General features: G+C 44.5%; 1 protein-coding gene across 2 annotated transcripts; it reads left to right on the top strand.

Annotated features, from left to right (window-relative positions):
• The first annotated feature begins 219 nt into the window (after window positions 1-219).
• GOLPH3L (golgi phosphoprotein 3 like) lies at window positions 220-85,511 on the top strand. Of its 2 annotated transcripts, none has more exons than XM_089678954.1 (5): window positions 220-369; window positions 15,551-15,719; window positions 62,513-62,644; window positions 75,049-75,163; window positions 78,613-85,511. In XM_089678954.1, exons 2-5 carry the CDS (start codon window positions 15,552-15,554, stop codon window positions 79,038-79,040), a joined length of 843 nt encoding a protein of 280 aa, XP_089535080.1. In that variant the 5' UTR covers window positions 220-369; window position 15,551; the 3' UTR covers window positions 79,041-85,511. The 2 variants fall into 2 exon arrangements, with proteins under 2 accessions (XP_089535080.1, XP_089535082.1); XM_089678956.1 differs by having other exon boundaries at window positions 264-376.
• The last annotated feature ends 36,385 nt before the right edge of the window (window positions 85,512-121,896 follow it).

Raw genomic sequence — 121,896 nt, 5'->3', positions numbered from 1 at the left:
CTCACACTAATTTCCCCATCCGCATTGCCCACACCCTCATCCAAGATGGCCGCCTCTCCTCCTCCGCCAGAACGCGCATTCCGCAGGACTTGCGTCCAGTCTCCGCCTCCTTTCACGCTTCCCAATTGGCCAAGACGCTCTGTCACGGCAACAGATCACCTTCAGTCAAGCTTGGCAGACGCGAAGCAAGGGGCGGGTCAATCCCTTCAGATTGGACGCTTTGACACTGACAGCGGCCGGTGATTGGTGGGGCTGGCTTGTCTATCTCCGTCGCCAGCGATCGGGTTCGGGTGAGCTTGTCTGCTCTGAGCTGATGTGTCCGAGACCAGGAAGTGAAGTTTTCAGGCAGTTCAGCTGAGAGTGGAGCAGGTAAGAGGTGAGGGGGGGCTAGTGTGTGGGGGGTGTGGGTGTTGCAGAATGATTGGGACTGGTAGTGGGGGGGTCATACACATATGGAATGTATACATCATATCTATACAGTGCCTCCTGTGTCCCCAGCTGTCAGCTGCCCCTCATTCCTGGTGACAGTCCCTGTCTATATGTAGATCCCCTTCCCCCCTCCCTGGAATTGCACCTGATTTGTATTCCTGATTGGCCACTTATTACAAATACATTCGATTCCAGACCCTCCTTGGTTGAATTTGCTGTTGTGGCCCCCAACACAGCCATCAAAATCCTCCGTCACAAGGGCCCGCGCCGCTAGAATGTCACCGTTCCATCGGAGGTCTAGGCTTGCGCACCTGTGCAGATCCCTAGTTCTCAGATTGGTACATATAGGCAAGCTAAAGAGGTCTGTCATTTTATTTTTGCTTTCCCTTCTTGCCTCGTCTGCATTGCCCCCCCCCCCCAAAAAAAAAACCAAAAAAAACATATGCGCCCAGTGAATCCAGCGTTACCTGGTGTAAGCTGATGCGTGTCGACGCTCCAGGTCATGTGAACCCATCTTATCTTCTGATGTCACAGAAGCTGCTGGGTTCTTGAGGACAACCCTCTGATGACACATGTTGGCGCATGCACAGGGTCATGGAGATTCACCCAATGGCTCCTGGATGATATGGGGTGAAAAGATGGCAAACCTAAAAAAAAATTGTAATATCTGACTGTGTAGCGGGGAAAGGACGTGTCAAACACAAGGCCTGCAGCTGGGGCACCCCCCTCATCTCCGCCCCCAACTTGTCCCAGCAGTCAGCAGCAGAGTGGAGGACTAAACTCCTCCACCAGATACTGCACTTCTCTCTAGTGCCACAAAGAGTCACGTCTCTGCCACCCCCCCCCATCTCAGTAGTCGGCAGCAGAAAGGAGGACAGAACTCCTCCAGCAGATCCTGCGCTTCTCTCTACTGCCACAAAGAGCCACGTCTCTGCCCCCCCCCCATCTCAGCAGTCGGCAGCAGAAAGGAGGACAGACCTCCTCCACCAGATCCTGCACTTCTCTGTACTGCTACAAAGAGCCTTGTCTCTGCCACCCTACCCCTACCCCCACCCCATCGCTGCAGTAATGGTTTTCCACAGAGCAGTCCTGATCCTCCTATTCTGGGTTCCCCCGCCAGTGCTCTTGGCTCCTCCTCTTCTCTGAGCTCCACCATAAGAAGTCGCTTTCTATGGTGGCACAGATGTGGACTTGATCCTGAGCCGCAATGCATGTGTCTATTGACGACAGCGTGGCTTGGCCACACCTCCCCCACACCGGCCCTGATCCTCTTCTTCTTGGGTCCCCTGTTGATGCTCTCGGCTCCTCCTCTTCTCTGAGTACCACCATAGGAAGTCACTTTCTATGGTGGCACAGATGTGGACTTGATCCTGAGCCACAATGCATGCGTCCATTGACAAGACAGCGTGGCTCTGCCACACCGGCCCTGATCCTTCTTTTCTTGGGTCCCCTGCTGGCGCTGTCAGCTCCTCCTCTTCTTTGTGTCACTTCCTATGGTGGCACGTGTGTAGGCTTGATCCCGAGCTGCTCTGCATGTGTCAATAGACACACACAATGCAGCTTGGCTTCGCTCCTTTGCTCCCTCGTCACTGGATTTAAATGACAGCGGCAGGAGCCAATGAGGAGAGAGGGAGCACGCAGCACTAGGTTGAGATCAGGCTTAGATAAGTATTAGGGCAGCACAGTGGCTAAATGGTTAGCACTTCCGCCTGGCAGTACTTGCATCGTTGGTTTGAATCCCAGCCACGGCACCACCTGCCTGGAGTTTGCATGTTCTCCCTGTGCCTGCGTGGGTTTCCTCCAGGTACTCTGGTTTCCTCCCACACTCCAAAGACATGCTGGTAGGTGAATTGGCTCCTGTCTAAATTGGCCCTAATATGTGTATGTATGAATATGAGTTAGGGACCTTAGATTGTACGCCCCTTGAGGGTTAGGGACCTTAGATTGTACGCCCCTTGAGGGTTAGGGACCTTAGATTGTACGCCCCTTGAGGGTTAGGGACCTTAGATTGTATGCCCCTTGAGGGTTAGGGACCTTAGATTGTACGCCCCTTGAGGGTTAGGGACCTTAGATTGTACACCCCTTGAGGGTTAGGGACTGATGTGAATGTACAATATATATGTAAAGTGCTGTGTAAACTGACGGCGCTATATAAGTACCTGAAATAAATAAATAATAATATTAGTAGGGGCTGGTGGGAAGCTCCACATAGAAGGTTTTTTTACCCCAGCAAAGAGAAACTAGAAGCCTTTACAACTACTTTTAACCTGTTGGCGGTGACGGCACACAAATATGCGGCCTCTCGGCGACTGGGCCTTGAGGCCAAGATCCTGCATGTTTGCGTACACAAAGTAAACAACCGTGTTTGGCACATTTACTGCTGCCTCACGGAAATCCCTGATCTCAACTTGTGATCTGGACCTTTCCGATCATGTGACTGCTATGACAGCCAATCATGGTGGTCACATGACCCTAAGCCTTGCCCCGCTTCACAGCGTCACAAACTTTAAAGGGCTGGGAGGTGCCAGCGCCAAGGGGTTAAAGCAGAGCTCTAATCAAAATAAAAAAAAAAAAAACTACAATAACTGTAGCTGCTGACTTTTAAAAAAATACGGACACTCGCCTGTCCCTCAATCCCGCGGTGTCCTCACCGCAGCTGGTTTCACCGGCCATCCTGTGTCCCCGGCGCCGGCATCTTCAGTGTAGGCACCCGGCTATGACAACTTTTGGCTTCACAGCCGGGTGCTCGCTGCACATGGGCTAGTAGCGCTGTGCTTTGTGAATGGTCCCGTAGTCTTTGGCACCTGTCACGTGTCCCAAAAGACTAAGGGGAGGGGGGACAATGTCTGCTTCTGATCGCCTAGGTCAGGGGTCTCCAGACTTTATAAACAAAGGGCCAGTTTACTGACCTTCAGACTGTTTGGGGGCTAGACTGTGGGTGTTGGGAGTAGAAAACGTTCCAACATCATTGGGAAAACAATGTACCTCTTTGGTGTCAGTGGGAGGAATTGTGCCCTGTCATTGGGCCCAATTGTTGGTGTCATTGGGAGGAATTGTGCATCATCATTGGTGTCATTTATTCCAATTGTTGGTGTCATTGGGAGGCATTGTACATCATCATTGGTGTCATTGGGAGCCATTGTACATCATCATTGGTGTCATTTATCCCAATTGTTGGTGTCATTGCGAAGAATTGTGCCCCATTATTGGTGTCATTAGGAGGAATTCTGCCTCTTCATTGGAGGTCAGTAGAGAGGGATTATGCCCCATTTTTATCAGTAGATGAAATGGTGCCCCAAGGGCCGGATAAAATCAAGCAAAGGGCTGCATCTGGCCCCCGGCCACAGTTTGGAGATCGCTGGCCTAGGTGATCGCAGCAAAAGTGGGAGCGGGTATCTGTCTAATTTGGGCCCCAATTCTCCCCCCAAGGTGCCAATCCTTAATGGGGAGTGGGGAAGGAGGCCTTCAAGCGGAACTTCCCCTTTTGGGTGGAGCTCCGCTTTAAGGAGTTCTGTTTACGAAAGGGTTAAATAAGAAGAAACCTCCCAATTTTGGGTCCAGTTTGGGGGGGGGGGGGGTAGCACAGTGTGGTATTTAACACACCTGGAGGGTGGCTCTCCACCTTTACAAAGCGTGCACTTTTTTTGTTTTCTTGTTCTGTCCACTTTTGGGCATTTGTGGCTACCTTCAGCAAAGGAACTGTAGGGGTATATGGAATGTTGAGAGGAGTCTCAAGGCTCTCTACTTTTCAGAAAACCATGAAGCCATTGCTCCTTTGTACTTGGTTTGGTGGTCTGTATAGGGAAATGCAGTCCTGCATATACAGTAGACTTCATGCTGCTTCCAATATGCTTTATAGCGTGTGTTTGTTTGTTTTCCTAAAATAATGCCATGATACAAGGCGGGGCGCTGTAAAAAAGAAAAAAAAAAAAAAAGGTGTCGTCATTCTGGGGTGGTATGTCTTATATGGAAATTTGCAGGATGGTAATGAATTCCTTAATTTGATTGATCTGGACTAAGGAGATGCTTCACATACCGTACATTCATATCCATCCCTGGCCTCAAGGAACGTACAATGTACAGTCCCTACCTCGCATTCATACATACACATACTGGGGCCAATTAACCTACCAGCATATGTTTGGAGTGTGGGAGGAAACTGGAGTACCCGGAGGAAATCTATGCAAACACAGGGAGAACCTGCAAACTCCATGCAGGCAATTAGTATGAACTGATAACCCCAGTGCTGCAAACCACTAAGCCACTGTACTGTCATGATGTTCTGTATCCTTCTCTGCGCCCCTGTGATCCTAATTCCTTAAAGTGGTTGAAAACCCTTCCATATACCCAGTGAAGTGACTGGCCTCAGGTGAAACAAATCCTCCTACGTAAGTTGTACCTGTTTATCTGTAGCCTTTCAAACTCCAGAATTTATACTGCATGTCTGAGCTTTCAGAAAGCTGGGGACAGGGAGCTGAAGGTACACTCTGCAGTGCTCAGTGAGAGCTGATTGGAGGGAAAGGCACCCTCCCAACCCCCCCTTCATACAGCAGACCGGAACAGAGCTGAGTCTGTCAATTGCAAGCTGTGTGCTGGAGATCCCTCTCCTGTTACCGTTCTTCTTTTGGTGTCAGGAAAACTTGTCAGATGTGATGCATGCTGATGTCAGAGAAATGGAGCAGCAGAGAGAAGTGTGTCCTTAACTGAGACAAATGCACACTATAGAGGGATAGTCTTTGTTCATATTTCATGTCTGAGGTTTACAACCACATTAAAGCGGAACTCCAAAAAAAACCCCAAAAGTAGGAGAGGAGGGGGAAAGGGGTGTTAAAGCGGAGCTCCACCCAAAAGAGGAAGTTCTGCTTTAATGCTTTCTCCCCTGCTCCCCATTAAGGATTGGCACCTTTGGGGAGTGGGTACCTGAATTTGACAGGTACCCACTCCCACTTCCGCTGCAATTGCCTAGGCGATCGGAAGTGGAAGTTGTCCTCCCCCCTCCCTCCCTGAAGTCTTGCAACGCTTCTCCTGCATGCGCAGTGGGCACCCGGCTGTGAAGCCGCAAGCTGTCCCATCCTGATGCCCACACTGAAGATGCCGGTGCCAGGGAGAGAAGACGGCTGGTGAAACTAGCGGTGGTGAGGACACTGCTGGACCGAGGGACAGGTAAGTGGCTGTATTTTAAAAGCCGGCAGCTACAGTTTTTGTAGCTGCTGACTTTTTTTTTTTTTTTTTTGAGCTGGAGCTCCGCTGTAAAGTGGAACTTTCCTGTTAAGTGTGAAGTTCCACTTTAAAGTGTTCTGAATGTTTTCTTTACCTTAATGCATTCTCTGCAGTAAGGTAAAAAACCTTCTGCATGAAGCTGCCCCCTCAGCCCCCCTTATACTTCGCCGAGCCCAGTCTCGATCCAGCGCTGTGCATGAGCTCCCTCCCTCCTCATAGGCTCATAGATAGAAATGGGAGCCAATCACAGCTAGTGAGGGGGCGGAGCCAAGCTGCATTGTGTGGTTCAATGGACACAAGGCACGGCTTGAAAAGGAGCACACACAAGCACCTTGCTATGGAGGCATACAGTGGGGGGAGGAGCCTAGAGCGCTGTCGGCGAACCCCAGAAGAGGAGAATCAGGGCTGCTATGTGCAAAATTACTGAACAGAACAGATATGTATAAAATGTTTATTATTTTACAAAAATCTGGTTTTACAGTCACTTTAAAGTGTTCCTAAATCCCAGACCTTGCGTTCACTATATCCGCTCTCCCCGGAGCCTGCTTTCACTATATCCGCTCTCCCCGGAGCATGCGCTCACTATAGCCGCTCTCCCCCGGAGCCTGCGCTCACTATAGCCGCTCTCCCCCGGAGCCTGCGCTCACTATAGCCGCTCTCCCCCGGAGCCTGCGCTCACTATAGCCGCTCTCCCCCGGAGCCTGCGCTCACTATAGCCGCTCTCCCCCGGAGCCTGCGCTCACTATAGCCGCTCTCCCCCCGGAGCCTGCGCTCACTATAGCCGCTCTCCCCCCGGAGCCTGCGCTCACTATAGCCGCTCTCCCCCCGGAGCCTGCGCTCACTATAGCCGCTCTCCCCCCGGAGCCTGCGCTCACTATAGCCGCTCTCCCCCCGGAGCCTGCGCTCACTATAGCCGCTCTCCCCCCGGAGCCTGCGCTCACTATAGCCGCTCTCCCCCCGGAGCCTGCGCTCACTATAGCCGCTCTCCCCCCGGAGCCTGCGCTCACTATAGCCGCTCTCCCCCCGGAGCCTGCGCTCACTATAGCCGCTCTCCCCCCGGAGCCTGCGCTCACTATAGCCGCTCTCCCCCCGGAGCCTGCGCTCACTATAGCCGCTCTCCCCCCGGAGCCTGCGCTCACTATAGCCGCTCTCCCCCCGGAGCCTGCGCTCACTATAGCCGCTCTCCCCCCGGAGCCTGCGCTCACTATAGCCGCTCTCCCCCCGGAGCCTGCGCTCACTATAGCCGCTCTCCCCCCGGAGCCTGCGCTCACTATAGCCGCTCTCCCCCCGGAGCCTGCGCTCACTATAGCCGCTCTCCCCCCGGAGCCTGCGCTCACTATAGCCGCTCTCCCCCCGGAGCCTGCGCTCACTATAGCCGCTCTCCCCCCGGAGCCTGCGCTCACTATAGCCGCTCTCCCCCCGGAGCCTGCGCTCACTATAGCCGCTCTCCCCCCGGAGCCTGCGCTCACTATAGCCGCTCTCCCCCCGGAGCCTGCGCTCACTATAGCCGCTCTCCCCCCGGAGCCTGCGCTCACTATAGCCGCTCTCCCACAGTACACACAACATGGAATTGCAATTATTTTAGTAAATATAGACTGCTAAATACCTTTTCTCATCAGACGTTAGAGCAGTCTTGTGACTTCAGCAGAGCACTGGTTAAAGCTTGTAGGAGTTTTCTTTCTGCTGTTGGAGGATGCAAAACCCCTGACCTCTGTCTGGACAGTGTTGATTGGCCCTGTGCTGATCACATGCACTCGTCCAAGAAAAAGAAAAACCTCTGTAGCAATACACACCAAACTGAGCATGTGCATGTGACTACGGATTCAGTCTGTATCAGGTGGTCATTTGAAAAAGAGGAGAGGCAGAGAAGACAGGATCAAACAGCCTCTTTAAGCAATGCAGAGGATTAACCCCTTAGGCTCCACAGTGAGTATACCAAGCATGCTTTGCTGCATATACAGACTGATTGTACTGCTGGGGGTTTAGTAACACTTTAAGCTGGCCATACACTGGTCGATTTTCATATGAACATTCATACTAAAAAAATCTTGTGCGTACATGTAATAAAGCAATCAGAGACTTGACCAATGTCTATTGAAGGCGCTTCTAAATTTAATTTGCTTTTATCATTAAATTTTGGACTGAACAGAATTTTTCAAACAAAACCCACATTTTGTTCTTCAAATAAAAAAAAAAAAAAAATCCCTCTTACCCCAGGTTCACACCAAAGAGTTTTCCGCACCATTTGCAGAAACGCAGTACAGTCCATTTAACATGATTTCCTATGGGACTTGTTCACTTCTCCGTGTTTTCACCTGGTGCGTTTTTTTTTTTTTTTTTTCTTTTTGGAAAAGGTCAGGGGCACTTTTTCCTTTAAAAAAAAAAAAAAAAAAAAAAGTTGCGTTTTTGGTTCTATAGACCTCAATGGGAGCGCTCCAGAAAAGCATGTAGTGCATTTTTGCCGCTTTTTAAATCTGCCTAGCAACAAGAAACCTAAAAAAAACCGCAGGTGCAAAACGCAATGCAGAAACGACTCAAACGCAACCTTCATAGGTGGAAACCTAGGCTTTGTTCATTTTTTTTTTTTTTTTTTTGGCACTACGGCTGAAAATGAACATTGATTGTACCCCAAAAACTATTAGAAAATGAAATGATTGTTCTGAAATCACATTTTGAAAAAAAAATATCTGGTCAGCTTTAGCCTTCCTAGGTGCACTGTCCTTGTGTTCTGATATTAGGGGGGAGCAGAGGACACCAGCACTGCAAGGAAGCCTGGCATCCCATACATAGGATAATGAACGTCGTCTGTCTGTTCCCGTATTGGACACTTTGCTCTCCTGCCGGGGGAGTTGCACAGGTTGGACAGGTTATGGTTTCCCCAATAAGCCGGTCTAATACGTTTTTTATTGAGCGTTCTAAAGAAGAAAAACCTTAGGGGGCAGGTAATGCCGGTGCAGGTGGTTGTCCTCTCAAGTCAATGGGTAGCTCAGAGGAGTCACTGCGCGGTGTGCGCTGTCACCTGATTAGGCAAAAACCCTCCTCTGTGTGCTTCTCTGATACTAGTTTCACCTTGTGCTTAGTGGTTGGACATGGGGTTTGAACCTCGCTTGTCTTTCACTGTAGTGGCTGTTGAGGGCACTCTTATGGCATGTGCTGGCATTTGGGCAGGGTTTTATCCCCTAAACAGGGAATCATGGGTAGCACAGTGGCTAAGTGGTTAGCAGCCCTGCCCGGCAGCATGAGGGTCGTCGGTTCAAATCCCAACCACGGCTCCTCGTGGATGCTGTTTGCTTGTTCTCCCTGTGCCTGCGTGGGTTTCCTCCGGGTACTCCAGTTTCCTCCCACACTCCAAAGACATGCTGGTAGGTGAATAGGCTCCTGTCCAAATTGTCCCTAGTATGTGTATGTATGAATGTGAGTTAGGGACCTTAGACCGTACGCCCCTTGAGGGTTAGGGACCTTAGATTGTACGCCCCTTGAGGGTTAGGGACCTTAGCTTGTACGCCCCTTGAGGGTTAGGGACCTCAGATTGTATGCCCCTCGAGGGCAGGGACTGATGTGAATGGACAATATCTATGTAAAGTGCTGTGTAACGGGCAGTGCAGTGGAGCTGTGCTTGCACTGCTCGTTATGCTGCACTGGAGATATACTCACCTGACCCGCCAATCTTCCCCGCTCTCATTGGTTTCTGCCCCCCCTGCAGTCTTTTTACATTTTATTTTTTTTTTTTCTTTTTCAGGTACTTGTATAGCGCCGTCAATTTACGCAGCGCTTTACATATATATATATATATATATATATATATATATATATATATATATATATATATATATATATATATATATATATATATATATTGTACATTCACATCTGTCCCTGACCCTCGAGGGGCGTACAATCCGAGGTCCCTGACCCTCGAGGGGCGTACAATCCGAGGTCCCTGACCCTCGAGGGGCGTACAATCCGAGGTCCCTAACTCACATTCATACATACACATACTAGGGCCAATTTAGACAGGAGTCAATTAACCTACCAGCATGTCTTTGAAGTGCAGAAGGAAACCGGAGTAACCGGAGGAAACCCACGCAGGCACATGGAGAACATGCAAACTCCAGGCAGGTGGCTCCATGGCTGGGATTCGAACCAACGACCCTAGTACTGCCAGGTGGAAGTGCTAACCATTTAGCCACTGTGCTGCCCAAATTATCTGTTCCTGACGTCAGCAAACTCCATGCACAGGAACAGTCCACCACTGGACTGTGGGGGAGCACAGTTTTCCATAGGCTCGGCAGGCCAGGTGAGTATGTGAGCTTAGTCCTCACCCCTAGAATAAAAGAGCAGCTGATCCGTGCAGTGCAGTCACATCCCTACTGCAGGGATCAGCTGCTTTTTTTTTCTAGGGGTGAGGACTAAGCTCACATACTTGCCTGGCCTGCCAATCCTATGGACAACTGTGCTCCCCCACGGTCCAGAGGTGGACTGTTTCTGTGTGTGGAGTGTGCTGACGTCAGGAACAGTTGATTTAAAAGACCGCTGGACCGCAGGGAGGGCAGGAACCTTTTCCTTGTTCTCTCCCCTAGAGCATAACAAGCCGTGCAGGCACAGCTCCACTGCATGGGCAAAAGAAAATTTTGCCCGGAATTCTTTATTTAAACGGTTCTAATATAACAGAATACCAAATAAGACTTTTATTTTTCAGAGAAATCATTCATAAAATCACAAATTGCGAATAATAGGTGCAATAACATGTTTTCCCCTTTCGCTTTTACATATGTACTAACCAACAGCATAAATTCCACAGGTCTCCTGCCCTCCTAGTCGGCTGAATTTATTACATCTCATGAAGTTCACATAAACAAATCTCGTTCACTTTCCCAGCCAGAATTGCGGAGAGATGAGACTTCTGTCTAATGCATCTTATAGATATTAAATCTGCATCTTCAGGCGATGATCTACAAAATCATAAATCCCATCAACAAAAATAACAATATGTATAGGACATAGAAATTATTTATATTCTAAATCGGGGTCTAGTATGGGTCCGTGGAGGATCAGTTGGTCTCTGCTCCCCCCCCCAACTGCTACGCTGTAAACCTAATTAGTGGTAATGGGGCCTTTAATAGGGAACCTTATGTAAGGATGAATCTGATGAGGACACGTATGTAAGGGGGGGGGGGTGTCTCTGAAGGGGACACTCATGTAAAGGGGGGGGGGACTCTGATGGGGACACTCATGTAAAGGGGGGGGGGACGACTCTGATGGGGACACTCATGTAAGGGGGGACTATGATGGGGACACTCGTGTAAGAGGGGGAATTTGATGGGGGTAGACTCTGATGGGGGACCTTCATGTAAGGGGGGGACTCTGATGGGGGACCTTCATGTAAGGGGGGGACTCTGATGGGGGACCTTCATGTAAGGGGGGGACTCTGATGGGGGACCTTCATGTAAGGGGGGGACTCTGATGGGGGACGCTCATGTAAGGGGGGGGGACTCTGATGGGGGACGCTCATGTAAGGGAGGGACCCTGATGGGGGACGCTCATGTAAGGGGGGGGGACCCTGATGGGGGACGCTCATGTAAGGGGGGGGGACCCTGATGGGGGACGCTCATGTAAGGGAGGGGACCCTGATGGGGGACGCTCATGTAAGGGAGGGGACCCTGATGGGGGACGCTCATGTAAGGGAGGGGACTCTGATGGGGGACGCTCATGTAAGGGGCGGGACTCTGATGGGAACGCTCATGTAAAGGGACTCTCTGATGGGGACACTCATGTAAGGGGGGGGGACTCTGGTGGAGACACTCATGTAAGGGGGGGGGGGACTCTAATGGGAACACTCATGTAAGGGAGGGACCCCTACAGTGGACTCTGGGTCTAATGGGCACCCTGACGTATAGGAGGCTCTGATGGAGACTCTAATGTAGGGGCATTTGCTTTGTTCTGAATTTTTTCTCTTTTGTTCTGAATCCTATCATACTGATTCCAAAATTGATCCAGTTAAAATCTATTTATTTATTGATTTTTAAACTGATTTTGTATGGCCTATGAATATTTGAGAAATGTATGATTTGGCCCTCATATTAAAAATTGTGGTAAGTCTGTACTTGACCTACTTAACAGTTTGACTGGATTTCAGAACTGGTCCTCCAGGTTCACTAAACTATTTCCTTCCTGGCCTCAGGGCTGAGCGACATGATCATATCCTTAGTATCCTGTATATTTGAGCCAGAAGGAACACTCCGATATACACAGAATACTCTATTTGGGTGATCTGGAGAGCTGCTGAACCTAAGCCACCGGGCTGAGCTAAGAACTTCTACCTGTAGATCCATGTCCAGTGCCTCTCCTTTTGAGCTTCAGTATCACCTTAATAATAGAAGTATCAATATTGGACTGCATTATCACCTTTCAGTGATTCTGGCTATGACCAGGCTGACCCTTTTGTTATTATAACAATTAATACATTCTCCAGGGTTTTTGCATAATCGTTGACCCTCTCCAGGGTTTTTGCATAATCGTTGACCCTCTCCAGGGTTTTTGCTTAGCAGTATCATGGCCACCCACCTCAACTGAGTAAAGTTAAAACTTTAGAACTTACAGCAGCAGGTAATGAGAGCATAAGGTACAGGATTTCACAAGTCGATGCTCCTGTGGGCCCTTCTACGCTTGTTTTCCTCTTCTACATTGTGTATGTTTGGACACCTTCCCTCATCTCGCAATGCAGTGCTTTGAGACTGAGCAGACCTAGCACTGCCATGGGGCAGAGAGGGGCACCTCTTCTTGTGCATCTAGTTCCTGCATTTCTCTCCAGTTGGCATGTTTTTGGCTAATTCCCTGTAGATGTCTGTTGGGCCAACATATAACTCCGGGTAACAGCTGAGTGATCTGCAGGGGACAGAAATGTGTCGGGGAAATTGTTGGGTTCAGTAGACGGAGGTACATATAGAGCACATGATGAAATTGGGGGTGCTGTTAGATGGTAACGGCATGTAGGTCCAATGATAACGTCTTCTTCAAATGTCATACATCTTCTTTAGAACTTAGAATATGTGAAATATACTTTTATTTACAGGCCGGAGACTTTTTTTTTTTTTTTGCTTAAATGCCCACAAATTGTAGTGAAGCGATGTTTCTGTAGTAGTTCATTGTCGGTCTTTGTTTTTTCTGAGAATTTAGTAGAAACATTTTAGCAAACAGAGCTGATATTGACCACCAATTTCGCTTTTGGACAGCTGAATTGCAGAAGTCAAAACATAGCTTGGAAGTCACCCACTAGTAACAAAGTAGAACCAATGTTGAAGGGGATACAGAAGATGGCTTTCTGGTTAATAAAATAACAGCAGGTTGACTTTTGTGCCTGCTTATAGGCAAGTCGTATACAGTGACTTTGAAGCCCACCTCCAGGCCAATGAACTTGTGTTAAAGCACTTGAGGATTCTGGTTACTCCAAAGCCACCTCTTGTGACGGATATTATTTTTTAAATCCCGAAACCTTCTTGTTTACATGTGGTTGGAGTCCAGCTCAGATGTAAGCGCTACAGGTCATGTAGACCTCAGTGCTTCGGTCACATCGCTACCTCCTTCCCCTTCCTCAGTTCTTTGGTTGCATCTCCATCTCCCTCCCCTCCTTTGGGTTTTGTGGTTTGTGAATGGGCGGGAGGACACCTGCAGCTCATTTGTAATGAGTGGATACAGAAGTTCAGAAGGAGCTGGACTTTCTCCAGCAGGTAAACAAGAAAATGAGTTTTATGTAGAAGATGGCATTCATCACAGGAGGTGACTTTTGAGTAAATAGAATCTTCAACTGCTTTAACACAATTCTGTTTATTGCGCCTGGAGTTGGGTTTTAGGTCTAACCCTGAAGCCAGCCATAGATGGATCAAATATCTGCTGAAATTGGATCCATCTATTGGCAGGCTGGTTGTACTTGAGTTAATCCATCAATCGACATTCAGTACAACCAGCCTGCTGAGTTTTTTGCAGGTGTTCACTGCCAGTGGGGAATGCACCTCGCTGGCAGTACACAGCATCACTGTGAAAGGGATTCAGTATTGGGGCAATCAAGCAATTTTTTTCTTTCCTTCCACCTGTGTCTATGGCAGCAATGGGCAAACTACGGCCCGACGGACCTTTTAATCCGGCCCGCGGAGCGTGATAAAAAAAAAAACAGCCAGGGCAGGCAAACATTGGCTGTCAGGATGTGTGTAGGCGTGGCAGCGTGACGAATGTGAGGGGAGCTAGGCTCCTCTCACAGTCTGCCCTGAAGACCGGAACGGCGCGGGAACACGGCGAGAGGAACGCGCGGAGCAAAGGTAAGTAAATTGACACAGGGGGGACTTGGCTTACTACTTGGGGGGGGGGGAATAGTACTATGGGGGATGAAATACTATATGAGGGATGAATTAATATGGGGGATGAATTACTATATGGGGGATGAATTACTATATGGGGGATGAATTACTATAGGGGGAATGAATTACTATAGGGGGGATGAATTACTATAGGGGGGATGAATTACTATATGGGGGATGAATTACTATGCTTACTATGGGGGAATATTACTATACTTACTATGGATGGCATGGTAGTGGCTGGGCCGGCCAGCAGCTAGTGGGGGGCATAAAAGTTTTGTAAAATAACTCTTTTTATGCTTTTCTACCTTAAATTAATCTAAACATTTAATGTTACAAATTTTAATTTAATTTATATTCACACATACACATCATTCATCTACTCTTGGTCCGGCCCCCGGGTCCAATATATGAACCCATTGTGGCCCTCAAGTCAAAAAGTTTGCCCACCCCTGGTCTATGGTCTGCTTTATTATTATTATTATTATTATTATACAGTATTTATAAAGCGCCAATAGTTCGCTCAGCGCTGTACATTACAAAGGGGGACAGAACATGTGACAGAACAATAACAATACAATGCAAAACATGAGGGGATTGAGGGCCCTGCTCTTTCGAGCTTACAATCTAGAAGGGAGGGGATGGTGGCACAGGAGGAGATAGCTGTGGGGGATGGTAGGAAGAGTGGAGGAGGTCAGTCAAGTTAGCAGGGGGTGGGGTAGGCTTCCCTGAAGAGATGGGTTTTCAGGGTGCGCCAAAAGGAGAGGAGAGTAGGTGATAATCTGATGGGTTGGGGCAGGGAGTTCCAGAGGATGGGCGACACCCTGGAGAAGTCATGGAGGCGGGCATGGGAGGAGGAGACCAGGGAACTAGAGAGAAGGAGGTCTTGTGAGGAGCGGAGTGTGCGTGTTGGGTGGTACTTGGATATTAGGTCAGTGATGTAGTTCGGGGCAGTATGGTGGACAGCTTTGTACGTCAGTGTTAGGATTTTGAATTTGATCCGTTGTGCAATCGGAAGCCAGTGGAGGGATTGGCAGAGGGGGGTGGCGGAGATGGAGCAGTTGGAAAGGTGAATGAGTCTGGCAGCTTTAGCTCCGTTGACATCTTTGTGGGCTTTTGCTTGCGCATGCCATGGATAGAGCAGTCCATTCATTTCAATAGACTGCCCTACCCATGAGAAATGCAGGGAAAGAAGTCCAGTGTGGCACAATTGTCTCCCTAATTGTCTCAGTGACTGTTACCACCAAAAGTGGAGATAAAATGGCTTGGGGGGCCGGATTCGGCCCGCAGGCCTTGTGTTTGACACCTGTGAGCTAGACTATAAAAGTTGGACATATTCAGCACCGCATTAAATAGAGAATTTCTTTTTTTAACCATAGATACACTTTAAAGGTTTTTCCCCCAACAACCAATCAGATCCCGGTTTGCCACTTTTCTACTTCTGACTCTTTGCTATGATTTGCCCTCCCAGTTTTAATTTAAACAAGTCCAAAAGAGTACTTTGATTCTTGATGCCCAAAATCTTATTTTATTCTCTGCTTATTTTGAAGGATGACCACTTTAATTCGTCGGGGACGACGCGGAGAGGAGGGGCAAGACCGAAGAGCAGATTCAGAGGACGGCAGCAAAGAAAAAGATGAAGAGTCCTCTGGGGATTGCAAAGACATGAGGCTAACACTTATGGAGGAAGTGCTTCTTTTAGGATTAAAAGACAAAGAGGTACATTATTTAAAATGATATTCCGTATTGGCTGTAGGCTCAAAGCAGCCAATTGTGCAACACATCTCTCAGTCTATTTCCACTTTTGAAGCCAAATTAAGAAAATGCCTACTTTGTTTAATTGTTTCCATTTATGTAGCATAACGTAAAATAAATATTACAAATTGCTACTTACATTGTACATTGTTTGCCATAATTAACCTTGCCTGTACCCTGCTGGCAGATCTTATTATCAGTTGTAAGCTAGATTTGAACACTGTCTCAACAAAGGGTTAAAGATATAGCAGCTGGCCTGCTGAATTGTATGTTAATGACGGGAAAGCCAGTGTGTCCCTCTTTGTCAATGAGGAGAGATTGTTTCCTCTCATTTCAAAATGTTAAAAGTAGCTTGCAGTCTGCTCAAGGCCTGAAACAAACACCTAGAAAAGTAAGAAATATATATATTTTAATTGATTTTAACCATTAGCCGCCCGGCCAATGGCCGTTTGGCGGCTTCAAATGCGCTCCTGTATTCCGGGTGCATGCCATTTGGCGTGCTCCCGCACATGCGCAGTTTGCGCTAATGCAGAGCGGCGCAGCAGCGCGATCTGCCACCGGCCGTGCACCTCGGGCACGGCCGATGACAGATCCGAGTACCGGCTCCCGTAGCTGGTACCGTGTGACCTGCTGTGACCAATCACAGCAGGTCACATGATAGTTGTATACAATGGATGGCTTCATTCATGATGCCATCCATTGTATACTAGTGCCTAGCTGTGAATGGTCACAGCTAATCACATGTACATGTCATGTGATTAGCTGTGACCAAATCACAGCTAAGCACAAAAAAAAGAAAAAAAAAAAAAGCTGAATGAATCGATTTCATTCAGCTAAATGCTTGTTTATAGCAAAGTAATTCTTTGCTATAAGCAAACTGTGTAAGGGAAAAAAAAAAAAAATACTGATCACTTCCCCAAAGTAGTACAATGTTACTATGGTAACATTGTACTACTTTGGTCATAGTAAAATATGAAAAAAAAATTAAAAAAATGTAATAAATTAAATATAATAAAAAAATATATATATATATATTTTTTTTTTCATACTGTCACCAGTCAGTGTCCATGTTCACCGCCATGCCAGTTATATGAAGACGCTGTACTGCACTGGTGACAGTATGTAAAAAAAAAAAAATTGTGAAAATAATTTTTTTAATTTTTTCATTTTCTGAAAAATTATGACAAAAAAATACAACTTCAAAAAACTCGCCATGCCTCTTATGAAGTACGTTGGACTGTCTACTCTGCAAAAAGGGGTCATTTGGGGATATCTGTACTATTCTGACATTCTTGGACCTCAAGAAATTAGATTGGCTGTCAGTACTTCAGGATTGATCAATATTCAGATCTATACCATAGTTTGTGAACTCTATAACTTTCCTACAAACTAAATAATACATCCTAATTTGGGTTACTTTCACCAAAGACATGTAGCAGAATACATCTCGGCCTAAATTTATGAAGAACAATTATTTATTTGTAAACTTTTATAACAAACAAAGAAAAACTTTTTTTTTTTTCAAACTGTTTGGTCTTTTTTTGTTAATTTAGCAAAAAATAAAAACCCCAGCGGTGATTAAATACCACCAAAAGAAAGCTCTAGTTGTGTGAAGAAAATGATAAAATTTTAGTTTGGGTACAATGTTGTATGACCGCGCAATTGTCATTCAAAGTGTGAGAGCTCTGAAACCTGAAAAATGGCCTGGGCAGGAAGGGGTAAAATCACACGGTATTGAAATGGTTAAGTATGCTGTTTGATTGGCAGCTCATTTCAAAGTGTTAAAAGTAACTTGCAATCTGCTTAAGGCCTGCAACAAACACCAAGAAGGTTAAGAAATATATATATTTTACTTATTTTTAAGTATGCTGTGTGAATGGGAGCACATAACATAGTGGGGTTTCCTCAAATCTGACTGCAAAAGCAGAAGGTCATCCTAAGAATGTTTTACTTCACCCATTATAAGCTGAGTTGTTATTTATAATATTGTTAAACATACCATTTATCATCTGTGCGAGAAATGCAGTGACAAGGAAAGAACTGCTACACTAAACGGCTTGTGTGACCTGAAGTCTTTTGACAATCCCAGCATGCATTGTTTTCTCAGAAGCACGCAGTGCATATTTGTGGCAGGTTTGGCACTGTGGCAGGTTGAGGGGCACTGGAAATCTGCAGCAGGCTTGGTGATCTTGTAAGAGATGAGGGATTTGGAGAGGGCTGGGGAGCACTGTGCAGACTAAGTGCTCTCGGGGGGCGGGCCTTGGGACACTGAAGACCATTATGGCAGATTGGAGGGCACTGTGGGAGCTGGGAGGCACTGTGGGAGGTTAGGTGACACTGTGGAAACTGAGGGCGGGTCCTGGGACACGGTAGGCCATTTATGGGAGGTCTGATGGCTCTATAGAAGCTGGGAGGCACTGTGGGAGGTTAGATGACACTGTGGAGACCGAGACCGAGGGCGTGCCCTGGGACACTGTAGGCCATTTATGGGAGGTCTGAGGGCACTGTAGAAGCTAGGAGGCAATGTGGAAGGTTAAGGAATTTTCAGCTGGGAGATCAGGAGTGGGGAGGCCCTGGAACAGCAATGTGCCATAGCCCGGTGGTGGAAAGCCCCTGCTCTAGAGTGTTCTTCACATTTTTTACCACGAGGGCAGCCAAATTGTTCTTAGTAATTAGACACATTCAGCTGGACTTATTTTTAATGTTGAATATATTTCATAGCAAATCCAAGGCTCACTAGAACAGAAGTGGATTGAATCAGCTATAAAAGGTCTTTAATGTTACCAAGTAAGTCCTGATAAATGTAAGTGACTACTACAGGATATACCGTGACCTGGGAAATGAGAACCTTCTCAGACATATTGTGCTGGTTAGCCTGACCTCTATTGTCTCACAGAGAAGGGAATAATCACTCCTGGAGCAATAGTGAGCACTTCTGATAAGGACACCTTATTGGTTGCTTAAAGTGACCAATTTTTTTTTTTTTTTTTTTTTAATCCACGCAGGGCAAAGTAAAAGGATCCTTTAACTCCCTCTGTCCCCATCAACACATACCTTTTTCTTTCCTCCCATGTTGTTCTATTCAGCATCAAGGCCTGGGGATAGAAATCACTGTTCGATCTCCAAACCACCCTGTTATGGCTCACTCAGCTAAAGCCTGGTACGCATGTGCTGAAAGTCGGCCAGTTCAGCAGGAACCAGGTGATTTTCGGTACATGTGTATCGCTGTCCAACAAATGCTGGTCTTGCAGCATTCGATCAGCACCTGCAGGTGCTGATTGGTGTATTCTGGTGGGGGTTGAGTCCCCCTGTCAGAATAAAATAGCGCAGCGGGAGCGATCCCTGCATCACACCTTGATATGTTGATGTGGGGATCTTGCAGTTTATTTATATTTTAACCCGCTGGTTGAAGGGAGAAAAACTGAACGCATACCCAACTTAAAGTGTTACTAAACCCCCAAAAGTACAATCAGTCTGTATATGCAGTAAAGCATGCTTATTATACTCACTGTGGAACTTAAGGGGCTAATCCTCCACATTGTGTAAAAAGGATGTTTGATCCTGTTTTCTCTGATCCTTCCCTTCTTCCATTGTCCCCTAAATGTCTCCTAATAGAACAGAGGTTCAGGGGCAAGCTGCACATTCTCCGTTTGGTGTGTATTGCACCCTCCCCCCCCAAAAAAAGCATGTGATCAGCACAGGGCCAAACAGCACTGTCCAGACAGAGGTCAGGGGTCCTGCATCCTACTGGAGAATGAAAACTCCTACAAGCTGTAGCCAGTGCTCTGCTGGACACTGATAGAAGTCACAATACTGCTCTAACTGCTGATGAGAAAATGTATTTAGCAGTTTATATTTACTAAAATAATTGCATTTCCATGTTGTGTGTACTATGGGAGACCAGATATAGTGAATGCAGGGTCCGGGGGGAGCGGATATAGTGAATGCGGGGTCCGGGGGGAGCGGATATAGTGAATGCGGGGTCCGGGGGGAGCGGATATAGTGAATGCGGGGTCCGGGGAATGCGGATATAGTGAATGCGGGGTCCGGGGAATGCGGATATAGTGAATGCGGGGTCCGGGGGGAGCGGATATAGTGAATGCGGGGTCCGGGGGGAGCGGATATAGTGAATGCGGGGTCCGGGGGGAGCGGATATAGTGAATGCGGGGTCCGGGGAGACCGGACATAGTGAATGCGGGGTCCGGGGAGACCGGACATAGTGAATGCGGGGTCCGGGGAGACCGGACATAGTGAATGCGGGGTCCGGGGAGACCGGACATAGTGAATGCGGGGTCCAGGGAGACCGGACATAGTGAATGCGGGGTCCGGGGAGACCGGACATAGTGAATGCGGGGTCCGGGGAGACCGGACATAGTGAATGCGGGGTCCGGGGAGACCGGACATAGTGAATGCGGGGTCCGGGGAGACCGGACATAGTGAATGCGGGGTCCGGGGAGACCGGACATAGTGAATGCGGGGTCCGGGGAGACCGGACATAGTGAATGCGGGGTCCGGGGAGACCGGACATAGTGAATGCGGGGTCCGGGGAGACCGGACATAGTGAATGCGGGGTCCGGGGAGACCGGACATAGTGAATGCGGGGTCCGGGGAGACCGGACATAGTGAATGCGGGGTCCGGGGAGACCGGACATAGTGAATGCGGGGTCCGGGGAGACCGGACATAGTGAATGCGGGGTCCGGGGAGACCGGACATAGTGAATGCGGGGTCCGGGGAGACCGGACATAGTGAATGCGGGGTCCGGGGAGACCGGACATAGTGAATGCGGGGTCCGGGGAGACCGGACATAGTGAATGCGGGGTCCGGGGAGACCGGACATAGTGAATGCGGGGTCCGGGGAGACCGGACATAGTGAATGCGGGGTCCGGGGAGACCGGACATAGTGAATGCGGGGTCCGGGGAGACCGGACATAGTGAATGCGGGGTCCCGGGAGACCGGACATAGTGAATGCGGGGTCCAGGGAGACCGGATATAGTGAATGCAGGTTCCGGGGTTTAGTAACACTTTTAAGGGCGTCTTACCCGCTCCATTGTCCATCATGAGACAATAATGCTGTCAGATAGGAGACATGTAGTGAGTCACATGCTCATCCATGCCTGGAAGTGCTGGGTAATTCACATTACTTCAGGCAACTGAATGGAGTAACAAATAAGCGACAAAAAGTGAGTTTGTTCTGCTGCGGAGGAGCGAAGTGTCTCTATTCTTTGCACTTCTGCATAGGCAATGTAAAATTGATTGTAAAGTAGTTATTTATTTAAATAACAAACATGTACTTACCTGCTCTGTGCAAAGGTTTTGCAGAGCACATCCCCGATCCTCTTCTTCTGGGCTCCCCTGCCTGCGCTCTGGGCTTGTCTTCATCTCCGTGTGCCACCATAGCAATCCGCTTACTATGGTGGCATACATATCAAGCCGCGCTGTGTGTGTCCATTGACACACACGGTGTGGCTCGGTCCCGCCTCCCTCTTCCTCGTCACTGGATTTGATTGACAGCAGCAGGAGCCTATGGTGTCCTGTGAGGAGTGAGAGAGAGGGCACAGCGCTGGATCAAGATCGGGCTCAAGTAAGTATTTGGAGGGGGAAAGGGGGCAGGGGGGAGTTGATAATAGAAGGGTTTTTTTTTTTACTTTTAATTCAGAGAATGCATTAAGGTAAAAGAAACCTTCGGCCCTTACAACCACTTAAACGTCTGCAGTAACCAGGACTGAATTTATAAAGAGGACAACCAGACCAATCGTGGCATTTCTTAAAACATTTTCAGTGCCTAGGTTAGCAGTAAATGGCTCTTGTGTGAACAGGAAATAAAGGAAAGAAGTCTTGCATTGTATGCGGAAGTGTATAGGCATGCCATTACATTCGCTGAAAGCAGGAAGTGCTCTTGAAAAAATGTACATCTTTGCTCTTTGAAAGCTCTGCTAGGTAAGGGTAGATAAGTGACCAAATAATTCGGGGGCTAATTTTGCTTTAAAGGGATCTGCCATTAGAGATATTACAAAAACATATAAATTCCCAAATGCTTAAAATACAAACTGACATTCTCTGCCTGGTCTGTATAGTATCTCTGAATGCAGTGGGCTCCTTTTGTTTGCCCCAGAGCTAGCATGCAGCGTGGTTTACATGCTTGGCTAGCAGGATTGGGGTCCATTCCTCCATTTCATCCTGTAGATGGGTTTTTTTTTTTTTAAGTCATCCAATCAGATAACGCTTTGCATTTATTCAGGTGATGCAAAGCAATCTCTGAATGGCGCGCATGCTGAGCGGCTGATCTCCTGTGTTCAGGTAGCATCAGGCCGGCTTCTCCGCATGGGGACCCGAAAGCAATTGGAGATCACTGGCGTAGCCGTATCTGCTTCAGTGATTTCCAGCTTCTCGGCGCATCGGTCAGGTACTTCATATACATAGTTACATTGGTCCAGCTCGGATTAATATAACTATGTTAAAATATACAGCACCTCAATGGCTGATGAACAGGATATATTTATTGAACGTAAAAAAATGACAATGCACATCCCATACATTCTCTCCCCGCACCGCCCGCTCAAAAACCGACCCCTACCCCCAAAGAAAACCCCTCCAGAAAGCACAGCTCCACCCCAACAATATCCCCCTCCTCCTCTCTCTCCTTTGGGGGTGTATGTTCGGGGGATGGAGAGGAGGAGGGGTGGTCTGGTGTGAGGGTTGAGGGTGTCCTGGGGGGTGGAGGAGGGGGATATTGTTGGGGTGGAGCTGTGCCTTCTCACAAGAGTAGCCGTAAAGAAGGCATATAACATCCAAAACCAACCACTGGGTTAGGAGACACGTGCAATTTCCATCCAGAAGGGAGATAATCTCTTGGTCAAGCGACGCGTTTCAAAGGGGAGGTCCCTTCTTCCTCAGAGCACTACTGGATGATTGGCGCTGACAAATGATGTCGGATGTGGGTAGGCCAAACATGTTTCAGGGACCCCGCTCTCAAGCCTGCTACTGCTTGATTGGCCGCCGTCACTGTGTACTCGTGCTGTTTGATGGTCCAATCATGTTCTGTCTCAGGCTGGGTAAACTTTTTTTTTTTTTTTACATGTAAGTATGCTGTTCCTAAATAAATGGTGTTTCTGATTCTACTAACTGCAGCGCCCTGATTGTGCTTTCTTCTTTTTAATTAACAGATCTGTTGATGAAGGGTCATAATTAGTAATGTATGAAAGGAATGCAGGAAGCTGGTTTCAGTGAATAGCTGGAGATAGAAGCTATATGGTGCATGTGTGTTACACCTTCCTCGTCAGGTTAATCAGATTTGCTGGGTGAGGCAACCTGTGATCAACAGAAATATTCCTCTTCATAAGGCCTGAAGAATTAAGCAAAGCAGGAATTTCCTGCTGATTTTATCTTCACTAGACAAGTCATCCTTTTACTTCGTGTAGATTGAATGACAGTCGTCCTTTACAGAGCTCTGATGCCATCTATGTATTCTTTCATTGGAATGTGTCATTTTACTGACAGTTCCTTAAAGCAATTCTAAAGGTTAATTTTTTATTTTGTAACATAACAAACATGTCTATACTTACCTGCTGTGTGCAGTGGTTTTGCACAGAGCAGCCTGACTCCTCCTCTTCTTAGGTCCCCCGCAGGTTCTCCTGGCTCCTCCTGTCTGTTGGGTGCCCCCACAGCAAACAGCTTGCTATGGAGGCACCCACTGCTCCGTGTGACCATTCACATACGGAGCCGTGGATTGGCCCCACCCCCTCTCTCCTCATTGGCTCACTGGCTGTGACAGCAGCAGGAGCTAATGGCTCCCACTTGCTGTCTCAGCCAATGAGGAGGCAGAGACCCAGAGCAGCTGAGGCTGTCATTCACATGGCTGGATTGCGATGAGGCTCAAGGTAAATATTGAGGGGGCTGGGGGAGCTGCTGCACATAGGTTTTTTTGCCTTCATGCATAGAAGTCATAAAGATAAAAGACCTTCAGCCTTTACAACCACTTTAAAGTGGAACTCCAGGCAAGTAGCTTAAAGTGATTTAGTCTATGACCTTTCCGGCCCCGGCGGGAGTCTGCGGCGGCCTTTCCGGCCCTGGCGGGAGTCTGCGGCGGCCTTTCCCGCCCCGGTGGGAGTCTGCGGCCTTTCCCACTCTGTCCAAATGTGTGGCTTTAAAAAAAAAAAAAAATCTTCTCACCACATCCTAGTATAGACATTTGCAGATCAGTGAAGCAGGTCATGAGACTTTTTACAACAGAGCTAAACTGATTAAAACTTTAAATGTGTGCTGGAACGTGTCCGTGTTCCTATTGTGCTGGTTGTCATAAATTTTACCTTCAACCAGCTTATTATCAGAATCGGGGTTCTAAGTCTCTGTGAAAGTGTTCCTGTTCCTAATGCCAATTATTTTATCAGTTTAGCTGAAAGATGTAAGTAAATGTTAAGGGTCTGAGATCTTTTTGTGAGAACATGAGACTCTGTACTGCTTCCTGTAGCTGTTCATGAGACCAGTGCATTGGCATGGGCCATGTGGTCTCCGTAGAATGGGCTTGGGGGGGCTAATGTTCAGGCACAGCTGACTGAAGTTGTGGACTGGTTGCAGAAGGGACCTGAAGTCTGGATCCCTTAGTGAAAATGAGTCAGACCATCAGCAACCATATACTTTAGCTTTTACCTTTCTAGCTAAATCACTTAAGGATAAGTTCACATTTTGACCAAATATAATAAATGCACATTTTTTTTTCAGGTAAAAAAATGTGCATTTATTATTTTTGGTTGCAGGAGCCTGGAAAGCTTTGCAGCAGCGATCAGCAGATTGCAGGTCTCCTGCAGACCTATCAGTATATCTGCTTGCCGTACGGGGATGTACGAGCAAGCAGATATATTGACAGTAAGATTCAATGAACTACCACAGAGCTCCACAGTGCTGTGATAGTTCATGGAGAACTACAATCTGACAGCCGCTAAGGATGTCAGGACTTGTAGTTCATTTAGATCATTCACAGAACACTGTGAATGAAAGATGTGACTGTGGGCGGAGCCTCACAAGGCTGCGTTGTTTATAAAAATTGACTGCTTGTACAGGGAACTTCTCCCCGTACTTCTGTAACAGGGAGCGGCTTCAGCATTGGGAACATGTTAAAAAGGGGTGGAACATGTAACATGCCCAAAGGTGAACTTATCTTCTAAGGTAGACTGTGCAATAACACAACTTTTTAAATGTTGCCTCCCTGCATAAAGTTTGTAATCTAGTAACTCATCCCAACCACTCGCTGTAAGTCGTCCCCCCCATTCTCAACCGACTGAAAGATACAGGCTTCAGGGCAGCCCAGGATCCGGGGATGTCAATAGCAAACAAAAATGGAGCCGTTCAATTTTAAAAAGTCCAGAAAATGTTTGATGTCATCCAGTACAAAGGAAAGTCCTCCTGTTGCTTTTACACGATTCACTCCATCAGAAACTTAATTATGGAATCCTATGATTAAATTACTAATTCAGTGAAACGCGTAAAAATACAAATGGACTGTCCTTGTATTGGATAACATCAATAAACATATTCTGGACTTTGGAGTTTGTGCTGCTCCATCCTTGTTTGTTTGCTGTTGTAGGAAATCTTAATATAAATAACCTTCTTTAAATTTTTTTCCAAATGGCCATGCGAATACAAATCTGTGGCAAGTGTCTGTCTATGCAGGGCCAACAATGCCATTGAATCCTTAGAGAAGTGTTGTCATCCCACCAGCATCCATGGCTCCATAGAGAAGTGTTGTCATCCCAGCATCCATGGCTCCATATAGAAGTGTTGTCATCCCACCAGCATTCATGGCTCCATATAGAAGTGTTGTCATCCCACCTGCATCTGTGGCTCCATATAGAAGTGTTGTCATCCCACCTGCATCTGTGGCTCCATATAGAAGTGTTGTCATCCCACCTGCATCCGTGGCTCCATATAGAACTGTTGTCATCCCACCAGCATCTATGGCTCCATAGAGAAGTGTTGTCATCCCAGCAGCATCTATGGCTCCATAGAGAAGTGTTGTCATCCCAGCATCCATGGCTCCATATAGAAGTGTTGTTATCCCACCTGCATCTGTGGCTCCATAGAGAAGTGTTGTCATCCCTCCTGCATCTGTGGCTACATATAGAAGTGTTGTCATCCCACCAGCATCCATGGCTCCATATAGAAGTGTTGTCATCCCACCTGCATCCATGGCTCCATAGAGAAGTGTTGTCATCCCACCTGCACCCATGGCTCCATATAGAAGTGTTGTCATCCCACCTGCACCCATGGCTCCATAGAGAAATGTTGTCATCCCAGCATCCATGGCTCCATATAGAAGTGTTGTCATCCCACCTGCACCCATGGCTCCATAGAGAAGTGTTGTCATCCCAGCATCCATGGCTCCATATAGAAGTGTTGTCACCCCACCAACATCCATGGCTCCATATAGAAGTGTTGTCATCCCACCAGCATTCATGGCTCCATATAGAAGTGTTGTCATCCCACCTGCATCTGTGGCTCCATATAGAAGTGTTGTCATCCCACCAGCATCCATGGCTCCATATAGAAGTGTTGTCATCCCACCTGCACCCATGGCTCCATAGAGAAGTGTTGTCATCCCACCTGCACCCATGGCTCCATATAGAAGTGTTGTCATCCCACCTGCACCCATGGCTCCATATAGAAGTGTTGTCATCCCACCTGCACCCATGGCTCCATATAGAAGTGTTGTCATCCCACCTGCACCCATGGCTCCATAGAGAAGTGTTGTCATCCCAGCATCCATGGCTCCATATAGAAGTGTTGTCATCCCACCAACATCCATGGCTCCATATAGAAGTGTTGTCATCCCACCTGCATCCATGGCTCCATATAAAGGTGTTGTCATGCTACCAGTATCCATGGCTCCATATAGAAGTGTTGTCATCCCACCAGCATCCATGGCTCCATATAGAAGTGTTGTCATCTTACCAGCATCCATGGCTTCATGGTGTTGCTTTTAATATTCTAGTCCGGATCTGTTCATTTTAAGGGGCAGCTCCATGCTATACAGTAAGTGATGAGAAATGGGTTTAGTGCATACATTCTCCTCGCATTCCTCTGCCCAGCCCTCTGATGTTTTTTGTAAGCAACTTAAAATTTGGCATGATGTATGCCTGGAAGTTTTCACCATAGTAATGAATGCTTCTTTTCGATGTGGTCTCCTCAGTGATCAGAAGATGATGTGGTGGAGATCGGAATGGTGAAATGCTGCTGATGTGCACCTCGCAATGTTTGTATGCCCACAGCCAGGAACCGGGTGTTCTAGTCATGTACTCAGTGATGTTATCAAAGCTCCACCTCCCTTGCAAACTGCAGTTTTTCTTTTACTGAAGACTGTAATACAAGGAAATGCAGAAACTATCTTGGACTAGATTTAGTCAGGCCTCAACTCTTGAGTTTGCCTATTCATACATCCCAGATTTTCAACGTTTCCTTTAAAGTGAACCCATGGCGCTTAGGATCACAGGCAACTGCTGGTGATGCAGTAAGGCATTATTTGTCTGGCAAACGACTAGCTTTTAGTCTGCTTCTTCCTGCTCTCCTGCCCTCCCTGTAGGCTATTGAGGAGGTCCATCATATTGTACCCAAGAGTGGAATACGTGGTGACCATATGAGATCTTGTGGCTGTTTTTTCCAATACAGCCCCCTGCTTTTAAAGCTAAATTCTAGTCAGTAGTAAAATATTATTTCTTTCAGGTACATTGAGGATCACAGAAAGTCATTCACCTTTGGGTTATACTTTTTACTTACAAGAGGACTGAATGCTAGCAATTGAGAACATTTTTGGATAACCCCTCTTGCGACCAGTATGCCTCCGATTTTTTGCTAGTGCCCTTGAAGGATCGATGGCTTTACTTCATCTCTGCTGTGGGAAAGCCTAGTCTATTCTTTTATTTTACTTTTCACATTCTCTAAGTTCTGCTAGGAGAATGTTTCAACCTCCTCTGATGCCAGATTTTGGGCGTTGGGTCCTTCCGGCAGCTCTATGAGTTGCAGGCAGTTCCCTGTACTCTTGTTTTTCTTGGACCTGTTAGCATTTGTTTTCTGTTGCCCGTCCCTCAGTTCGCCTGCTTTGGGATGTCCCCAAGATGAAAGGCTTCTTGTGTCCCTCCGTGTACTAGAAAGACAACATGATTTTTGTACTTGCCATAAAATCATTTTCTTGGAGTCCACTGAGGAACACATGTCCTACCCCTCTGTGTTAATGACCATGCACTTGGTGCTACTTTGCTGCAAAATGGAGTCATGCTGGTAGTAGGAGGGGTTATTCTTGGCTGGTCTACAGTTTTGTGGTTTGCCTATTTTTTTTTTTTTTTCTTTTTTACGGCAAGTACAAAAATCTTGTGCCCACAGACCTTTTGGCTGGGATCAAGTGCAATATCTGTTCTCATCAGTGTCCAGTAACGGTGCCCCACCATCATTCTGGCCTTTTGGCTGGCTGTATAGAATCCTTGCTGGTATGATGGGGGTCCTAAGGGATCTTCCCCATGGGAACAGAAACCAGAGCACCCACTGGGTGAGGTGAGGGCTGGAAGTAACTTTCTGGTGTGGAGGGTTCTGAGAGGCCTAGTGCCTCCTGATTTGACTGGGCTTATTTGTCTGGTCAGGAGCTGGGAAAGCAGAGGGCCCGTGGTGTTGAGCACTCCCTGTGGGTGCCAATGTAGCACTATGGATTTGGAACCCAGCTGTGTGAAACTTTACTATACTACGATACCTAGATTTTTTTTTTTTTTCTGCACTGTGTCATGGGCTAGGCCTTTGGCAGGTGCTTGCACTGGTACTTTTTTCTGCCTTTATTATTTCTCTCCACGTGTTTGTCACCCTGCACTTATGCATGTTCTTCTTCTTAACTTCAATAGTAGGATATGTGTCTTTGGGCCTACTCTGTAGTGTAGGGGGAGGATGTGAAGCCATCGGGTTCCTCTGGTCTCTCTGGGAAAGCCGCCACCTTGTTCTTGCTGGTTGGCTTCAGTTGATCATGAAGAGCGAGGGGGGGACGGGGGGGGGGCAGGGAAGAGTTCTTCCTTTTTGGGTGGGGACCACTTAAGGTGTTTTGATTTTGTGCACCGCACTACCAGCTGATGAAAAGAAAAAAATGGATCGTAATGTGCATGTTTAGTCTAGGTTGGTTGTAGAGTAGAGGAATACTTCCTTTATTCCCTGTTCCTGCGGAATTGCTCCCCGCTGTATAACTGGTCCCACGAAGCCACTTCTATTAGTCGCTTGTTCAGTCGCTACCTTTCTGATGTCGTCATGTACAGTGCAGGACCACATTATCAAAAATGGAGGATAGATCTGTCTGCCAGGAGAGATAGGAGTTATGTAAGTACAGTATTTCTGAACTCTACAATGCTCTTGCTATTTGGTGGGACCACATGAAAATATTTTACTGCTGATTGGAGTTTAGCATTAAGGTTGGTGGTGCGTCATCAGGAAATGCAAAAATTGTTGTGGCCTACAGATCTAGTTTTACTTCAGGCCATGTAGAGGTTGGTATACACAGGCAGGACAACTGTATGAGCAATGTTATCTTGTTCATTAAAATAGAAAAAAGTCTCCTGCACTGCAAATGGATACCCTTCCTTTAAGCAGCCAACACCAACCTTAACCACAAAGTCACAGATACACAATACAATATAATGGTGTAGCGCTAAATGCATATAAACGCATATATATAAAGACATGCAACACACCCCTACCCACAAAATAAAAACATAAGCCCCAAATAGGGGATCAAGTGGTAGTGACACAAGTGATTCCTCTTAGACCCTGATGAAGTCACATGTTTACCGTGACGTAACGCGTTGGCACGTATCGATAGGACGAGGCATAGTGACGTCATCCCGGACGTGGACGCCATCTCTGAGCTAGATTCACATGTTCATTCCCATAGCAGTGGATTTAAGTTTTCTGTGATCATCTTCCATGTGAGTGGGCATTTTATTTCTTTAAAAATAAAGCGATTATGCAGTATTACACTATGGGAGGTCTGTTTTGTTGTCTATGACCTTCTGGTGGGATCGGTTACGGAGTGGAGCCAGGTGACAGGAGGACGTGGAAGGGTAGTAGGGATATCCAACCACGAGAGGGGCTCATCTTTCGATATAACCATCCTGGGATATATGTGGACATTCCACAAAGTGTGGTGACCCTTGTGGTCTCATAAAGGAGGTGAGGAGGCACTTTGGCTGTTCACGGATATCACCTTGCAGAGTGTGGCACTTAATATACACCATCCATCCATCAGTCTGGGTTTCTGCATCCATTTAAGATATAAGGACTAGGTTATTACCAAGATTTACACACCGTTTGGACTTTTTTCACGTGTGATAAGTTCCTCTAAGACAGTGGTTCTTAACCTGTGGGTCGCGACCCCTTTGGGGGTCGAACGACCCTTTCACAGGGGTCGCCTAAGACCATTGGAAAACACATATTTCCGATGTGTAAAGAGCAGCTACTGTGTAGAAAGCAGCTACTCTGTTAAAAGCAGCTACTGTGTAGAAAGCAGCAGTATTGGAGGTAAAACGACACTCATGAATTATAATTACTGGATAAATAATTTTATGGTTGGGGGTCACCACAACATGAGGAACTGTATTAAAGGGTCACGGCATTAGGAAGCTTGAGAACCACTGCTCTAAGAGGAATCACTTGTGTCACTACCACTTGATCCCCTATTTGGGGCTTATGTTTTTATTTTGTGGGTAGGGGTGTGTTGCATGTCTTTATATATATATACGTTTATATGCATTTAGCGCTACACCATTATATTGTATTGTGTATCTTGTTCATTAACAATATGACAAAACAGCGGTCTTGGCTTCCGTTGAACTTCTCTGTTAAATATTTAACCACATTCTTCTCTTCATATCCTGGAAGAGATCGTTTTAACCCAGAGATGATTGTATCTCATGGTTTTTTCTTTTGTTTGTATTGGTATGACACAAGAAAGTAGAGAAACAAAATCTGACACATGCCACAAACAATCCCAAAAATGGACTGGACAAAATTATTGGCACCTTCTCAAAATTTTAAAAAATAATTGCATCCCAAGTTTGTGACGCTCCTGTGATTTTGTAATTAAACTCACCTGTATCAATTACCAGGCGTTGACAATATAGAAATCACACCGGCAACCAGTTAAAATAATGAAACATTCACTCAACCTTTCTATTGTGTGTCTCTGTGTGCCACATGGAGCATGGAGAAGAAAAAGAGCAGCGAAGAATTGTCTGAGGATTTTAGAACGAAAATTGTGGAAAAGCATGGACAGTCTCGAGGTTACAAGCCCATCTCCAGAGATTATAATGTTCCTGTTTCCACTGTGCACAACACTGTCTAGAAGTTTGTAGCCCATGGCACTGTAGCTAATCTCCCTGGACGTGGACAAAAGAGAAAAACGGGTCAATGATTGCAACGAAGGATTGTTTGGATGGTGGATAAAGAACCTCGATCAACTTCTAGACAAATTCAAACTGACCTTCAGGCACAGGGTACATCTGAATGAAAAGGGACCCTATGGAAGGAGACCCAGGAGGACCCCACTGCTAACACAGAAACGTACAAAAAGCCAGATTGGAGTTTGCCAAAACTTGCCTGAGGAAGCCAAAATCTTTTTGATAAAATATCCAGTGGACAGACGAAACAAAATTTCAGCTTTTTGCTAAAGTCCATCATTCTACTGTTTTCAGAAAACGCAATGAGGCCTTTACCACTAGCCTACAGGGCACTTATACCCCCTTCCTGCCCAGGCCAATTTTCAGCTTTCAGCGCTGTCACACTTTGAATGACAATTGCGCGGTCATGCAACACTGTACCCATATAACATTTTTATCATTTTTTTTGAGACAGAGCTTTCTTTTGGTGGTATTTAATCACCTCTGGGGTTTTTATTTTTTGCTAAACAAACCAAAAACTACTGAAATTAAAAAAAAAAAAAGTTTTTTCTTAGTTTTTGTTTTAAAATTTTGTAAATAAGTGATTTTTCTCCTTCACTGATGTGCGCTAATGAGGCTACAGTGATGGGCACTGATGGGCACTGACGAGGAGGCACTGGTAGGTGGCACTGATGGGCATTGACAGGCATCACTGATGGGCACTGAAAGGCAGCACTCATATATGGCACTGTTAGGCGGCACTGACTGGCACTGTTAGGTGGCACTGATAGATGTGCACTGGTAGGCACTGATATGTGGCACTGATGGGCACTGGCAGGTGGCACTGATGAGCACTGACAGCTGGCATTGATGGACACTGTTAGCTGGCACTGCTGGGGCTACACTGATCGTCAGGGCACACTGATCATCAGTGCCCTGATGATCAGTGTACATGTCCCCTCCGAGGAATGCTGATTACTGGCTCTCCTCTCCTCTGGAGCGACGATGTCAGTGTGTGAGAGCTCGTGAGGAGAGAAATGCCGATAACCGGCATTTTCCTATTTACATGTGATCAGCTGTGATTTGACACAGCTGATCACATGACCGAGCCGACATCTTTGGTCACCACCAATCGCCACGCTGCCGTGCACGTGCGGTTAGAGTGGGAGGAACGCCATATGACGTCCTTCCAGAACAAGAGAACCGCCTTGCGCCCGTCATTTCCTTATATGGCGACCATGAGGCAGTTAAAGAAAAGAATCCAGTCCCTCCAGTCGCACATGGTGGGGGGTCACTGATGTTTTGGGGTTGCTTTACTGCTTCAGGCACTGGATGTCTTGGCCGTGTGCATGGCATTATGAAATCTGAAGACTATCAAATAATTCTGGGGTGCAATGTAGGGCCCAGTGTCAGAAAGTTGGGTCTCCGTCAGAGGTCATAGGTCTTACAGCAGGACAATGACCCAAAGCACATGTCAAAAAGCACTGAAATGGTTTCAGACAAAGCGCTGGAGAGAACTGAACTGGCCAGCAATGAGCCCAGATCTCCATCCCATAGAGCTCCTGTGGAAAGATCTCAAAACAGCAGTTGGGAAAAGGAACCCTTCCAATCTGAGAAACCTGGAGCAGTTGGTGAAAGAAAGCGTGGTCCAAAATTCTGGTAGAGAGGTGGAAAAAACTCATTGATGGTTACAGGAAGCCATTGATTTCAGTTATTCTTTCCAAGGGGTGTGCTACCAAATATTACATTGAAGGTGCCAGCAATTTTGCCCAGTCCATTTTTGGGGGTTTGTGTAGAATGCGTCAAGATTTGGCTTTGTTTCTCCACTTTTTTTGTGCCATACCAATACAAACAAAAGAAATAAATATGAGAATGCCGAAACATTTGTCATTGCAACAATTCTCTGGGCGAAGTGGTGCATTATGTGACAGAAATACAGGGGGGCAAGATTTTTGGCCATGGGGCAGCTATATCTGCTATATTCTCTTGTTACATATGTAGCTTTTGCTTCCAACTTGGCAGGGGAAGCCAAGAAGCAGGCACTGTACTCAGCCAATCATAAGAGGCCAAGGCATGCCCTGTGTGTCAGTCGTAATAATGCCTCGGTTTACAAATTTCTTTTGCAATATGAACGGATCAATTGGTTTTCAATGCATTTACAATATTTTTTTAATCCGTATTTATTCCTTTAAAGTGCACTTTATAAAGAGTTTTGAACAGATAAAACTTTTTTTTATTTTTTTATTTCTGAACTCCGGAATGGATTAATTAGTTTTCAATGCATTTACGAATTAATTTTTAATCATGTCCCTGTACAGTATTTATGCCTTTAAAGTGCACTTTATAAAGCGCTTTGAACAGATCAAATACTTTTTTTTTTTACTTTTTTTTTTCTGACCTTCAGAACAGATTAATTGGTTTTCAATGCATTCCTATGGGAAACCACATTTCGGTTTACAAATGTTTCGCAATATGAAAAGTCCCGCAGGACGCATTAAATTCGTAAACTGAGGTACGCCTGTAATTACAACTATAAACCAGAAAAATGGTTCCTTTTTAAATATTAACAAAACATTTGTAGGAATGTTTTGATTATACAAATTTTTATGTCATTGGCTAAATAAATGTTTAAGGGATCACTTCCCCCCCCTTTAATATTTTACATGGCTGCACCCCAATCCAGATGGTTGACAAAACAAGATGAGAATCAGGGAAAATCAGTAATGTTTTTAAGGAAGCGATGATGTACACCTTCTACAGTGGCGTATGTGTTTTTGGAGTGGTTTCTTTTTCCTGTCAGTGGTAGATTACTGTAGTAGTTTCCTCAGTCAGTATGCCCTGTCACCTAGTACGGATTATGCAGATATGGACCCAGCCCTTTCCACAGACTTCCCTATGGCTGCTGCACTTGTAGAACCAGTGGAACAAGCTGGGGCCATGTCCGGGTGTTGGTGAGACTATACTGTACAATGTCATACCCCTACTTTTGCCTATGACGCTGGGAAAATGCCTTTGCCGCCAAAGTGGCAATGCGGAGTACAGTGTATGCCTGGAATGGCATTTATAAAATAAGATTTCAGAGTTGTCTGCCTGTCTTGTAGGTTTATGTTTGTTCAAGTGAACTTTTTAATAGCAATATTGTTTAAATTGGCAAATATTGGCAAAAAAAAAAAAAATCTGCATCTGAGGTCCTTTTGTATGGATCTTATCTTCTGCTGTACACATGTAAACAGCTAATGTTGAGCTAATGTTTACATGCATGCGGCACAAATGTACTCTATTGAAGTTCAAGGGCCACCTGCTTCTTATCACGAAGCCACCTGCGTTCTAGTAAAGGTGGAGGCTAGGTTCGATAGTTGCCTGGATCCGAGCAATGAAGGACACTAGACTTGTTTGAGAAGCTGCCTGCATCCGAGCAATGGAAGATTCTAGGCAACAATAGCTTCATTTGTCCTAGCAACAGAGAATGCTAGGTGACTTCCTTGAGAAGCTGCCTACATCCTAGCAACAGAAGAGACTGTGTTCTTGCAATGGAGGACACTAGGAGGCAACAACCAACGGTATCCTAGCAATGGAGGATGCTTAGCAACAATAGCTTCCTGTCTCCTAGCAATGGAGGATGTTAGGCTGCTTCCTTGAGAACCACATGCATCCTAGCAACTGATGGATGCTAGGCAGCTTTCTTGAGAAGCTGTCTGCGTCCCAGCAATAGAGGATGCTAGATGAAAATAGCTTCATGCATTGTAGCAAAGGAGAATGCTCACAAAGTTAGAAGTTGCCAGCGCCCTGGAAATGGAAGGATGCTCGGTGGCGTCCTTGAAAAGCTTCCTGCATCCTAGTAACAGAGACTGATGTGTTCTTACACCAGAGGACACTAGGTGGCAATAGCTGACTGCATCTTAGCGACAGAAGACGCTAGGCAGCTTCATTGTGGGGTCGCCTGCATCCTAGCAACAGAAGACACTAGGCAGCTTCATTGAGGGGTTGCCTACATCCTAGCAACAGAAGACGATAGGCAGCTTCATTGTGGAGCCCCCTGCATCCTAGCAACAGAAGGCGCTAGACAGCTTCATTGAGTATCCGCCTGCATCCTAGCAACAGAAGACACTAGGCATCTTCATTGAGGAGCCACCTGCATTCTAGCAATAGAAGGATGCTAGGCAGCTTTCTTGAGAAAGGATGCTAGCCGCCTGTGTCCTAGCAACAGGGCCATTTTTGCTGTAACACTATATGGTTGTAAATGTTGCTCAAATTTTTCTTGGGTGCAGAGCACTTTTTACTCAGGATCTTGCTGCCAGCTTCTGCCGGCAAGATCCTGCGTACTAGTTCCCATACTATCATACAGCTGTGTGCATGTACTCTTTGACTTAATATCAGCCTCTTGCCATCTACTGTACAGCAGAGCTTAGCTTTGGAAAGAGGAATGCAGCACAAGGAGCCAATCAGATATGCTGAGATGCACATGTGCTGACAAGGTGCTTGCTGATAGTAAGAGAAAGCAGATTGACAGATGAGCTCATTCCTCCGCTTCTCCTTCACTGCCCAATCATAGACTGGGAGCAGAGACAAATCTAGGTTATATAACTGAACTGCAGTAGAGCAGAATCCGGTTTGCAGGCTGGTTTTGTTTGGCAGGGCTATGTAAATCTCAGGAATTAATAAACAAACACAAATCCTGAGGCAGGTGATACAGGTCCATGTATATATATTATTGGTTCAGCTTTTAAAAAAAAAAAGAGTTAAGCGAAGGAACTTTGTTGAGTCCTCAGGGTTCATCACCAATCCTGGGCAGCCTCCGTGACCAACAGTGAGTTGTAGGAACGGGGCGGACCTGCAGAACTCATGGGGCGGACCTGCAGAACTCATGGGGCGGACCTGCAGAACTCATGGGGCGGACCTGCAGAACTCATGGGGCGGACCTGCAGAACTCATGGGGCGGACCTGCAGAACTCATGGGGCGGACCTGCAGAACTCATGGGGCGGACCTGCAGAACTCATGGGGCGGACCTGCAGAACTCATGGGGCGGACCTGCAGAACTCATGGGGCGGACCTGCAGAACTCATGGGGCGGACCTGCAGAACTCATGGGGCGGACCTGCAGAACTCATGGGGCGGACCTGCAGAACTCATGGGGCGGACCTGCAGAACTCATGGGGCGGACCTGCAGAACTCATGGGGCGGACCTGCAGAACTCATGGGGCGGACCTGCAGAACTCATGGGGCGGACCTGCAGAACTCATGGGGCGGACCTGCAGAACTCATGGGGCGGACCTGCAGAACTCATGGGGCGGACCTGCAGAACTCATGGGGCGGACCTGCAGAACTCATGGGGCGGACCTGCAGAACTCATGGGGCGGACCTGCAGAACTCATGGGGCGGACCTGCAGAACTCATGGGGCGGACCTGCAGAACTCATGGGGCGGACCTGCAGAACTCATGCAAAAGTTGACTTTCACTTAGAAGTCAAGATTTAAATACCGCCGTGGGGTTTGGGGCTCCCAGGATTCTCCGGAAGACTTGAAAGTACATGCAGGTACATGGTACTTAAGAGGCTTTGTGAATACAGGGGGACTTCAGTGTGGTAACCCAAAGCAACCAAATCTTCTGTTACTAAAGCCTGTAAAAATGTCTGTGATGGGATATTGTGGTTTGTAAAGAATTTTTCTTACAAAAATAGTAATTGCAGTTAAAAAATAAATATTTGCAAGCATCTATTATGATCCTGTGGCCATGGCCTTCTTCTTTCCTGCCAGCCACGTTTTGGTTCTCCTCATTCCCCACATACCATATACCCAGATAACAGCGATGTCTCAGAATAGCCACCTTCTAATACAGTGTTTCTATTCGGGACTTGTCAAACTTGTCTGAACTCAACCTCACCTTCCTGCCTTGTCTGAACCCTCGCTCCACCCTAGAGCAGTGCCTGTGATCACACCAGGATAAAGATAGCAGATACACAATGATCAGATAAATGGGTGTGAAGGAATACACAAAAGTTGATTGAACTGAGTAAAGCCTCCTATACACTGCAAGTCTGTTTTCATTCAGCCTAGAGGGCTGAACGAAAAACAAAACCTGACCGATTGCTGTACTAACATCACTTATGTTAGTACAGCGATCCCCCACCGCTGTGCTATTGTGTTCTGACAGGGGGACTATCCTCCACCAGAATACACCGCTCAGCACTTTCAGCCATTGGCTGAGAGCGCTGATCGGAAGCCGATCGTCAGACCTTTTTCTGCCATGTCCAGCTTCTGTCGGACCAGCTGCTATACACACGAAGTGAATGTTGGCCAGTTTCTGTTGATCCAGCTGATACTGGCCGGTATTCTGCCCGTGTGTACTTAGCTGAAGAGCCCATTCACACAGATATCCAAAAATGACATGTACATATGTGTGTTTAGTTTTGTATGCAGCTGTATGGAAACCTTTGGGCCCATTCACACAGCTGTCTATGGCAGCGTGGAAAAAAAAAATTCTCCAAAGCTGCATTTGAGTATACAAGGAACTTTGGGCTCTGCACAAAGTGCTACAAAGCCTCCCCCTGCAATCCAAAGGACAGATCAGGTGCCAGCGTTCAAACAAGCTCATCCGGCCCGGTAGAAGCAAATCAAAAGACAATGGAAACGCTGCACATTGGAACCCAGCCACTATATAGAAAGATGAAGATACGGATTAAGCCCCTCCTGACTCTACCGCTCTATAATTAAGCCCCATGGGCGGGGCGAAACAGGTCAGAGGGGTGTAGTCAGGAGGAGCTTAGGCTGTATCCACCTTTTTGTATAGTGACTGGGTTCCAGTGTGCGGCACTTCCACCTCCTGTCTTACAGCTGCATTCGGGGCTGTAACGTCTGCACTATTTTACGCTGTAGTTTTGTAAACATTTGCGCAAACAGCATACTGCATGCATGCACCCTATTGGCCACCGCCAATGCTAAGATTGACATACAGTGAAGAATATAAGTATTTGATCCCCTGCTGATTTTGAATGTTTGCCCACTCACAAAGAAATGATCGGTCTAAAAATCAAATGGTAGGTGTATTGTAACACTGAGAGACAGAATAGCAACAAAAAATTCAAAAGCAACGCATGTCTAACAAATTAAGCACTGGAGCGTGTTCTGTTCTAACTTGCACTCACTTGGGTCGCAGACCAGTGGACTTGGTCTTTTCGGAGTACTGGAAGAAATAACTAGGGATGCACCGAAATTTCGGTGGCTGAAACGTTTCGGCCAAAAACACTCCTTTTGGCCGTCGGACGAAATTTTAAAAAAGTACAATACAGGTGCCGAAAAAAAACCCACCCCTCGCCACCGCCACCCGTCCCTGCTGCCGCCATCGGCCACCGCTCAGTAGTTCTCAGCCTTACCTGAGAAACAATCGAACGATCCCGACACTGGGCATAGAGATGAGTGAAGGAAAGCTGGCCTCCACACATCTCTATGCCCTTGGAGGACCGGAGCGATGTCACTTCCCGTTCCGGCCAATTTTTTTTTTTTTTTCTTTCATAAATTTTTTTTTAAAGGCACTAGATCAAAGCTTTTTTTTATTCAATGCTTTACATTGCAGAGGAGAGATGTGGGGTCCTACTGACCCCACATCTCTCCATAAAGAGGACCTGTCACTAATTATTTCTATCACAGGGGATGCATGTATTTCTTGTGATTAGAATAAAAGTGATTGAAACATTTTTTAAAGGGACAGTGCAAGAAAACCTCAAAAACATTAAATACATTTTTTTTAAAAAGTTTAAAGTACCCCCGTGCTCGCACAAAGTGGTGAACGCATACGTAGGCCATGCCTACGTATGTAAATGGTGTTCAAACCACACGTGAGGTATCACCACGAATGTCAGAGCAAGAGCAATAATTCTCACACTAGACCTCCTCTGTAACATTACACAGCTAACCTGTAGACATTTTTAAAGCATCACCCGTGGAGATTTTTAAGTACCGCAGTTTCTCGCCATTCCACGAAAAAAAAAATTGGGGTATATATTGTGTTTTTTTTTTTTTTTTTTTTTTTTTTTTTTTTTATATCAAATTTTCCAAAAAATATATATTCATTTTTAAAAACTGTGCAATGTTCGTTTTCAGCAACAGAATTTTAATTTCAGTGGAGAGAGAGGGAGGGAGAGGGAGGGAGGGAGAGGGAGGGAGGGAGAGGGAGAGAGAGGGAGAGGGAGGGAGAGGGAGAGAGAGGGAGAGAGAGGGAGAGAGAGGGAGAGAGAGGGAGAGAGAGGGAGAGAGAGGGAGAGAGAGGGAGAGGGAGGGAGAGGGAGGGAGAGGGAGGGAGAGGGAGGGAGAGGGAGGGAGAGGGAGGGAGAGGGAGAGGGAGAGAGAGGGAGGGAGAGGGAGAGAGAGGGAGACGCTGTTGGCAGAACATGAGTGACTGGAATCTGGAGCAGCCGATTAACTCTAAATTTTGTGTGTTAACAAAAGTGCGAGCAAAACTTTTTAGCTATGTATATATAAAGTGCAGCGCTCGATAATAAAATCAATGAAAAGAAAATAGATCCTTAATGAATCAGTAATAAATATATGCATAAAGGTTCAAAAAACAAAGGAAAGTCCAGCAAATTTATATAAGGATATAAGTGCTCAAGGTGACTTGGATGTCCGGTATCCGTGTGATAGTGATAAAGCAATGCGCACTCACCGGACGCGCATAATAAATGCTCTTTGTATATAAATCATCCAGATGTCGCCTGAGAGTGGGTGGTCCTCCTTCTGTTTGGTCTGAGGTAGATGATCCTCTTCCACTAGGGGTCCCCCTATGTATTCCTGATGGGTATTATCCCTCTGGTTGACCTGGGTAGCAGTAATCCGTCCTTGGAGTGGGTCTGTGGGCTAGAGTGCTTCCCCAGGGGATGAAAAGGATACTCCCATAGTGTAGTATATTTAAAAGATTTTATTAGGATGTATCAGGGTATAAAAAACATATAAATCGTTGCAGACAGTAATCTGTTAGGGACTGACCGACTGGTGTAGTAAGATGGCCGCCGGAGCTCCACGTTGGTCCGGCGGCGTGACGTCACGGCGTGGTGTGGCTCCTCCTAAAACTTTTTAGCTGTTACAGCAGACTTAGGCTACGTTCACACTAGCCTTGTGTGCAGGCGGCAGAGAGGCGTTTGGGAAGCGTTTTTACCGCTTCCCAAACGCCTCTGCCAATTCTGCACATTACAGCACATGGTGCTGTTCTAACGGGAGCGTTTGCGTCGCGTTGCGTCGCGGAAAAACGGACGCCTCTGGACGAGTCAGGAGGCTTTGAAGCCTCCTATTCTCGTCTCTGGTGCCGCTCCGCAAACGCCCGGCCAGCGTTTGCGGTGCGGTTGCGACGCGGTTGCGGGGCGTTTGCGGAGCGGTAACACCACTCAAACTGCATTATAGGCGTTTGTGGGGCGTTATTAACGCTCGGCAAACGCCTAGCAACCGCCTCTAAACCGCGCATGCGGCGTTTGCCGAGCGTTAAAAAACGCTCCGCAAACGCCGGACCAACGCTTGCCAAATGCTATAGGGGCGTTTGGCAAGCGTTGGCAAAACAGCCTAGTGTGAACGAGCCCTTAAGGTGAACATTCCATGAAGAAATGAAGTTTTTCTAAATGGCATAGGCGGTTTAAGGTGGGGCAGGAAGATGTCCACCATGATGCTAGAAGTGGGCAGCCAAAAATACAAAGGATGGAGGCAAACATGGACATAGTGTGAACCTTCTTACACTCCAATCGAAGGTTGAGTGTGTGAACGACGGCAGAAGAACTGAACATGAACAGGGAAACCGTGCGGAAGATTCATCCAACGCGTTTCTTGGAACAATGCTCTGTGAATGTAATGCCTACTATATTGGTGAAAACAAAATGAGATCTGCTCAGAAAAATATATGGTCATATTCATGATATTAAAGATGGGGGTTGCATTCCATGATGAACCCCCCCCTCCCCCCTTTTTTTTCTTTGTTAAATATGTTTCATGTGATGGACTGCCTGGCACCCCGACTGGGTATCTCCGCCAAACTAAAGCCTCCTGCACCCTAGAACCAGAATATATCAAATTTACCCCAAGCATCAGACAGAATCAATGTTGGAGTAAAACAAGGACAGATTTTATTAACAATCAGCAAAGTATTTATACACAAAAACCTGCCCTCTAGACAGGTATGGCGAACAAGAACAAATTACATTACATAAACAAATAAACAAACATAAGAAAACAATGGATTCCTTCCTGGCACCTAGCATTCTGGACTCCTGGAGGTGATTAAACAAAGACAGAAGGCCAGATGATGTCATGATCTTCACCACAGCCAATCGGGAAGCACTCAACCCACCTCCATTTTGTTCCAGCAGCAGATGGGAAGTCCCTGTAACGGTGTTGGAACACAATGCTGTATACTGTATATAACTGATGGTCAATATCATTTATACAGCGCTGACAGCACGTGCATCCTTTACTAAAGGAAATAGCCTGTCTGGGCCAGCCTGGCCAAAAACAAACAATTTGAAGTAAAACCTGGAGTTAGGCTTTAAAATGGTCCAAAACAAAGTGTTTTTTGTTTTTGTACCACGTTCATGTTGTTACATATATAGTTAGTCTGGCTGAAAAGAGACAAAAGTCCATCCAATTCAACCATTAAAAAAAAATTACAATCCTATACCCACAGTTGATCCAGAGGAAAGCAAAAAAATCCCCCCAGCAAAGCACGATCCAATTTGCTCCTGCAGGGAAAAAAATCCTTCCCGATCCCCCCGAGAGGAAATCAGATATCCCCTGGATCAACTTTACCTATAAATATTAGTATCCAGTTATATTCTGTGTATCCAAGAAAGAATCCAGGACTTTTTTATAGCAATCCACTGAGCTGGCCAGAACCAACTCTTGAGGGAGTCTATTCCACATTTTCACAGCTCTCACTGTGAAGAAACCTTTCTGTGTTGGGAGATTAAATTTTCTTTTCCTCCAGACATAAAGAGTGCCCCCTTGTCCTCTGTGATGACCTCAGGGTGAATAACTCTACACCAAGTTCACTATATGAACCACTGATGTATTTATACATGGAGATCATATCCCCCCTTATGTATTATACATGGAGATCATATCCCCCCTTATGTATTATACATGGAGATCATATCCCCCCTTATGTATTATACATGGAGATCATATCCCCCCTTATGTATTATACATGGAGATCATATCCCCCCTTATGTATTATACATGGAGATCATATCCCCCCTTATGTATTATACATGGAGATCATATCCCCTCTTATGTACTATACATGGTGATCATATCCCCCCTTATGTATTATACATGGAGATCATATCCCCCCTTATGTATTATACATGGAGATCATATCCCCCCTTATGTATTATACATGGAGATCTTATCCCCCCTTATGTATTATACATGGAGATCTTATCCCCCCTTATGTATTATACATGGTGATCATATCCCCCCCTTATGTATTATACATGGATATCATATCCCCCCCTTATGTATTATACATGGATATCATATCCCCCCCTTATGTATTATACATGGAGATCATATTCCCCCTTATGTATTATACATGGAGATCTTATCCCCCCTTATGTATTATACATGGAGATCTTATCCCCCCTTATGTATTATACATGGAGATCATATCTCCCCCTTATGTATTATACATGGTGATCATATCTCCCCCTTATGTATTATACATGGTGATCATATCCCCCCCTTATGTATTATACATGGTGATCATATCTCCCCCTTATGTATTATACATGGTGATCATATCCCCCCTTATGTATTATACATGGAGATCTTATCCCCCCTTATGTATTATACATGGAGATCATATCCCCCTTATGTATTATACATGGTGATCATATCCCCCCCTTATGTATTATACATGGTGATCATATCCCCCCCTTATGTATTATACATGGTGATCATATCCCCCCCTTATGTATTATACATGGATATCATATCCCCCCCTTATGTATTATACATGGAGATCATATCCCCCCTTATGTATTATACATGGAGATCTTATCCCCCCTTATGTATTATACATGGAGATCATATCCCCCTTATGTACTATACACGGAGATCATATCCCCCCCCCCTTATGTATTATACATGGTGACCATATCTCCTCTTCTCAAGAGAGAATAAATTCAGTTCCTCTAATCTTTCCTCATAGCTGAACTCCTCCATGCCTCTTATCAGTTTGGTTGCCCTTCTCTGTACTTTCTCCAGTTCCCCAATGTTCTGGAGTCTATACCTCTATATCTCTGGAGTCTATACCTTTTTTAATACAAGAGAGGATTTTGCTCGCTTTATAACCCTCAGCTTGGCATTGCATGCCATTATTAAGCTTGTGATCTACCAGAACCCCCAGATCCTTCTCCACCATTGACTCCCCCAGTTGTACCCCCCTAGTATGTATGATGCATGTATATTCTTAGCCCCCAAGTGCAGAACCTTACATTTATCAACATTAAGCCTCATAGTTGCCCGTATGCCAAAATGATTAACAGGTATTACAATCAGGATGAAAATGGAGCACACGAACAAAACTATCTACTTCGACCCATCGGGAAAGCTCTTCATATCTCTCACACTGAACCTTCATCTGCTGGTTGGTGGCTTGTAGGGCCATACTAAAAAAAAAGGGACCTCTTCCACAAAGCCGACTATAATGGATATCAATAACAAGCTGAAAATTGTTTTATAGTGGAAAAAACTTGATTTGGAAGTGTTCCACTCCACTTCTTTAAATGTTTTTCTTCTATATTGCGAGCCTTTATGGACTGCACCTTGTCTAATTCAGAATTATCAACCCTTTCATCCTCTCTGTTTTTCATTGACTGTATGATCACTCTGGCAGCAGATGATTTTGCTACCTCTTCAATCTCTTTCCATCAGAATTCAGCTCTTCTGACCTTTTTAGGTCACCCAGGTTCTGTGTTCTCTTGGTTTAAGTTATTCAGTTTCAGCATATTCCTATTCATTCGCTAAATGACTTGAAGGAGATTGGGGCTGATTTCCCCGGCCCCGCCTTGACCCTTTTGGGTTGGTAGTGACCTGTAGGGAACTCTCCATCCACGTCTCTTTATTCCTTTGGAATATTGATATTCTGTATATTAGCCATGCTCAGCATATCAAGACATACGTCTTGAGAACCCTTCCATCAGATCCTACTTTTTTCGGGTCTGTGACCCTATTATAAAGTTGTACTGATACTTTGGCTTATTTTTTTCAAAATTCAATAAAATGTATTTAAAAAAAAACATTTTATGTAAATGGATTATTATGTTAGAGGCCATGAAAAATCCGGGCCCTAATAAAAATAATAACATCATTGCACTGTTAATGAGTAATTCAACTCTGATTATCTTTAATATTCTGTCATTGAATGTACACAGCATTGTCATCTTGTTGGAACTTGCTGGAATTATTATGTTGGGCATTCATATTTTATATGCATGTCACAGTAACAATATAATTTGATGAACACTACATCATTATGCCTGTCACAGCTGTTGGTGTATGTTATTAGGTGTTAAATAAGATATGCCTTTCAGGTCAAAGAAACATCTAGATTGACGGACATGTTGTGAGATGGGGGGTGCACCATGTATTTCCTCCTCCCCCATGGGAATGGAAAAGCATTGACTGTTGACATGGAGAGGAGCTGGATTGAGCTCCAGTGTGGAGCACATCTGAGGTGTGATGTGCCAATACCCCATCTTGGTCCTCTGATGTCCTTATGTCAGTAGGCGTGACACATGACCAGTGGCAGGAGGTGTAAGGAGAAGAGGGCGAATATGCCCCTGTTCCTACCATAGCAAACCTCAGATGGTGCCTGGAGGTTTGGTCCTCTTATGTGATCACTCCAGACTAAGAAGCCCTTTTGGTCTTCATTGCCATGTGTGTACACACACGGACACACACACATGGACACAGGCACAATTTTAGTTTTTTTTCAGGCATTTACCAAAACATATTCAAGCTATAGTAATGGATATGGGCTGGAAGTGCACACTCTCAGGTTTCATTGGAGGGTATGTACATCCAAACAACTGAAGACAGCTGCAGTTAGAGCCTGGCAAAGAATCAGAAAGGAGGAAACCCAGTCTTTGTTCATGTCCATGGGTTCCAGACTTTAGGCAAAGCATCAGAAAGGAGGAAACCCAGTCTTTGGTCATGTCCATGGGTTCCAGACTTCAGGCAAAGCATCAGAAAGGAGGAAACCCAGTCTTTGGTCATGTCCATGGGTTCCAGACTTCAGGCAAAGCATCAGAAAGGAGGAAACCCAGTCTTTGGTCATGTCCATGGGTTCCAGACTTCAGGCAAAGCATCAGAAAGGAGGAAACCCAGTCTTTGGTCATGTCCATGGGTTCCAGATTTCAGGCAAAGCATCAGAAAGGAGGAAACTCTGTCTTCATGTCCATGGGTTCCAGACTTCAGGCAAAGCATCAGAAAGGAGGAAACCCCGTCTTTGGTAATGTCCATGGGTTCCAGACTTCAGGCAGTCATTGCCAGTAAAGGATTCTCAACACAATATTAAAAATGAACATTTTATTTGATTACATTAATTTGTCCAATTACATTTGAGCCCCTGAAAATGGAGGGACTGTGTATAAACATGGTTGCAGTTCCTAAAATTTGTACGTGATATTTATGTTCAACCCCTTGAATTAAAGATGCAAGTCTGCACTTTAAATTCAATTGGATTGTTTCGTTTTAATTTATTCTGGTGGTATACAGAGCCAAAAGTATGAACATTGTGCCTGTGTCCAAATATATATGGACCTAACTGTATATTTAACCCATGAGAATTCTGAGTGGGTGATCCATGTCTGCTCATATCAGGGGACAGTTGGTGATTATATTCAATTGTCCAATTACTTTTGGTCCCTTGAAAAAGGGGGATGGCTACTCTTAAGAGCTGTAATTCCTAAACCCTTCCTCCAATTTGGGTGTACATACCCTCAAATTAAACCTGAGTGTGCACGTTCAGCCCATATCCATTATATAACTAGAGCCTGAATATGTTTAGCTAAACACCTAAAAAAAAAAAACTAGAATTGTGCCTGTGTCCAAATATATATGGACCTAAATAAAAAAAAAATATATATATATATATAGGAACTCTTTACATCTCAGAGGTCATTGTACCTCACTGTAGCTTTTGGGACAATGTAAACCTATCATTTATCCTCTTGTGGCTCGCCATACCAAGTGCTTCTTGAATTGCGATCGTTTGGCAATGGGCCGACATTGCATGGGAATGGTTAAGGATGTATTTCCTAAAACAACTTCCTATGATCTATTATTTGAGGTCTGTATTTGATTCTGTTTAAGTAATGTATGTCATTTATATGTTGCGTGTCTACCTGAATTGCATGTACATCCTTGAAACAGTAATGAAACGTGTTGAAAAATATGCATATACAAGGTTACTTGTGTTCTATACTATATAACAGTGATGTTGCAAGGGGTTCTTTCATACTTATAACAAATTCCGGCCATAGATGGAGCAATTTTCTTTCCTGCACTGACTGTGTTGATGGAGGAATCCCTCCCATGAAGCCATTCACTGTGTTCTCCCCCCGGGACAACACAATGATTACTGCTAGCGGCTTTAATAACCACTAGCAATAATTGCATGTAAAATCTAACAGGCTGGTTGTACCCAAGTTGATTAATCAATCAAATTGTGTACATTCAGCCTGCCCATACATGGCTGGAATTTTGGCCAGTCCCTGTGGAACCGGTTGAGAATCAGTCAATAGCTGGCTTAAAAAAACCTTGGAATGCTAAAGATGCTTCACATATGCTTCTCATTATGGAAATTAATCAGCTAACCCACTGAAAACAATGCACTTTCCTGTGTAAGGAACTTCTTATCGCAACAGTTGTTAAAACCAGCTAAAAGAAAAAATTGTAAAAGAAGGGCCTAATGCCTAGTACACACATTGAGAACATCAGACGAATGATTGTCCGTTTTTATTTGCTAGTCTCCATATCAAAAATAAAGAGGTTACTCAACTTATGAAAATTCTGGTACGACAGAAAAGTAATTAGGAAATTATGTCATGTATTGTATTTTTGGATGCTACTGTATTGCTTAAACGAAAACACTATGAGCTTGTGTTGTACGAGAACAATTTTCGCGCTTGTCCCTTCGGTTATTGTTGCATGAACTGTTGTGATCAGCTCTTGAAAGATACTAATGATCCGCTCCTTGTACAAAAATTTTCATTCAATTTTAACGCGTGTATGGGCCTTAAGAGAAGTCTCTTTTTTGCGAATGGGGATGCTGCTGACTACCTGCGGGAGACCCAGCAATTAGCTGCGGATGCCCCATTGAAAGCAATGGGAGGCTGACCACTCCCTTAGTTAATTGTGGTTGCTCTCATGTACCCCCGATTCATATATATTTGGCCGTGCGGGCCATGTTTTTTCGAGGACACGAGAGCCCATTCATTTGAATGGACTCCCGTGCCCCGTAGGGAATAAGTCCCTGCACCACTTCTGAATACGCAGCCCGAACTAATGGCACCCACCCACTGGTCCACATTCCTCTGTGCGGGTGGTGCGTCTGCATGGATTTTCGTGCTGATCCGCAGCCGCACCACCCACAAATGTGAACCTAGCTGTAATCACTTTTGGAGCAATTACCTATGATGATTAGCCCTGGATGCAGACATGCGAGTGCCCATGATTAGCTGTGGGAACAGTCAGCCTCCCATTACTTTCAATGGCTGCCGCCCAAAGCTAATCACTGGAGACCCCCACTGGGTCCCCATTCACAAGTGCATGAATCAGTGGTGTGGTTGGGGAGGGGGGGCTAAGCATCCAATGCATAGATCAGTGGTGTGAATGGCTGGAGAGCTGGGGTAGTGGTGGTCTTCTTTGCTGCAGGCACTTCTCATTCTATTATGGCAGCAACAGAGTCGCTGGAAGCAGAGGAAGTGATTGGGGATTATATTTGGCTAATCTACAAATTCTCTGCGAAAACAAATCTATGGAAAAACATCAAACAACACATGACATCATACACCCTCTAGTAATCACCCAAAATGTGTGCTAACTGACAATACACTGTACTCTTTATTATAGCTTGAGGATTGATTGCTTTGCATTGCCTGGTGACAACGACTTACAGTGTCGCTTACGTAAATGAATACAATCAGAGCAGAGAATCGCTGGTCAATGCTTCACTAGGGTGTGTCAGACTGAACATACAACTGGAACTCTCAAGTTCAGATACTTAAAATATTCATTAGATGCAAGAGTGTCATAGTAGGGTGGCAAGTAATTAAGAATAGAACTACAACTCTGGGCTCAGGTCACCCCCTCCCAGTAGACATCCCCAGCACCCATATCAAACAAAAAAAAAAAAATTAGTGTGTGTATATCTATCTGTATATATGTGTACGTATATGTATGTATATATGTGTATGTATATGTGTGTATGTGTGTGTGTGTGTGTGTATGTGTGTGTGTGTATGTGTGTGTGTGTGTATATATATATATATATATATATATATATATATATATATATATATATATATATACTCACACAGTGAAGGAAATAAGTATTTGATCCCCTGCTGATTTTGAATGTTTTCCCACTCACAAAGAAATGATCAGTCTAAAAATCGAATGTTCGGTGTATTGTAACACAGAGGCAGAATAGCAACAAAAAATTCAAAAGAAATGCATGTCTAACAAATGATGCACTGATTTGCATGTCCATGAGGGAAAGAAGTATGCGATCCCCTTCACAAAACATGACTTAGTACTTTGTGGCAAATCACTTATTGGCAATCACAGAGGTCAGATGTTTCCTGTAGTTGGCCACCAGGTTTGCACACATCTCAGGAGGGATTTTGGCCCACTCCTCTTGGCAGATCATCTCCAAGTCATTAAGGTTTGGTGGCTGACGTTTGGCAACTTGAACTTTCAGCTCCCTCCACAGATTTTCAATTGGATTAAGGTCTGGAGACTGGCTTGGCCTCTCCAGGACTTTGATGTGCTTCTTCTTGAGCCACTCTTTTGTTGCCTTGGCCGTGTGTTTTGGGTCATTGTCATGCTGGAACACCCATCCACGACCCATTTTCAATGTCCTGGCTGAGGGAAGAAGGTTCTCACCCAAGATTTGACGGTACATTGCCCCATCCATCGTCCCTTTGATACTGTGCAGTTGTCCTGTCCCCTTAGCAGAAAAACACCCCCAAAGCAGAATGTTTCCACCACCATGTTTGACAATTGGGATGATGTTCTTGGGGTCATAGGCAGCATTCCTCCTCCAAACATGGGGAGTTGAGTTGATGTCAAAGAGCTCGATTTTGGTCTCATCTGACCACAACACTTTCAACCAGTCCTCCTCTGCATCATTCAGATGTTCAGCAGCAAACTTCAGACTTCTGGACATGTGCTTTCTTGAGAGAGGGACCTTGCGGGCACTGCAGGATTTCAGTCCTTGTCGGCATTGTGTGTTACCAATTGTTTTCTTGGTGACTGTGGTCCCAGCTGCCTGGAGATCATTGACAAGATCCTCACGTGTAGTTCTGGGATGATTCCTCACTGTTCTCATGATCATTGACACTCCAGGAGGTGAGATCTTCCATGGTGCACCAGACCTAAGGAGACTGACAGTTGTTTTGTGTTTCTTCCATTTGCGAATGATTGCACCATCTGTTGTCACCTTCTCACCAAGCTGCTTGGCGATAGTTTGGTAGCCCAGTCCAGCCTTGTGTAGGTCTACAATCTTCTCCCTGACATCCTTGGACAGCTCTTTGCCATGGTGGAGAGTTTGGAATCTGATTGTTTGATTGCTCATGTGGACAGGTGTCTTTTATACAGGTGACAAAATGAGATTAGCAGCACTCCCTTTAAGAGACTGCTTCTAATCTCAGTTTGTTACCTGTATGAAAGACACCTGGTTGCCAGAAATCCTGCTGAATGATAGGGGATCAAATACTTCTTTCCCTCATGAACATGCAAATCAGTGCATCATTTGTTAGACATGCATTTCTTTTGAATTTTTTGTTGCTATTCTGTTTCTCATTGTTACAATACACCTACCATTCGATTTTTAGACCGATCATTTCTTTGTGAGTGGGCAAACATTCAAAATCAGCAGGGGAGCAAATACTTATTTCCTTCACTGTGTGTGTATCTGTGTGTGTGTATGTGTGTGTGTATGTATGTATGTGTGTGTGTATATATGTATATATATATATATATATATATATATATATATATATATATATATATAGCTGCAGCTCCGTTTCAGGGTCTTGGCAATCTTCTTATAGCCATCTTTATGTAGAGCAACAATTCTTTTTTTCAGATCTTTAGAGTTCTTTGCCATGAGGTGCCATGTTGAACTTCCAGTGACCAGTATGAGAAAGCGATAACACCAAATTTAACACACCTGCTCCCCATTCACACCTGAGACCTTGTAACACTAACGAGTCACATGACACCGGGGAGGGAAAATGGCTAATTGGGCCCAATTTGGACATTGTCTCTTAGGGGTGGACTCACTTTTGTTTCCAGTGGTTTAGACATTAATGGCTGTGTGTTGAGTTATTTTGAGGGGACAGCAAATTTACATGTTATACAAGCTGTACACTGACTACGTCACATTTTAGCAAAGTGTCATTTCTTCAGTGTTGTCACATGAAAAGATAGGATCAAATATTTACAAAAATGTGAGAGGTGTACTCACTTCTGGGAGATACTGTGTGTGTGTGTATGTGTGTGTATATATATATTGGACCCCACCAACCTGAACAACTTAAGACCCATCTCCCTGCTCCCATTTACCTCTAAACTCTTAGAACGCTTAGTCTACAATCACCTGAGCTCCCACCTCACCGACAACCTTCTTGACCCCTTACAGTCTGGCTTTCGCTCATTACACTCCACTGAAACTGCCCTACTAAAACTTACTAATGATCTACTAACTGCTAAAACCAATGGCCACTACTCCGTACTCTTACTACGTGACCTCTCTGCAGCTTTTGATTCGGTTGATCATTCCCTCCTCCTCAAAAAAACTCTACTCTTTTGGCCTCTGAGACTCTGCTCTCTCCTGGTTCTCCTCCTACCTATCGCAGCGCTCCTTCAGCGTTCCCTATAACTCTGCCTCCTCCTCTCCGTAGGGGTCCCTCAAGGTTCCATCCTTGGGCCCCTTCTCTTCTCCATCTTCACCTCCTCCCTTGGTCACTTGATAAACTCCCATGGCTTTAAGTACCATCTCTATGCTGATGACACACAAATCTATCTTTCTACCCCTCACCTCACCCCTTTAGTCTCCTCTCGCATTACTAACCTACTAAGTGACATATCGGCATGGATGTCACTCCACTTCCTCAAACTCAATCTTTCCAAAACTGAGCTCTTAGTATTCCCCCCAGCCCGTGCCCCCTCCCCTGACTTCTCCATTAAGATCAACAATACAACCATCAGTCCCTCCCCTCATGCCAGGGTACTAGGTGTAATCCTAGACTCCCATCTGTCCTTTCAGTCCTAAATCCAATCGCTGTCCAAATCTTGTAGACTTCACCTCCGCAACGTCTCCAAGATACGCCCGTTCCTAACCTCGGAAACCACTAAGCAACTTATTCACTCTCTTGTTATATCTCGCCTTGACTATTGTAACTCCCTCCTCATTGGCCGACCTCCTCGCAGGCTATCCCCTCTTCAGTCTGTCAAGAATTCTGCTGCCAGACTCATCCACCTTACTAACCGTTCCATGTCTGCCACCCCTCTCTGCCAATCCCTCCACTGGCTTGCCCAACGGATAAAATTCAAAACAATAACATATAAAGCCATTTATAACTGCCCCAAATTACACCACCAATCTTGTCTCCGCTCCTCGCACGACCTCCTGCTCTCTAGCTCCCTTGTCTCCTCCTCCCATGCTCGTCTCTAGGACTTCTCCAGAGCTTCCCCCATCCTCTGGAACTCTCTACCCCAATTCATCAGACTATCGCCTACTCTGCTCACTTTTAGGCGATCTCTGAAAACCTGTCTCTTCAGGGAAGCCTATCCTGCCCTCAGCTAATGGAATCTTCTACTCTTCCAACCAGTCCATCCCCCCCACAGTTATTACCTTTTGCACCACTAGCCCCTCCCTCCTAGATTGTAAGCTCCCAGGATCAGGGCCCTCCTATCCCTTGTGTATTGAACTGTATTGTTACTGTATTGTCTCCCATTATATTGTAAAGCGCTGAGCAAACTGTTGGCGCTATATAAATCCTGTATAATAATATTTCTGACCTGATCTTGCTGCATATTTCCCAGGTGGGTGTGTTGGCCTGTAAACTAAATTTGAAGCCTTAAGAGCTCGTGCACACAGGAGTACAACACGGTACATTCAGGCCCGTAATTTACACAGATCTGAACACTGCAGATATGTATACTATTGGCCCATACACACTGGCCTTATTGGTCTACAGCGTAAAGCTGTGTAAACAGAATATAGAAAAATCTGCAGTCAAAGACTGACATACGGAGTGTTTTTTTAGGATTTATGCATGTAAATGTTTGTACTAAGGTTTGCATGCGTACAGTGCAAATCTACTATATCGGTTGGCACTGCTGCTCGGGGCCAACATATAAATATCAAAAATGTATAGTGTGTTATGCTTGCGCCACGTATTGCACAATATTAATATTTACATGTTGGCCCTGAATCGGTCATCTATGCACCAGCGGCACATTCAGAAAATAACTGGCCTTCAGTCATTAAAGAATGACTGGCCAGGGTTAGGTGCGCTGCTGTTTGTAGGAATGACACATTCCAGGAACCTGTATTTTTGCCCTGAATGGGCAAAGTGACAAATTCCTGTATCCTCCATGATAGCAACAATGAGAAACCATGTGATTATTTGCTGCCGCTTCATGGGCTTGCGCATGGATAGCTTTTTCTTTTTTTTCTTTTTTTTATCCAAGAACTTTTTGGTCTTCTTCATGTGTCTGTTTAATCGCATACACCTGATTCCAGGAAGAATCAGCCAATAGTGGCTGTTTTCATGTAGCTGCTAACAAAGGGTTTACCTGCAGTTAAGCCCCTTTCAGATGGCGCCGACTCAGTCCCGAGCAGCAGGAGACCCGCTCACAGATCCCCTGCTGATCAGAGCAGAGCAGGCAAATGACAGGTCCGTGTCTGCTTTGTTTATGCAGAGCGGTCATGGACACAGTCCACTCTGCTCAATCGGAGGCCGGGTATAAACAGACTCTGACTACTGTGCAATCCAATCCACCTAAATGGAAGGGGATGGATCCCCGTGTTTTTTTTTTTATTTTTATTTTGAGTGGACCATATCGGTCCTAGAGGTAGGCTGGTGTAAACAGACACAAGTCCGTATAGACCCACCTGTGCATTTGGATTAATGGACCATCTGATCAGGTCCACCTTAAAAACTGATAGGAGGACCTGATTCCTGTGTGAAAAGGACTTTAGGGACAGGTGTCTGAGCCTTGGACATAACTGGCATCCATCCCTAACTGCAGGTAACCCTGTGTCATGCTGCTGATCACATGCACCTGTCACTCCACCCACAAGAATCTGCAGATTCTTGACATTGGAATCCGGTGTATGTGGCTAAATGGCCGTGTGAAGGACGTCTTTTTGTTTAAAATTAATTTGGGGCTTATTTATGTTTTTAACAACAAAATATCTTGGTGTTTGTAGCGATAAAGCTAGATTTATATTGTTGTTGTGCAGTATTGTACATTTGATTATGGCAGCCTAGGCGCTCGCACAATTTTTTATAATGCAGCCCACAACAATTTATGGTAGAACCTTACCATGCTCTGTAAAACAATAAAGCCCAATAAAGATAAATTCCACCGCAGCACATAACGCACAGGACAGCGGTGTGAACCTAGGCGTTGTCAGATTCCAGATGGTTTTTGAAATCTACTTTTGAAATTGGTACAAGGATCCCAACTGGTGCCATGCATGAACATCTACAGTGGATATAAAAAGTCTACACACACTATTAAAATGTCAGGTTTCTGTGATGTAAAAAAAGAGACAAAGATAAATAATTTCAGAACTTTTTTCACCTTTAATGTGACCTATAAACTGTACAACTCAATTGAAAAACAAACTGAAATGTTTTAGAGGGGGGGAGTAAACAAAAAACTAAAATAATATGGTTGCATAAGTGTGCACACCCTCTGGGGATGTAGCTGTGTTCAGAATTAAGCAATCACATTCAAAATCATGTTAAATAGGAGTCAGTACACACCTGCCTTCATTTATAGTGCCTCTGATTAACCCCAAGTTCAGCTGTTCTAGTAGGTCTTTCCTGACATTTTCTTAGTCACATCCTACAGCAAAAGCCATGGTCCGCAGAGAGCATCCAAAGCATCAGAGGGATCTCATTGTAAAAAGGCATCAGTCAGGAGAAAGGTACAAAAGAATTTCCAAGGCATTAGATATACCATGGAACACAGTGAAGACAGTCATCATCAAGTGGAGAAAATGGTGCAACAGTGACATCACCAAGAACTGGACGTCCCTCCAAAATGGATGAAAAGACGAGAAGAAAACTAGTCTGGGAGGCTGCCGAGAGGCCTACAGCTACATGAAAGGAGCTGCAGGAATATCTGGCAAGTACTGGCTGTGTGGTACATGTGACAACAATCTCCCATATTCTTCATATGTCGGGCTATGGGGTAGAGTGGCAAGATGGAAGCCTTTTGTTACGAAGAAAAACATCCAAGCCTAATTAAGTTTTGAAAAAACACATCCGAAGTCTCCCAAAAGCATGTGAGAAAATGTGTTATGGTCTGAAGAAACAAAGATTGACCTTTTTGGCTATAATTCCAAAAGATATGTTTGGCACAAAAATAACACTGCACATCACCAAAAAAACACCATACCCACCGTGAAGCATGGTGGTGGCAGCATCATGCTTTGGGGCTGTTTTTCTTCAGCTGGAACTGGGGCCTTAGTCAAGGTATAGGGAATTATGAACAGTTCCAAATACCAGTCAATATCGGCACAAAACCTTCAGGCTTCTGCTAGAAAGCTGAACATGAGGAGGAACTTCATCTGTCAGCATGACAATGACCCAAAGCATACATCCAAATCCACAAAGGAGTGGCTTCACCAGAAGAAGATGAAAGTTTTGGAATAGCCCAGACCTAAATCCAATCAAAAATCTATGGGGTGATCTGAAGAGGGCTGTGCACAGGAGACGGCCTTGCAATCTGACAGATTTGGAGTGTTTTTGCAGGGAAGAGCGGGCAAATACTGCCAAGTTAAGATGTGCCATTTTGATAGACTCCTCCCCAAAAAGACTGAGTGCTGGAATCAAATTGAAAGGGGCTTCAACAAAGTATTAGTGTAAGGGTGTGTACATTTATGCAACCATATTATTTTAGTTTTTTATTTTTACTTCCCTCCACCTAAAAGATTTCAGTTTGTTGTACAATTTATGGGTCACATTAAAGGTAGAAAAAGTTCTGAAATGATTTATCTTTGTCTCACTTTTTCACATCACAGAAACCTGACATTTTAACAGGGGTGTGTAGACTTTTTATATCCACTGTATGTAAATGAGGCCCATTGTGATTTGGTATGCTGGCGTGCCCTGTTGATTCACATCTCCAAGATGAGCTGTAGTCCAGCCTGTGCAAGGAAGGTGTAAGTGCGTGTTTGGTCACAAGATGATCAAGGCCAGCAGGCTGGCTTGGTGTTTGCTTATTGTGTAACTGACACATCCGGGACAGCTTGCAGAGACCTGGCCGGCTTGGCACATGTAATTAGTAGAGTTCTGGATTAACAGCGAACTATTTGCATAGTAAAGGCATCTGTCATTGGTGTCGATTGTCCATTTAACCAACAAACTTCCTGGTAAGAGTGATGATATAGTCCATGAAAACCTGGAGCAATGCCATCACTTGTGTTCACTTTGCTTCACACGAGACTATATTCGATATGTTGATTAGGTAGATCTGTTCCTGAGTAAACAAGTTATATTCTTCCTGTAGCTCGGTGTCGGTGACCTTTACTTTCACACTTTGCATTTTATCTAACAATAGGTTTTTCAGCTACAAGCATAGTAATATCTGCTGTCTGTAGCAACTAGATATCAGTTGCAGATTTCCAGTTCTGGTCAAGCTGATAATTACGTCTTGTTCAGAATGACCGGACTTGTGTGGTCAAACTTTTTATAGCGGGACATTGGTCCATTTTCCTTTGTTGTTCTATCTCTATCAGCACATATGAAGAGATCAGCCTATTGTAAATCGTCTCATCAGTGCTTGCTTACCATTGTAAGAACCTTTGCTGATACTGTGTAATGTGCATGCATGTATATATTGTAATTCTTTCTTTTTTGATCAATTTACAAAGTTCAAAGTGAGCGAAGAAAAATCAAAACCAAATCAATATTTTGGTGTGACTACCATTTGGTTTCAACCAGCATCAATTTGTACACATGCAGAAAATCAGGGATTTTGTAGGGTTAGAGTCAGGTGCATGATTAACCAATTATACCAAGGTGCTAATGATCATCCATTTCATATGTAGGTTGAAACAGTCATTATTTGAAACAGAAATAGCTGTGTAGGAGGCTTAAACCTGGGTGAAGAACAGCCAAACTCTGCTGTTAAGGTGAGGTTGCGGAAGACAGTGTCATGTCACAGGTCATACACTATGACAAGGCTGAGCATAGCAAAAAGACACAAGGTGGGTAAACTGCGTCAGCAAGGTCTCTTCCAGGCAACGATCTCAAAGTAGACTGGGGTTTCAAGATGTGTCAAGCTCTTTTGAAGAAGCACAAAGAAACGGGCAAAGTTGAGGACTGTAGATGCAGTGGTTTGCCAAGGAAACGGAATGCAGCAGATGAGATACATCAGGCTCATTTTCCTTAGACATCAGAAGATGTACAGCAGTTCCATCAGCACAGAACTGGTGGGACCCAGGTACGCCTATGTACTGTCTGGAGAAGTCTGTTGTACGACCCAGCTTCCTGCACAAAGTCATTAGTAGCTGTGCCATTAGCCTTGCAACCCAACCAAAAGGGTGGTGAAAATGGTCTAGCATAGTTTGGAATTCAGGAGAGCGGGGAACAAAAAGGATACTTCAGGTGACAACTAACCCAGGAACACTCCTACACACACACTTTATAGAGCTGGTTATGGTCCTTAGGAATGGATGTAGTCTGACTGTTGCACATGTTGAGATGTCTTCTGGGCAAGTTGTGCTCCTAAACTTAATTGCACTAAATACACGAGCTGCTTCTGTTTAGACCAGTAATGATGGAAGGGTGGGTGCCTGTAGATAATCCTGGTGGATGAGGATGGAATAGCAACTTGTGTGAAAGCTGTATTACAGTGTCTTGGAAAAGTATTCATACCCCTTGAAATTTTCCACATTTTGTTATGTTACAACCAAAAACATTAATGTATTGTATTGGGATTTGATGTGATAGACCAACACAAAGTGGCACATAATTGTGAAGTGGAAGGAAAATGAGAAATGGTTTTCAAAATGTTTTATAATAAAATATGTGAAAAGTGTGGCAACATTTGTATTCAGCCCCCCGGAATCAATACTTTGTAGCACCCCCTTTCACTGCAATTCTAGCTGCAAGTCATTTTGGGGATGTCTCTACCAGCTTTGCACATCTAGAGAGGGACATTTCTGCCCATTCTTCTTTGCAGAATTGCTCAATCTCTTTCAGATTGGATGGAGAGCATCTGGGAACAGCAATTTTCAAGTCTTGTCACAGATTCTCCATTGGATTCAGGTCTGGACTGTGACTGGGTCATTCTAACACATGAATATGCTTTGATCTAAACCATTCCATTGTAGCTCTGGCTGGATGTTTCGGGTCATTGTCCTGCTGGAAGGGATACCTCCACCCCTTTTGCAGACTCTTAACAAGTTTTCTCTTACGTTTGCCCTGTATTTGGTTCATCCATCTTCCCATCAACTCTGACCAGCTTTCCTGTCCGTGTTGAAGAACAGCATTCCTACATGATGCTGCCACCACCATGTTTCACAGTGGGGATGGTATGTTCAGGCTGATGTGCAGTGTTCGTTTTCCACTACACATAGCGTTTTTATTTTAGGCCAAAAAGTTCAATTTTGGTCTCATCTGACCAGAGCCCCTTCTTCCACATGTTTGCTGTGTCCCCCACATGGCTTCTCACAAACTGCAAATGGGACTTCTTATGGCTTTCTTCTTGCCACTCTTCCATAAAGGCCAGATTTGTGGACTGTACGACTAATAGTTGTCCTGTGGACAGATTCTTCCACCTGAGCTGTGGATATCTGCAGCTCCTCCAGAGTTCCCATGGGCCTCTTGGCTGCTTCTCTGATTAATACTGTCCTTGCCCGGCCTGTCAGTTTAGGTGGATGGCCATGTCTTGGTAGGTTTGCAGTTGTGCCATACTCTTTCCATTTTCGGATAATGGATTGAACAGTGCTCTGTGAGATGTTCAAAGCTTGGGATATTTTTTTATAACCTAACCTTCTTTACATTTCTCCACAACTTTAGCCCTGACCTGTCTGGTGTGTTCCTTGGCCTTCATGCTGCTGTTTGTTCACTAATGTTCTCTAACAAACCTCTGAGGGCTTCACAGAACAGCTGTATTTATACTGAGATTACATGACACACAGGTGAACTCTATTTACTAATTAGGTGACTTCTGAAGGCAATTGGTTCCACTAGATTTTTGTTAGGGGTATCAGAGTAAAGGGGGCTGAATACAAATTTATGCCACACTTTTCTGATATTTGTCAAAAAATTTGAAAACCATTACACTTCACAATTATGTTCCACTTTTGTGTTGGTCTATCACATAAAATACACTTATGTTTTTGGTTGTAACATGACAAAATGTGGAAAATTTCAAGGAGTATGAATACTTTTTCAAGCCGCTGTAATGTGTCTGTAAATCAAAAAATTAAAAATTGTTGGATTTTCTCACTCTTAACCAGGTTACTGGTGGTTGCCGTATGTCAATATTAACCTGTGATAGAGTGACAACGCTATTTAGAGGCTCGTAGAACAGTGGTACCATTGTCAGCTCTTCATGCACTGTGGAATGAAGCATTATGAGCTCACACGGTCCCGTTGTCATTGGATTGTATCATAGGCTGGGTAGCCCATATGTTCTTTATTGACGGTGACTCCTGTAGCGAACCCCAGTAGTAGCACATCATGGTGAGATGTCGGCAGAAGAGGCTGAGCTCTGCTGATGGTCTGTGCCCACAGCCCTTGCAGCTCCCAACTCCTAATAAATGGCATGTGACTGCTGGGAAAACAGGTGAAAATCAAGTATTACCATCTTTCCCCCTCCCTCCACCAGCATTTTCATTACATACCTTATTTTAGACATGGCAGCATCATCACTGGGTCTCTTCACTTCTCTAGCAAAGCAGGCAGATTATGGCTGGTGGAAGGGACTGGCAAAATGCTGTACATCTTCCTAAAAAAACATCTTGGCCCCCTCAGCTCTGATGCCAACAGTGGACTGGTGTTTGGGAGAATTTATGCAAATCTCAAAATGCTTTCCTGAGCAAGGGTCAATCTTTTTACTTTCATGGCTGGCATGATGATCCAATGGCTTCAGTCATTTTCTCAGTCCCTGACTTGGAACTAATATGCTGCTTAGGAGCTCTGAGTTTCCTTTTCGGCTATTCCAGGTCAGTATCTGGAAATGTAGAATACAGCAAGTCAACTAAAATTTGTAGATGGATTTGATTGGCTGGGCAGGAACTGCAGTTTAGACTAATGCCGGCCATAGACTGTTCGAAAATCGGCCGATTTTTCGGCCGGAAAAAAAAATCAGCCTATTTTCGCACTTATTGGTTGGCCGGTTTTCGGGTTTTTTGCACTTTGAGATTGTCGGTCATGTTGGAAAATTCTCAGTCGATTTGGGCGATCGGCTGATTTTCCCGGCAATGATGGCCAAATCGACTGATCGTTTTAACGATAAAAAATCGGCGCATGAGCCGTGACCTGCAAGGGACATAAGTTACGGGGTGAACTTTATGATTTAGTCGGACGATTTTTTTTAAACCGTTGGTGGTAACAGCGGCCGAATGAACGACTGATTTTTCGTTTATCATTCGAAAAATCGACCGATGTTCAACCCATCTATAGCCTGCATAAGGAGGGTTTGTAGAAAATATCGTTGTGCTTTCAGTCCTGTAATGAAGAACATCATGGAGTCTAGGTTCTCACCTAAGTTTTCTTCCTGCAGCGTTTTGCAGAAACGCAGTACAGTCCATTTAACGTGGTTTCCTATGGGGCAGATTCACATCTCCGCGTTTTCCCCCAGTGTGTTTTTTAAAAAGGGTCAGGGACTTTTTTTAAATACAAAATGTTACGCTTTAGGTTCTATAGACTTCAATGGAGATGCTGCAGAAAAGCATGTAGTGCATTTTTTGATGCATTTTGCATTTTAATCTGCCTAGCAACAAACAAGAAACAAAAATGCAAAACGCATCAAAAACACGTGCAAAAAGCACTGCAGAAATGGATCAAACGCAAACTGCAAGTGTGGACCTAGCCTTAGAGCTTTCACGAGCCCAGAAAATAATTTAACAAAGGAATCCGGAAGATTAACAAGCATATTAAAAATTCATGTGTATAAATCTTCTATATTAGTCGCCAAGAGGCAGAAAATTATTTTAGAATAATAAAAAGAACAGACTGAGTTTTTGGAACAACATTGAAAGGGAACAACTTGAACAAGCAATTCTGTTGGAAAAGTACAGGCTGGGAAGTACCAAACTCACGTGGAGCTTTTAACCGAGTCATGGAAAGATCTCTCCTGCAGAGCTACCAATGGAAAATACTATGAAAATACATGCCAGCTGGATAAAGTCGTGGCTGTAACTCGCCAGAGGAAGTTGGAGGTTTAAAGATGGACTCCAGGAAAAAGAAAAAGTCCCATGAGGTGTATGCCACCTCCTGGAACTCTCTCTTCTCCAATTTACTGTTTCATTGAGTGATGATAGTATAGTGTAGCGTCATCATCACCTATTACTGGTGGTCGGTATAGAAATCAGTTGGAGAGATAATATCCACTCTTCATCTGTTACAATTTTGCTGATTCAGATTTTTCTTTCAAATTCAGAACAAATACTAGTTTTACTTTCGTAAAAGTGGTAAACTTCCCCGATACAAAAACTTAAAGCGGTAGTAAACTCTAAGGAATTTTTCTTTAAAGGGGCCCCTGCAGGTTAATGTACCAGATTACTAGCACGTTACAACAGACTTCTCTTTCTAAGGGAGCCCTCCAGCACTGTCACCGCTCCCGATGCTTGTCTCTTCACCCGATCTTTTTTCCTGGTTTGCACTCTCCGGTTGTTTGAATGGCCGGGCTGCAATGACGTCACTGTTGCGGCACTGCGCTCTCTGAGCACGCTCAGTGTATACTGAATGCAGAGTGCCTGTGCATGCACAGTGATATCATCTGCTTGAGCTGTGAACTATGTGACTATCTCCTAGACCGTGGAAGTTTAGATGATAGGTCTTACTTGTAGGCATGGCAACTATCACCTAAACTTCCATGGTCTAGAACAGGGGGTGTCAAACTGGCAGCCCTCCAGCTGTTGCCAAACTACAAGTCCTATGAGGCATTGCAAGATTGACAGTTACAAGCATGACCCAAAGGCAGAGGCATGATAGGACTTCTAGATTTGCAACAGCTGGAGGGCTGCCAGTTTGACACCCCCGTCCTAGACAGTGGAAGTTTAGGTAACAGTTGCCATGCCTACAGGTAAGACCTATCACCTAAACTTCCACTGTCTAGGATGGGGGTGTAAAACTGGTGGCCCTCCAGCTGTTGCGAATCTACAAGTCCCATCATGCCTCTACCTTTGGGAGTCATGCTTGTAACTGTCAGTCTTGCAATGCCTCATGGAACTTGTAGTTTGGCAACAGCTGGAGGGCTGCCAGTTTGACACCTCTGTCCTAGACAGTGGTAGTTTAGGTGATAGGTCTTACCTGTATGCATGGCAACTATCACCCATACTTGCCTGTAAAAGTTGTAAGTTGGAGTGTACTACCTCTTTAGATCTGCCTATAAGACTCCTAGTGCCCTTCAGTGGCCAGTTAGCTGTCTCATTGGACAAAGATGCTAGATGTGTAGCTTTGTGGGCTCACAACTACCAAAGTAAATTCACGATCAGACATGGGCTCAGAAAAGGCTTTTTTGACTGTGTTAAAAATCATTCAACTTGTAAATGGAACAGCGCCCCCCACTGGCCACTTTCTACATAAGTCAGATGTGAGGTTTATGATACAATAGAGTTCATTACAGCTGTGAGGTGTTTTTTGTTGTTAAGGTAACATCTGACTCCTCTTGTTTTGATGCAGGGTTATACGTCCTTCTGGAATGACTGCATATCTTCTGGATTGCGTGGAGGCATTTTAATCGAGCTGTCCCTGAGGGGTCGTGTTGTCTTGGAGCCAGCCACACTAAGGAAGAAGCGGCTTCTGGATAGAAGGGTAACTGTCTGTTTAACTGCTTCTGATCTTTTTAATTGCAGCAATCTCCTGCTTTCCTGAGTCGGCCAATATTCAATAGTGCTTAAGGTGTAAATGAAGAAATGCCATGTGTATAATTTAATAACACGGGGCATAGCCTATTATGATAATTCTGTGACTACTGACATTAGAAAAACATATTATGGCTGCCATTAGTCACTTACTGATCCTGCCTAACGTGTATAAAAAAAAGCTGCATACTTATTTTTAATCTTTTTCTTAATCTGGGCACATAATCCTGCAGCTCCAGCTCCCCTGTGTCGGTGAGTGGCTGCTGCTGGGGAGAAGAGTAAGTGCCTACAATGGTTGAGCTATGAGAACCTATAGGTGACGTCATGGCTCATGCAGAGCTGTTGCTGAGTGCTTCCTTATGTAGAGCTGCAGGATCAGGTGATTAGACAGGATTGAAAATAAATAGGTATATAGATTTTTATACAGGTTAGGCAGGGTAGGTAAGGGGAGGGGGAGGAACATTTTAAAAATTAGATATAGTTGGGGTTCTCCACTTTAAGGTCACAAAAGTCTTGACTTGCAGAATACTCTGACTTAAAGCAGTCCTATGCTGAAAAAGTGAATATTGACTGTGATATAGCGAAGATTCAGAAAGGTTAATTTTGCATCGACATTACCCTGAAAAGTGTACCCTTTTGCCTTGAATTCTCCATAAAAATAGCAGTGCACCTCCTGACATCTGACTGTTCTGTAGCCTTATAGCTTTGTATCTGCAGCGTGAGATCACAAAGGCATTGCTGCTCCTTCTATTCTCACGAGATATGGAGTGAGATTTGGTGATGTCACTACTGTGCTGCTCAGTGTTCTCCTTGCAGGAGAGGAAGCTGTGCCTTAGAATCTGCAGTGCAAGGATCTCCATGCTTCTACCTCATCTGTTCTGTGGATCTGTACTTCCGTCCACCTCTTCTGCTGCTAGTTTTTGGTGTCTTAAAGTGGTCATAAGAGGATAGAACTATAGAAACTGCCATTACTGGATTTATGCACAAAAAAAGTGTTTTTTTTTTTTCATACTAGTTATTACACATGCAAAGCTTTAATAGTTGTGATCCCTTTGAATAGATGTAGAGGAATATTTGAGTAAAATTCTGAAAGATAAAAGGAGACTATGGCAATTATCCAACTGAATAACCGTTGTCATAGTGGTTCCATCCACTGACACCAATAATTGGACATATGTCCTTCCACTAACACCAATAATGGGGCACAATTCCCCCCCAATGGCACCAGCACTGGGGCACAATTCCCCCCAAGGACACTCGCAGTGGGGCACAATTCCCCCCAAGGACACTCGCAGTGGGGCACAATTCCCCCCAAGGACACTCGCAGTGGGGCACAATTCCCCCCAAGGACACTCGCAGTGGGGCACAGTTCCCCCAAATGGCAACAGCAATGGGGCACAGTTCCCCCCAAGAACAGTAGTAGTGGGGCACAATTCCCCCCCCCCCAATTGCACCAGCACTGGGGCACGGTTATCCCCAGTGGCACCAGTAATGGGGCACGGTTCTCCCCAATGGCTCCAGTAATGGGGCACAAATCTCCCCAATGGCATCAACAAAGGGGCACGGATCTCCCCAGTGGCACCAACAATGGGGCACGGTTCTCCCCAGTGGCACCAGCAATGGGGCACGGTTCTCCCCAGTGGCACCAGCAATGGAGCACGGTTCCCCCCAGTGGCACCAGCAATGGGGCACGGTTCCCCCAATGGTTCCAGCAATGGGGCATGGTTCTCCCCCCAGTGGCACCAGCAATGGGGCACGGTTCTCCCCCCAGTGGCACCAGCAATGGGGCACGGTTCCCCCCCCCCCCCAATGGCACCAGCAATTGGGCACGGTTCTCCCCCCCCAATGGCACCAGCAGTGGGGCACAACTCCCCCCAATGGCACCAGCAATGGGGCAGAATTCGCCCCAATGGCACCAATGGTGGGGCACAAGTCTCCATTCTTTATTTTGTTGTGAAAATTACTCTGGCCCCCATCCCCACTAAACATTTAGGCAGGAGGGTGTGCTTAACTGAGAGAGCCCCTCCTCCAGATGAAAGGAAAAAAAAATGCAATGAGGACTCCTGAGATAACTTACATCATTTTGGCCTAGGCCAGAAACCAGGAAGCAACTGAAGACATGTAAAAAAAAAAAAAAGAAAAAAGGTTAAAACAAGGGAATATAATAAGTAGAAGGATTACAAATAATGTTGACTGAGTTTTTAGTTTTTTTCTTTAAAACACATTGAAGTTAAACGTATAAATATATGAAATAACCTGGGATCAGAGTGGATGGTGATTGTGTGTAACAGATGCATAGAGTGCGCCGTGTAGGAGGGAGGTCTCTAGTTATAGAAGAGGTAAAGGACCACTGTAATAGAATACTGCATTATAACTGTATGTAGGTAAATCTCCGAAGCTTCATCTTGTTTTACAGTCAGACTGCATAACAAGTATAGAATATGGTACTCCTTTTCTTTTTCTAGTTTTTTGCATTGGATGTGTGTTTACTACGGTAATAACTCCCAGTGTGGGCAGCACCCCAGAGAGCCGGACCGCTGCTCTCACACAAAGCCTAGTGGTCTGGATCTCCAGCAGACCAACACAGCACATTGCTCCTATCGGCAAAGCTCAGGCTCCCTGGTCAGCGTTTGTTGATTGGAACACTGTAGAGGGAAGTCGAATTGCTGGAGATCTGGACTGTGTAGCTGTGTGTGAGAGAAGTGGTCTGCCTCTCCTGTATGCTGCCGACAGAACACGTTATAGTAGTAAAGCCTCACATGTTGGGGGGGAATCGAGTGTCATATTCCTAAGGCCTCGGGTAATTAGGGCCATACACTGCTCAAATCATATTTCTGTGATGGGTACAGACGGGAAACCTATACAAATTCTCAACAGGGTGACCCTGTTCATGGCTGTCTGCAACTGTTCCCCCTGGCTTCTTCAATTTTTCAATTGAGGGATGTTGAGCGGGAGGTGACCAATGAGGCCACCCACTGATTGCGTTTTTGGAGGGCTTCTGGTGGACTGGCCAAAATTCGATCAGTGTACCTGGAGGAAACCCCTGCAAGTACAGCGACGTCACGCAAATCCTATGAGGTTTTACATATGAAGCAGGCAGTATTTATTTTCTGTTCACGGTTCGGGGGGCTGTGATAGACCTTCAGTAAGCTTGTGTTCCTCTGTATATATAATTGCTGGCTGGTAGTCTGGGTAGTCGGACATGGCATCGCATTCCTGCAGACCAGCACATAATCCCTCCATTTAATCAGCCGCTCCTTTTATTCCTTTCTCTTTTATTACGGGATGTCTGAACACACTGTTCCGGCTCATTCCCAGCAAACCTTGAGCTCTGGACAGGCTGCTCTTGTGGAATTAAATCTTATTATTGTTACTTTAACCTTTTATTATGTTAAAAGGGAACTATAGACCTTTTATGTTCTAATGGGGCCTGCTTACAGTGACTCCTACTTCTCACCCCAGTCGCCTGTTTGAGTCCCATTGAAGAACTCTGCACTTAGATATTTTAGGTACTTGTAACACCCTCCCATCTTTCTGGCTACCCTGTTCCTGAGTAGCCAATCGCGAATGCCCTAGAACTTTCACGTGGGGCTCTGGGGGGTCACTGCTGGTTGTTTAGTTCAGGGCAGGGTGTCACTTGTAGAAAGTACCGATCCAGGTGGTGAGGGAGCAGAGACCAGGAAGGATCAGACACCTACCAGCCTGTTATTTTTTTCCTGTTTTTTTACTACGTAATCCATGGTCCATTGATCCGATTGCCTCTCGGGGGATCAGGAAAGATTTTTTTTCCCTGCAGGAGCAAATTGAATCATGCTTTGCTGGGTTTTTTTGCCTTCCTCTGGATCAACTGTGGATGTAGGATTATAACTTTTTTTTTTTCTTTTTTTTAATGGTTGAACTGGATGGACTTTTGTCTTTTTTTTCAGCCAGACTAATTATGTAACTATATAATCATTTTATTCTAAGCAGTCTTCTCAATGTGTGGTAGCAGAATTGTACTACACCAAGTAAACACATCCGATCCGTTTATTTTAACCTTTTGCCGCCAATGTACAGCAAGTTTGCAGTGGCAAAGAAGGTGGGCTTTAATGCCCATACACCACACATACGCGTCCATGGATGGTGGTGATTCTGTGTTGACAGTGCGCTCGCTGCATGCTCCCACACAGTAACAAGACAGCTCCCGGTCTCTACTAATGATTGAGAGCTAGCGGGGCCATCTCCCAATCATGTGACCACTGTGACAGCCAAACATGATTGGGAGGACCTTCCCCCGCCCCACAGGCATAATTGCCTAGTTAAGGGGATTCAAGGGCTGGATGGGAAGTGGTTAAAAAAAGGGATGGTGTAAGTCAGGGGTGTCCAAACTACGGCCCTCCAGGTGTTGAGGAACTGCAAGTCCAATAAGGCCTAGCAAGATTCTGACATCCACAGGCAAGACACCCAGAGGCAGAGGCATGATGGGACTTGTAGTACTTCAACAGCTGGAGAGCCATAGTTTGGAGACCCCTGGTGTAGGTGATGCGCTGGACTCATTCATTCAGCTTATTTGCTTCAATTCAGGTACCCTTCACAAAAACGTTTGACCCCCGAAGTCAAACGGGTCACTCATATTGAGAAATCCTTGTGTAAGTTAGTTGGAAAGGGCACAAGAGTCCAAAAGTTCTTTATTAATAACACAGGTACGAGAGGCAGTCAGTGCGTTTCCAGGACCAAAGATCTGCCATCATCTAGGCTTAGACAACATAGCATCTGTTGGACACCGAACTCTGACAGGCGTGGAAGTGCCTGTATTCCCAGATGATGGGTTCATGGAATGGGGGAAGGGGCAGAGCCAGGCTCTGGATCAGGGAAGCTGGTTATTTATATACCAGATATCTGCTATGTGGTACCAGTAGCACATAATAGTTTTTTAAAACCACTTCAGGATCACTTTACATCCCAATTCCAATCCAATCATTTATTTTTTTCAGTTTTGGCTAGAGTGTAGGGTCCTGTGCCAACCTCTCACATCTGACTCACAAGGTCTCACCAACACAGAAAGCCGCTCTACACCTTTATCCACTGTTTTAAAGGATAAGTACAGGAACCCTTGAAAAAAAGCTACATACCCGCCTACCTACTACAGCATCAGTCTGATTCTGCAGCTGTTCCCCGGAGGCTCTAAGCCCGAGAACTGAGTGATCATGTGACCGCTGATTGCTCAGGTCTCCTTTGTGCAGAGAGTGGCGACTGTCAGGCCCTGCTCTCTGCTTTGCCCCACGAGCACTCATTGGAGCACTGGACAGGAGAGGGGGCGGGAGAGAGGCTGAGCCAGCTGCTGGTCAGGCATCTGGCTGGATCCCAACATTATTGACGGGATGCCTCCAGAGTCTAGAGCAGCTTTGTGATGGCAACAGACTTTAGCACACTGTCGGGTGATTCTGGTCACAGGAGAGACAATGTAAGTGCATTCCTGTGACCCACATGAGAACTGTGGCCAAAAGAGCTTTGTCCATACTTCTCTTTTAAAAAAAATAGGTGGTTTTATTGCTACTGGTGTTTTGTGTCCCTCTCTGCTAAAATTGAAAAAAAAATCTCTATATCTTAAGTGAGCTACCTTGCCTGTAATGAAGTGTGTCCACATTGTGCAGGCAGCAGGAATCCTGCACAAATCTTCCGTGCAGGGTGCCTGGTCCTCTTCCTGCGTCTGATCTTTTGGTACTGCGGGGGTTAAATAGCTTCCCTGAAACTGCTGTGAAAAAGTTCCTAATGAGGACCCGGCCCCTCTTCCTCCACTGAGAAACCTACTTTCTCTGCTTGTACAATGTATGCGGGAGAGATTCATGTGACTCTGTAGACTCTCCCTCATTCATAGATCCTGTTACAAGCAGTGTAAGCAATGAGAGAATGTTTCTCAATGGAGGAAGCAGGGGCGGGACCTCATCAAGATCTTTTTTAAGAACAGGTTCACAGGAGACCTGAGGCTCCTAACCCCATCAGTACTTGAAGTTCAGAGACAGGAAGAGGACAGGGCTTCCCTGCACAAGATTTCTACAGGATCCAGTTGCCTGCAAGACATGGACATACTTAATTACAGGTAAGTTCATTTACTAAACTAAACAATGTGTTTTTTTTTTCTTTCTTTTTTTTTACTTCTAATCCTCACATTCCAGACAGGGCACCACTGTACGATCAATATATGCCAGATCCTCCTAAAAGTAAAAGTCCAGTCAAATCCTATCTAAACCAGCTCCCACCCCCATTCTAAGCCCTATACTAACTGCCCTGTAGAGGAAAGATGTGTATACTTGCCTATTCTCAGGGTGCACTGGTCCGGTCACATGATCACCCAAGTGACCGGCTTCAGTGAAGAGGCGAGATGGCCAACAATGGCTGCAGTGTCTACACAGTGATGTCTCCCATAGACTTCTCATGGGGCATCTGTTCTCATCTGTCCTTTCCCAATCTGCAGCCGGCGCTAGGACCTGATCACGTCACTGACCCAGAGAATGGGCAAGCATACACATCTTTCCTCTACGGTGTAGTTAGTATAGGGCTTAGAATAGGGGTAGGAGCTGGTTTAAGATGAGATTGTCCTGGACCTCTACTCTAACCGCTTCCTGTCCACCCTATAGCAGAAGCAGTTCCAGGTAAGGGGCACGCGCCACCATTTGCGGCCTTGGTTGTCAGTCACTGGGTCCCGGTTGGTGATTGCCTTGCATCTCCGATGGGGGTGGGGGGAGAACGGTTTGTAAACAATACAGTTCTCTCCCGTCAGCTCCTGCACGCTGCTTTGTAAGGCTCTGCATAGCACAGCCATACAAAGCAGTGTGCTTACAGTGAAGCACAAACACAGCACACAGTAAAACAGCACACAGTTAACCCTTTGATCGTCCCACGTTAACTTCTTCCTGCCCAGTGCCATTAGCACAGTGTCAGTGCTTTTTATTAGCATTGGTCACTGTATTGGTGTCACTGATCCCCAGTGACACCAAGTCAGTTCCCCCCAGGGTCAGAATGTGCTCCGCAGTCCCACTATAAGTCACTGAGCGCCGCCATGACTAGTAAAAAAAAAAAAAAAATCCCAGTATGTATACCGCCATTTGTAAACGCTACAACTTTTACGTAAACCAATTAATTTACACCTGATGGGATTTTTCTTTTTAGCAAAGACATGGAGCAGGATACATTTTTGATGAAAAAAATATATGATGAAATTTAATTTTTTATTTTTTTTACTGGACATGTTTAATAGCAAAAAATCAAAAATGTTGTTGTTTTCTCAAAATTGTCTTTTTTTTGTAGCACAAAAAATAAAAACCACAGAGGCGATCAAATACCACCGAAAGAAAGCTCTATTTGTGGGGGAAAAAAGCCGCAAATTTTATTTGGGTACAGTGTTGCATAACTGCGCAATTGTCAGTTGAATTAACGCAGCGCCGTAACGGAAAAAATGGCCTGGTCAGGAAGGGGGGTAAATCCTCTGGAGGGCAAGTGGTTAAAGCGGAGCTCCACCCAAAAGGGGACGTTTTGCTTTAAGGCCTCCGCTCCTGTTTGTGAAATGGAGCTTTTGGGGAGGAGGGGGGTACCCGCTCCCACTTCCACGGCGATCGGAAGGGGAAGTTCTCTCCCCCCACCTGCAGTCTTCTGGGACACGTGACAGGTTCCAGACGCCTGTGGGACCATTTTCAGTGTGCAGCGCCGCTTGCGCATGTACAGTGGGCACTCGGCTGTGAAGCCGCAAGCTGTCACAGCCGGGTGCCCATAGTAAAGATGCCGGCTCCAGGGAGAGAGATCACAAATTGAAAACCGCTGGGCCAAGCCCTGGATCCTGGGACAGGCGAGTGGCTGTTCTTCTGTGTAAAAATGAAATGTCAGCAGCTACAAAATCTGTAGCTGTTGACTTTTAAAGATTATAGCTCCGCTTTAAGATAGCATCTGATCCACGTTAGTGGATGCTGACAGGAAGAGAGAGCAGAGTGAAAAGAGGGATGACCCCATCAGTCTGCTGCTGCTCCTTCATTGTCCAGCCAGTAAGCTGTGGATGGACAGAGTTCACCACTTTTATTTTGTAATTTGTAAAAGAGAATGTGGTATTCACATACCTTACTTTTTCTTTGTATATCGCTGTGTAAATCTCAAGACCGGATGTACCTAAAAAAACACATATAAGGGGCTGCTCCACCGGCAAAAATGTCTATATGTATTTGGCTGTTTAATCAAAGTTCAGCTTTATAGCATAACACCTCACCATTCTGGTGTCATTGGCCTTCTTTTGGCTTTCCCCACCAGAGTCTATGGAGAATGCATTCTAGAAGGGGTACTGTAAAGGGAAGATTTATTTATTTATTTCAGGAACTTATATAGCGCTGTCAATGTACGCAGCGCTTTACACATACATATATATTGAACATTCACATCAGCCCCTAACCCTCAAGGGGTGTACAATCTAAGGTCCCTAACCCTCAAGGGGTGTACAATCTAAGGTCCCTAACCCTCAAGGGGCGTACAGTCTAAGGTCCCTAACCCTCAAGGGGCGTACAGTCTAAGGTCCCTAACCCTCAAGGGGCGTACAGTCTAAGGTCCCTAACCCTCAAGGGGCGTACAATCTAAGGTCCCTAACCCTCAAGGGGCGTACAATCTAAAGTCCCTAACCCTCAAGGGGCGTACAATCTAAGGTCCCTAACTCACATTCATACATACACATGCTAGGGCCAATTTAGACAGGATCCATTTAACCTACCAGCATGTCTTTGGAGTGTGGGAGGAAACCGGAGCACCCGGAGGAAACCCACGCAAGCACAGGGAGAACATGCAAACTCCATGCAGGAGGCGCCATGGTCGGGAATCGAACCCTTGACCCATTTACTGCAAGGCAGACGTGCTAACCACTAAGCTACTGTGCCACCCAGATCACAGGGGGTCCAAGCTGGCACATTGGGATAAGAGGTGGAGGAAGATGGATCCCCATGTATGGTGTACAGCAACCTTGAAACACAGAGCAACCCTTGAAATATCTTTCTGATCTCAGGGAAGCCCTGCTGAAAATGACTGTATCTACAACTCCTTATACATCAGTGTGATGGTCATTGGGAAGGATACTCCTTATACTAATGGTCAGTGGGAAGGATACTCCTCATACTAGTGTTCAGTGGGAAAGGATACTCCTTATACTGGTGGTCAGTGGGAGGAAGGATACACCTTATACTGGTGGCCAGTGGGAAAGGATACTCCTTATACTGGTGGCCAGTGGGAAGGATACTCCTTATACTGGTGGTCATTGGGAAGGATACACCTTATACCGGCGGCCAGTGGGAAGGATACACCTTATACCGGCGGTCATTGGGATGGATACTTCTTATACCGGCGGCCAGTGGGAAGGATACACCTTATACCGGCGGTCATTGGGATGGATACTTCTTATACCGGCGGCCAGTGGGAAGGATACACCTTATACCGGCGGCCAGTGGGAAGGATACACCTTATACCGGCGGCCAGTGGGAAGGATACACCTTATACCGGCGGCCAGTGGGAAGGATACACCTTATACCGGCGGCCAGTGGGAAGGATACTCCTTATACCGGCGGCCAGTGGGAAGGATACTCCTTATACCGGCGGCCAGTGGGAAGGATACTCCTTATACCGGCGGCCAGTGGGAAGGATACTCCTTATACCGGCGGCCAGTGGGAAGGATACTCCTTATACCGGCGGCCAGTGGGAAGGATACTCCTTATACCGGCGGCCAGTGGGAAGGATACTCCTTATACCGGCGGCCAGTGGGAAGGATACTCCTTATACCGGCGGCCAGTGGGAAGGATACACCTTATACCGGCGGCCAGTGGGAAGGATACTCCTTATACCGGCGGCCAGTGGGAAGGATACACCTTATACCGGCGGCCAGTGGGAAGGATACACCTTATACCGGCGGCCAGTGGGAAGGATACACCTTATACCGGCGGCCAGTGGGAAGGATACTCCTTATACCGGCGGCCAGTGGGAAGGATACTCCTTATACCGGCGGCCAGTGGGAAGGATACACCTTATACCGGCGGCCAGTGGGAAGGATACACCTTATACCGGCGGCCAGTGGGAAGGATTACTCCCATATAGATAGCTAAAAATATCAATGATGTCAGTAGGAACTTGTCTGAGAGGCAGATATTGCTCAAGGAACCCCTGGCAACCTCTGGAGGAACCCTAAGCATCCATGGAATCTGGGTTGAGGACTTCTGCTGTACAGTAAAAAACCTTGCTGGGAATCGCATGCAGTCCAAAACAAGAAAAAAAAGAAAATGATGGGTGTAGCTTCACTTTAAGACATTCCATCCTGGCTGTGACTAGTTATTTCACCATAGCTGGGGAGCTGCATGTTTCTTAGCTGTGGTGTAGAATGTCAGTGACGGAACAGGAACAGCTGGAGGCGTGGTGCATTCAGAATTGGTGATCCACAGTAAATATGCTGCTCTGATCTCTGTCCTCTACAGCCTCAGCTGGCTCTCATATAATGTTAGGGTGGATCACATTGACGTAAGTTCTAGCATTTACAGTTGTTTGCATTACAATTTAAAGGCCTCAGCAGCTGGTCTTTGCTGTGTGTGAAGGTGACAGTGATCAGCGACTTACAAGTCACAGCAGCTTACGTTTCCTATGAATCAGCCAAAATTTGAATCCAGAGGGCCCCTGCAGGCACCACCGGGCCCAACAAAAGTCAGCTTGACTGAGCCAGGTGGAAAATTGGTTCACCATTGACTGCATCCTGTCTATCTAATGCGGCGATTTGCTCATATTAGATAGATATCTTCTCATTTACTGTTGAGTCTGCAGTAAAGGAAGTGAAGGGATCTACTGGTCATCTGTATATTGGGGAATGGGAGGAGCTCCCAATGTTTGAACAAAACATGCTGTGGTTAAACGTGTGGAGGAATCTAAATATATAATCCAAGGCTGTTCTAGTTTACAGAAGTTGTATATTTGCTCACTTGTTTATCTTTACTGGCTTTGCCTGACTCTTCATCTAGAATGTTGGGCAACAGAGGTACGGGCAGACAGACACTGAAGTGCAGGAAGAGTAATGAATCACGAGGGTGCTCATAGTACGTTGAAAACTACAAGCCGTCTGCTACGGTGACAGACAGGACTTGTAGTTCATTCATTCACATACCTGTGTGAATGAATAATGTGGCTGTGTGGGCGGAGCCCCGTACAACTGGACTGTTTTTAAATTGTGACAGCAAGTGTGGGGAGAGGATCCCCTGCCCGCTGACACGGGGATCAGAGAGCACGAGGTGAGGTGCACAGTAACACCTGGAATACAGGTATAATATGTTACTAAAGGTGACCTTATCCTTTAAAGCAAACCAGCTGCTCTGCTCTATATAGGCAAAGTCCAGTTCACTTTAAGGTGACCCCTAACTCTTAAGCTGAAGAGCTCATTTGGCCATACTTCTCCTGGGGATCACAGGAGGGCACTTAGTTCCTTACTCCTGTTACCCATGTTCAGCCAAAAGGGGGTTAAAGCCCCCTATCAGCTAATGTCACGGAGCTCGTCCAGGCTCTGCAGGGATCTCGACAATAATGTTGAGATCTGCCAAGATAACTGATTGGCAGCTGGCTCAGCCTATAGACACATTGCTGAGAGCCTGAGCCAGTTGCTCCCACCTCCTCCACAGTCCAGTTCTCCAGTGAGCACTGGAGGGGCAGAGCAGAGAAGCGGAGACCAAAAGTCACTGCTTTCTGCTCACTAAAGACCAAGAACCGTGAGTGATCAGTGGTCATGTGATTGCTCTGTTCTTGGTCTCAAAGCTGGCGGGGGACAGCTGCAGCTCAGATCAATGCTGCAACCCATCTAGGTGAGTATAGATAGTTGGTTTTTTTTGGTTTTTTTGTATCCCGCACTTCCATTTTCAGACTTGCAGCCATGACTGGTTTTGTATAAAGACTGTTGAGTGAACTCCTCTGGCCTTGTAGGTTCTTTTCACTCAGAACTGGCCTTGTAGGTTCTTTTCACTCAGAACTGGCCTTGTAGGTTCTTTTCACTCAGGTCTGGCCTTGTAGGTTCTTTTCACTCAGATCTGGCATAGCCCATGGACTTTCCACCAAGAAGAAAAGAAAAGGAAATATAGTTTATAATGCATGGTTTCCCAAAACAAATTATTGACACTAAAGCATTTTTCTTTTTTTTTTTGTTAAAATAATAGAGGTTTATACTTACCTGCTCTGTGCAATGATATGAGGTGTTTTATGTGTTTTGTAACATCAGTTACAGTCAGTATATAGTCAAGTCTTTATGTTTATAGGTCATTTAAATATATACAGTGTATAATGATGATTGGTTTGGGTTTCACCTCTTGTACGTATTCCTGTCCTTCACAGGTTCTTTTGAAGTCTGATGCCCCAACAGGTGATGTTCTATTGGATGAGACTCTGAAGCACATTAAAGCCACAGATCCTGCAGAAACTGTCCAGAGCTGGATAGAATTACTCACTGGTAAGGTTTGATTACTATCTTCAGGGGCCGCTGCTTCTTGTATGATCTAATGAGAAATCTACAGCATTGTAAACTATTAGCATATTGTGGCATAGAATTCTAAACATGGCTAGACTGAGTTGTCTTCCGGGGCAGCATCTGAGAGGGCTTCTCCCACCTAAAACAGGAAACACAGTCCACCATTAAAAAACGTTTCCTGCTCCTCAGTTCTTGTGTTTTCTTCAGACCAACAGGAGCAGCACATTTTTTTTGTCATTTTGTAACCAGGTCACTCTGCTGGTTGTAAGGGCCTCCCGGTCTGGCTGCCTTCTGAGGCTTCACGGGAGGCTAGGCAGTGGAGGAAGGGGCTGACAAGACTTTCATGGTCCATCTTGGTCTCTTTCAGCCTGAGGTTTCACTCCCAAGGATGGGGGGGGTAAGCAAATATCCCCAGCTGTAGGTCACTTGAGGCATCTCCCCTTCATGGCCCCCCAGGCATACAAAACAGCGATTAGGTGACCTCTGTTACCGGTTTGTGCTGTGCATTCTGTATAGTTTTTTTTTTTTTTTTTTCTTTTGCATGCCTCCTCACCTTCCTACAGGCTCTGCCCCCTTACCTGACCTGGGGTTCCCAAGATGGAGCCAGGGGCTTCCTTTAACGTCGTTTGTTGCATTTATGGTCACTTCCAGTGATACACTTTTGGTTGGTACCATCTTAGTGAAGGAAGGAACGGATACAGGGATGCAGTTCCGCTTATGTCACTTCCGATGGCTCCCTGATTGGCTGAGGCTCGTAATGTCACTTCCAATTTCACTGACTTTTTGGTTCATCAGCTGGGGAACATGGCTTAGGGCCTCAGCAAGGCTATAAACTACACCTGCCCCATGAGCAGTGCTGTTTGTAAAGCAATCAGTGGAAATGAACAGTGAGCAAAGAAGTCAGTGTTTCTAAAGTATGTTATGATGGTTGGTAGATTCTGACCTCTTCTAAGGAAATACTGTACTGTGTGCCAGTTATATGGGAGTGGTCTGCTTAAATTGTTATACACGTTAGGTTCGATTCCCAACCACGGCACCACCTGCCTGGAGTTTGCATGTTCTCCTTGTGCCTGCGTGGGTTTCCTCCGGGTACTCCGGTTTCCTCCAACACTCCAAAGACCTTAGATTGTACGCCCCTTGAGGGTTAGGGACCTTAGATTGTACGCCCCTTGAGGGTTAGGGACTGATGTGAATGTACAATATCTATGTAAAGCGCTGCGTAAACGGATGGCGCTATATAAGTACCTGAAATAAATAACGTAAGCCTGATGGAGGTTTGAGGTTGAGGTGGCTCAAAAGGTCACAGGACTAGGATACATTAGAAATTTGTTAAAAAAAAAAAGTCTCAATCAGAATTCTAGTCATAAGGGGACAGTCATAGATATTTAAGATGTAAAGTAAGAAACCACAGTAATGGTATAACACAATTTTTGTGAAAGAAAGTGCTGCAAGCGATGTCTACTTTAGCACACAATATCAATAGAACAAAAGGTGCTGCACTTCAACAACTACAAAAAACCCACCAATGTGCTTATTGTGCATACAAAATAAACACAAGAAAAACAAGAAAGTCCACTTTAATCTATAAGGTCTACTTGAAGATCGTATAGTGCATGCCAGACTCCGCCATAGGTAATTCACAAAAGGAGAATTGTACTGGAAGTGCTTCTGCTGTGGACCTGGACTGGCTGTATGGCACATTGTAATAGACGTGTAGAGCACAACAAGTGTGCAGCACGTCCCTTACTGGAGCAAGGCAAAAGATGCATATGGTGAGAGATGAGACATGGGCAGAAAATGAGAACTGGGCATGGAAGTCCAAACACCAGCATGTCATAAGCTTCCAGTGCAAACGTTTTATTGATCAAACAGCAGAATGAAAGTTTGCATCCTTGCTTGTGTGGTTTGGTCAGTCCTGACCATCAGTCATGTTTGCTATGACTAAGGCCATGGTTGGCCAAAAGGTGACTGCAGGGATGCGATCTTTCATTCTGTGTTGTGATCAATAAAACATGCAGGTGTTTTAACTTTGAGGATGTGCACCTATGAAGAGGCTCAGCGGTGAACTGTTTGTGAGCCGATTACTGTGCTTGTGGGTATGGAGCGGAGGCCTAGAGGACAGATGGGTCATCCGTTCCTTCTGTCTCAATGGGTAATTCATGAGTTTTTGTCGGTGAGTCATATTGTTAATTACTCTGGGAGGCCAAGTACAACATAGATTAAGATACAGGACACTGCAAGCATAGAGGAACGTCAGCTTCTAATTACAGCTGAGCACTGGTTCACAAATATGTGATTTGTGATGCATTTTCAATTGCACTGAATCGCATGACATGGCAGGTAGCATGTGTTGCTATGGAGGTGGTTGACATGCATGCGATCCACTCGCACAGCAATTTGACTGTGTTTGTAAAAAGAGGTCTTGTTCAAGTTTTGAGCGTTGCAAATTCACAGTTTATGCAAGTATAGTGACATTCAGGGATGGCAATTCACATGGCAATTCGATTCTTAGGCATTTTTGGATAGTAGAGGATTAAACTGAGAGAGAGAGAAAATTGGATGCTTGAACCGCACTACAAAACTGTGAGTTTTTTTTTTTTTTTACGCATATGTGTGAACTTAGGCTAAAAATAACAAAAATAGACTTTCGAGATGAGATTTCTTTCTGACCCCTTAGCCCACACTACATTTTATTAATTACAGCTGATGATAGTATTGTAGAGTTATCATAAAGAACCCCTTTCTATACTGATGGTGATATTTCATTTCCTTCATGTTTATTTAATGCCTTTGTGCTTTGCAAATGAATATATCCCAAAAACTACAGTTGTGTTCAAAGGTTTGCACACCCTGGCAGAAATTGTGAAATCTTGGCCTTGATATTGAAAATATGACTGATCATGCCAAAAAATGCTCTTTTACTGAAGGATGATGATCATATGAAGCCATTTATTATCAAATAGTTGTTTGGCTCCTTTTTAAATCATAATGATAACAGAAATCACCCAAATGGCCAAAATCAAAAGTTTCCCTCCCCTGGAATGTTTGGCCTTGGTACAGACACACAAGGTGACACACACGGGTTACAATGCCAATTAGAGGTTAATGTCCCACAGCTGTGGCTTTTTAAATTGCAATTGAGAAAAGGTATTTAGCAGTTTATATTTACTAAAATAATTGCATTTCATGTTGCGTGTACTATGGGAGACCAGATATAGTGAATGCAGGGTCCGTGGAGAGAGTTAATATAGTGAATGCAGGGTCCGGGGATAGCGGATATAGTGAATGCAGGGTCCGGGGAGAGCGGATATAGTGAATGCGGGGTCTGGGGAGAGCGGATATAGTGAATGCGGGGTCCTGGGTTTAGTAACACTTTAAACTAAATTACCCAAAACAAATCCTGACTTTTTTTTTTTCTTTCTTCATATCAGGTGAAACTTGGAATCCATTCAAGCTTCAGTTTCAACTGCGCAATGTACGAGAACGCATTGCCAAGAGCTTGGTGGAGAAAGGAATTCTAACCACAGAGAAGCAAAATTTTCTACTCTTCGACATGACCACCCATCCTGTCACCAACACCACTGAGAAGCAGCGGCTGGTGAAGAAACTGCAAGAATGTGTACTTGAAAAATGGGTTAATGACCCGCATCGCATGGACAAACGGACACTAGGATTGCTGATACTGGCTCATGCCTCCGATGTTCTGGAAAATGCCTATTCCTCCCTGCCCGATGACAAATATGATATGGCCATGAACAGATCGAAAGATCTCCTAGATATGGATCCTGACGTAGAAGCCAGCAAACCCAATTCCACCGAAATGATCTGGGCCGTATTGTCCGCTTTCAACAAATCTTAAGATATGTGGACAAAGATTAGACACAGAAAACAATGTAACCGTATGATTCTCTAGAACAGCCCATGGGTTACGGAGAAGAACGGAGCTTAAGTGCTGTGTTTAAACCGAGAATATGAACTTTGGATTTCCCAGTTTGATGGCCCAACTTTTTAGTTCTTCACCTTGAGCCTCCACTCTTTAAAAAACAAAAAGAAACACATTTTATGAAAGATGGACATTTGAGGCTCCTTTGTTGATGAAGCAATTGCATTTTCATCAAATAAGCACCAGTCTGGGTGGGAAAAGAGTGGCTTGACCAATATTTTACTGGATCCATCCCTTTAGTCGATTTCATTGTGTTCCTAAGCTTTGTAGTGATAGATATAAGGGAGACCATTCCACTTGTCGATCTCAGAGCAAGCTGAATTATTCTAGAATTACAAAGGACAAACTACCCACGGTGCTCTTGGGGACTGCAGACTAAGCCCAAGCCAACACACGGAATACAAACTTCTGTTGTTGCCTGATTCCTATAACCCACCCTCAGTCTTGTCAGTCGTTAACTTTTTTTTTTTCGTCTATCGTTCCAGCTTATCTGCAGCTGCCCTACTGTGGGCAAAAATGGGGAGGTGGATTTTGTGTCCATATGTTTTCTGTAACAGTTTTAGGATTTGTTTTTAGGCCAATAATGGTATCTCATTTGATCTTATTACTAATCTCAATGCAGCTTTCGAAGAGGTAAAAAGTATGATAATCTTCCTTTTGAAAATCTCAAGCTAGTTTATAGTTTTGACGAAAAAAAAGATTATTTTTGCATTTGGTCCAGTTGACTACCCGGGCCTTTTTTTTTTGTCATATAGTGTCGATGGATATTTTATGGTGTGAGTGATGTATATTCATGTTTGCACACTTGTAGGGTCATTGTAAGCTTCTTTTAATCCACGTTGTCCAGGATTGGCAAATACTTACTGGAAAGGCTGTGTCCATAATAAAACCTTTTTTTTTTTTTGTATAGAGGCAAAACGAATGTCTCGAGAGCTGCCCACCATGCAAACTCGTACATCAGAAGAGTAGAAGCAGCTTTAGGCTAACACTGTCCTGGCCATGCCTCTGACACCTTTTGGCCCACCCCTGGTGTGTTGGTCACAGACGTCCATGTCTAAGACCCATGGGTGGGGAGAAATGTGTCAGGAGCATGGCTAGGAAGGAGTTAGACTGAGGCTGCTACTGTTCTTCTGATGTGCAACTCTCAGGAGATTCTTTTTTGGCTCTATACATTGCATGTAGTCGGGGCGGACTCTCAACCAAGCCAGCACACTCAGTGGACCCCACCGGGCTTGGCTGTATAAGCCAGAGCAGGGACCTGAAGCTGTCATTAGGTTCACAGAACCTTTGCTTTGTTTTATATCACAAGGAAAGGACCATGGCTTTTCTTCCACATAGTTTGTCCTACCTTAAGGTAGAGGTGAGAATGTGGGACAAGACTATATTGTCTGTATTTGCAGAGACCGGCAGAGTTTTCTGGTAATCCCCGGACAGCTGTAATTATATTAACAATGTTTTGTGGTACTTCATCTACTTTATTGCCAGATTATACACACACCTATACTGCACCTGTGTTCTCGATATATAGTTGTCTCTGGTCTTGAGAAACCGACAAATTAAAGGCGAACTACTTGCAGTAATAAGCCATAATAGCTGCTTACCTGTGTCTGTATCTTGATTGTGTGTTGTAGAAGAATCAACAATCCACCTAATATTGTAGCCTGATGTAACCCCAAAGGCCTGTTTTGGAAATCAAAAGTTCTTGTTAATATTCAGGACCATGCTAGCCTTTGAGGCACAAATGGACCCATTCTTTAAAAAGGTGGCTGTAGCAGGAACTTGAACTGGTTTGGGATAGAGGAGACGGTTGACCTGCATAGGATAGGGATGACTTCCCAGGAAGGTTTCATCTCGCAGCTTTTCGTACCTTTTCCAAAAAGATATTTGGGAGTGCTCACTTTTGGATTAAATCATCCATTCTGCAATGGCTAGTGATGTCCCCAGTAGCTTATGTAGCTCAAGCAGGCTCATTGGGCTATCACTCCTGGCTTTGATCCACTTCTGCCTTTCAGGTATTCCTACACGATATTATTTTCTTTTTGTTTTCAAAAGATGTAAATGTGGAGGTCTCTGGCATGTGATTCTATAAATGGAAGGCCTAGGCTGCATTATTCACATATTCATCTTAAACCTCCTGGCAAATTATATACAGATAAGAGATCCTATTCAACAGATTGCACTGCTCCAGTCCAACATGGTGGCCAGTCATGTGATCTGTGCTAAAATTCAGGGTCACACCTCAGAAGGATTTATTGGAGAAGAAGAGAATGGTGCAGTGCTACGATCTCCTCTGGTAATAATCCATAGTTGCTCTAGAACTGGTGCTGTGACCAAAGGGTTGCTGAAGCCTCACACGTAGTTTATTCCAGGAGATAAGCTGGCACAACGATCTAACGGTACGAACATTTCAACGTGTTTTGGCCATTAGGCCTTATTCATGAGTCATGAATAAGGTCTAAAGGGCTGAAATGCGTCACATGTTTGTGGCTGTATTCCTCTGCACCAAATAAAGTCATCATTTTGCAGATTTATACGGCTTATCCTCTGAAATCGGAAAGATTCATTGACTAACTTATTCTACCTGAATGTCAGTTTCTTATACTCCAGCTAAGTATTGTCCATTGTTTGGTCACTCGGCTAGTAGCCATGAGAGCCTGTAGCAACAGTACGCTTAGGATAGGTACCCGTTTACTGTTCATTCGTATTGGTTTCTAAAATTGTACACCTGATATTGGCATAGGAGTCTATCAGACTTCCAAATAAATGGCTTTTATCATGTTACATTAGGTTGTACGCTTATCATACAGAAAAAAAGAATTGATCAAGCCTAAGGCTACATTCACACTTGAGTTTTGGCTTCTTCAAATGATTTTGAAGCATTTTTATGCATGTGTTTCATGCTTTTTTTTTTTTAAATCATTTTTCTTAAGGTCAAGGGAAAGCAAAATTACTAGGAGACTGATGTGAAAATGTATGGAAATTGCATATTACGCAATTTTCTGAGGTTCTCCCATTGACACGGCCATAAATATGTGATCCTGTTCATAAATGGCTCCTGCATTGCTTTGGTGCAACAACCAACAGAACATTGCCCAGACGGGTACACGACCCATAGAATGAAATCAAAATTTACTGTCCAGTGTTGTCACACTTCTGGAAATGCACAACTAATCGCTCAGGTGTGAACAGAGGCTAAAATTTAATCATTGCACTCAAAAAGGTTACTGTCACTTGCAGACAAATGACCTCAACTCAAACCTCTAAACCAGGTTTTCTCAATCAGGGTTCCTCCAGGGATTGCTAGAGTTTCCTTGAGTAAGGAGCAATTTCTGCCTATCAGATAAGCTCCTGCTGACATCACTGATCTGATCTTTTTTAGGCATCTTTTAGGGGGTAATTCTTCCCAATGACCACAAATGCAAGGAGCATTCTTCCCACTGACCATCACACTAATTTATCATGAGCTGTAGATCTACTCATTCTTAGCAGGGGTTCCTAAGACCAGAAAGTTATTTCAAGGGTTGCTCTGTTTTAAAAAGTTGCTCTAAACCTAATTTTTAACCTAACCCCTAATGCTGACTATGCAAGAAATAACGCATCACTCTCAGTTTTCCAGATCCCCAGATGAAGTTGAGACCTTCTCTGTAGAATGCATAGGGGGTGGGGCAGGGAGTGGGATAGGCTGAACTCTGAAAAGACAATCTTGGGCAAGTCTTGTTTTGATAAGAGCTTAGTCAACTTTGTTAGCACTGGGACTTAGTTGCCACAAAAGAGTCATAACTGGCCAGGAAACCTCCAAGGTAGTAAGTGGTGAACCCAAGTGAGATAAGGTCATGCGAAGAGGAAATGTTGAGGGCCCTAGACTTGGCATAATCACCTTCCAGGCCAGAGATCTGTGCAAAAAGCTCTCAAGTGTAGATAAGGTTAGGAGAGGAGATGTGTAGGGAGGTTTTAAAGAGAACACCATCCGAATACAGGCTGAGAAGAAACTGAAGAATCCATCATACATTTGGTCATTTTAGACAATCCCAATCCAAAATAGATTGCTCAGAGCAGTAAAGCAAAAGATCCATTTTGGTTGAATTCTACCAATTTTTTTTTTTTGTGTAAATCATCACTTATCAATTGAATGGCTCCAACTGGTGCCTTCAATTCTTGAATAATTCCTTAATCGCATGGAATGATCACGCTATATTTGTGAACAGTGCAATGTAATCATTACAACTCAAAATCTGTACTATCAAGGTCATAAACTTTATATTATTACAGGAGTATTACTAACAGAAAAACAAATTTCAGAGAAAATAAATGATTGAATGAAACGATTTGCCAACTTGGTTGCAAAACACAGAAGTATCTGCATCAAACTGAACCAATAGGGACGTATTTCATCTGTATATAATGTATCAAGAGGGTTGGGGTAGATATGGGGTGGTTAATACAGCACAGGCCCACTGTGAAGAAATCCTAGGCTGAAAGGAATACGTAGGGTGCCACTGCAGACCTCCTTCTGAATATGCTAGTTGCCTGGCTCTCTGGTTTTAATACGTTGAGTCACTGGGCTGAAGCAAACGCTCAGATTCCAGCCATGCTCATTATGTGTGTGCGTGTTTAGGTCAGTCACTCAAAATCTATAGAAAAGGATGAGAGCACCACAAGGTGAGATTAAAGTGGCTCTAAAGTCAAAATATGAATGAATTCCCTGCATTAAGACAAAATATGTCCCTGTAGCTTAATTCCCCCCCTTCTCCAAAATACCTGCTTGAATCCTCACTCGATCCATCACTGTGCCCACCTGTAACAGCTCTCTCTGCTCTCAGAGGACCCACAGGCAGCAGCAGGAGCCATTGGCTTCTGCTGCTGTCAGGTGAGGCCGAACCATGATGTGTGCTTCTGAGAAATCACACAGCCCAACTCAGGAGCGTGCCCAGTCTTTGCCCCCATAGCACACAGCTTGCTATGAGGGTACACTCAGAAGAGGAGAAGCAGAGAGCACTGGCAAGGGGGACTCTAGAAGAAGAGGCAAGGAGCCACTCTGTGTAATGGTAGGCATTTATTATTCTCAACAAATGGTCAGAAAGCTTCCAATGCGTTTCAGTGGCTCACATAACCCCCCTTCTTCATCAGAGAAGTAATTCCAGCCTGACAGCTGTTTGTTGTGAATAATAATTTTTTACTGGTCCTAAGCGTAGGTTGTGGTGCTCTCATCCTTTTAGACTGCTCTGAGGAGCTCCAGGAATGCCTCGGCTGACAGAACAACCTCCAAAGGTTGGGATCAATACCCAATCTCATGCACATCTCGGTCAAGGCCAGTGACTCAGGAAGTATTGAAGCCATTGGATTACCATGGCATTTTTGGAAAAAGTTCACAATGACAGGCTATATGTTCTCTCATAAACGTAAAAGCATTAAAGCATTTGATTTAGCAGAGAGTGATCAAGGGAATCATTCCTCAATGAGTATGCTACGGTTAAAGAAATCAAAGACCGTATTGCAATCTTTGCTTCCTGTAGTAGCCAATAAAGCTGTTCCTTTTTTTTCCCCCCATACTGCACAGAAAAAGAAAAAAAAAATTCCTGTTGCTATTGGTAACTGAAACAGTTCATTCCTCAGACAGTTTATTAAAGAGGCCATTTGTTAACTAGGCAGGAGGAAGCTGTGACCGCTGTGGGTGGTTTAGCAGTCACTATAGCCAGTAGCTGTTGCTGGAGTTTTCCTGATCCATGACATACTGCTACCTAGATCCTCACCAGTAATAAGGGGAATTCTATGTCTTTAGATATACAAGAGGGAAAGCGTAGCATCTTTTCTGTCTAATGAAGCCTTCGTTTCAAACCAGTATAGCATTTGTAACTCTGTATATTTTCATTAGCTATTATATATTCTTTTAATTAGATTTTTTAAATATTACTGTATGATTAAATATCTTGAAATATGTATTTTTTGTTATATTTTTGAAATTACCAATCAATGCACAGGGGTTTCATTAAAGTGTATGCGTGGCCTATGCGATGTGGGGGCAGCCATCTTGTCACAGATCCAATGTGCTTGTTAGTGACGTTTTGGCCTTGTGTATCAGAAAAGTCTATGGAAATCGGAAGAACCAATCCATTCCAGGCTTCAGTTTTTATTGTATGTTGCTTAGAACGTTCAAGGTTGGAATCGAATTGTTTGCCACGTGCATCACCGCCATTTTCTTTTGGAACACCCCATTCATAATGGCTTCCTTTGCTGTACTTTAGGTTAAGAATGCACTTTAAAAAAAGTTTAATCAAAACACAATGGATGGTGGATGATATAAATGAGATGTGCAGGACCAAAGTGATGCACTTGTTGAGTCTTTTGAATGAAGCATCTTTCAAATAAAAGTCTGTATAGTATTTTAAATCCTGAGTTTGTGTTTTCAGTTTTAGCAAAATTAAAGGGGGAAAAGTATGACCACAACTCCCAAGACTCGACTCCAGTCTGGAAGGTTGCCAATTCTTGACTTGATTCTGACCTCACACATGTATTTAGTGCCACAGAGGTGGGCTTTTCTGATTGGCTACCGCATGTGAGCATCCAATGATTTCTGCTGAGAGTGTGCTCATTCGGTGCTTCTAGCACAGTGACTGACCTGTCACCAATCGGTCTCGGTCGCTGTTTACATTTGGGAGTTGGGGACGTGTGCAGCCAAAAAAGGTGTTCAAAATGTCCCTCTGCAGACATTCCACAATTCCTATTGAGTCAGAATTTTGTTGACTGTAGTCCAGGGGTGCTCATCTTTTGAAGGAGGCCCACTTAAGTGATTTGGTAACCAGTCACGGGTCTTAATGAAATGGTTTAGAATTTAGATTTTTTTTTAAATAGCATAATGAACATTTTCCTTCTGCAGCCGCTGAATGCTGGCGGGAGGGAGAGGGTGGAAAAAAACAGCTTTCAGCAGTTGCAGGAGGAAAATGGAGAGGGATAGGCTCCTGTATATGCCTCCCCCACACCCCTCCTGTCCAAATGTAAAACAGAATGTGACACGGAGGCTGTATGGGCCCCCTGGAGCATGGGTCGGGGTTGCCATTGCAACCCCTGGTGCTACACCAGTGATTGCTGGGTGTTGTGAAAACACTTCTCAACTATGGAGTTTTAACATCCCCCCCCAAACTGCAAATGTAAACAAGCCCATGCTGTCCTGAGCCCCCTATAAGGCTGCTCTCACACTGATGTGCAGCAGTTTGCCTACATAGTGGGTGCTGTACAGTGCACCTGCGACTTTCCTGCTGGTTAGCTGCACTTTGCCATGACTTCTGTTATATCATGTGGTTAAATTTCTGAAATCGCACCAAAACTCCTGCAGTTAGTTTGAGGTGGAGGGGCACATCAATGGGCTCCGAGGGCCACGGGTTGAACAGGCCATGGGTTGTGCAGCCCTGCTGTGGAATCGGACCTGTAAGTCTACGAGGACAGAGGTTGGGGAGCTGGACTCAGGTTTAGCTTTCATCCAGTAGAAGATGATGGTAGTTTTCATTAGCTTGCCTTTGTCCGCTTGTGGAGTCAATTCCACTAGGTGTGTGCCACCTGACTCAAGCACCAGATGATCACATGAAATGTCTGTATACCAATTGTCAATTCCTAGTCAAGAGTAAAGCTAGACGAGAGTAGCCAACGTGTTTCAGGCTCAAAACATCCTTCTTCATCAGGGCTTGGGCTTTTATGCCAGAATTCCTACAGTATATGGACTATAGTCCACTTTCCTTGAAGGGGGTTTCCCTTGGAGGATCCTTTGGCCCCAGAAACACATTGAAAACTACTTGTCTACCTTTTTTCAATTGATAATCTAGAATAGAGCTATACGGATATTTGATGCGATCCTCTGGTGCTCGTATGTTTTTCTTTTTGGGATTCCACAGAATCAACAGACCTTTGCAGAGAGACTACTGCTTCCACACAGAGTACAAGGGTACTTCTCTGCAGCATGCTCACTGTGGACAGGCTGTGGCTGCTTTCTACACAGACACCTAAATGCCTTTTTGTCTTGATACTCTTAAAATGTATTTACAGGGGGCGGAGCCTGGCCATGGGACAGTATGGCCGCTTAAACAGGAGCTTCAGCAGAGATCAGCAACCTCAGTGCAGTGCCGCGCAACGAAACATCTCACTGACTGCCTGCACAGTCTCCCCTCACCAGCAGGATGACAGTGAGCACCTCTACTCGCTGATCAGTGGGGTCTACACAACCCAAGCGCCTCACTGATTTCCTCCCTGTAGCCAACAACATGGCGGCTCCAGGAGGGGGGAGAGAGCAGACAAATATGGAGTGTGCTCCCTCTTCACAACCACCTCTGCAGAGCAGTCCTGGACCAAAGCCTGCAGCAGCTTCCACACACACAAGATGAAAACTCACAAAAGCGTCCTGCCAATTCTGCTGCTGCCTCCCCACTCTCCAAAGAATCGGTGAGCAAAAAAACATCTATTAATGAGGACACTGAAACTGACCGCCGTCTAGAGTCACAGCAGCCATTCCCAGAATTCCCTGCATCTGAAAATACCATTAAGGAGATGCTTCTCTCTCCTAACCACTTCAAGTCCGGACACTTTCAGCCCCTTCCTGTCCAGGCCAATTTCCAGCTTTCAGCGCTATCACACTTTGAATGACAATTGCGCGGTCATGCAACACTGTACCCATATGAATTTTTTTAGCATTTTGTTTGAGACAGATAAAGCTTTATTTTGGTGGCATTTATTCACCACTGGGATTTTTATTTTTTTGCTATATAAATGAAAAAATCCAAAAATTTAGAAAAAAGTTTTTCTTAGAAAATTTTGCAAAGAAATAATCTTTCTTTATAAATCTTGGCCAAAATATATTCATCTATCTTTTTAGCAAAAAAAAAAAAAAACCCAAAATTAGTTTATAACCAAAAATTGTCATTTAAAAAAAAAATGTTTACATTTTTATATATTTTTTAACATACTGTCACCTTAGCAGTACAGTGTCACCATAGTGAAACTGTACTACTTGTGGGGGGTGATGATTTTTTTTTTCTTTTCTTTTTACACTGATTGCTTTTACAGCCTTATGGGTGTAAAAGCAATCAGTTCTCCTCTCTGGCTGCATTCCTGCAGCCATTGAGAAATACTGCGAGAGCTGTGATTGGTCACAGCTTGTCACATTGTACAAGGCTGTTGTGAATAGCCCTGTACCATGTGACCTCTGTGATCATTCACAGATTTCACAAGTAGTAAGCAATGATGTCAGGAAGTGACATCTTGTTTACTACTGTTCACGTGATCACTGATTGGCCAATCAGTGATCACGTGATTGGGACCTCACACAGAGGTCCCATACAGCAATCTGTGCTCTGCTGTGTCTGGAGGACACAGCGGGCACCGATCGTGGTGCCGCGTGCTCCCAGGCAATGGATGCGGGGAGACTTTTATAAACATGTTGTTGTACTGTGCCATGTATTGTCCCCCCTATTGTACAGCGCTGAGCAAACCCTTTGGCGCTATATAAACTCGTAGTAATAATAATAATAATAATAATAACATCCACCCGCATCGGCAGTGCTCCCGTCCGGCCGTTTATCGACATGGGCCAGACTGGAAGAGGTTAAATAAGATTTACCGGTAGCTCTGCGAAAAAACCTTTCCAATTTACAGTCCCATATTGAGCAAGTAGAGGAAAGGGTGGACAGTGTGGAAAGAAAAATGAGAGAAGTTGCAGAAGCACATCATAGCATGGTAGATGGGTTCCAGGAGCAAAAACCCAACATCCAGTGGCTGAAAGCTGAAACTGCAGATCTCAGAAAGAGATCGAGAAGCAATAATCTGAAATTACAGGGGACTCCTGAGTCTTTCACCACAGGGGAGCTTATCCCTTTTTTGCAGCAATTCCTCCCTACGGAAAATCCTAAAGGACTTTGTTATCGATGAAGCCTACAGGCTAATCAAACCTCCCTTGCCGCTACCAGACTCTGTGTCTAGGGATGTGATTGCAAGGATTCATTTTTCACATTAACTACTTCCAGTCCGGACACTTTTACCCCCTTCCTGACCAGGGCAATTTTCAGCTTTCAGCGCTATCACACTTTGAATGACAATTAATCAGCAATTGGAATGCGCTAAAACATCAAAATTAACATCACAAATAATATGTGTATAAAAGTCCCAACATCTTAAATACAAAAAAATCTCCAGTGAAAATAATCCATAAATTTCGTGCATATAAGTGTATAGAAAAAATATGTCCAACACCCCAAACAAAAATTCTTCTTTAAACATATAAATCCACCGTGCTTTATCCACCACCAAATGAATGGAATAAACTCACCAGAGCTCAATGCTGATTAGATTATAAATCAGCACAAGCGTGTTTGCTCTGGGAGCGATGATAGTAGGTAGATCATGAAGCAGCACTCTATAGTATAGACACTTCCAGATATCAGGAACAATACTCTGCAGTGACTTTTGAGGTATGGCCAAGACTCCTTATATAACAATCCTCCTCCAAATATATAGTAATATCACTCAAAAATAAAGAAAAGGCATGATGGTGCAGCAAGTAAGAACCATTAAAACTTTTTATTGCAATTTCATCTTACTCACAAAATAAAGTGTCCACCTGACACTGGTATAGCAAGCGATCAGATACACGGAATGGACGAGCCCCGTTCACCGCGGACACCTCGCCGACAGCTCCAGGGAACGTCCTGACGTCATCCAATAGGCTCCGCCCTACGCGTTTCGTCACTCTGACGTCCTCACGGAGCGGCAACGTCCGCTCCGTGAGGACGTCAGAGTGACGAAACGCGTAGGGCGGAGCCTATTGGATGACGTCAGGACGTTCCCTGGAGCTGTCGGCGAGGTGTCCGCGGTGAACGGGGCTCGTCCATTCCGTGTATCTGATCGCTTGCTATACCAGTGTCAGGTGGACACTTTATTTTGTGAGTAAGATGAAATTGCAATAAAAAGTTTTAATGGTTCTTACTTGCTGCACCATCATGCCTTTTCTTTATTTTTGAGTGATATTACTATATATTTGGAGGAGGATCGTTATATAAGGAGTCTTGGCCATACCTCAAAAGTCACTGCAGAGTATTGTTCCTGATATCTGGAAGTGTCTATACTATAGAGTGCTGCTTCATGATCTACCTACTATCATCGCTCCCAGAGCAAACACGCTTGTGCTGATTTATAATCTAATCAGCATTGAGCTCTGGTGAGTTTATTCCATTCATTTGGTGGTGGATAAAGCACGGTGGATTTATATGTTTAAAGAAGAATTTTTGTTTGGGGTGTTGGACATATTTTTTCTATACACTTATATGCACGAAATTTATGGATTATTTTCACTGGAGATTTTTTTGTATTTAAGATGTTGGGACTTTTATACACATATTATTTGTGATGTTAATTTTGATGTTTTAGCGCATTCCAATTGCTGATTTTTTGTGTTTCACCAATATTTTGGGTTGAAGGTTTGCTGCTGTAGAGGATTGATATTGTTGATTGGCGCTTTCTTTCTTTTTTATGTTTTTTTGAATGACAATTGCCCGGTCATGCAACACTGTACCCAAATGAATTTTTTACCATTTTTTTGAGACAGATAAAGCTTTATTTTGGTGGTATTTATTCACCGCTGGGATCTTTATTTTTTTTGCTATGTAAATGAAAAAGTCCAACATTTTTTTAAAAAAGTGGGTTTTTTTAATAAAATTTTGCAAATAAATAATATTTCATCATAAATCTTTGCCAAAATTTATTCCGTTATCTTTTTAGTGAAAAAAAAAACCCAAATTAGTTTATAACCAAAAATTATAATTTTTAAACTTTTTTTTACATTTTTTTTTTTTTTTTACATACTGTCACCTTAGCAGTACAGTGTCACCATGGTGACACTGTACTAAAGGGGGGTGATGAAGATTTTTTTTTTTTTTTTTACACCGATTGCTTTTACATCCTATATGGGTGTAAAAGCAATCATTTCTCTTTCTCTCTGTGTGCATTCTTGCACTCATTGAGAAGTACATGGTACAAGGTTGTTGTGAATAGCCTTGTACCATGTGACCTCTGTGATCATTCACAGATTTCACACGTAGTAAGCAATGATGTCACAAGTGACATCTTGCTTACTACTTTGCATGTGATCAGTGATTGGCCAATCAGTGATCACATGATCGGGACCTCGTACAGAGGTCCCATCCGACGATCGGTGTTTCACTGTGTCCGGAGGACACAGCGGCCACCGAATCGCGGAGCTGCGCGCTCCGTTTATAAACGGCCACCTGACCCTGCACTGCCACCGTCCGGCCATTTATATGCAACGGCCGGTCGGGAAGTGGTTAAAGAACGGGCCTTCCTAGCTGCCAGACGGATTCCCCAAGTTTCACATTTTTGTTGACCTGTTTGCTGCCACTATACAGCAAAGCAAAAGATTTTTTTCCATATCCGCACAACTACGTGAGTGAGCATAACATCACCTATAAATGGGGCTTTCCTACTAAAATCACCACAACACACCAAGGTCATACCTATGTTTAACCGCTTCCCGTGCACCCAAAAGCAGAAATACTGTTACGAGGCGATACGGGGGCGCACAATCACGTATATATACAGGATTTTGCATTTCTGGGTAGGGGGCGCATGCCCTAGCCACACTGCCATTTGTGGTCACGCCTGTCAATCACTGGGTCCCGGCCAGTGATTGCAGAGCATCTCTGACAAGAGGGAGAACTGTTCATAAACAAAACCGTTCTCTCTGCTGTCAGCTCCTACACACTGCTTTGCATGGCTGTGCATAGCACAGCCATACAAAGCAGTGTGCTTACAGTGAAGCAAAAACACACAGTCCCCATAGTAAAACGCACAGTTGGCCCTTTGATCGCCCCAGACGTTAACCCCTTCCTGCCCAGTGCCATTAGTACAGTGTCAGTGCTTTTTATTAGCACTGATCAATATATTGGTGTCATTGGGGATGTCAGTGACACCAAGTCAGTTGCCCCCCCAGTGTCAGAATGTCCACCGCAGTCCCGCTATAAGTCACTGATCGCTGCCATTACTAGTAAGGAAAAAAAAAATCCCATTATATATACTGATATTTGTAAACGCTATAACTTTCACGTAAACCAATTAATTTACACTTATTGGGATATTTTTTTTTTTAGCAAAGACATGTCGCAGAATACATTTTGGACTAAATTTATCACGAAATTTGATTTTTAATTTTTTTTTTACTAGACACGTTTAATAGCAAAAAGTCAAAAATGTTTTTTCTCAAAATTGTTGGGGTTTTTTTGTAGCTCAAAAAATAAAAACCGTTCAGGCAGTCAAATACCACTGAAAGAAAGCTCTATTTGTGAGAAAAAAGGACATAAATATTCATCTGGGTGCAGCGTTGCATGACCACGCAATTGTCAGTTAAAGTAACGCAGTGCCGTAACACAAAAAATGGCCTGGTCAGAAAGGGGGGGGGGAATCCTTTGGAGGGCAAGTGGTTACGGATCTCCGGAGGAAGCAGATAAACTCCCAGCCCAGTGGGGTATCAAAATTGACCGCAACCGCAACCCCATCCACACTAAGGTGTCAGTTTATGAACCAGCGGTAATAGATCGCTGCTCAGTTCTCCTGTGAATGCCTTTTATGAAGCAGTTCTCCGAACGAAGGGAGAACGGTCTACAAACGATGGAGAACGGCTGATTTTACTATAATCTCGCGAGATTACAGTAAAAGATCAGTTTACTAAGCAGAGGTAAATTATCACTGCTTAGTTTGCGGTCTCTCTGATTCTCCAGCTCTGGGCTGGAGAATCTGGAGGGAGAACACAGATCTCCAGTGAAGGGCTGAACATGTTCTCCGCTGATCTCCTGAGTGCCATAAACTGTGAATGACCAGAGAATAGCTGCGATCCTCTGAATCACAGCTATTCTCTGTGTCATAAACGGACACCTAAATCTCCTAAACACATTTCTAGCGTCTGGTCCTCAGTAGGTGACACTTGAAGAGGTCTCTGGAACATCCCTTCCTCTAATATGTTCACATTTTGTGCCTCTTATAAATCAAAAATATGTCGCTTGTTAAAGTAACTTTTGATCCCGGAATGCTGTACTCCTCTTTTCAAGCCTCAGTCCCAGTTGCATGTGTTACATGCCCCTTTCCAACTTGTATTTTCGAAAAGTGACCCTTTACCTAGGGTTCTCAGTTCTACTCACTTTCTGTTTATGGTTTACATCACTGGTCTCCAAACTGCAGCCCGAGGGCCAGATGTGGCTCTTTGTTTCATTTTATCCAGTCCTTGGGGAATTATTCCCTAACTGTCAGCAACCGGGGGCATAGTTTCTGCCACTGACACCAACAATGGGGCACTATTCCTCCCACTGACACCATGATGGGACACTATTCCTCCCACTGACACCATGATGGGACACTATTCCTCCCACTGACACCATGATGGGACACTATTCCTCCCACTGACACCAATGATGGGACACTATTCCTCCCACTGACACCAATGATGGGGCACTATACCTCCCACTGATACCAATGATGGGGCACTATACCTCCCACTGATACCAATGATGGGGCACTATACCTCCCACTGATACCAATGATGGGGCACTATACCTCCCACTGATACCAATGATGGGGCACTATACCTCCCACTGATACCAATGATAGGGCACTATTCCTCCTACTGATACCAATGATGGGGCACTATTCCTCCTGCTGATACCAATGATGGGGCACTATTCCTCCTGCTGATACCAATAATGGGACACTATTCCTCCCACTGATACCAATGATGGGGCACTATTCCTCCCACTGATACCAATGATGGGACACTATTCCTCCCATTGATACCAAATGATGGGGTACTATTCCTCCCACTGATACCAATGATGGGGCACTATTCCTCCCACTGACACCAATGATGGGGCACTAATCTTACCGCTGATACCAATGACGGGGCACTATTCCTCCCACTGATACCAATGATGGGACACTATTCCTGCCACTAATACCAATGATGGGGCACTATTCCTCCCACTGATACCAATGATGGGGCACTATTCCTCCCACTGCCACCAGTCATGAGGCTTTTTCTACTCCCGCTGGCCACAGTCCGGACTCCCCTAAAGATTGAAGGACAGTAAACTGGACTTGTTTAGAAAGTTTGGAGACCCCTGGTTTACATGTTACTTACATGTTTTGTATCTTTTGTACTCTGTGTACCACAATAGTGCTCCTTAACAACATAGCAGCTACCTCTGATACCATATTAATACTATAAAAGAAGCATAAATGGACAATTGCTGTTCTAGGGTTTATAAACCTACAATGCTACTCCAAGCATATTCCAGATTTTTCTCATGTCTTTGAAAATAACTTCTCTAAATGTTAACGGTCTCAGTAGCCCATTTCAAAGGTCCATGATGTGGAAGGAAGCCCTATTCTAAAAATGTGACATATTTTGTGCACAGGAGACACACTTGCGTACCGCCTCTCCACCAAAAATATCACATCCTAAATTTCTTTTCTGCTTTTTCCCCAAATGCATAACAAAAAAAGAAAGAGGGGTTCTGATCGTAATAAGGGACATGGGGGTATTCATTATAGAATGTGACAAGAATGGCAGATACATCATTCCAGGCGCATTAATCAATCACCAGCCTTACACGATTGTCACATTATATGTCCCTAATACCAAACAAAAGTCATTTCTCCACAAACAGATTGAGAAAAATCCAATCTGTCTGTATAGGTCGCCTTATCCTATGTGGAGGTTTTAATGAAGTGCCAGATACGGACCTAGACTCCACTAGTCACAACAGGCGAAACTCTCACATAACATCCATCCTGATGAAAGCTGAACACTTATACGATGCTTGGAGAAGCGCTCATGGTTCAGAGAAAGACTGTACCTTTTATTCAGCAGCGTTAAGGGTCTATTCTCGTATCGATCTTTTCCTGGTAGACAGAGATACATTATTACAAACTGATTCATCACAAATCGGCTTAATCACGTGGTCAGACCACACCCCGATCTCCATATTACTACAACTGGCAAATTCACCATCCATCAAAGGGATCTGGAGATTAAATACATCCATCTTGCATAATCCTAAATACCGGGAACAGATCGAATAGGAATTATCTGATTTTTTTCAAATTCAACTCAGGTTTGGTCGACATCATCTAATCATTGTGGTCTGCGCATAAGGCATACAGGGAGTCTTCATAAAATTGTGGGCTCAGGAGAAACGTAAGAGGACAAAACTAATCACAAAACTCAGACGCGATACCCAGAATAAATCCCAATTCTCTCCAGGCAGGGCTAAACAAATAAAAGACTTGCGCCACAAACTATCTCAATGCTTTTTATCCCAATATGGTTTCTTTCTTAAACTAAATTATTATGCGGCAGGTAACAAAACTGGTTCATTCCTAGCGAACCAAATAAAAAAGAAATTAGCGAAAGGTTGGATTGCATATCTTTTGGACTCCTCAAGCAACCAATGTCAAAAACCCTGTTCATACAGACAATCAATTTGCTGAATATTATCCTAATCTCTACAATTTATGTCCAAACGATTCAACAGATTTTTCTAGAGACACACAAATTCAGCAATTCCTTAAGACGCTAAATCTACCAAAAACTTAATCAACCCAACTAACAAACCTCTCTATCCAATTTTCTGCTCATGAAATACAACAGGTAATACACACACTATTGTAAATCACATTTGTTTAGGAGGTGGTTTTTGATAAAATACACACACTACCCCTACACAAATCTCCAGGCACTGAAGGGTTTGGGAATGAGTATTATAAATCCGTCTCCACTCTTTTGATCCCACAGCTACAGCAATTGTATCACTGTTCAGCACTCTCAGCCAATTTCCCTAAAGAGTCTTTGGAGGCCCTCATTGTAACTCTGACGAAACCAGATAAACCACCCACTTTACCGGCAAACTACCGACCAATTAAATTGTTAAATTCCGATATAAAAATTTATGCTAAATTAATAGCCACTAGGTTGGAAGACATACTGCCGCACCTGATCAGGTAGGTTTGGTCAAGAGCTGCCAAACTTCAGACGACACTAGCCGCACTCTCAACTTTCTTCAATGGGCAGAAAAGACATGGATGCCTTCCCTCCTTCTGTCCATGGGCGCGGAAAAAGAGTTTGGTCACATGCATTGGTGATATCTTTATGCAGTGTTAAACGCCTTTGGAATCACAGGGTATATAAACAGAGTCATTAAAGCACTGTACTCACAGTGGCTAAATGGTTAGCACTTCTGCCTGGTTCAAATACCAACCACGGCACCACCTGCCTGGAGTTTGTATGTTCTCCCTGTACCTGCATGTGTTTCCTCCCACACTCCAAAGACATGCTGGTAGGTTAATTGGATCCTATCTAAATTGGCCCTAGTATGTGTATGTATGAATGTGAGTTAGGGACCTTAGATTGTACGCCCTTTGAGGGTTAGGGACTGATGTGAATGTACAATATATATGTAAAGCATTGCGTAAATTGATGGCGCTATATAAGTACCTGAAATAAATAATCCCTCAGCTAGGGTCCTTACCTTAGGCATCCTGTCCACTCCCTTCTCAATATCCAATGATACAAGGCAGGGGTGCCCCCTCTCCCCTATGATATTTTCACTAGTAATGGAACCACTTGCTCAGGGATGGGGAATATAAAATTGGATAAAATGTGGATGATGACGATGTTCTTTCCGTCACCGATCCATTGATTTCTGTACAATCACTGAGCACAGTCCTAAACGAATTCAGCCAAAGTGGATATCTCTAAGTCACATATGCTACCATTTGCAATCTATGAGAACCTTAAAAAATCCAGATCAGTGTTCTCTGGCTTCTCCTGGGCGCCTCACTCAACTATAAAGTATTTAGGTATCAAACTATCCTCCCCAAGCTCTTCCATATACTGCTTAAATTATGATGCTCTCTTTCCTTCCATGGAACAGAAAATTTATAACTTCCGGTCAGCTCAATTATCATGGGCAGGTAGAGCCGCTGTTACATAAATGTCTCTTTTTCCTACCATACTCTACTTCTTTAGAACGCTTCCAATCCCACTTTCAACGACTTACCTACAAAAGCTCCAGTCTACCCTAAACCATTTTATATGGAATGGCAGGAAACCAAGATTCAAATCCTCAATCCTTTTCAGGCCTAAACTAGCTGCAGGAATGGGAATTCCAAATCTCAGAACATATTATCAGTCAACAATCCTGGGCCAAATCAGTTTTTGGTAGTCCCTCACTTCAGACCATGTCTGGGCTACCATTGAACGCTCCCTTTTGGGATCATCACTGCAAGGCACTTTAGGCACCACTCTATTGGGCTCCTGACCCCTTAGTTCTCCTTACTTAACTATAAGAGCAGCTCTCTCCACCTGGCAAAATTTACGGCATATTCCTTTGAAATGTATTAGATATCGGGATTCTCCCAATACTTTCTTAGAACTGCTAACATTGACCATTGGTCATCTAATGGAATATTCCTCCATGCGTTCATCTGCGGAACTACAACACAGCTACAACCTTCCCAAAACTGATTTTTACCAATATCCTCATCTCATCCTTGAAATCTTCATAAAAACAGAACATTGGATTCCTTCAGATATTTTAATTTACTTCAATTCTACTACATGTAAGAGCAAAGGAACCTCCTTTTTCTATCAACTTTTCAACCACAGTTCCTTTTCCAACAAAACACCATCCATGGGAAGCATATCTCTCACAGAAATTCCCAATGGCAGAATGCATCCCAGTTGCTTTTGACCTCCTCAAGCTGCATTACTCACTGGGGATCCTCCCTAAAAATCTTACACAAAATGGTACTACACCGCAGAAAGACTTCTAAAAATCTTCTTGTCTGCTTCCCCTAACTGTTGGGGAGACTGTGACAGTCTCAGCTCAATCTTACGTATCTGGTGGTCTTGCCCTCTGGTTCTTCAAGTTCTGGAAATGCATATTCTCATTCTTATCAAGTGTTTGCCATCACACTATAACCTGCAATCCTGGCACAGCATTACTTCTGATACATCATGAATCTTGGGCATCCTCGCACACAGTATTTATAGTTCATAACAGTAAAGCCGTTAAGCGAGCTATAGCTTCGACCTGGAAACAACTAACCTCCCCTGACTGGTTACTCTTCTTGCAACACCCTAATACGCAAACCCAATTTGAACTAATGTTCTTAATTAAAAAACGGAATGTGCCACCTTCTGGAAGCAATGGCATCTTTGGCTGAGCCCCCAGAATGCACAACAGGCATCTAAATTTACTTTTACATACACCCTTATTTACAAACTCTTGCCTTTCATAGGTGTCACGCAGAGGTTACAAAATGGCTATGTGGTTAGCTCCTTACTAATAGTTACAGGATTTGCACCAAACTGTACTATATAAAGTTATGCGTCATCTCATAGTTTAATATGATTCTGCCATACTGTTACTACTATAGGTCATGTTTAGCAGCATTGTATACGCTTTGTATATTCTTTGATAACCTCCAATAAAAAAAAAATTTATGTTAAAATGTATTTACAAACAGGGTTGTCCAGCACCTCATCAAGAAGAGTGCAAGTTCTTCCAAGTTGGATTAGATCATATCCATATCCAATGGGCACTGTAGTTTCCAATTTCAAGACTCTAAAGAAAGTGGCTTTTGGCCCCTGAAAACACCTCATCCTTTACTATACTACATGACATTTTGCAGAATCTTTTATATGGATATGAATCTGATAGAATCAGATTTGAAAGAACTTGCGCTCTTCCTGATGATGTGATGGGCAACCCTTCCTGTTTGTGAGTATTATTTGTTTTACCCTTTTGTCAGTAAACTGTGAACATATTTCACGAGGCCAGTGCACTCTGGTTTTATTTTGTTTTGTGTGCATGTCTTGGTTGATCCAATCTGCACATGAGCAGCTTAGTCATAGGAGTATGTTCTGTACAAATGTAGTCTGAACCGTGATTAAAGCAGAAATCTAAGTCCCACTTGGCTGCCAGAATTCAGGCACAATCCTACTACATTGCCTTGCCAGGGATGTGGATGCAGAGAAACCTACCTTAGATTGTCATCTGGTGGTGTCCTCATGCCTGTTGAGTAGGGCTCAGCTCAGTGTCTACTTCTGGATCTGGCTGCTAGGCACAATGCAATTCAAGACCAAATCTTTCTCAAGCCTTACTTGACCTTAGCATAGGGCTAGAGGCCTTTGAAGTGGTGGGCATGCTTTTGGACTTTCCGTGGTCCTATATTGAAGGTCATGAGTCAGTCAATCAGGTTTCGCAATTTTTTTTTACAGACTTGGCCATAGTGAAAACAATCACTTTATAGATCATACTTGGCTCTGTTTCTGGCCAAGCTCTCCTTGATCCAAATTTGGTCAGTTTTACCAAATGGATGTAGCTTGATACTAGGAATGTTTACTGTACTTCTCCTTGAATGTTTTCCTTATCTTCCACAGGGACCAGAGACCCAAAAAAGTAAGCCCCTCCAGGTATCTGCCATTCAGTGCCAAAACATAGGTACTGCTTTATTTTGTATGCCACTTGCAGCAAGAGACAAGCACTAATTATGAGCAACAGATTTCATTAGGCTCATGTGACAGGTAGATCAGTTCACCCAGACTGCAGCGCTAGTAACAATGTAGTGGCACATTGCTCTTCCTCCTCAGAGACAGTGATGTCAGGCTTATTTATACCCATGTTGCAACCAAGCAACTTCTCAATAGAATTTTAAAGGAGGAGAATCTTTTCTGTGCGCTCATAGCTGTCAATGACAGGATGGAGCAGTTCTGTACAGGTAGATCCCCATAACTTCCTGATTCAGAACAGTCTTGTTTTATTGGGTGAATCCCCATGGCCTTGTAGACCCAAAGTAGTCTTGTTTCACTGGGTGGGTCCCCATGGCATCATAGACGCAGAGCAGTCTTGTTTCACTGTGTGGTCCCCCCAATTCATTGCTACCACTACTCCGTCACCTTGTGCGTTTATTTTATTCATTTATGCTTGTATTTGATACATTACTAATTCATGCTTAAAAAATCCTTTGGAATACTACACTATGAGCAACTATATCTTTATTGCCTTGCACTGAGCTTCCACACCACAGCCCAGGATTCCAGGTGACCTGTCCAGGCCTAGGAAGCAAGTCCTAAGACCAGACCAGCATTCCCGTTATCTGCCACCCAAACTGAGGGACCACCTGAGGATCATCCTAGTACCAGGCAGTACCTGCATAGGACCTCCGGCCAGCTGAGGATGTCTATATGCGCATTAAGATTCCACATCGGGATGCTGGAGCAATGCTCATACTGATTTAAGTCTTCATATATCTTTTTGGACTGATCACCTATTTAGTTCACCACATTGGACTTCATATCTTTTAGTAATTCTTGCATAAGATTTTGATTTTACTGTCGCCATTCATCTTAGCGCTGCACTTTCATTTTCCATTTGCTCATTATAGAAAGGTTTTTGTGGTTCCTTTTTGTGCATTTATCTGCTTTGAAGTGTGCTCGCTAGGCCACCCATATATATAGTCTTGTTTGACTGTGTGGTCCCCATGGCGCCTCAGACCAAAAGCAGTCTGGTTTCACTAGGTTCATCCCCATGGCTCTGTAGACCTGGGGCAGTCTTGTTTCATTGGGTGGTCTCCATGGCTTCGTAGACCAGGAGCAGTCACATTTTACTGCATGGAGCCTTAGTCAAGTATTGAAGCTTGACTTCTGCCATACTGGCTATTCTACATGATGACCCCTCCATGGTACTGCCGTACCTAATCCTGGAAGGGCAGATGAAGTACAGGATGCAAGAAATATTGTATTTATGGTTTGTATCTTGGCTCCTCTCCCTAATAAAAAATAAACACATTCCTAACTACACAGAAATATAACATTCCTACACAGCTTTATAGAAAGTTTATCTCTAGGGCTGTCTTTTATCTGCTATTGTGTGAAAGCGCTGCCAATTAATAATTAACTAAGCCTGGCACAGTAGATTCCGTTTTCTGCCCAGACAGTCCCCACAACATATATCTCCTGAGTTATCCAAACCCATCCACACATGATCTATTGTTGGCCTGGCCTATAGTTTCTGCACTCTGTGTAGCCAGAGCAAAGCATATTATTTATTACAGGTATTTAAATAGATATGATATTTTACATTCACATCTTTCTGTATCTACAAATAGCTTACAATCTAAGGTCCCTATTTCACAGGCATGCATACTAGGTCCAGTTTAACCCATCATTGTGTCTTTGGAGTGTGGGAGGAAACCTGTGCAAGCACAGAGAGTTATTGTCTTGGTTGGGATTTGAACCAAGAACCCCAGTGCTGCAAGGCAGAAGTGTTTACCATTAAGCCACAATGTATAGTATTGGTAGAAGAACCCACCATTTCCTTCTCAACTAATTTGGGCAGCTAGCATCCTTGGGACATACAACCAGTTTAACCTCTGCCATGGTCTTATATATATATAAGCAGGGTGCATTCTCCTTAGGGGTGTGCCTGCACCATCTACTGCACTAAATATAGAATGCAGCACAAGCTGTACCTTTGCTTAAAAGTCTTGGGCAGTGCTGAGGAATACACGTCTTGCACATTTCCTGTGGTGGAACTGTTGTACAGATGGCTTTTGCTCCAATTACTTTTCTTGGTTCAAACCATATCCTTTCTTAGGTTTCATTCACACAGTTGTACCCATCCATACACTCATATAAAGGGCCATCTTCAGCTGCTTGGGATGTACAGAGGCTGCTGACCCCTACATCTCTACAGGCAGGGGTGTATTTACCACAAGGCAAATATATTTGCCTAGGGCGGCATTTTGCAGGGGGGGGCAGCATTGCCCTTTGGAAGAAGGGACGGAAGAAGGGACACACATGGCATGGGGACCTGGTGGGTTCTGAGAGAGGTTGCGGTGACGGTGTATGCACAGCCCGACTCTTGTTCCCAGGGATGTCCTGAGTTATGAAGGTGAGTGTCTATCTCTCGCCATGGGGGATGGTGGCTGATGTTTGAGGGGCAGTGGTAGTGGAAGGCTCTCTCGGGTGGGAGTCAGGGGTGTTGGTCAATGTCAGCATCTCTGCGGGGGGCGCCTAATTTTTTTTCTGCCTAGGGTAGCACAAAACCTAAATACACCACTGCCTACAGGTTAGGGTTGCCACCTCATTCCTTTAAAACCGAACACATATTAATTCCACAGGTTCTGTGCCTGATTAAGGTGGTAATTAAACTCACTTAGTGCCTTATCTGCATTAAATTAGCCTCGGAACCTGCGTAATTAATATGTGTTCGGTTTTAAAGGGATGAGGTGGCAACCCTACTACAGGTCATGGTGGTGACGTGGAGGCCAGGGGGAGGAACCACCAAGCGATGCAGGGGACCAGAAGATCTCCACTTCAAAAAAGTGTTGGCTTCTTGGACTTCCCAGGAACATTTCTCTTCATCAGAGCGCCATTTGGCAGCATGGGCAGCAGGAGAGGTATTCCACTTTTTTCTTTGACAAGGATAGCATTTTTTTTTCTACTTCTGCAGTTGTGAGAGGGTTAAATCACTATCATAGGGGGCAAATCTTCCAATAGAAACACAACCGTCTAAGAGGATATTGTGAGCGCCAAGGAGCAGGGCCCTTCTAACCCTCTTGTATTGTTGCTGTATTGTCTCCCTCTATATTGTACAGCGCTGAGCAAACTGTTGGCGCTATATAAATCCTGTATAATAATAAGAGGAGATTTCCCTCATTTGGAGAGATTTTCCTTTGCCTCCTGTTGGCTCCACAGGGCTGGAATTTAGGGGAAATCTCCCCAAAGGGGACACTGACGACAAAACAAAAACCATTTTGGCTTTAGATACACTGGATGCTAAGATTAACATTACAATGTATGCAGTATCTAAGCCCTTCTCATTGACTCACCTCCTTTGGTGGCCGGGCACAAAATCTAAGGAAGGTCTTGTTCCATGTCGCTTACTGTGAATACATAAGAAAAAAAAAAGTCTTAAAGCACTAAAATCCAACCTGAATAACTTTATTAAACTGAAGGCTGCACATCAATGATGTCACCACTTAATAAAAGCTTTATTAAACCACAGACACGTCCCCACTAGAGGACTCCCCCTCTTTGACACGTTTCACCACAATGGGCTTATTCATAGAAATCCTTATAATTTAGCCTATTGCTATGAAACGCATCAGCAGGGCAGTTCTCTGGTGGGGACATGCTGCATGCTGTCTGTGGTTCAATAAAGCTTTCATGACGTGATGACATCATTGATGCATGACCTGTTGTTCATTACATTACTGGGATAAGGTGCATGGACGGGCTCCGTTGCTGGCACCCAACTTATCTATGGCAGATAAGTTTTAGCTTTTGGAGTGGAGATGCTATTTTCAGATTGAATAACTTTAGGACTCATGTACACTCCAGCTGCTAAACTCACGTTTAGGAGCTGTTCAGTGTTTTTTTCAGCAGCCCCTGAACTCTCCCTAATATTTTCATATGTGTCCATGCACACATCATCGTTTACAGTCATTTACAGGCATTTGAGTTTACAGTCGTTTTTTTGAATGCAACAAACTTGCATTAAGACGTCGATTTTATCAGTGTTTCAACGCAAAATGCATCTAATCGCGTTCATAAGCGTTCACGTTTGAAATTTTTTTTTAACTCTTCCAGTTTCCAATGCTGTCCAGAGCCTTTTTTTCATCATGAAAAATGCATGCAAAGAGTTTTCAAGGTGCTCAGATGGACAAAACACTGAACACAGGATGTTCCTACCAAGCTTGTCACACATTGTAATGACCAATTCACACCTCAGACCTCTCCCACCCTTGGAAAGAAAAGATATGTTAATGACCATTTACACCTCAAATTCCCCATGAAGACCCCCTGCCAGGTGACCTTGATGAATCCCTCCACCAGATACCTTTCCCACCCTTGGAAACAAAAAGAAATGTTAATGGGCAACTCACACCTAGCTAATGTCAACACATACTGTTGTGTCTGCTTCTACTGTGTGTATTTCTCTGAAACAGTCTGAAATAGTTAATAATGTACCACTTTTCAGTGCATTCTGGGCATTTGGGAGGTTCTCCTGTGCTTATCTTTAAAAAACGCTTCTAAACGCAAACGCACAGAAACAAGCATAAATGCGTTATGCAAACGCAGCCAAACAGATGTTTTTGTAACCTACGTTTTCAGCAGTCAGTTTCCATCGTTCAGAAACGTCCCGTCTACATTAGGGCCTTATTGTTCGGGCCTGGAACCTCCTCCTCTGATGTGTTTCATACAAACACTGGGCTTTACCATAGATTGAAGTTGAGGTAAGTATTGGAAACATACCCAAGCAGGCAGGCACATCAGTATTTCATGCACTTTAATCCAATCACCATGTGTGATCTAGGGTTTCCCCAATGAAAGTACACTCTACTTTTAAATTTACGGTGCATAATTCTGCCTCTGTTGTGTCTGTGTGTGTATGGGAGGAGGGGGATGGCAACGGGTGCAAAGTAGAATTGGGTGTCATACATCGTATTACAAGTTAAATGGTTTCCTATTGCCGGGAATATAGGTTATCAAATTATTGGTTCCAGTGTTTGATCACCTGTAACATGGGCCCTGGGCTGTTTTCAATTCATGTTCTTCCCATAGGTTTAATTGGATCATACAAAAAGTTCTATATACACAGACATTATGGGGTTATTTACTAAAACTGGAGAGTGAAAAATCTGGTGCAGCTCTGCAGAGAAACCAATCAGCTTCCAGATTTTATCAACGCTTAACTGAACAAGTTGAAGATAGGACCTGATTGGTTACTGTACACAGCTGCACCAGATTCTGAGTGCTCCAGTTTTAGTAAATCTACCCTACAATATGTGTTTTGCTTGCAACGTGGGTCTGAGAAACATATGTGAAGGATATAGAATGCTGTGTCTGAATTTTGATCTGGATCTTGTATTCATTGGTTCATTACTCATGTGATGAAAAATGTCCCCCAGGCAGTTCTAAAAAAAAATTTTCAGGCTCCAATACTCAATGTCAATCTGGAGCTGTCCTCCGTAGTACCTTTTTTTCAGCCCAAGATGTCCTCAGTCTTCTGGGTAGAATGAAAACCAATGTCACTCAATCCAGAAGACTGAGCACATACTGTGAGTGCAGGGCAGGGGGGTCCAACCTTTTGACTCTCCTGGGCCACATTGGAAGAACGGGAATGGTCTTGGGCCGCACATAAAATACACCAACAATCGGGAGAACTGATGAGTAGAAAAAGTCAGCAGATCACAAGTTAACCATCACTGACCTAATGTACCAATCAATATGTGAGTAATAAAAATTCATTTTTTTTTAGTAATATTTTTTAATATAAAAGAGGGCAGCATAAAACGAGTGCGATATCGGACACTGTGTTTGAGAAACGAACGCATTCATATCTGGTTGGATGGATGGAGTAACAATTCTCATTGAATTCTCAAGGTGCTCATTAGATATTTTGGTTCTAATTTTCCCGTTCGTGTGCTTCATCCTTGAAAATAGTTGCTCCCAAATATAGGTGCTGCTGAAAACTGATGACGTGAAGAAGGCGTGATTGTGAAGAGGTGATTTTTCTTTGGGAAGATAAATTTGATAAAAATCCAGTAAAGAGACACTGTCAAATGTTTCTTTGGCCGCATGTGTTCACTAAGTGTAAACGCATTCCACAAAAATAAAATAAAAAAACCTAACATTTTTAAGTGAGTTTACGATGTCCGGGGGCAGACTGACAACTCATGGGGCCCCCGGGCAATAGGGGATCATGGGGCCCCTGTGTCCTTGCTCAAACTCAAAAAGCCTATGAAAAAGATACCAGGGGCATCTCATGGCGCCCCCTACTGACCCCGGGCCCTCGGGCAGTGCCCGAGTTTCCAAATGGTCAGTCCGCCCCTGGTCGGGACTCATTTATAGCTGTCTCAGGCGACAGGTTGGACACCCATAGTGTAGGGATTCACAGTGTACTAGTATTTCTTTCAGATCTATGCAGTCATCCAGTGTGGAACTGTTTTCTGTAGGCAGCCTGTAGTGGGTGGAGCTGCTGGGCCTCTTCCACTACTCTGCTGTCTGCACAAGTTATGTACAACATAGTGATGATGTTACTGATACTTTTTAAAAGTAATATCTGGGTTTTCAAAGTGGATTTATATCCTTTGTGGCCATCGAGAAATATATTTAAAGTGGCGTTCCACCCAAAAGGGGAAGCTCTGCTTGTCTGCTTCCTTCCCCCTCCACTGCCACATTTGGCACCTTTTGGGGGGGAGGGGGTACCTGGTTTTGACAGGTACCCGCTCCAACTTCCAGCTCAATTCACCATGGCAAACTGAGTCAGAACTTCAGCCCCCCCCCCCCCACAGCCCATTGGGACACTTCACAGGTCCCAGAAGACTGCGGCCCATTCACAAAGCACAGTGCGCTTTGTGCATGCGCAGTAGGAGACTGGCTGTGAAGCTACAAGGCTTCACTGCTGGTTTCCCTTAGTCAAGATGGCGGCACCAGCACCCGACAGCCGATTGAAGAATCGGCTTGGGTGGGGACACCGCTGGATCCCTGGACAGGTAAGTGCCCTAATATTAAAAAAGTGTCCCTCACAATGTCCAATCACAGCAACCACTGAATGTAAACAGAGACACATGTCTCTGTAGCTGTTTTCCCTATTGAGCTCAGTGAGAGCTCAGTGCGGAGGAGTTGGGGATGCTGCAGCCTGTGACAACTGACCTGTGTAGCTGATGATTTTATTGTTCAGCTACACAGATCTACAGCAGGGGCGGACTGACCATTTGGAAACTCAGCACTGCCCGAGGGCCCGGGGTCTGTAGCGGGCCCCATGAGATGCCCCTGGTACCTATTTCATATGGTTTTCTGAGTTTGGGCAAAGGACACAGGGGCCCCATGATCACCTGCTGCCCGGGGGCCCCATGAGTTGTCAGTCCGCCCCTGATCTGCAGCCATCCCACACCAGTACACCACGCACAATTTCTCACAGTCCACATGTCAACAACTGTCACAGTGTCCCATAAACATTTGTCACAGTGTACCAGTGCACAAAACAAATAAATAATTTAAAAAAATGTAAAGCACCACTGTCCCCCCTTACCCGCATGCAAAGACAAATGCATGCATTGGTCTCATATGCATACGTAAACAGCAAGTGCGCCACACATGTGAGGTATTTACCGCAAACATCAGATTGAGAGCAATAATTCCAGAACCAGACCTCCTCTGTAACTCTAAATTGGTAACCTGTAAAGGTTTATAAAGCATTGCCTATGGAGATTTTTAAATACCATAGTTTAGCACCATTCCATAAGCGTGCGCAATTTTAAAGCATGACATGTTTGGTATCTATTTACTCAGTGCAACACCATATTTTACAAAAAAAAATGTGGGTATTGTGTTTGTGTGCATTAAAATTTCTTAACCACTTGCCCTCCAGAGGATTTACCCCCCCCCCCCCCCAGATACGGCGCTGCGTTATTTTAACTGACAATTACACGGTCATGCAACGCTGCATCCAAATGACATGTATGTCCTTTTTATCCCACAAATAGAGCTTTCTTTCAGTGGTATTTGATCGCCTGGGCGTTTTTTAATTTTTGTGCTATAAACAAAAAAAACATTTTTGAAAAAGACCCCCTATATTTTTTACTTTTTGCTATTAAAAATGTCCAGTAAAAAAATAAAAAAAAATCAAATTTCGTCATAAATTTAGACAAAATGTATTCCGCTCCATGTCTTTGCTAAAAATCTATCAGTACCCATCAGTGCTGCCTATCAGTGCCCAATACTGCCACTTAGTGCCCACCAATGCTGCCTTTCAGTGCCCATCAATGATGCCTATGAGTACCCATCAGTGCACCCTCTTCAGCACACATCAGTGAAGGAGAAAAATTACTTATTTACAATATTTTCTAACAGAAACTAAGAAAAACTTTCCCCCCCCAAATTTTGTCTTTTTTAGTTTGTTTAGCCAAAAATAAAAACCCCAGTGGTGATTAAATACCACAAAAGGAAAGCTCTCTCTGCAAAAAAATTATAAAAATTTAGCCTTGGGTACAGTGTTGCATGACCACGCAATTGTCATTCAAGTGTGACAGCACAGAAAATTGGCCTGGGCAGGAAGGGGGTGAAAGTGCCTGGTATTGAGATGGTTAAAGAGTAACTCCACTTTTGTTGAGAAAAAACCCTCCCCTCTGGGTGGATCTATGCACATTGCAGGGATTTTAACAAACATTGTTGCAGATTCCTACCTTTTGTTATTCTGAAGAAAGAGATGGATGTTTGTCTGTGTCCATGTGCAAAATGAATGGGAATGGGAGTGGTTCCTAATTATCAATCAGCTGCTGCACTTGCAGGGCTCTAATGAGCAAAATTGCAGAGTCTGCATTCCTTTAGATGGGATTTCCCCTCAGGTGTATTTCAATAAAAATTACATCTTTATTGCAGGGGATGCCTGAAATCTGACTTGTATCTTAGTGTAGACTTCTGGGAAAATCAGTGAGCCAATCACACAAGCAGGAAATGATGTTTCTGGGAGGCACGCTGTACACTGTCTGTGCATAGAACACCTCCAGGCAGCCTTACAGATTTTACACAAAGTCACAGTGCTGCTGATTGAAAAGGAAGGGTATCTTTTAATAACATTCAATTATTATACAACTAGTGTCACAATTGTATACTCTATATTATTATTTTATTTACTATTTTTTTACCATGAAAGTGGAGTTACCCTTTAAATCAGGGGTCTCCAAACTTTTCAAAAAAAGGGCCAGCTTACTGTCCTTCAGACTGGGCCGGACTGTGGCTATTGGGAGTAGAAAAGGTCCAGGTCAGTGCGATAAAGCAATGCCCCATCGTTGGTGTGGGAGGAATAGTGCCTCATTATTGGTGTCAGAGGGAGGAATAATGCCATATCACTGGTGTAAGTGGGAGGGATAGTACCTCAATGTTGGTGTCAGTGGGAGGTATCCCGTCCCATCTTTGATATCAATCAGAGGAATAGTGTCCCATCACTGGTGTCAGTGGGAGTAATAAAGCCCTATCATTAGTGTGCGTGGGAGGGATAGTGCCCTATCACTGGTGTCAGTGGGTAGAATAGTGCCCTATCACTGGTGTCAGTGGGAGGAATAGCACCTCATCATTGGTGTCAGTGAGATGTATGGTATCCCATCTTTGATATCAATCAGAGGAATAGTGTCTCATCATTGGTGTCAGTGGGAGAAATATTGTCCCATCATTGATGTCAGTGGAAGGAATAGTACCCTATCACTGGTGTCAGTGGAAGGATTAGTGCCCTACCACTGGTGTCAGTGGGAGGAATAGCGCCTCATCATTGGTGTCAGTGAGATGTATGGTATCCCATCTTTGATATCAATCAGAGGAATAGTGTCCCATCATTGGTGTCAGTGGGAGGAATAGTGTCCCATCATTGGTGTCAGTGGGAGGAATAGTGTCCCATCACTGGTGTCAGTGGGTAGAATAGTGTCTCATTGTTGGTGTTACTGGGAGTAATAAAGCTCTATCATTGGTGTCAGTGGGAGGGATAGTATCCCATCATTGGTGTCAGTGGGAGGGATAGTGTCCCATGTTTGGTATCAATGAAAGGAATAGTGCCCTATCACTGGTGTCAGTGGGTAGAATAGTGCCTTATCACTGGTGTCAGTGGCAAGAATAGTGCCCTATCACTGGTGTCATTGGGAGGAATCGTGCCCTATCACTGGTGTCAGTGGAAGGAATAGTGCCTCATCATTGGTTTCAGTGAGAGGTATAGTGTCCCATCTTTGATATCAATCAGAGGAATGATCTCCCATCACTGGTGTCAGTGGGAGGAATAGTATCCCATCACTGGTATCAGTGGGAGGAATAGTGCCCCGTCATTGGTGTCAGTGGGAGGAATAGTGCCCCGTCATTGGTGTCAGTGGGGGGAAAATTATGCCCCATTGTTGATATCAGTGGATGAGACAGTGCCCCAAGGGCCAGATAAAATGAAGCAAAGGGCCATATCTGGCCCCTGGGCCGCAGTTCGGAGACCACTGCTTTACATGAACGTTTTTGTGCCTGGAGTTCAGTTTTACTCGTAAGGCCGGTTAACAACCAGTCAAGGCTGGGGTAACTTGGTGCTGAAGTAGCAGCAGTATAATTTCTCACAATGTCGGAAACAGCCTCTTTGGCCCCTTGGAGTCTGGGGCCCCCGAACATCTGCCCATTTTGCTTTTATTATAGCAGTTTCAAATTGCTTTTTTTTTGGTCAGTATTATGTACAGTCATGTCATATGCATTTTTTCCCACTAGATGGCAGCAGTGTCTTTTTCTAGAATTGACCACATCGCCCAGCGCTCCAACCTCCTAGTAGACAAATGACTGGTCCTCCGCTAGCCCACTCTGCCTTATTATTCCATTCATTATTTAAGTCTGCGCAGTCTTCCCTTATTTTCTATACACAATTAGAACTGTGCATTTATTGTGTGATGTAACTGCAGTGTTCTCATTTATTTATGGTGCTCTCGGGACTCATCAGTGACTTATTGGTTTAGATGTTACAATGCACTGTAGGAAAGTAAAATGGAAGATGAATCTGCTTTACAAATTAGGGGAGAGATGCTCATTTGCTGATGAAACATGGCTTAAGAGTCTCATTATTTTCTGTGAAATGGTAACTGTCACCTAGATGCAGTCTAAGCCTTGACAATGGGCCTTCGCTGATGAAGGATTATACATCGGGCAGCGTTTGTTTCCCAGAGCAACTAAACTGCGCCTTTCTTTGTGGCAGACTGAAAGGATGGATCGCTCTGGACAATACAGACAGTCTTTGTATTTCTTTTAAAGCATAGGTATCGCCAATGCCTTTTCTTTTAGGGATCGTTCACTTCCGTTGCGTTTGATGCACTGGGCATCCTTGCCCAATGCTTATGTAGTGCACCCAATAAGGAGCTGCTGGTGAACTTGATTCCTGTTCCCCAGTTAAAGTGTTCACAGCCAGGCACACAGCATTTTCTCCACTCTTCCACTGGCTCCAATAGAACAGTCTATGGGTTTCTTTTTGATGTTTCATTGAAGCACTGAACTTGGATGGCTGAAGGGAGCATGCGATATCCCAAAACTAGTGAACTGAACTATTCGAGGGCTCTTCTCTATCCCACTGAGCTGCACAGATTTCCACAGAATCTCTACTGCTGAAGGTTGACTATGACTTCTTACAAAAGGCTGAGAGCTACACACAGTCACTAACATCCAGAACTGGGGTCATCTACTCACAATGCCACAGGATCATCGGTTCCTTCCAATATCCACCAGGCACGCTTCAGAAAGGGAGATGCACTCACACCTTCACGGAACAGCTGGACACTTTTCCCCCAACTTCCTCCTGGCTAGCTCCAGTGAGATTCCCCAGACTCAAACTGATTCCAGGATTAGACTTTGCAAATAGGCCCCCCAGCTAAGGCTCCAGCTGGAACCTCAATGTCTTCTAGATGGCACCTCCAGTTATCCTGCCCCAAGGGCAAAGCCCCCGCACAGAGGTCTCCTCCAGCAGGAACTGAACCCAGGAACTCTCTCCCCCCTTCCCCAGGCCTCAGACTATTTATGGGCTTTCCAGCCACCTACTGGGCACACCTCCCCAGAGATTGGCTGGGCTCCCCATACATATTCAGTCTACCCACTCTGTTCTTCCCTCCCGCTATGATTCTAGAATCCTCTAGAATAAAGGGGGATGTATTCAGAGCAGCAGCCTGTGAAACACTGAGCAGGCCAGAATAATCAACCTCCGTTCCTCTGATTACAGAGGAGCTGTGCTAAATTCATCTAACAACCTGCACTAATCTAGGAGGGTGCTACATAGAGACAACACAAAAAGCCTTGTTCCCTATCATGTTCTCTATTCAACAGCACGTAGTACTTTTTTTGCAATCGGATGCATCCCACTGCGGCCAACAGAACATGATGAAATGTCGTATTGTGCTATTTAAAAAAAGTTAAAAAAAAAAAACAGTACCGCTACCTCCACATCAGGATCATCTAGGAGAGGATTCCATTTGTCCTATATGTAAGAATGCTATAAGCTCAGAATCTGCAAGCGTTCTGCAACAGGACAATGCATGCAGTTGTGGGGTGCTAGTGTGGGATTCGCTTTTCAGAGATCTATAACTAAACAGCAGAGGGCGCCAGCCTAAGTGTAGTATATACACCAAGCTTTATTGTATAATAGACGACTCACATAAATCCTAAATAGAAAAGCACATCTCACCCAGCATGGTGGAATGGTAATGGTATCCCTCTGGACTAGTGACTTATTCCAAGCCTGGACTGTGCCACCATCAGTGAGAAATGGAGATGCAGACAGGAAGCACCAAACACCAGGAATCTGGAACCACCGTGGCATGCAAGCATCGGACAGGAACTGATGTCACACATTGGATACAATAGGAGGCGTGGCTATGCGTTCTTAAGCCTCCAGCTCTTTAGAGACCAAAGCACATGTGAATGAGCCTTTAGGCCTCATTTATAAGGTTGTCGGCTTTACTGCCCCTCGAAAAAGCTGTCAGAGGTGGTGAACGGCAGTTTGCAGATGCCACTTCCTGGATAGCTGGTTTTTTTTTTTCAGATCCCAAACGCAGTTACAGCACCATTATTCTGACTTCAATGGTGGTCTTGGCAAGCGGTACCACATGCCAAACGTGACACGATGAATTAAATTTGTTGCAATCATAAAACCAAGCACTGCATGTGAAGGGACCTGAGTGGCTGCCATGTTATTTTGGAAGTGGGCAGTCGGAGGTGGTAAAAAAAAGGGAATTAACTACCACTTTGCGGCCCCCATGAACTAAGCCTTAGTGAGGGAGTGATATCTTGCTTTGCTGGCTAGTGAGGGAACTAATCCATAGAAACATGGTAAGTTAGCAATCCTGTTCATGTTGATCTTTCATGTGACCTATCAGCTGGAAAACCTTACTCTTTGTCAAAGTCACCAGCTGATATTTCATGGTACCTTACATATTTAGACGTTTTAAATGGCTGACAAGTTCACTTTAAATAAGCCTACATGTATTTCATCTGATGTAGATGCGGTATATAAAAAACAAATGATGTTTGCGATCACACAGCCTACAGTTGGCAGCAGCCAGAGAAAAACAATTTCCCAACGCTTTAAAAGACATGTACTTATCATCTTTAATGCAGAGGCTTCTGTATATTAACTGGGGAATTACCTGCATGAATACTTACAAATTGAAATGAATTAGCTATGCGGTTTTATCTTAAAGAGCTGTAGCCTTGTTGAACTAATTCATCTTTGTGAAGTCTAAACCACTTATTAATAGCTAATACTGTCAGCCTTTGAATCATGCCTCGGAGCCCTCTTCTGCTCTTGCTTGCCCCTTCTTTGTCCTGATGATTTTGCCTTTCTCAAAATGGCTGACATGATGCTTTAAAGTATACCTGTCATGAGAGGATTAGGCTACAACTGCTGGTCTAAGCTTTGGTAGCCCCTGTGCTGATCCTCATGTTTCAGTCAGAGGTGGCTCTAGGCTCATTTTATTATTATTATACAGTATTTATAAAGCGCCAACAGTTCGCTCAGCGCTGTACATTACAATGGGAGACAATACGTGAGACAGTACAATAACAATACAGTGCGATACACGAGGGGTTAGAGGGCCCTGCTCCTTGGAGCTTACAATCTAGGAGGGAGGGGATAGTGGTACGGGAGGAAAAGCTTTGCGGGATGAAGTGGTAGGAAGAGTGGAGGAGGTCGGCAATTAGCAGGGGGTGGGGTAGGCTTTCCTGAAGAGGTTGGTTTTCAGGGTACGCCTAAAGGAGAGGAGAGTAGGTGATAGTCTGATGGATTGGGGTAGGGAGTTACAGAGGATGGGTGATGCCCTGGAGAAGTCCTGGAGGCAGGCATGGGAGGAGGAGACCAGGGAACTAGAGAGAAGGAGGTCTTGTGAGGAGCAGAGAGTGCGTTTTGGGTGGTATTTGGATATGAGGTCGGTGATGTAGTTTGGGGCAGAATTATGGACAGCTTTGAACGTCAGTGTTAGCATTTTGAATTTGATCCGTTGGACAATCGGAAGCCAGTGGAGGGATTGGCAGAGGGGGGTGGTGGAAACGTAGCGGTTGGTAAGGTGGATGAGTCTGGCCGCCGTATTCAGGATCGACTGAAGCGGGGATAGCCTGTGGTGAGGCAGGCCAGTGAGGAGGGAGTTGCAGTAATCGAGTCGTGATATGATGAGGGAGTGGATGAGTTGCTTAGTGGTTTCTGGGGTTAGGAATGGGTGTATTTTGACGATGTTGCGGAGGTGGAGTCTGCATGAGTTTGTTAGCAATTGGACTTGGGGTTGGAAGGATAGATTGGAGTCTACAATGACAACAAGTACTCTGGCTTGCAGGGTGGGCCTGATGGTGGCATTGTTGGACGTGATGGAGAAGCCAGTGGTGGGGGGGGGGATGCGCGGGCTGGGGGGAAAACTAGGAGCTCGGTTTTGGAGAGGTTCAGTTTAAGGAAGTGGAGCGACATCCAATCTGATATGTCGTTCAGTAGGCTAGTGATTTGGGCGGAGACTGAAGGGGTGGTGCCCAACCTGCTGCCCGAGGGCCACATATAGCTCTTTGGTACTTGCTGTGCAGCCCTTTGCAGACGCCAGTAGTCATAGAGGAAGAGGGACTGAAGAAGTACCCCCTCCCCCTTTTTGTGACTCTTCTGGGAAGCCTTTGTACAAGATTTTGTAGTGTGTTGGTGGAAATGTGAGCATTTGTTAGGTCAGGTACTGATGTAGGACGTTCAGCATTCCAGTTCACTCTATGACCAAAAGTTTATGAAATCTAACCATCACACCTATATGAATTTGTTGGACATCCTATTTCAAAACCTTGTGACATTGATATGAATCTACCCCCTATTCTTTTTATATGGCTCTTCTGGGAAAGCTTTCCATGAGATTTTGCAGTGTGTTGGTGGAAATGTGAGCACTTTTGAGGCCAGGTACTGGTGTTGGACATGCAGTGTTCCAGTTCACTCTATGACCAAAAGTTTGTGGAAACCTAACCATCACTCCTATACGAACTGGTTGGACATCGCATTTCAAAATGATGTGCATTAATATGGAGTTGCTGCCCTCCTCTTCCTTTGTGGCTCTTCTGAGAAGACTTTCACAAGATCTTGGAGTGGGTTGGTGAAAATGTTTGCATTTGTGAGGTCGTGTACTTGTGGTGTTCCAGCTCATCCCAAAAAATTTCAGTAGGGTTGAGGTCAGTGCTCTGTGCAGGCTATTTGAGCTCCTCCACGCCAAACTCATTAAACCATTTCTTTAATTGTCTTAATGGAGTTGGCTTAGTACACATTCATGCTGGAGCAGAGAAGGGTCTTCTTCAAACTGTTACCACAAGGTTGGAAGAGCACAATTTTCTAGAAAAGCATGAACTCACAAACAAAGCTAAACAAAGGGAAACAGACCCTTCCCTGACTACTACTGGGTTCACTGAGGAACAGAGTCCAAGAAACGTGGTATTAAAAAGGGGATCCCCTCATGGGAGTTTGGACTCACACCCCAAGGTCACTTCCTTCGATACTTGGAGATGTTGCAGGAAGATGCAAAAGGACCACCAACAGAAATGGCCTGGCAACTAATGAGGAAATCAAGGAACTGATACCTTAGATTGTATGCCTCTTGAGGGTTAGGGACTGATGTGAATGTACAATATGTATGTAAAGCGCTGCGTAAATTGACAACATAAATAAACTGGTGGGAGCAGCTAAGGGAGATGCATGGATATGCCGAACTTCAAAGGCTCAGAGGAGCAGAATTTGGAAGAGTGTACTAGGAGTAGTTGTACCCAGTTCCAAGAGTTCAGGGAGGCAGAGTTAGGCAAATCTACCAGGAGTTGTTGTGCCCAACAGAAAGGGCTTGGGATAGCAAAGTAGGCAATGGAGCATACCAAGAGTGGAGGTGTCTGATTGAAGGGATTCAAAGGAGCAAAGTCTGGCAAATGGAGCATACCAGGAAGAGTGGGAGTGGCAGGTGGAGCATACCAGAAACAGTGTGTGCAACCAAATGGAGTGCCCCAGAAATAGTGTGGCACTGGCCAGAAAACTATACGTCCTGCCTTGTTGTTAGGATATGAAAAGTTGGTTTTTGAACCTGTAATGCTGATAGTATTTAATCATTTTCACATCTTAGCAATGCAGGACATGGAGGTTACTAAATGGGGAGTTTCTTGGGGGGAACCCTAATGGTAGGACAATAAAATTAATGGACATATTACAGAGCTGCACAGTTTTTTTTTATATCTACTGGGGCCCCTGGACTGCATTTGCTATATTCTGGAAAAGGTGAACTTAGCCTTTAAAGGGTTAGTTCACCTTTACAAAAAAAAAACAAAACGCCTATGAAGGAAAGAGGCCCCTGTACATAAAAACAAACTGAGCAGCTCTGACCTTTCTTGTTGCTAGGACATTGAAGACAATCTCAGTTTGATTCAAACCCCCTTGCATGTGCTTTCTCTCCTCTGTTGCAGTAGCTCTGAGTTTAGAGATGCTGTGCATAAGGAGATAGTGGACGCCATTTGTGCGGGGGTTAAAGAGCTCGCTCCTATGATGGTGGGGGTTAGCAGTAACAGCTGGGAGGGTCTTAGCAACATCCTAGCAACAAGGCACAACAGGGTGAAGCCATCTCGGTGAGTTTTTTGGCAAGGCTTCATGAGGTACATAAATGGCCTACACCTATAACAAGGGCATTATCCAACTGTAAAGTTTGTTTTTATCTACAGGCAACCCTTACCTGCATAGGTCGTTTTTTGATAAAGGTGAAATAACTTTTTAACCACTTGAGCTCTAGAAGGTCCTCCTTCATGACCAGGCCATTTTAAGCTAATTAGCGCTGCGCTACTTTAACTGGCAATTGCACAGTCATGCAACACTAGATTGTCAGTTTTTTGGTAAAGGTGAACTAACCCTTAAATTTTACCAGTACAATCTAGACAGTGAAAGCAAAACATCTGGTTGGTATGAGCAACAAAGACAATCCTTTCAAATATTGTAAACTAGGTGGCTCATTAATAAAATCTTTTTGCACATTCATTTTGGGTCTCAAATACTAGATGAGAGTAGTCAACGTGACGAGTTAACAGAAAAAAAAGAAATATGGAATAAAATCGGCTTACAAAATTTGAGATCCGCTGCTAAATATGTCTCCACCCTGATCTTCTAGACATCAATGCATATTACAAATACGTCCTTTTTGTCAATAACACCACCTAGTATAGAAACAAAGAATCTACATCGTTTTCCACAGAAAGCAGGAGGGAAAAAAAAACCAGCCAAAGAACAAAAGCAAGGAAGGCGAGAGACACATATCTAGAATTACACTGGCAGGAGAGAGGAAGAGAGAGCAGGGACTGAGAGGCAAGGGAGGTATTGATTGGTGTCTGTCAGGTATTGTGGAACAATGGAGCAGATTCATGTCTGGGCACTGCACCAACGCACAGATCAATGGGGACATCGATGCTAGAGGAAGGATAGGCTCTGCATCCATAGCAACGCTACCAGGAGAGGCAATGACAGGGAGGCCTCCTCCAAAGTTAGACGTACATATCCAGTGACCCAAATTTTTGTCAAATGGGTTCCCTCTCATGACACGCTTAAAGAGCACATGCCATGTGGACAACAAAATAGGCAGCTGCAGTCTGGCTTTGTTGTGGGCAGTTCATACATTTTCTTTGCACGCATGAATAGGGAGGGTGCAGCTTTCTCCAACAGCTGCAACATGCTAAAGAATAGAGCATTGCTTCCCGACTCTACAAGTGTATTAGTGAAATGTCACCTGATAATGTTCACCCTATAACGAAACGTTTGTGGACCATTACACCTAGATGAACGTGTTGGACATCCCATTCCCAACACCATGAGCATTACTATGGAGTTGACATCTCCCATTTTTGTGGCTCTTCTCTGTAAGCTTTCCCTAAAATTTTGGAGCATGTTGATGGAAATGTGAGCATTTTTGAGGTCAGGTACTGGTGTTGGACATTCAGCATTTCAGTTCATCCTATGACCAAACGTTTGTGAAAACCTAACTATCACACCTTTCAAGGTTGATGGACATCGTGTGTCAAAACTGTGGGCATTAATATGAAGTTGTCTCCTTCTCCTTCCTTTGTGGCTCTTAGAAAGCTTTTCTCAAGATTTTGGAGTGTGTTGATGGAAATGTGAGCATTTATCAGCTACTGGTGTTGGACGTTCAGTATTTCAGTTCACCCTATTACCAAAAGTTTGTGGAAACCTAACCATCACACCTTCATGAGCTTATTGGATATCCCTTTTGAAAAAATATGGAGTTGCTTCCCTTCCCTTTCCTTTCTGGTTCTTCTGGGAAGGTTTTCACAAGATCTTGGAATGTGTTGGTGGAAATATGAGCATTGGTGAGGTCATGTAGATTGTAAACTCCATGAGCAGGGCCCTCCTATTCCTTCTGTATCGAACTGTATTGTAATTGTACTGTGCGGGCCATTTAGGTTCCTCCACACCAAACTCAACAAACCATGCCTTTATGAAGCTGGCTTTTTGCACAGGGGAACAGTCTTCCTCAAATTGTTGCCATAAGGTTGGAAGGGCACAATTTTCTGGGAAAACATGAACTCAAATATGGAAGTGAAATAGTGATGGTTTTAATCACAGGTGTAACTAGAACCTTCAGGGCCCTGGTGCAAGAAACCATGAAGGGCCCCCTTGACAACTGGCCAGGACTTATACCTTGGAGCCCGGGGCCCTTCCCTCTGATCCTGGGGCCCTTTACTCCAATTGCGGGGCCCTTTATTATGGTCCCACGGTGGGACCTTTCACGTTGTCTGCAGCGGGCCCCCTACCTGCTGTCTTGGGGCCCCCCATGGTAACGGAACACCAGGGCCCAGTTGCAGTTGCAACCTTTGAGACCCTGGTAGTTCTGCCATTGGCATGCCTGGGTCTGCAGCCCTTACTGTAGCTCATGGCTGACAGTTAGAACCTGATTGGTGACTATAGGCAGCAAGGGATTCCGTCAAAATAAAATATGGGAGCTGACATTGCTGAGTCAGAAAATCAAGAGGCATCTGAAGTCTGACCTTTGTTGGCCTACCCTCGCACACCATTTCCCAGCTTCTGAGTGTGCAGTGTGTGAGGTTAGAAGTAAAAAGGCAGCAACTTCAGGTGACCTTTTACCATCTAACATTCCAGCTGAAGTGTCAGACCTCAGAAATAAATAAGGAAGGAATATAATTATTTCATAAATAAGCCCATGCACACAGTTGACCCGCACAGTCCAGTTTGTTTGACTATTGTGATCACTCCACACCATACCTGGGCATAGTTCAGGAACCATAGCCTCGGGTATGGTTCCGTTGGACTCGGAAGTGTATATGTAAGTCATCGGAAGTGTATATGTGATCGCTAACAGCGCCCAAGCACCGAACTCTCATTGATAACTAAGCACTTATGGAACATGGAAGCAGAGATCACTGTTGTCCAGCTGACTGAGGCTATGACATAAGCATGCTTAGGCCAGTGCCAGTGGAGAGCGGGGAGAGGGGATCCATGAGAGTTCTGATTTTTTTTAATTGATTGATCCTTCTCCTAGCTGACTTTTCTTACAGTAAAACAATTATACCCTGGTGATTCTGCCAGTTTTGGTTTCTTAAATCATTTTATTAAACTTAAGCCCTGAGCAAGGGGGAGATCCCTGAGCCTCCGGAATGTGTTGGTTTTTAGTTGTCCTTTCCATGGCCATTTACTGAACTAATCATTTTTGGACACTTGGATCTTTTGTTTAGTGCTTTTTCTGGTGCCACTGTATGTAGACTGCTCAACCTGGCTGACCCCTATTTTTGAGGGGCCCCCACTGGAGAGCCACTGAACCCAAGCCATTTGGCACAACTAAAGACTTCTTTTATATTGGTGGAGGATCCATTATCAATCACCTCACTCCCATCTCTTGCATCTTGTAAAGCCAGCACGGTTTGAAAAGCAACATTTTCTCTACTTTACTGAAAACACACAATTTTGCTAATTATCCATCTTACAAAAAGGCAACATGCTCAATTATGTGCAACAAATAAATATGCACTTATACGAACACTTCAGAAAAAATAAAACAGGGTATAAACCTTTCCCAGTACGAAACCATTTTATAGATTGCCCCACATGCTTAATACTAAAGTGTATACAAAGTGATTATTTGGTAAGGTGATCCACTTCTATCAGAAATGCGGTTTATCCCCTGGGTCATGTGATCATACGAAGCCATGTGATGACAGCATGCCAGACAGGAGCTGACCACAGAGAAGCATGCAGGTTACAGCACTGAAGAGGTTAACACATGGAGGTCACCGCCAGCGACCTAAATAAAAGGGCCCTGTGGTTTCTGTAAGACAGGAACGAAGTGAAATATTAATGGGAACGTACAGATTTCAGTCTATCCAGGCTGACGAGGACGGGTCTCAGAGCCTATATGCAGATGATTAATAGGGTCAGCGTTCCCTTTCCTCCTGTGCGGTTACAGGGCGGCCTACTTATGGAATTCCTGGAAGCTTGCTTTCTCCTCGCTGTGCTCATTTCCAGGAATCCCACGCGTTTCACCCTCCTGTCCCAGGAGAGGTAGGTTCCCTCAGTCCTCCTTATAGTCTTACAAGAATCCTGCTGCTTCCTATAAGTGAGCAACATCTGATACCTGAGCAAGTGCAAAAGGCTGACACAATGCCTCCTTCCATATAATATCACATTGCTCCCATAGGCCAAAAAAAAAAAGAAGTGTCACGGATATGTCAAGGCGCTCATTAGAGAGTACTATTTAGCTAGTAAAAGTGCATTTCCCAGCAGTTACTTTGTTGCATAGATCCCATGTCTTCCAAAGGGTTCATTTATACCAATGGGAATGTGTTGAGGTGTGCATAATGCAAACCCGTTGATGTTCGTTGCACACACGTGCTGCAATGCATTGTACAATGCGCCATGTGATTGGGTTCAGATCTATTTATAATTATTTATATTCGACAGTGGAAACCATGGGGACTTAGAAACAAAAATAAAGGGTAGGAACTGTACAGTACTGTTGTGTTTTTCTTTATTTATTTTGAGACTCTTATTAAACTCTATGCTCGCCAGTCAATTGCAATGTTTTACAGTTCATCAAAAATGCAACATGTCTTACTTTTCTTCAGCTCACATCAGTGAAGTGAAATAATAGGACATGAGGCAAATTGCCATGCCTATACCTTGAGTTGGACATTGCTACCCAGTAACGGGACAGGTTAGTCCACCGCCCTAGGCAAAGATGCAGAACTGTGCCCCCACCCCCTCCCAGTGCATGTTGTAGAATGGGTGTACCGCCTTGTTCTCATTATTTTCCCCTTGTTCCAACTCTCCATGGTTGGCATGGAGTGTGCACTGCCCATGCATGGCCAATCCCTTGCTTTTTTGTGGCTAGAATGTAGTTGCACATGCACAGTGTGTTTTTGTGTCAACTTGGGCATAAGGGGTAGAGAACAGGTATGTAGGAGCAAGGAGTGACATCAGTAACTGTCTTGTGTGCAGTGAGGGGTGCCCTCTCTTACCAATGCACCCTTGGGCGGCTGCCCCTCCTGCCCACCCCTAGTCCCAGCCCTATTGCTACCCAATGGGGCTAATGTGAATAAGCCCTAAAGTCTATAAGTTTAGGTAATGTAAATTAAATGGAGGCTTTTAAAGCAATACTGCCCTAGTTAAAAAAA

Source organism: Staurois parvus, unplaced genomic scaffold (genome assembly GCF_062004578.1).
Source record: "Staurois parvus isolate SC_StPar_1 unplaced genomic scaffold, SC_StPar_1.0 ptg000213l, whole genome shotgun sequence".
Lineage (NCBI taxonomy): Eukaryota > Metazoa > Chordata > Amphibia > Anura > Ranidae > Staurois > Staurois parvus.
The sequence above is the reverse complement of the archived record's forward strand: the minus strand, read 5'-3'. Positions and strand labels throughout refer to the sequence as shown.

Excerpts from the sequence above, each read along its gene's own strand:
- GOLPH3L (XM_089678954.1), top strand. The coding sequence starts at position 15,552 with ATGACCACTTTAATTCGTCGGGGACGACGCGGAGAGGAGGGGCAAGAC. Across the intron at positions 15,720-62,512 it reads TAGGATTAAAAGACAAAGAG|GGTTATACGTCCTTCTGGAA; the intron begins GTACATTATTTA and ends GTTTTGATGCAG. Across the intron at positions 62,645-75,048 it reads AGCGGCTTCTGGATAGAAGG|GTTCTTTTGAAGTCTGATGC; the intron begins GTAACTGTCTGT and ends TGTCCTTCACAG.